Source organism: Pelodiscus sinensis, chromosome 10 (assembly GCF_049634645.1).
Source record: "Pelodiscus sinensis isolate JC-2024 chromosome 10, ASM4963464v1, whole genome shotgun sequence".
Taxonomy (NCBI): Eukaryota; Metazoa; Chordata; order Testudines; family Trionychidae; genus Pelodiscus; species Pelodiscus sinensis.
Genome location: NC_134720.1, coordinates 48088133 through 48228794, shown reverse-complemented (window position 1 = coordinate 48228794; position 140662 = coordinate 48088133). Strand labels below are relative to the sequence as shown.

The 140662-nt window shown below is 56.8% G+C and overlaps 1 protein-coding gene across 4 annotated transcripts; it reads right to left on the bottom strand.

Annotated features, from left to right (window-relative positions):
• Positions 1-74159: 74159 nt before the first annotated feature.
• On the bottom strand, positions 74160-127386 carry EPHB3 (EPH receptor B3). Of its 4 annotated transcripts, none has more exons than XM_075938070.1 (16): positions 127126-127386; positions 105429-105493; positions 104303-104975; positions 88169-88324; positions 87564-87899; positions 86622-86746; positions 86343-86508; positions 86151-86256; positions 85370-85422; positions 84960-85082; positions 84628-84875; positions 84017-84232; positions 83750-83914; positions 83460-83653; positions 82834-82989; positions 74160-81811 (listed from the first exon to the last, which is right to left on the bottom strand). In XM_075938070.1, exons 1-16 carry the CDS (start codon positions 127190-127192, stop codon positions 81703-81705), a joined length of 2958 nt encoding a protein of 985 aa, XP_075794185.1. In that variant the 5' UTR covers positions 127193-127386; the 3' UTR covers positions 74160-81702. The 4 variants fall into 4 exon arrangements, with proteins under 4 accessions (XP_075794185.1, XP_075794184.1, XP_075794187.1 ...); XM_075938069.1 differs by having other exon boundaries at positions 86343-86511; positions 127126-127383; XM_075938072.1 differs by having other exon boundaries at positions 83750-83899; positions 127126-127382.
• Positions 127387-140662: the final 13276 nt, after the last annotated feature.

Below are 140662 nucleotides of genomic sequence, written 5' to 3'. Positions count from 1 at the left end.
TCTTGGTGCACATAACAACATTTATTCTGCACACGATGGAAAAATTAGAGGGAAGATTGACGGCTACTCCCGCTGATGGGCTCACGCTCGGTAAAGAGGGCGCTGGGCCCCGGGAAACAGTTCTGCTGGTGGGACTGGTGTCCCTGCTGAGTGTGCAGGGGCAGGGGCTGGTGCGTGGGACGGGAGGGCAGCGCCACAGACACAGGGCCAGCACTGAACCATCTGTGCATGGCTGGCAGCGCCGGGCTTCCCGCCCTGGGCGAGGCCTCCCCTGCCAGCCAGTGTGTGATGGGCTGGGCACAGGGTGGAGCGACATGGAAGCCCAAGGCGGTGGGGGCCGGGTCCAATGCGCTGGAAGGTACCTACAGCGTGGGGCTTGGGGCCTTTTCCAGGTCCATGGAACCTCCCCCAGCACATCCCTCGGCCCAGTTTGGATAGGGAGGGTATTTTCCATGTTGGGTCTAAAACTGAGACCCCCAAGGGGCCGCTACGCCAGGCCTACAGCTGCCCTGCTTCCATGGGGCTGGGAAGGAATTTTTGGAGTCGGGAAGGAATTTTCCTCCAGGGTAGATTGGCAGAAGCCCTGGAGGTTTTTCATCTTCCTCTGTAGCATGGGGCACAGATCACAGCTGGAGGATTCTCTGCATCTTGGGGCCTTCAAAGTATTTGAAGGCTTCAATATCTGAGATATAGGTGAGAGGATTATTCTAGGAGGGGTGGGTGAGATTCTGTGGCCTGCATTGTGCAAGGGGTCAGACTAGATGATCATAATGGTCCCTTCTGACCTTAAAGTTTTTGAGTTTATGGGTATGTCTACACTACCCCCCTAGTTCGAACTAGGGGGGTAATGTAGTTATTCGGAGTTGCAAACGAAGCCCGGGATTTGAATTGCCCGGGCTTCATTTGCATGATGCCGGCCGGCGCCATTTTTAAATGCCAGCTAGGTCGGACCCCGTGTCACGCGGCTACACGCGGCACGGACTAGCTGGTTCAGATTAGGCTTCCTATTCCGAACTGGCTGTACGCCTCGTGGAACGTACAGCTAGTTCGGAATAGGAAGCCTAATCCAAACTAGCTAGTCCGTGCCGCATGTAGCCGTGCGGCACGGGGTCCGACCTAGCCGGCATTTAAAAATGGCGCCGGCCGGCATCATGCAAATGAAGCCCGGGCAATTCAAATCCCGGGCTTCGTTTACAACTCCGAATGACTACATTACCCCCCTAGTTCGAACTAGGGGGGTAGTGTAGACATACCCTATGAGACACGCTGTATGTAGCGGATGAGTGAAAAGGTCAGGAGGGGGCGCTGGTGGGGGGCTCCCATTTAGCAAGAGTCGGCGGTGACCAGTTGGCTGAGACGCGTCCGAGTGGAAGGATGCCGTGAGAGCTGGCTGGCCATGCCTTCCCCCCACCTCTGTCCAGGGCCTCAGAGTCGCTGGTTGGAGTTAAGGGGTGGGTTGCTCCTGGCAGGCTGACCTCAGCCCATGGTCCTGCGGAGGTTGGGGGGCCCCGGAGGCCGTCAGCGCGGATTTTGTCTCTCCAGGACTCCTGGCCTCGGAGGTCCTAGTTGCTGGGGCAGGTTGCTGAGGGCCGGGGCTCTGCCTCTCGCCAGGGCCTCAGCCCTGAGGAGACGTGGCAGCTTCTCCGTAGCTCTTGCGCTTAGTAGTCACTTGGGAGAGAGACCTGTGCAGAGACTGTCTAGGAATCCCGGCTCGGGGCACATGCCAGGCCGGGGTGGGCCCGAAAGGCCGAGGCAGGATTGTCCCTGGCGGGTTTGACTTATCCAGCCCCACCCAACTCTCTTCTTCACAGGCTCCGGGGCCCTTCTCCTGGTGCTGAGCTGGGGAAGGTGCTCAGGCCTTCCAGCTGCTCCTAGCTCCCGCTCATTCCCATGGGAATTAGGCTCCTACCTCCCTGTGAGGGTCTGGGTGGTGCCTGTCCCTCTGCCGTTTCCATACCCGCAGGTGAGCCTGCCCCGCCCCTGGAATTTATTGCACCAGGTTGGGGGAGCGACTCCGTGCGTTCCAGGCTCCGCTAGCGCCGTGTTCTGCTTTCCCGTGGAAGGGCCCTTCCCCATCACATGCAGCACCACAACCAACCATGTATTTTAACTCCTGGGCACCGCTGGCACCTCTGTTCTCCCCCCCACCCTGCCCCTCGGTCTCCCTCCCCCACGCCCCTCCTTCCTGCTGCAAACCCACCTCCCAGAATCCTCCACAAGTCCCTGCCAGCTGGCCCCAGGCCTCTCACGCCCCCTCCCCATTCCCATGCTGCTTTCCCACGATCCCCCTGCCGCTGGATTTCCCAGGGCAGGCGCGGGGGCAGAGCTGGATGAGATGTGGGCAGCACACGATCAAGTGCTGCCGTCGGCACAGGCGCTGGGATTGGAGGAGCCGGGCCAGCTATGTCCTCGCGTGATGGTTTGGCACAGGCCTGGGGAATTCCCTTGGCTAGCACCGACAAGGGGAGGCTCCGTCCCTGCCTCCCTGGAGACAAGCCATGCCCCAGGGCATTCAGGGAGTGTGCCCTGCCCCCGCCTCCCACCCACCTGGAAGGCTCCAGCTCTCTGCCCTCTTGACGGACGTGCCCAGAGGAGGATGGACTTGTGGCTTTGGCCGGGATGTGGAAGAGCTGATTCATCTCCCAGGTCTTACCCAGACTCAGCATCCACACGGCCTGATCCTGGGAGTTGGGCACCTCAATAGCATGAGGATCCAGACCTGCGTCTCTGTGGCCCGCAGTTTCCCCATCTGTAAAATGGGATAACAAGGGCTCTCTCCTACTCTGCGAATGTGCAGCGCCTAGCACGGCAGGGCCCTGATCCCAGCTGGGGACTTGCTGTAATAACCACTGTCATCCTGCCATGACCCCGAGACACTAGGCCATCACCCTTCCCTGCCTGGTGCCTTTCACTCTGATCGGCACAGCTGCTATTTCAGGGTCAGGGTCCTGAAATCAGCGAGTTGTGGACAGAGATGGGAGTGTGTGTGTGGGGGGGAGGGGGGCTGAGCCCCCCCCCATTCACTCAGCTGGCACTGCTGAGCATTCAGGATTGGCATGAATGAAATTATCTGGCTTCCTACGCAGTGGGTGGGGGAGCAGGCGAAACAGAAAGCGAATGAGGACACGGGCTGTCTCCTCAGTTTGGGGAGAGAGACCGAAGGCAAATATCCACCCCCCCCCCTTTGCCCCCTGCTCTTGGTTTGTGTCCAAAGCCGATTCCTGGGCTGAAAAATGTTTGGAGAAGGCTGCTCTGCCGCCGGGCGAGCTTCGGATTCCGGAGATAACGGGGCAGGCTCGGAGGGGGAACGTTTATTTACATTTGGGGGGCTGAAATGTTGCTCTCTCTGGTGAAACCCAAGCTGGCTGGCGTTTATTTAGCAGATAAGAAGGACTGGGGATGAGGGGGTGCTCTGCTCCCCCCGCAGCTACTTTGCAGCTCTGTTTTCCAACGCGGGCGAGGCTCCTGGAGGGGCAAGGGGACAGCGGGGAGGGAAGGGGAATGGCTGGGACAGCAGAAGTGTCCAACCTAGCTGCTCAAGTGGGAGCGAGGGGCAGTTCCTGTCGTGGACGGGGCTGCCGGAAAACCCAGTGTGATTAGCAGCAAAAAGTGGCCCGAGGAGGCAGGAGCTGTGGGCCGGGGAGCTGCAGAAAGTGAGGCAGGGAGATGCTATGGGGAGGCACTGAGGGGGGAGGGGGAGAGCAGCCCCTCCCTTGGCCCACCCTCCCCAGTCTGGCTCAGGGATGCCCTGATTTCCCCTGGGCACGCTTGGGGAAAAGGTGCCTTCCCCCCTCAGGCAGTTGTTGTGTGATGGGTTGCATTGGGCTTGGTCCATGCCCATCCCCCACCCCGGGAGGGCAGAGCCAGGGGCAAGATGGGTTGGCTGTTGCCCAGGCAATTCTTGGGAGAGGTTGAAATGCTGCCCAGCTGATGAGCAGAGTGCCCGAAGCCGGCATCATGTGTTTCTACGGGTGGTGCACATCCAAAATTAATTCCACATATGGGTGGGGAAAAAATCAGAAGGAACATTGGCTGAGCCCCCTGGGGCCTTCTAGGGTCCCATCATGCCTCGGGGCCTTCCTTCCCCAGAGCCGGAGCTCAGAGCTCCAGCATGGCGCGGGATCCCTCCACGCCCGCTTCTGGCAGGCTACACTCCAGCCCCTCCCTTCCCATGGCTGAGAGACGCCATATGCTGCTTTCCCCACCCCCTGTCAGTCCATGTCGCTCTCCTCCCTATGGCTTTCTCCGCATGCCCCTCCCCTGCCTCCCTACCCCACCCAGACCCTCCCTCCCCTGCCCCTCATCTGTGCTCCCCCGCGCTCCTGCCCCCGGCTCTCCCCCTTACCTTCTGTCTTTTCACGGGCCTGCCTCTGCACTCTCGGCCACGCTCTGATGGCTTAGGAAGCAGCCACGGCGCAGGGCTGAGGCCAGGGCCTCGGTGGAAGTGTTGAAGCCCATGATAATGTTGTTATCATATTTTTATGTCAGGAAATTTAAAGGGCAGAGGCCACAGACAAGCAAACATCTGAAGCCATCAGCCCGATAAGGCCTGAATTTCCTCTCCCGGTTTGCGAGGCTTCTGACCTGATGTGATTGCATTTACATAGCGATGTGTTTTCACACAAACGAGGACTTTCCCAGCTGTCCCCTCCCTGTCCAGGATCCCTTCCCCGCCCCGGCCCTGACCTCCCCACGCCTTCCCCTCTCTCTCACACGCACCCCCCTCCCCACCCCCCGCAGCGGCTCCCAGCTAGCTTCATCTATGAGCACGCCGGAAGGTGGCCGCATTGGCACATGACTCCAAAAGGAAGACCCCCGAAAATCTCCCTAGAAGCCAGAGGGGAAAATCCAAAGGGCCTAACTCACGGCCAGGGCTGAATGGCTGCTTCGGAGCCTTGGATGGGTGAAGGAGGGCCGGGCAGACCTCCTCCCCCGCCACGGCAGGAGCAGGAGGAAGGGCGGCTGCCAGATTTGGGCTTTGACCTGGGCTCATGTGATCTGCCCTGTGTGTCCTTGGGTGAGGGACTTAGCCCCAGCGGGGCCCATCTGTAGGACGAGGGTCACAGCCCGGCGCTGCCTGTCAGAGCGTCCGTCAGGACCAATGCATTGAGCTCGGAGGCGTTCCCAGGCTCCGGTGAGTGTGCGGGGTGCAGTCGACTTTTAGCGGGAGCAATCGGCCTCTGACTTTCACCCTGCGCAGGGGGGAGGGATATAAACGTGCTGGGCTGGACGCGTCGGCCCTGCGGCAGAGCGTCCTGCATTGGCGGGAGACAGCATGGGAGGGCGGGCTGGCAAATCAGACCCCGACGGAGCAAACTCCCTTCTCTTCTGGCCAGGATGGAGTTTATAAGAGGATTGGGCCCATGTTCAGAGCAGGCCTCCCTCCCCCACTCTCCCGTGGGCCTCACCCACCACTTCTGCCTCTTCGTCCAGTCCACACTGCCTGCTCCTGGCCACGGGGCCGGTGGGCACAGCCAGGCTGGGTGGCTCTTGGGCTGGAGTACGGTTCTGGCTCCTGTGGGCCCACCCCCCAGGGCTGCGCCACGCCTGGGGCTGGTGGAGAGGCTGGTCTGGTCTTGGCAGGGTGGGGTGGCGTGGGGGGCACCGTGCGGCCCTGGCTTTCTAGGCCACGTGCTCTCCGGAACAGCCTAACCCGGAGCCTCCGCAGTGGGATGAGCCGTGGGCTGTGGGCCCTGGCGTACGTGGGCTGTTGGCCCTGGTGTACGTGGGCTGTTGGCCCTGGCGTACGTGGGCTGTTGGCCCTGGCGTACGTGGGCTGTGGGCCCTGGCGTACGTGGGCTGTGGGCCCTGGCGTACGTGGGCTGTGGGCCCTGGCGTACGTGGGCTGTTGGCCCTGGCGTACGTGGGCTGTGGGCCCTGGCGTACGTGGGCTGTCGGCCCTGGCGTACGTGGGCTGTGGGCCCTGGCGTACGTGGGCTGTGGGCCCTGGCGTACGTGGGCTGTGGGCCCTGGCGTACGTGGACTGTGGGCCCTGGCGTACGTGGGCTGTTGGCCCTGGCGTATGTGGGCTGTGGGCCCTGGCGTACGTGGGCTGTTGGCCCTGGCGTATGTGGGCTGTTGGCCCTGGAATACGTGGGCTGTGGGCCCTGGCGTACGTGGGCTGTGGGCCCTGGCGTACGTGGGCTGTTGGCCCTGGCGTACGTGGGCTGTCGGCCCTGGCGTACGTGGGCTGTGGGCCCTGGCGTACGTGGGCTGTGGGCCCTGGCGTACGTGGGCTGTTGGCCCTGGCGTACGTGGGCTGTGGGCCCTGGCGTACGTGGGCTGTCGGCCCTGGCATACGTGGGCTGTGGGCCCTGGCGTACGTGGGCTGTTGGCCCTGGCGTACGTGGGCTGTGGGCCCTGGCGTACGTGGGCTGTGGGCCCTGGCGTACGTGGGCTGTGGGCCCTGGCGTACGTGGGCTGTGGGCCCTGGCGTACGTGGACTGTGGGCCCTGGCGTACGTGGGCTGTTGGCCCTGGCGTATGTGGGCTGTGGGCCCTGGCGTACGTGGGCTGTTGGCCCTGGCGTATGTGGGCTGTTGGCCCTGGAATACGTGGGCTGTGGGCCCTGGCGTACGTGGGCTGTTGGCCCTGGCGTACGTGGGCTGTGGGCCCTGGCGTACGTGGGCTGTGGGCCCTGGCGTACGTGGGCTGTGGGCCCTGGCGTACGTGGGCTGTTGGCCCTGGCGTACGTGGGCTGTGGGCCCTGGCGTACGTGGGCTGTGGGCCCTGGCGTACGTGGGCTGTCGGCCCTGGCGTACGTGGGCTGTTGGCCCTGGCGTACGTGGGCTGTGGGCCCTGGCGTACGTGGGCTGTTGGCCCTGGCGTACGGTGGGCTGTCGGCCCTGGCGTACGTGGGCTGTGGGCCCTGGCGTACGTGGGCTCCGTTCCGTCTGAGGTGGAGATGGGGAGCCTGCCCCCACACGGTGCGTAGCCTGGCACAGTGCTGCTCGCTCTGGGTGTGCAGCCAAGCGGGGTGGCCTGGTGGGGCTGTGCCATACAGCTGGGTGGGGGACTCACTCCCCCCCCGAATGCTTTAGAGACCCTCCCCCCGGATCACACTCTGTACTCCCGAGGTGAGGGCCTGGGCTTGGCTGCCGCAGGGTGGCGCTGGAGCCCGGCTACCCCGGGCGCTTGTTTGCACAGGGCGCTGGAGTCGGCCTGCAGCTGGGCCCATGCTGCTCCTGACTTCCCCGGTCGCCACTGGCGGGTGGAGGCAGGAAGCTGCCCGTTTACTGCCTGCCCCGCACACGGGGCCAGAGAGCAGGAAATCAGTATTTTGACAGCCGGGAGCCAGTGGAGCTGAGAGGCAGGATGCTCCGGAGAGGGGACTGGGCTGCCGTGTTGGGGTGCACTGGGGCACGGTACCCTGCTAGGGCAGGTGTGCCAGCCGGGGTGGGGAGAGAGATGGGGACGGGGGTGGCAGGGAGAGCCCTGCTCTGCTTCTCTCTCATTGCAGAGGGAGAGTGAGCAGCGCACCACCAGCCCAAAGCGGGGGAGCTGGTGTTAACTCTTTGTGACCCTAGATTGGGGTGGGGAAACTCAGGCCCCGCGGCTGGATGTGACCCCTTGGCTTGTCTGGATCTGGCCCCTGAGGCTCAGGGCCCCCCCTGAATTTGGGAGCCCGTTCTGGTGCTGCAGCCCCTCCCCCCCCACTGCCCCACTGCTGGGCTGACTCCTAGGCTGGCCCCCCAGGTTCTGATGTCTGAGGGGAATGTGGCGAGCGTCTTTCTTCTCAGTTGGGGGCCACGTCAGGGAGGGTTTTTTTTTAGCTTCTCACTTGTGTGCGGCCCCTGACTGATTTTTCGGTGGGTCAGTGGTCCCCGACCCAAAAAAGGTCCCCTCCCCACCCTAGACGTGTTTTCTCCCTTACCCCAACCCCTGCCTCCAAATCTGAGGCCCCCCTTGGTCAGCTTTAGGAGAACAGTAGGGGCCAGCCGCTGCCCCATAGAGCTCCCTGTCGATCCCCGCTGGAACAGAGCAGAAGCTCTGCTGGGAGGAGGAGGGGGAAGGAAGAGAGCAGAGCAGAGGGATCTCTTCCGTCTGTCTGGCCTGGAGGCGGTGGCGGGGAAAGGCCTGTTTTACAGGCCCGTTTGCTGGGAAATCGGAGGGTGGAAAACCCCGAGCAGGAAGCTAGGAGGGACCTGACGAACCACGGACAGTAAATCAAGGGCCCAGATCAAGGGGAAACTGAGTGTAAAATAGGAGAGAGAGCAGCGACACAGCACATGCCCTCTCCAGGGCAGCCACTCCTCTGTCCCCGGGGAGCCCTGGCCCCACTTTGCTTGCACTGCTGCTCGCAGGGAGAGCGCTACCAACACTCTTTTCTTGGTTCTCATTAAGGAAGTTTCTTGCCCTCGGAGCTGTGGAAAGGAGGCTGAAGAAGAGACCTGAAAGGCTCCGAAGCCCGAGAGCAAAGAACCTCCCCACCTCCAGCTGTGCAGTGTGAAGTCAGTCCCATGTTTACAACAAACAAAAGGGCGTATTTCTTCACACAACCCCCCAGGCAACCTGTGGAACTCCTCGCCAGGGGATGTTGTGAAGGCCAAGACTCTAAGAGGGTTCAAAAAAGAACTAGATACATTCCTGGAGGATCAGTTCATCAATGGCTATTAGCCAACGTGGGCAGAGGTGCAAAGCCATGCTCTGAAGTGCCCCTAACCTCTGTTTGTCAGAAGCTGGGAAGAGGCGACAGAGGATAAGTCACTTGATGATTCCCTGTTCTGTTCACTCCCTCGGGGGCACCGGGCATTGGCCACTGTTGCAAGTCAGGACACTGGAACGGATGGACTTGTGGTCTGACCCAATATGGCTGTTCTTACATGCTGAGGGTTGTGGGGGCTTGTGTGGGGTGGCAGCGACAGGCTGGCTTGCCCCATTTCAGCAGCTCTGGCAGCAGAGAGGCTGTTGGGGACAGCGTGCAAAGACAAGGCATTGCCCATGTGGGGCAGGCCAGGGGCCATCTAGGTTGGTTTCTGTCCCCAGCAGTGGCCAGCACATCAGGGGAGCTGCGAGAACCCCCCACGGAGACTTATGGGGTAGCCTGTGGCTTGGGAAAGCAGGGTGAGGCTGGGTGGTTGGTTTACCCTGAAGCCGGATGGGAGTGTGATGGCTGTGAACAGATAAATCACCCCCCACTGCTCCCCCCACCCCCGGATCTCACACCCTGCTACAGTCCTCTGCATCCGCCCTCCGACAGGGGAGCCCCACTCACACCCACTTATCCACACAGCGCTGACACCATGTAGGTCGCCTCCACGTCCGGGCCACGGAGGTGTGAGAAATAAGGAGGGAATGGCTGGAGGGACTGTCATTTAGGGTATATAAGGTGCTGGGGGGGATAGCGCACATTAGAGCAAGCTGGGCCACAGGGAGACTGAACTAGCTGGGCCGTAGGCTCTAGGGCAGTGAGGAGGGTGTTATGGAGCTAGCCGGGCTGTGGGACATGAGGAGGGCGTTATTGAGCTAGCCGGGCTGTGGGACGTGGGGAGGGTGTTACGGAGCTAGCCGCGACGTGGGGAGGGCATTATGGAGCTAGCTGGGTCGTGGGGAGGGCGTTACTGAGCTAGCTGAGACTTGAGACGTGGGACGTGGGACGGACATTACGGAGCTAGCCGGGACGTGGGACATGGGACGGGCGTTACGGAGCTAGCCGGGACGTGGGGAGGGCATTACTGAGCTAGCTGGGCCGTGGGACGTGGGGAGGGCATTACGGAGCTAGCTGGGACATGGGGAGGCCATTACGGAGCTAGCCGGGACATGGGGAGGGTGTTACGGAGCTAGCCAGGCCGTGGGGAGGGTGTTACGGAGCTAGCCAGGCCATGGGGAGGGTGTTACGGAGCTAGCCGGGCCATGGGGAGGCCATTACGGAGCTAGCCGGGCCGTGGGGAGGGTGTTACGGAGCTAGCCGGTACATGGGACATGGGGAGGGTGTTACGGAGCTAGCCAGGCCGTGGGGAGGGTGTTATGGAGCTAGCCAGGCCGTGGGGAGGGTGTTACGGAGCTAGCCGGGCCATGGGGAGGCCATTACGGAGCTAGCCGGGCCGTGGGGAGGGTGTTACGGAGCTAGCCGGTACATGGGACATGGGGAGGGTGTTACGGAGCTAGCCGGGCCGTGGGACATGGGGAGGGTGTTACGGAGCTAGCCGGGCCGTGGGACATGGGGAGGGCGTTACGGAGCTAGCCGGGCCGTGGGACATGGGGAGGGTGTTACGGAGCTAGCCGGGCCGTGGGACATGGGGAGGGCGTTACGGAGGGACATTACTGAACTAGCTGAGCTGTCCTCTCCAGCAGGGCAGTACGTTCTGTGTTCAGCTCCATTCCCTCTTGCTCCTGCTGGGCGGGTGCTAGGGAGGTGCTTGCTGGGGCGCTTGGCCCCTGACCTGGCCACCCTGGTGTCCTGACAAGCGGTGTGAGCCCACAGACCACGGCTCAGAAGGTGCCACTGCCCCGTGGACCCCGGCTTCCTGGGCTGCCCTCTCCCTGGCAGCTGCTTCACTTGCTCCCCTCCCATGAGTCATCCCCAGCTGCCCCTACGGCTGCTGCTTCCCAGACATCCTGTCGGCCCAGGAGCTGCCTAGAAGGAGGCCCAGGCTCTGCTCCCTGGCCTCCTGGGGCAGGGGCAGCAGGTGACTCAGGCGCTTGGCACAGGCGCTGCACGGGCTGTGTTGGAAGAGCTCTCAGTGGCCGGCTTCCCCAACTGCAGCCAGGGAGACGAGCGAATGGCCTCGGAGCCACTGAGCCCTGTGGGGCTTCCTGGGGGCTCCTCCACTCCAAGTTATGGGAGCAGCCAGAGCCTGGGTCTTCACTGCAATGCCCTTGGGCTGCTCACCCTACGCTCTGTCCTGCTATCCAGGGGCAGGCTGCCTTGCTGCGCTCCAGGCCTGCTGCTTTCAGCAGCTCTGCCCTGTCCTTCGGCCCCAGGTTCTCTTGCTCACTGCTGCAGCCAGAATAAGCGCCCTGGAGCCAGGGCTTGCCCTGAAAGCCAGGTCCAGGATCGCTGCCCGTTAGGAGCTGGGCCGCTGGTCCTCAGCTCTCACTCCCGCTTGCAATGAGCAGAGGGCTGGGGCCTAGGAGGCCTGGGAAGGCAGGGCGGGTGCGGAGGGCCAGCTGGCGTTTCGGCGGCGCTCAAAGCTGCCGTACGGAGGCACCCTCGCAGCACAGCCGACTGCACACCAAGCGCTCCCGAACCCTCCCAGGCAGCCTCCGCGCGCTCGCGGCTCCCCGCGGAGCCTTTGAAGCCGAGCCGTCTGTGAGCGAGAGCAGATAAAACGAAGCCAGCTTGGCAGCCAGCGAGGGAGTGACCGGGGTGGGGGCTGGGCGCCGCCGGCTCCGGAGCCCTGCCGGAGCGGGGCCGGGGTCCCTGGCTTGTGAGGCGGTGGGCCCGGAGCAGCCGGGAGCCCCGCGGCCCAGCTCTGCTCCGAGTGCGAGGGGCTGATTTATTCCGAGGCGCCTGTCGAAGGCCGGGCTGGCCGGCGTGCTGAAATGCAACGACTTTGTTTACTTCTGGGATCTCATCCAGAAAGGGAAAGTTCACGGGGCTTCCTGCTGTCATCGTATTTTGTGCTGATGGGCTGCGCTGCCGGAGTGCGTCGACGTGCCGGCTCGAAAGCCAAGGCAGCGGCAGCCTCCCCTTCCTCTGGTTGATAGGGGACAGCCAGGCCAGGGCAGAGCGCCGGCGGGGGTGGCTCCGCCGCCTGGTCTCCCCACTGTCTGCCAGGCTGGGGAGCCACCGTCTGTGACCGCCCCCACCACCTCCTGGGGCTACGCCACGTCCTGACTCGCCTCACACCTGGGCATCCCTTGCCCTCCCCAGCCCTGGAAAGCTGCGGGCTCAGACACAGCCCTGAGGGGGTGCCCCACCCATCACCCGCCGTAGACAGACATGTGCTACCTCTGGCTGCCACCCTAGGACTGTGCGGGAACCCCTGGGTCCACCTGGGAGCAGATGCACCCAGGCATGGGGGCAGCCCAACAGGGCTCAGGGAATATGGTTGGAAAAAGGTTCCTGGACTGTCCCGTCCAGGGCATCCTGACCCACCTATGGGACCTTGACGGAAGGGGGGGGGGCGTTACCCTTCTGTTGACACTGTTCCCATGAGACCGGCTGCTGTTTTGGAAACACTGCTCTCCAGCAGAGACGTGGTGAAAGTGATGAATCGACACTGTCCCGCTGGCCAGCGCTGGGCCACAGACACACCCTGCCCGCCCGCACCGCGGCGGCATCCTCGGGGCTCAAGTGGCCAGCACAGCTGCTGCTCGGGGGGGGGGGGGGGGGGGACTGAAAACGGTCTCAGTCGCAGCTGCCTCCCTGGCACGTACTCCAGGGGGAGGCTGCAGCCCCAAGCCCTGCGGCGGCACGGACGTGCCAGCGAAAATGAGAAATTGATACAGACCAGGAATGGTGCAAGGCTGACAGCAGGCAGCTGTGCTCACCCCCACAGGTCTGCTAGGCTCAGCCCTGCCTCAGCTTCTCCTGGCTCTGCAGATGCCCCTCAACCCTGTTCCTCCCCTGCTATTTCAGCCCTGTGCCCACCCCCGCACCCGGCAGGCCCTCTCCCCCGCACTGCTCCAGCTTGGAGCTCTCCGCACACAGCTCTGCTAGCATGTACGGGAGAATCCACGTTAACCCCCTGCTCCCCGGGAGCCGGCTACAACCTGTGTTTTCTTACCAGTCTAATGGTGCTGCGGGCTTAGTGGCCCTGGCATTAGGCTATTTCCAGCTGACTTGGTTATCTAATCTGTTTAGGATGCTGCTATGCTCTGACCTCAAGCCTCAGTGCTGTGCTGGCATTTTTGGCACAACCGTCTTGCATCTTCCTTGCACATTCGAGCGGGGCAGGGCAGATGTCTGGTACCTCTGCTCCATAGCCAGACCAGGCTTGGGCTAAGGGGCTGGGACACCCGGGATTGCTCCGGGCTGCTCTTGAACAATTCCAAAGCTACCCAGCTGATTAGCAGAGTGCCCACAGCCACAGCATATATTTCTATGGGTGGTGCACATCTGCACATGCCTTGGTGCACATCACAAAATTTATTCCGCACCTGGCTAGGAAAAAAATGAGAGGGACCGTTGCTCAGGGCTGTTCCCGGACTTGACTCTAACTTGCTCTCCACTTGAAACATGGGCTGCCGATGAGCCTTGCACGTTGCGCTCACATTGTGTGCAAATATTGGAATGAGCTCATCACCAAAGCCACTGCAGTGTCCTTTAGCTGGCGAATCTCTCACAGCATTGTTATGGCTCTTATCTTCCTCTCCAGACCAGATTAGCAGATAACGGCATTTTGCCGCCTCAGCTGTGGATTTCAGGGAAGGGCTGAAGGTGAGCGCTGGCGCTGCTTGCTTTCCTGCTCCTCCCAAAGGTATGTGTAGTCCCAGTTCGGTGTGGGGGCCCCTGGATTCCACCCCGGCCTGTCATCCTGGCCAGCCATCCACGTCCAGGGTTTGAGCCACGAGGAAGAGTTCGGGACTGTGTCATGCGTCCGTCACTTGTGTGGGCAGAAGCTGCAGGCAGCAGCTGCCCCTGTGGCTAATACTTAGTCAGAGAGACTCGAGCAGGGAGAAAGATTTTGCTGATCGGATGCTCAACTTCTTGAAAAGAACAGCTCCATGCCAGACACCAAGCATTTTGCTAAGACCCAGCTGCTATGCCCTCAGATACCTGCAAGGAACTAGGTCACTGACAAGCGTGCTATCTATCTATCTATCTATCTATCTATCTATCTATCTATCTATCTAGACTACATGCCTCTACAGACACAGACATGTAAAATAGGCTACCCGACATAGTCAATGAAGCGGGGATTTAAATATCCCCGGCTTCATTAAAATAAAAATGGCCGCCGTGCTGTGCCGGCTCAGCTGATCGTCGGCACAACGTGCGAGTCAAGACGCGGATCGGTCGACAGGGGAAGCCTTTGTCAGCCGTTCCTGTAAACCTTGTTTCACGAGGCATAAGGGAGCGGTCAACAAAGGCTTCCGATCTGTGTCTTGACTCGCACGTTGTGCCGACGATCAGCTGAGCTGGCACAGCGCGGCGGCCATTTTTATTCTAATGAAGCCGGGGATATTTAAATCCCCGCTTCACTGACTGTCGGGTAGCCTATTTTACATGCCTCTGTCGGCAGTAGTCTAGACGTACCCTATTAGTCCTGTGGGCTCCTAATGGAGCATAGGGCCTCCACAATCGTTCTCCATCTCTTGCTGTCAATCGTGCTATCTGGTGCCCCCCAATAATGTTCCTCTTTACTCTTCGCCCGCAGCCCCCTCTGCTCTTTCAGTCCTGGGACTCCGCAGAAGAGGGTCCAAGGGGCTTGTAACCTTGAGGGTTGTGCCTTCTGGGTGCTGGAGGATGCTCCAGACAGCGTTTCACAGCAGACAGTCGGGCCCCCCAGGAGGGGGCTGGGTGGTTCCCTGAGTCCCCTGCACTTTGGCTCCCATGTTGCTGTCAGTTCAGGTGGCCCGAGGGAGGGGCGGTTTCCAGATAGGGATGGCCTGTGGGGAGTGGGACCAGCGGCGAGAGCTCCCTGGAGACCACGGTGGAGCTGATACAGGGCGCCCAGGGCTGGGTGGGGGCTGAGCAGCTGGTGAGAGACCAAAGAGCCTGGGTCTGGGGTCTGACAGGAGCTTCCTCTTCCTCTATCTCTGAGCCGCACAGCCTCCCTGCAGCCCCCCGGGCACTCCTCCCCCTGCCCACTGCCCTGAGCAGGTGAGATGCTACCTGTGCAGGATGTTCCCCCACAAGCCCTAATGATGCCTCGCCAATGAAAAATGGTGCATTCCCCGCATTCCTGTCTGCGCTCACCCCTGTCTGTTCCCTGGGGGGCTCTCGCGGCCGCAGATGAAAGGCTCCCTGTCTTCTCTTTACACCCAGCCTGGCATGGGGCAGGGTGGGGGGCTGCTGTCAAGGAGCCATTAGCTTCCTTCTAGTTCAGAGAGACGGAAGGGCAGGGGCTGTATGTCAAAGTTCTCCCTGTGTCTGAGGGTCTGTCTCCTTTGCCGTGTGTCTGTCTTCCCACTTGTGCCTGCCCCTTTAAATGACTGTGGGGCCATGACCAGGCACCCAGGTGCTGGCACAGGGACCCCGTCCAGCCTGTCAGGCTCTGGGGCTGGCTGGTTGCCGTACAGCATCTCTCTATGGGGAGCAGGGCCGGTTTTGCCCCTAGGTTCCCTTTGTGTTCCCCAGGGGTCCCAGTCGGGGGCTGTGGGCAGGAGCTGGTGGCTGCGCTCTGTTGGAATGGGGAAGCCTTGTGCCAGCACCATGGCAAGGCTGGGCCTGACATCCAAGGGAGCCCCCAGCCCATCCCTCATGTGGGACAAGGGGGAGAGATTTGGTGAATTAGGGATGGAGCAGAGGCAGCTGAGGATGTGCCTCAGTTTCCTTCATGTGCTGCATGGTTACTTGGGGGGAGGGGGAGAGGAAAGTTGTTTATTCTTTGCAGAGATCCAGCTGTGACTGACACGGGGCTGCCTAGGGCCCAGGAGTGCTTGAGAAGACCATGGCCACTCCAGCTGCCCGGACATTCGGTACCTGACAACTGGTGCCCATGAATGACCCACCCTCTACAGGAAGCTGGCCAGGTTTGACCAGCTGGAGGACAAAGGGCTGAGGAGGCGGCCAGGTGACCCTGTGTGCCCCAGAACAAGGACAAAGGACGGGGAAGGGGGCCCAGTGGATGCAGAGAGAAGGATCTGGATGGACTGGGACCAAAGAAGAGTCAGGGGGATTGACCCAGCTGCTGTAACTTCCTGTTCTCCGTGTTAACTAAGGGGCGTCCTCTGCTGTGCTCCTGACATCTCATAAAGCTCCCTGCTTTGCCAGTGAGTGTCACCGCGGGGCGAGGATGCTGGGTGCGTTGCTCCCTTGGGTGGCTGTCTCTCCCAGGAGTCCAGCTCAGACGGCGCGCAGCAGGGAGCTCACGGTGGAAAGCTGGGGTGATGGCGGCTCCATAGTTTGGCCCCAGGAGGTGGTGAAGTCCAGGGGCCTCCCCAGTGAGCCTGACCCCAGGGGGACTTGCATGCTGAAGGGGTCTCCCATGGACTGCTCCAGAGTTTTGTGAGAGCTCTGGACCTTGGGAGGGGTCTGGATGGTCCGCCCCCCTTTCCCTCCATGGAAGGAGTCAGGCTTAGCATGCAGGGGATATGACAAGAGGGCCTGGGGTCTCCAGAGAGTGTCAGCTCAGGGGCTACGTCTAGACTGCAAGCCTCTTTCGAAAGAGAGCGTCGAGACTACAACCAGTACTTTCGAAAAAGCAAGCCGCTTTTTCGGAAGAGAGCACCCAGGCAGTCTGGATGCTCTCTTTCGAAAAAGCACAGTTTGCAGTATATAGCGCCTTTTTTCGAAAGAGCACTTTCCAAAAAAGGCGCTATTCCTCGTAAAACGAAGTTTTCTGCCGTTGGAAAAACTGCCGCGTGCTTTCGATTTACTTTCGAAAGAATGCAGCAGCAGTCTAGACGCAAGGGAAGTTTTTTGGAAAAAAAGGCCACTTTTTTTTCAAAAAACCCCTGTAGTCTAGACACACCCAGGGTGAATTGCTGCGGGACAAGGCTACTTACAGCCCAAGACTGGGCGTCCTCTGCTTTACCAAAGCAGTCACCAAGAGCACGTCCGTTCACCACTCTGGTGAGCAGGAAGACATACAAGCAATTCCCTCAGACCCAGATCTCTGTGCCACCGCCAGCACTGCTCCTTGTAAAGATGGCAAGTTACGAAAATTGGCCTCACTAAATAAAATGGTTCTTCTGATCCCAAAGGACCAGCCACATTCCCAGGTTATACTCAAAATTCAGATCTTACTCAAAAATCATGCTGATAGCCAATCCTTTAACAGCTAAAGGTTTATTCATAGAAAGAAAGAAAGAAAGAAAGAAAGAAAGAAAGAAAGAAAGAAAGAAAGAAAGAAAGAAAGAAAGAAAGGAGGGTTAAAATTAAAAGTTGTTAAAAGAATCAGATGCATACAACAATTGCAAAGTTCTTGGTGCAGGTTCTTAGCAGGGAGAAAGCAAATTGCTGGTTTACGTCAACACCCCGGAGTTCATTGGCAGCTGAGATGTGTCATTCAGTCCTTTGTCCCAAGGTTCAGTTCGTAGCAAAGCTCCTCTACAGGCGAGAAGCAGGATGGAAGACAAAATGCAGGGATTTCCAGGGCCCTTGATATATTCGGGGCCATGCAGAGGGAATCTCCTTGTTCTTGCTGTGAACACATTCCAAGATGGTGTCTGGAGTCACATGAGCAAGTCCCCTATCCATGCAGGACTTAGTTCTTTGCAGCTGGAAGCCAACACCCACAACTCCAAATACACACCTGGGCTACGTCTACACTGGCACCCTTTTCTGGAAATGCTTAAAACGGAACAGTTTTCCGTTATAGGTATTTCCGGAAAAAGAGCGTCTACATTGGCAGGATGCTTTTCCGGAAAAGCCCTTTTTCCGGAATAGCGTCTGTGCCAATCTAGATGCGCTTTTCCGCAAAAAAGCCCCGATCGCCATTTTCGCGATCAGGGCTTTTTTGCGGAAAACACTACTGTGCTGTCTACACTGGCCCTTTTCCGGAACAGTTTTCCGGAAAAAGGACTTTTGCCCGAACGGGAGCAGCATAGTTTTTCTGGAAAAGCAGCTGATTTCTTACAGTAGATCATCAGTGCTTTTCCAGAAATTCAAGGGGCCAGTGTAGACAGCTGGCAAGTTATTCCGGAAAAGCAGCTGATTTTCCGGAATAAGTGGCCAGTGTAGACACAGCCATGCAGTCTTCCCTGTACCTGTGTTGGTCAGGGCCTGCTCAGTGCCTTTGCCTTTACGAGAGGGTGAGCCATCAATGGGAGCAGCAGATACTTTGTCTGCCTGGAGGGAGTGATGGCAGCTGGAACAGTTTCCTCTCCCTTCAGAGCTGGCAGTGTCTCGCTCCGCCTGGCTGTAGCTTGGAATGGTGAATTCCCTGCTGGGGTGCTCGGCTCCTGGTTCTTCCCCCTGTGCCTTTGGATTGCAGCCAGGGCAGTGGGCTGCTGGGGGGGGGGGGGGTTGTGGGTTTCCTTCTGAGGAAGACAAGTGGCTGGTCTCAGGTGGCTGCTGCACATCAGGAATCTATCCCCAGCCCGCTGCTAAGATCAGAGTGTGGCTTGCCGCACGGGAAGCCTCCAACCAGGGGGAAATCAAAGGGAATCAATAAAGCTGAGACAGATCTTCCCTGGTCGAGCAGCCAGATAAGAGAGCAGAGGCCTGCTTCATATTGCCCACCATAGACTAGTGCCACTGATGGCCAGTGCAAAGGCAGCCCTGGTGTAGGCAGCCTGCCAGGGCCCACAGGCATGGTACTGTCACGAGCGGCGTAGAGTGGCACCATGTGGAAAAGGTGGGTAGCCAGTCTACACTGGTGTCCTCCCTGGGGCCTGATTAGTGGAGCTGGGCAGGAGGGTGGGCACTGAGCAATTAAGTCTTGCGGAGACACTGCCAAAGGCCCCACTTACACCCTCTGGGTGTGCACAGGAATGAGAGAGACGTGGGCACTGGGATGTGGGCACGAGGTGGGTTGCGTGTGTGCACAGGGGTGGCTACTGGAGGTTGGAGTGTTTGTGCATGAGCCTGGTTAGTGAGGGTGGGGTGTGCATGGGGGTGGTTATTAGGCTTGGGGTATGTGTGCATGGGCATGGTTAGTGGGGTTTGGGAGGTGCGTGCATGGGGGTGGTTATCAGGATTGGAGTGTGTGTGCATGGGGTGGTTATCAGGGTTGGAGGTGTGTGCATGGGGTGGTTATTGGAGTTGGGGTATGTGTGCATGGGGGTGATTATCAGGGTTGGGTGTGTGTGAATGGGGGGTGGTTATTGGGATTGGGGTGTGTGTGCATGGGGTGGTTATCAGGGTTGGAGGTGTGTGCATGAGGTGGTTATTGGAGTTGGGGTGTGTGTGCATGGGGGTGATTATCAGAGTTGGAGGTGTGTGCATGGGGTGGTTATTGGAGTTGGGTGTGTGTGCATGGGGGGTGGTTATTGGGATTGGTGTGTGTGTGTGCATGGGGTGGTTATTGGGGTTGGGGGGTGGTCATTGGATGTTAGGGTGTGTGTGCCTGGGGTGGTTTTGGGGGATTGGGAGTGTGGCCTTGGGGGTGGTTAGGGAGTTTTGTGGGGTTGTTTGAGGGGATTATTGGGCACTGGAGGTGTCTGGTGTGTGCTGGTGTTGCGATGTGTGTGGAGGTTCCTGTGAGCATAGTGTGTCTGGTGTCCGTGTGTGGTTAGTGTCGGGTATGTTGGGTGTTGTAGATTTGTCAGGGGTGCAGGGTGTCAGGACGTGTGTGTGGGTCGAGTGCCGGGGCTGCGTTCTGGGAGCTCAGCCTGCAGGTCGCCTGTCAGGTGTGTGGCTTGGTGCGGATGCGGTGGGCTCGAGGAAGGGAGGGGAGGGGGACGTGCTGTGCAGCAGAAGTGGCTCTCTGCTCACCAGGCTGCTGCAGGCACATCTGTGCTTGGGCTGCAGCAACGTCAGCCCCCCGGGGGACCAGGCCTCACACACTTTGCCCTTCTGCCGGTGGGAAGGCAGCGGGTGTGTAGTGGGGGGTGTCTTTGTGGGGCCCGGTGGAGGGGGGAAGCTGTGTGTTGCAGGCGGGCACGCTTGGTTGTGTGTGGTGTCGTGGGCATGGTGGGGGTGTTGCGCGGATGTCGGTGGTGCTGTGTGGGGGCGACGTGTGATGGTGTGCGGCACGGGTGTGTGCTGTGTTGTGGGGGGAGCGTGTTCATTCATTCCGGAGCTTCACCCCCCACATCAGTGTGTAGCCTCCCTGCGTGACCTCCGTCCTCTGCCCCGCCGGCCGCTGCACTCCCTCGGCTGCACTGCCCCTTTTGCTAGGCTGGGAGAGCAGCCCTTCCACTGTCCTCATGACACGGCCGGAGCCCTGCAGCCTCCCAGGCAGGGCCCTTGCCATCTCTGCTCTGCCCGTTTCTGCAGAGCCTCGCTCTTTGTCTGTGGGCAGTGGCGCAGCAGCAGGGGGCTGTTTCCCGAGGAGATAAGGGGGCTGGGAGGGAGCCGGCTGACCCACAGGTGACTGCCTGCACCTGAGGCCCTGGGGCTTCCTGCCCATTGTGTGCCTGCCAGCGCTGACAGGGAGCATCTGCCAGATAAATAAGGTAAATACAGGGCCCTCCCAGGCCAGCGCGCCCGGTGCAGGTTCAGAGGGCAGGTCACCGGGGCCGCCGGGCCGAGGGCAGTGGCAGGGGAAGAGGTCAGGCAGGGGCTGTGATGGATCTGTGGGGTGCTGGGGTGACACAGCCTCCAGCCAGCCCCTTATGCACCACGGGGGGGGGGGGGGGAGCTTGGAACCTCTGCTGGGGCACCCCTGGGGCCTGTGGGGGTGCTGGGTGGTGCGCAAACACCTGAACCGAATGGAGCAGGGATGGGGGCCCCAGGCAAAGTGGTGAGGGGGCCATTAGCTGGGAGTAGGGGGGCTACCCCCCCCACGCCCTCTGCCTCTGCTGCCCACCACCCCATGTAGGCCTGGCAGGTACTACCCCCTCCAGCAGCCCGTCCTCTCAGGCTGGGGCAGTGGGACGAAGCCCCCCCCCCCCGTTCTTCTGAGCCTGGGAGCTCTGTGCGCCCCTCGTTCTGCTCACCCCACATGGACTCCTGGAAGGGAAGGGCCCAGCTCTGTCCCCCCATCTGGAGGGGTGGGGAGGAAGGGCCCAGCGGGGTGCCCCCCCCAAGCCCTGCTCCCCTTTTCCCCAAGACTGACTCCCATTTCCCGAGGTTTGGGGGGAGCCTGGGTCTGTGTCCTGCTCTCTGCAGGGGGCGGATCCCCCCCTCGCCCCGCCACTGTCCCCTGCTATCCCCATCACACGGGCTGGCCCCTGTGGCTCAGGGGAGTTAAAGAGGTGGAAGAATTTTAACGGCATCGACCCTTGACCCCGCAGCCAGCAGAAGGGAAGTGATGCCCCAACCTGCCCCCAGCCCTGGCAAAGGCCGGATGGGGGGAGGGGAGGGACCAGCGGGGGCGGGGTGGGGGATAAAGACTCTTTCAGGTGACTCCCTTTGGCAGCCCCAGCTGGGCACGGGGAGGGGGCAGCCCGTCCCTTGGGCTGAGTGGGGAGGGGTCCCTGTGCTGGCTGAACCTGGCTCCAGCTCTCAAAGCAGCAGGAAACTCTCCTGGGAGGGGGTCCAGCCTTCAGGGTCTTGGGCGTCCTCTGCCTCCCCTGAGCAGTCCTGCCCCCCGTCTCCCCCAAGCCACCGTCTGCAGAGCTGCGTAGGGACCCCCGGGCAGAGGTAGCAGGGGGCTGTGTGTCGGGAGTGCGGGGCACTGGCCGAGCTGGGAGCAGGAGTCCAAGGCTGGGGTAGAGGGGGCTGTGGGTGGGGAGCGAGAGGCACTGGCAGGCTGGGTGCGGGGGGTCCAGGGCTGGGGTAGACGGGGCTGCGGGCTGGGTGTGGGGGCCCAGGGCGGGGGTAGAGGGGGCTACGGGCTGGGTGTGGGGGCCCAGGGCTGGGGTAGAAGGGGCTGCGGGCTGGGTGTGGGGGGCCCAGGGCGGGGGTAGAGGGGGCTGTGGGCTGGGTGTGGGGGGCCCAGGGCGGGGGTAGAGGGGGCTGCGGGCTGGGTGTGGGGGGCCCAGGGCGGGGGTAGACGGGGCTGCGGGCTGGGTGTGGGGGCCCAGGGCGGGGGTAGAGGGGGCTGCGGGCTGGGTGTGGGGGGCCCAGGGCGGGGGTAGAGGGGGCTGCGGGCTGGGTGTGGGGGGCCCAGGGCTGGGGTAGAGAGGGCTGCGGGCTGGGTGTGGGGGGCCCAGGGCTGGGGTAGAGAGGGCTGTGGGCTGGGTGTGGGGGCCCAGGGTGGGGGTAGAGGGGGCTGCGGGCTGGGTGTGGGGGGCCCAGGGTGGGGGTAGAGGGGGCTGCGGGCTGGGTGTGGGGGGCCCAGGGCGGGGGTAGAGGGGGCTGCGGGCTGGGTGTGGGGGGCCCAGGGTGGGGGTAGAGGGGGCTGCGGGCTGGGTGTGGGGGGCCCAGGGCGGGGGTAGAGGGGGCTGCGGGCTGGGTGTGGGGGGCCCAGGGCGGGGGTAGAGGGGGCTGCGGGCTGGGTGTGGGGGGCCCAGGGCGGGGGTAGAGGGGGCTACGGGCTGGGTGTGGGGGCCCAGGGTGGGCTGCGGGCTGGGTGTGGGGGGCCCAGGGCTGGGGTAGAGGGGGCTGTGGGCTGGGTGTGGGGGGCCCAGGGCGGGGGTAGAGGGGGCTGCGGGCTGGGTGTGGGGGGCCCAGGGCTGGGGTAGAGGGGGCTGTGGGCTGGGTATGGGGGGCCCAGGGCTGGGGTAGAGGGGGCTGTGGGCTGGGTATGGGGGGCCCAGGGCTGGGGTAGAGGGGGCTGTGGGCTGGGTATGGGGGGCCCAGGGCTGGGGTAGACGGGGCTGTGGGCTGGGTATGGGGGGCCCAGGGCGGGGGTAGAGGGGGCTGTGGGCTGGGTATGGGGGGCCCAGGGCTGGGGTAGAGGGGGCTGCGGGCTGGGTGTGGGGGCCCAGGGCGGGGGTAGAGGGGGCTGCGGGCTGGGTGCGGGGGGCCCAGGGTGGCGGTAGAGGGGGCTACGGGCTGGGTGTGGGGGGCCCAGGGCGGGGGTAGAGGGGGCTGCGGGCTGGGTATGGGGGGCCCAGGGCGGGGGTAGAGGGGGCTGCGGGCTGGGTGTGGGGGGGCCCAGGGCTGGGGTAGAGGGGGCTGCGGGCTGGGTGTGGGGGGCCCAGGGCGGGGGTAGAGGGGTCTGCGGGCTGGGTGTGGGGGGGCCCAGGGCTGGGGTAGAGGGGGCTGTGGGCTGGGTGTGGGGGGCCCAGGGCGGGGGTAGAGGGGTCTGCGGGCTGGGTGTGGGGGGCCCAGGGCGGGGGTAGAGGGGGCTACGGGCTGGGTGCGGGGGGCCCAGGGCGGCGGTAGAGGGGGCTACGGGCTGGGTGTGGGGGGGCCCAGGGCGGGGGTAGAGGGGGCTGCGGGCTGGGTGTGGGGGCCCAGGGCGGGGGTAGAGGGGGCTGCGGGCTGGGTGTGGGGGCCCAGGGCGGGGGTAGAGGGGGCTGTGGGCTGTGTGTGGGGGGGCCCAGGGCGGGGGTAGAGGGGGCTGTGGGCTGGGTGTGGGGGCCCAGGGCGGGGGTAGAGGGGGCTGCGGGCTGGGTGTGGGGGGCCCAGGGCGGGGGTAGAGGGGGCTGCGGGCTGGGTGTGGGGGCCCAGGGCGCGGGTAGAGGGGGCTGCGGGCTGGGTGTGGGGGGCCCAGGGCGGGGGTAGAGGGGGCTGCGGGCTGGGTGTGGGGGGCCCAGGGCGGGGGTAGAGGGGGCTGCGGGCTGGGTGTGGGGGGCCCAGGTCGGGGGTAGAGGGGGCTGCGGGTCGGGAGCGAGGGGCCTCAGCAGAGCTATCAGGGCAGGGCTGCACTAGCGCGGGGGGAGCCACGGCCGAGCTCAGAGGATCTAGCCAGAAGCTCCCGTCCACAGCCAGCCCCTCTCCCTCTGACGGGCCTGTGACCCAGTCAGCCATGCGGGCGCCTTTCTCCCTTCCCTGCAGGAAGCGCCCCTCCCACAGGGACAGCACCTTGCAGGAGCCCTGTGATCCGAATTCAGGGATGGGGCCTCCTGCCTCCTCCTCTCCGTCACGAGGGCGGCAGGCGAGAACGCCCTGTCCACACCTGGGTCAGGGTGGCTGGCACAGCTCTCCCCGGGGGGCCCCGCCGGGCCGCCAGCTGCAGACGGGGAGCCCCCGCCCTCAGGTAGCAGCCGCAGCCCCTCCCGGCTGGCAGCGCGGACGAGGCAGCTGTCAGGGGCCCTGGGTATCTGTCTGCACCAAGGGCTGCATTTCCAATTACCGGCCCCTTCCCTCCAGTGCGCCGGAGCCTTCACACTCAGCCGCTCTATCGATTAGATGCTGCCGCTCAGTGCTCCTTTCCTATTAGGGGGGAGCCAAGGCGCCTCTCCCCAGAACGGCTGGCGCGCCCCTTCCCAGCGCCCACAGGGGGAGCGTGCGGAGTGACGGGTGAATTTAGGCCGTCACTCGGCTGGAACAGGCGTTCGTTCTGGGACCGTGAACACGGAGCTGCCTGTTGGGTGCTTGTCAGGGCTGCAGGGCCGAGGGCCTGTCAGTGCTCAGGACCCCTGGGAGCGGGAGAGGGCTCTGGGGGTTGTACGTGTGTGTGTCAGTGTAGGGACAGCACTGCAGGGGTGCGGACGTGTGCATGTGTTTGAGCGGCTTAGAGGTGTTGCGCTGGCTGAGGGGTGAGGCACCGCGCTGAGGGGTTGGGTGGACGTGTGTGAATGGTGCAGGGCAGTTGTCAGCTTTTGTGTGTGTGTGTGTGTGTGAAGAACACCAGGAGGCTGCAAGGGAGGGGAGGTGTTGTCTAAGAGAGGCATGAGGAGGGGAGTGTCAGCTTGGGGGTTGTGGGTGTGTGTATGTGTATACTGTGCCAGGAGCGGGAGAGTGAGTATGTGTGTATAAACAGCCCTGAAGTTTTGTGGAGGTTGTGTGTGCACAACACTGTGAGGTGCTGTGTGTGTGTGTGTACAGCTCCAAGATGTTGTGTGTATATGGAAAAGGCATTCAAGTATTGTGCAAGGTTTGTATGCATGGCTGCACAGTGCCAAGAGGTTGTGTGTGTGGACAATGATTGAGGGATGCGAGTTTGTGTGTGTTTCTGGATAGAACTGGGAGGTTGTGTGGAGGAGGCAGTTGTGGGGTTCTGTGTTTGTGTATGGGCAAGGCTTGAGGTGTGTGTGTGCATGCAGCACAAGCTGGGGTGTGTGTGTGTTTATGGACAGCACTGGGAGGCTGTGTGGAGGAGGCAGTTGTGGGGATGTGTATTTGTGTGTGCACAGTGCTCAGGATTTCTTCCCCCCCGTTCTCTGGCTGCCGGGGGGGCTCACTCAAGCCTGCTGTTTGCAGGGTTCCCAGGCTCGGAGCAGTCCTAGGCAAGTCTGATGCCCCTCCCTTGGGGTCGCCCAGAGCTGGTGACACCTGGTGGGGTCGCTGATCCCCATCCCCTTCCGGTGTGGGAAATGGGTACCCGTCTGCGCCCCCTTTTCACCCAGCGGCTCAGGCTCCTTTTCTTACTCCCTGCTGCACCGTTGATGCCTGGATCCAGCCTCTGCCCGAGGACAGGGCCCTGGTGTGTGAGTGCAACGGGGTACATGCCCCCTTAGCTGGAGCAAGGGCCTCCCAGCAGGCGGGGTTGCTGTGAGAACCCCTTCTCCCTCCTCAGACAGGTTACAGCTCCCGGCACCTCCTTCCGCCCTCCAAAAAAAAAACCCCCTGCAGCCTCCTGCTCGATGGGGCTGGAATTATTACAGTGTAATTAAAAACGCAATTAAGCACTGCCACTTAGCAGAAAAGTCAGCCAGTTTGGGAATAATTATCTGACAATATAACAAGTTGCACAACATTAATCAGCGCTGATCTGCTCCAGCAGCTGTGCATCCGACTCCGGCCCGTGCGCTTAATGGCGTCATTTAAGGGAAAGCAATAAATCAGGCATTTACCAGGGCCTCGGCGAGCAGCCTGCTAACCCTGGGCCCGCCCCACTGTGCCCTAACACGGGCACGCCTGGCTGGGCTTCACTCCTCCTCCCACTCCTTGGGGGGATAGAGAGGCCTAGAGTCCTTCCTTCCTGGGGGGGGGAGCACTGCCTAGTGGTTAGGGAAGGGAAGGGAAGGGCTGGGTGTCAGGACACTTGGGTTCCATCCCCAGCCCAAGGAGGGAGTGGAGTCTAGTGGTTAGGGCAGGAGTGGGGCTGGGAGCAGGACTCTGCTGGCCTGGGGCACTGGCCTGGGAGGGGCCAGCCCTCCCCGGAGCCCTGTTGCTGGCTCAGTGGTGCGTGATGGTGGCGCATTGCTAAGGGACCTGTCCGTGCAATTTGGCAAAGGGGGGGTAGGGTAAGTGCCGGGCTGTGCCTGGCGCGCTGGGAGGGCAGAACCCCGGGGATCTTGCCACACCCACTGCACCAGCCGCCCCACGATGTGCCAGCCGGGCCCCCATCTCCTCTCTACCATGGCCCTGCCCCGGGCCCCAAACCTGCTCCTGCCAATAGGCAGGACTGGTGCCGTCTACTCCCAGCTGAGCTGCACCATGGGAATCGGGGCCAAGCAAAGTCTCCTCTGGTTAGACGGATGGGGGCTCTGTGCTGCTGAGGCAGGCCCGCTGGCAGCCCCCCGAGATCCCTTAGCAGCGGGAGGACATGACACACAGCAGGCAAAAGAATGGCTGCCAGTGAGCCAGGGCGAGATGGGCAGGGTGCTCCCAGGGTGGAGCTGGCAATGGGGCTCTGAGAGGGGCAGGGGAGCCCTCCCCGGAGCTGGGAGTTCTGTGGGGTCGTGAGGGACTGGACCCCTCTGTTCTGGCGGGGATACAGCTGGAGCGGGCGTTTCCCAGCGAGGCCCTGGCAGCGGGAGCAGGAGCGTGTGCAGAGCTTCGGGGTGGGCGGTTTGGTGTGGCTGGAGCCAGGGATCGTGTTGGCTGCTCTCTGGGAGGGGGGGGGGGGGGGGCGATCAATACGGAGCAGCAGCCCCACCCGCTGTGATGGAGCTGCTGGACACCTGGGAGCCACTCCCCTGCCTGCTAAAGGCAGGCGCATCGATCCCGCGGCAGCTGCCTCCCTTCCGGGTCAGCAGAGAGGACGTGCCGGCCACCCCGGCCTGGCTTCCCACCTGCCCATCACGCGGCACCCGATATCTAGCACAGGCGCTGAGAGCCAGGGGAGGGGAGGCTGCCAGAGCTGCTGCAAGAGCCATCTCTGCGGGGGGGCTCACTGGCAGAGAGCAAGAGCCTTCCTGGAGGCATCTCCCCTTGTTCACCTGTCCCCTCCCTGCCCCACTCTGTCCCATCCAGGGTGCGGGAGGCCAGAGGGCAGCAGGGCGGCAGCTGGCATGGGCTGAGCCGTAGCTTTCTGGCTGGATTCCCCATTCCTGCCACTGGGGTGCGGGGTGATTCATGGGCCTCACGGAGGCTAACGTCCGAGCCGGGCAGACGGAGCAGCAGGCCTGTAAATAACGTGTTAGCTCCCAAGGAGTAAAGGGGGCAGTGTCTGACAGCCGGGCAGCGGTTGTGCAGGGCTGGGCGCGCCAGCTGCAAGTGGCTCCAGCCGCGGCAACCTCGGCCCATCTGTTCTGCAGTCCGGAGGGGCGCGGGCTCTCTCCCACGCTGTGCCCGGCCGTGTCATTAACGGGGACTCTGCTGAGCTCGGTGGCCTCCCCCAAGGCGCTCACCGCCTCGCCAGGCACGGCTCCTGTCCCAGGGCTGGGCGTTCGCTGTCGTCCGCGAGCGCATAGGCATTGCCAGCAGCTTGTGTGGGCAAGAAAGACCCCACCCATTGCACAGCTGTTCCCAGGTGCTCCTGCGGGAAGGAGCCTTTATGCTGGGAGCCCTGATCACCCCCCACCTTTCCAGCCTTTCTAGGAGGAGCCACCAGTCTCTGTGCTTGCCTCTGCTAGGCCCCTTCTGCTTGCCTCATGTCCCCTCCGAACTCTGGGATGGAGGCACTGAGCTCTGAGCCGGTCTGAGTCCATCTTCCCCTCCAACGTTCCCTGGCTCTAGGGGCCAGGGGGAGGGGAGAATTCCAGTGGGTTCTCTAAATGGGTCTTTCCACCTCTCGCTCCCCCATTAGAGGCTGGAAGGGATGCTGACTTACATACATGGGGCACGGAGGGCTGCCCCCGGAGTGGGGAGAGGGGCCCCAGGGGGAGTGGACGAGAGCCGCCCTTGGGTCCATGGCTGGAGCTCGAGGCTTACGGGAAAGCACGGAGGAGCCGGCAGAGGAGCCGAATCCTCCACCAGAGCGGAAATATGCCTGACAGGGAGGAAGCCAATGGGAAAGCCCACCAGGCCCAAAGGCTGCCGGCGGGAGAGGATCCCCGAGCTGCCGGGGAGAGACAGGCCAGGCCGGCCTGTGCCCGCCTCAGGGAGCTGGGAGCCAGTAAAAATGCACAATAGCTGATTAATTACCGCGCCATAAAGGGAAACGAGGTGAGCGCGCCCTAAACAGAGCAATGGGCTGCAGAATAAACAGGCTTTGAAGGACATCAATTAGCTGGCAAATTAATGAGTATTTATGGCGTGCATTTGCTCGCGCTAATGAAGTCCTCGGCTGGAATAACATTCATCCCGGAGCGCAGCCCCGCTCGGCACGGCTGCAAACTGTGCACGTGCGCCTGTCTGCCCCCGCCCCCCTGCACCCCCCTGTTGCCATGGCAGCCCCCAGGAGACTGGTACCTTGTGCCGCTTGCCCTACTTGGCTAACAGGGAGCAGGGCCGGGCCTGCCCTGTGCCGAGTCGGGGGCACTAGGGGGGTGACAACTGTCAGTAATTAGGGTTGGAGCACACATGGGTTGCATCGCAGGGCAGGGTGAGCCCCAGCCTGGCCCCCCAGTCCCAGCCCCCAGAGATTTCCCTGGCTGAGCCCTTTGGCACCACTGACCTTTTCTGAGGCTCACTGGGATGCCTTGGACCTATGGCATGGGAACCCCTCCCCTCCCTCTCAGCCCAGCTCTCCTCCCATCCCCAGGCTCCCCTTCCTGACCCTACATCCCTCCTCTCCTCCCCCCGGTTTCCCTCCCATCGCTCCTCATCCCCCTTCTCCCACCACTCGGGGGCTCCTTTCAGGGCTGGCCCCCTCCCCCGCTTGCTGTGGGGGTTTCCCATGCTGGCTCCGGTTTCTAAGAGCCGGAGATAAAAGGCAGCGATTGTCTCCTTTGTTCGACGCGGTTCTCGCGCAGCCCCTTGGGCCTAAGCGAGGGAACCAGCCCGAAAGGAAATCAGGGGCTTAAGCACATTCATTTCTCCCCTAATTTGCCAGCTCTGCCATGAAATCCCATTACAAAGGGCTTAGTGGCGGCGCTGAGGGAGGGTCATTCCCGGGGGCCGGGGGAGATTTACGCTGCAGAAAGGTGCTAGAAAAGAGCAACCCCACACGGCTCTGGCCAAAAACGCACAGCTTCTCCCCCCCGCCCTCCGCCCCACAGCCGCCCCCAGCTCCCAGGCGACCCACCCCCGATACATGCATTAAACTGGGGATTAGACAGCTCCTCAGCTGCTAGGCGTGTTGAGGCTCAGGCGTGTTGGGCCGCACCTCGCCCCCTTGCAGGCTGCACCCTGGCCTGTGCTGAGAGACGAGGCCTGGGCGCTATGTGGGCCCAGCAAAGGGCCCTGGTGCTGAAAGCCAAACCAAAATCATCTCCCCAAACACGCCCGCCCCCGCCACCTGGAGTGGATATAGCAACTGGCGCGTCTCAGGCATGTCTCCAGGGCACCTCAGGGGTGCCGGACGCTGGGGAAATGCACATAGAATAATTATGGTTAACACCCTGACAAGACAGCACAATGCTGCCCATTTACCTGCCTGTTTACGTAGACACTGACCAGACCCCAGCAACCAATGCAGGGGCCAGGCAGCCCCTGAGTATTTAGCCAGGACAACAGCCCCTCTTGCCCGTGGAAGAAAGACTGGCAGTCGTGCTGAGCGGCGTTTGGCATGTGTGGCGCCTCTACTGAGGGGCAGAGCTGAGTTATGGGCTGAGGTCAGGCAGGGTGAGGCGCCTGCTTTCTCCTCCTGTGGCAGCGAGTTCCGCAGGCTAGGCCCAGCTCCTGAACGGATCCTGCCTCCTGCTTCTCCCCTCCTTGGCCAGTTTCAGTGGGCTGGCTGAGGGTAAGGGGATGGGGACATGGGCCAGGGGCTGATCTTAGGCACCCTAGCCCCTGCCCAGGGCAGGTGGAGGGTTCGGCGCCCCCTCACTTCTACATAGCAATCCTTCGGGGGTCCCATAATGGGCACAGGCTCAGTTAATCTGTCACCGGTTGTCAGGTCCAGCAGCCTCAGCGTCTGCAGTACCTGAGCCGGGTGGTTCAGGCCCTGTGGATGGGTCCATGTCAGATAAGAGGGGGCACAGTTTCCTGCCCACACACAGGTGGGAGGGATAGTCTTAGCTAGTTGGGCATTTAGCACAGAGGAGCCTGAGTGTGACCCAAGCAGCAATGTGAGGGCAGGCACCCCATGCTGCAGAGGAGGCCGGTCCCTCAAAGCGCCTCTCTAGTATAATTTCAATGTGTTATCTGTGCTACAGCAACACCCCGAGGCTTGTCAGGATGGGGGGCAGGTGTCATGCTGCACACTTCACGGACACAGCAAAAGACCCTCCTGACCCCGAGCCTCCTGCAAAAGACTCCCTGGTTTTTTCATCAACAAGCGCACCAGGACGGAGCTGATTGCACGTGTGGTTCACAAAGACTGTGGGGTGGAGGGGCCCCTCGGAAAACGATGAGGCTGGCACCCTCAACGTCGGCGTGAGACACAAGCCGCGGTGGGAGGCTGATTTTGCCTTTGCCGGGAGCCAGACAAGGCGGCAGACTCAGGCCTGGAACAAAATGAACCGCCTGGCCAGGGAAAGAGCTAAGGAATCAGGAATCCAAGGGGGTTTTGACAGGCAGAAATCCTCTCCACTAGATGTGGTCAAGCTCACGAGCCAAGACATTTCCCAGCTCTTAGTTAAGTTTGCCATAAATTCAGCAAAAACATGCCGTGCTCAAAGAAGCGTCACTCAGCTAAAAGGAAGACTGTCCGCCATCTCAGAAACAGCAGGTCTGTATCCTTTACACTAGACAATGTTAACCCCAGGACTGGATTGCACACTGTAGCTAAGGAAACTGCCTCAAAATCTAGCTTAAAGCCGAGTTCGTTTCCCATTCCTGACAGACAGAACAACAGAAAGTAACTCTTACAACTCTTCACAAAACTAGAATCACTTAATAAACATTCCAGTCCGTAAATGCAGAGGAACCATCTGTGTTATGACTCAAATCCTGCCTCGCTATGAAGTTTGTTAAAAAGGTGTTTGCCGTCAGGAATGCGCACAGCGATATGTGAGACTCAGTTGATATCTTCCATGGGCTAGGTGGTTTGGAAGGAGGCTATGAAGACAACTCAGTAACTCAAATGGTTCCACCTCTAGGAAAATATGACTCTCCCTAGCAAATAACTGAAATGCTGAACATGATACTATGGGAAAGCTGGGGGGATATTGAAAAGAGAGAGCAACCTAAGCCTGGGTTAATTCTGTGTACATAACTGAAAAGCTAAATAAAGTCCGGATCTGCATTGATATACAGGATTTAAACAGAGCCATACGCCACTGCCAGTAGCTGAGAAAAGATATTGAAGAAGCGGCAGCTGCATTCTTGGACGTTAAAAAAAAAAAGCGCCGTATTAAATGTAGGACATGCAAGCTGACAAGTAAGGTTAAACGAGTCAAAGTTTATGTTAGCAACTTTTCATGAACCATTCGGGCTAGATTCTCAGCTGCTGTAAATCAACCTCCCGCCATTGACTGGAGTAGCACTTTTCGGATTGACAACCAGCTAAGAATTTGACTCTATGGTTGTAAAGAGACCCAAATGCTATTGGGAATGGGCTCCGCTCCTGGGGCATCTCAGAGTGCTATCCAAATGGTCAGCTGCAAGTGTGTGACAAAGGCTTCTCTTCTAGCCGCTTGACCTGGAGAGGTGCTTGTCATGCTTTGGGTGGCTCCATGTTCTTCCGTGAAGAGAAGTCCCTGGGGAGGAGGGGAATGCAAGGAGACTACCTGGGCTTAGCTGATGGGGGTGGGGAGAGGTTGAGCCGTAAGAGGGAATGACAGAGGCATGGAGAGGCAAAGCAGGAGACGAGGCAGGTAAGTGGATGTGGCCAGACATGGAGAAAGGCTGGACGCAGACTAAGCAAAGATGGCTCGGTTGTGCTCCAGGTAAGACACAAACTGCTGTAGAGACGGCCCCTCAGGGACACAGCCCGGGAGAGCTGCACTGGCGGGGGCGGGGGGGGGGGGGAAGGAGGAATCTTCTGCACACTTCATTCCCATGGCTCTGTGCTCAGTGAGTCTTTCCAGAGGCTCTGGCAAAGGACACAGCCTAGGCACAGGGAGCTAGACAGACAGAGACCGGAGTTGTGGATGCTGCCTCCTCGCTTTAGACTAGATTTCCTGTAATGTTCTCCGGCCATGCCGATCCCAAAGGAGCAGGCCGTGCTTATGCGGGAAGACCCCCTCGTCCGTTGCCTTTGCGCCAGGGGCCCTGAAGAAAGCTGCACGTTCAGCCTGGCCTGGAGATGCTGACAGTGGAGCACTGGCGGGGAGAGGAGACACAGAGATGCTTGCAGGCTTCGGTAAAAATCCTGTGGCACCAGCACTCGGTGCCGTGGTCTGGAACATCAGTCGGGTCCGTGTTATCAGGGCCTCGGGCACATTGGTGCCACCTGGCAGTGCTCTGGGAGCATGGGCACTCCTCCCAGCTGTGATGCCCACAGGTGAGGCTGCCAAGGAGGGGCTGGGGAGAGAGGAGGGGTGGGGAAGCTTTGATGAGTAGGTAGGGGTGTGTCTGAATACCTACAAGGGAGGGTGTGGCAGGGGGGTGTACAACGGGGTATGAATGTGTATGCAGGAGTGTCAGGTGAGAACACACAGCTGGGGGAGGCAGCATGAGCAAGCAAGCCCAGGTGTGAGCGGCCGCCCGTGGGTGACTGCTTCTGGCTACCTCTGCGGGGTGGGTGGAGTGCTACCCCCTTCCCGGGCCTGTCTCCCTGGCTGCCCATGTGGACACCTAGCACTCTCTGTCTTGGCACAGTGAGGCCGCGGGGGGCCCAGGACTGAATGGGCCCCAGCACAGAGAGGAGCAGAGGCCGCGCCGCTCGGCCTGTCGCGCTGATTCAGAAGCAGTGAAAGGAGCAGGGGAGCAACCCACCCGGTGAATGGCAATTAGGCCCCCGCGAGGCACAAAGCCGCCAGCTGGGGAGCGGGGCGAGAGCCTCGCCCTCCCACTCGGCAGTGTTTGCAAACACTGGAGGCCACTTAGTGCAGGGAGGTGTGAGGGAGCCGGCTGGGCGGGGAGCAGGAGGGGGGAAGGCAGGCTCAGGGCTGCCCCCTCGCGGCCTGCCGTGGGCGGCTGAGGGGATCCGCAAAGCAAACCAACAGCCCCAGGCATCCCCTGCACCCGGGGCAGCCAGAAGCCCTGGCCAAGTCCTGCAGCTGGTTGCTGCGAGGTGTAAGTGCAGGAAGGACAACACGTGGGAATCCAGGCCCAGCATCCTGGGGCACTGACCACATCGTTCCCGCGCCCCAGCCGTGGGTGGGAACCTCGCTGCACTGGTAGCTGGGTGATGAGCAAGGAGCTAGGATCCTGGAGCCGGCCTGTGGTCCCTGGAGTTGGCTTGGCCACAGGGCTGCCGGCCAGCTCCCCAAAGGGGCTTTGTTCCCGCGAGCGGTTCCGGGTGCCCAGTGCTGGCAGCTCCTCGCCCGTCTCTGTGTCTGCAGCCAGGGGAGCAGGGTGCGCCGGGAAAGAATGTCCCTCCTGAATGCCCCCAGAGGCAGGCCTGACAAGCCTGAAATCGAGCTGTCAGTTCCCGTCTGGACAGCCCTTCACCCCCATTCGCTCTGCCTTGTTAGTCTCTCCTGGCCATTCACGGAACACAAACAAACCACTTAACCCTCTGGCTCACACACTCCCCCAGCCGGAGGGGGCGGGCGGGGGAATGCGGGCCCAGTGCTGCACTTCGGGGCGGGACGCAACCCAGCTCAGTGTCATGGGGCAGGGAGCCCAGAGCGCTCAGGGCAGGCTGGGAATCTTGGGCGGGGAGCCCAGGGGTGGGGTGTGAATCCTGGGGCAGGGATTTCAGGGCGCTCAGGGACAGGGTGTCGGGGCAGGGATTTCAGGGCGGTCAGGGACGGGGTGTCGGGGGCAAGGATCTCAGGGACGGAGTGTCGGGGGCAGGGATTTCAGGGCGCTCGGGGCAGGGTGTCAGGGGGCAGGGATTTCAGGGCGCTCGGGGGTGAGGTGTCAGGGGCAGGGATTTCAGGGCGCTCAGGGACGGGGTGTCGGGGGCAGGGATCTCAGGGATGGAGTGTCAGGGGCAGGGTGATCTCTGCTCCCCACCTGGTCCTGAATCTCACCTCTCCCCCTCTCCTGCCCCTTCACGTGCCCCTAAGCCTGATGCCTGGGCTGCAGCGGAACATCGCCAGCCAGGAGCCCATGCCTGGCCAGAGAAGGCTCCTCAGCCCCTCCCATCTTGTCCATGTCTCTCTCATCCCCCCGCCCCTCTATGTGCAGCTGAGGCATGTGGCATCCCACCCTGAGACTGGTGGGGGGGGGGTTGTTTCTTCCCATGACTAGAGGGACCCCACTTGGCCACAATGGCAGCAGCCCTGCGTAGCACCCAGCCTTCAGCCAATCCCTCCCTGTTCCCCTTCCAGCCTCTCCCTCCTCTGAGACCCTGCCTCACCTCCACATGCCCCCTCCCCTGCTGTGAGACCCACCGCAATCCCTATGCCCCTCGGTGCCCTCTCCCAGCCTGGAGCCCCCCACCCCCATTACCCCCTGCCCTGCAGCGAGATCCCCTCTCCCACCGCCGCGCCCTCTCCGCGCCCCTCTAGCCCTGCCCCTGCTGCGAGATCCACCCCAAACCATCCCGAACGCTGGCTGCTAATGAAAGAGCAAGTGTACAGAATTTTCTTTGACACAATTAAAAAGCCCGGGGTCTCGGCCTTCTCAGCTTGCTGCAGTGTGTTCAATTAATGTAGCATAAAAAATCATTATGCAGGGACACAGATGGAAGTGGCCAAGCAGAAAATGCGATGTGCAACAGCAGAAAGACCCCTCTTCCCCAGGTAAACATTACGGCAGGGATCGGCCGCCCGGGCCTGTCCCAGGCCTGCAGAGGGGCAGAGCAAGGGCTGCTTTGGCCTGGGGTTTCTTGCTGTGGTGTGGCTTCCTTCCAGCCAGAGCCCAGGAGGATGTCCTGACAGGGGTTGGGGGGCAGCCCCACTGCAGGGAGAAGGGGGGATTCCCTCACAAGGGGATCCCTCTCCTGCCCCCATTGCAGCCAGCAGGGACCTGATGGTCTGTGCACCGACAGGAGGAGATTAATGAGGGACACCAGCTTGTTTGAGTAAAATAAACAAGCGTGTTTGCTGTGCAGAGTGCCCCAGCCTGCGGCTAATGGGTCCAATGAGCCGCAGACACCTGCTTCAGCAGGGTGGTGCGTGCATGTTTGTCTCCCCAGGCTCAGCACCGGGGCCTGCGTGGGTGCAGGGCCCAGAGCACCGACAGCCAGAACTCATGTGTCATTATGCACAGGCACGGATGAGGGCAACAGAGCAGAAAACCAGCCCAGTTCATGTGACTCGGGGCTCAAAGTGCAGAGGACCCCACATGGCAAGTGCTGGGGGGAGGACACAGACGTGCACGAAGTGGCACATGCGTCCTCTGCAGCTGTGCCCATCTAGGTCCACGTGCAGCCCCCGCCCACCCAGTGGAACACAAGTGTCTGCTCAAGAGTATACCAGGCTGGCTGCCCAAGCACCCACGCGGACACCCACGCACAGCAGCATGTGTACATGCACACACACGCATGTAGAGTGCGTGTACGTAGAGCACATGCCTACACGCTTCCCCCCCCCCCCCCCCGCATGGAGAGCCGGGCACACTCATTCCCCACCAATCGCACAAGTGCTCCCACGTGCAGAGATGCCCACCCAACGGCCTCCGGGCGCCGGCACCAGGCATAGAGAGCTCCACCCCAGAAGGAGCGGTGAGCACGAGAGGAAAAGCGCTCCTGGGGAATCACCCCCCCTGCCCACCAACACACACAACCTGTCCCGTCCTTCCCCCTGCTCCAAACACACCTCACTGCAATCAGGGCTGGCATCCCCACAGGGAAGGGCGAGCTGGCCTCAGGCAAGTGGCAGCCCCTGGTGAGAGGGACTCACCGGGAGGGAGCGAGAGACCTGGGGATCAGCTACCCCCCAGCCTCTGCCCGCCACACCCTACCACCCTCCCCCTGGCTAGCACTGCCGGATATGGGCTGTCTCCTTGCATGCATGGGCACACGCACACACACTTGTGCTTGTGCCCACACCCACGCACAGGCAGACGGGTGGTGCGAGTGAGCCCTTCGTCACCCTGTGCTGTGCTCCAAAGGGGCGTTGCAGAGGCAGAGAACAGCCAGGGTGTGAAAGCGTCCAGCCACGCCCTGTCCCTCCTCCAGCCCACCCACTCTGCCTCCGCCCGGGTCACAAGGTGAGTCCCCGCATGTGAGGAATTCCCCGTGCAATGGGCCCAGGCTGCTCAGCAGCTGGCCAGGCTGTGACCCAGGGCCGCTAGCTCACAGTGCACACACACATTGATACCCGGGCTGACATGCCCATGCGCCGCTGCCGTGCCTCCCCCGTTCGCCGGGCTGGAGCAGCCTTCTGGAGTAAGGGAGCTGGTGGCTCTGTCTGTAGGGGTGGACTTCGTCTTGGAGGGGCCATTCCCTGACGTAACAATCCAGCTTCATCTTTGATTCCTGGCGATTCCAGGACAGTCCTGGAGGGCTGGCAACCCCATCCGTTCCCTTCCCCCACCCTTTCCGCCTGGCTGGGCCAAGCAATGTCAATGAGGCTCTTTCTTGCTTGGCTGGCCCTCCCCCCGCGCTGAGCCAGCCTGCCCGTCTTGCCCCAGCACTGTGAAAAATCTGTCACCTAGGGTGTATTAATCGGCCTGGAATGATAATCCTCATCGTGTTAACCCAGCCCCTTGTTCCCCCCACGTAAGCCGCTGGTGGGGGTGGCACTCGGAGTCCGGCATGGCCAGGGCAGGCGGCTGATTTGCTCTGTTAATTTCTGGTGCAGCGAGGAGTTAATCCTCCTCTGCACAGGAGTAAAATGGCCAGAAGTAATTCACAGCAGAGAAACACAAGGGCAGCAGGCAGTGGGGGGAGGCCAGAGAGCCTGGCAGGGGAAGGGGTCTGGTTCTACACACAGGGTGCGGGGATAGAGCAGGCAGTTCTGCTGCGGACCCAGCTGGGGTCCGGGACTGGGGAGGTAGGTGTAATGCCCAGTCCCGGTGCAAGCTGGACCAACGGGGATCCAGTGTGAGAGACCTGATTGCGGGTTCGGTTCTGGAGGGGAGTGTCAGAGAGCTTAAGGCCAGAAGGTACCACTCCGGTCTGACCTCCTGCCTGTCTCAGGCCACGGCCACCATCCAGCACGGGCATGCGAAACCCACGAACCAAAATGAGACCACAGCATGTGGGAGCCTATTCCGTGCCCCAGGCAAAGAGCAGGGCTGACCACGGTGCGACAGTGCCCGAAGGACACCCAATGGCAGGGAAATGGTTAAGTGAGATCTACCCAGACAATACTTCCAAGTGCCCTCCCCCTCATTCCGCCCCTCCCCTTCCCCCTGGAAGGACTTAGATTCAGCTGCAGTGAGTGATGACATATTGGCCATCACATGCTGCTCTGGAAGACTGAAGCGAGCAAAAGTCCACGTCAGTGTCTTGATAAGGACCGTGACATGTTCTGACTTCCTAATGCATTATCGCTCTATACACCTGGACAGTTAGTCCACAATGACCAGCTAATGCCGGCTTCTGGATTTGCATTACCCTGTGGCGAGTCTCTTCCAAGGTCTTTCTGGCAGAACTCTTTGTACGCTGTCTGGTTGGGTTCTAGGGTTGCCAGGTGTCCGGTTTTGAACCGGACAGTCCAGTATTTGAGCTTTCTGTTCGGGAAACAAATTGAGACAATAGAAATGTCCGGTATTTTCTAAATAAGATGTAGTGTAGATTGTGGTGTAATGTCAAGTGTGTCTGGTATTTTTGTTGAAACCATCTGGCAACTCTATTCAGTTCAGCATTGTCTCTGAAGCTAATTTGTGCTGTTTGTTTCTCCTTTCAAAAGCCCAGTATCATCAAATCCTCGGTCAAGTTCTAGGTCCATCCTGGATGCTATGCTATGGCTGAGAAGGATGTTGGTTTGTGACCCTCGGATCCCAGGTGCTCTGGATGCTTCTGTCTTTGTACGTTTTTCTGTGGTGAACTCGTCCATGCAGCTGAGCGTTTTTCTAGGGCTTGTCATATCTGTGTTGGGCGACTTCAGCTTTGGGAGGGGCTGAAGGTGACGGTAAATCTCCTTAGTCCATTTTAAAGTCCACAGTCTTGCTAGGAATATTCAGTTTTACTCTCCCGGCAGGCTCGGTGTCATCCCAAGTGATAGATCTAGAACAAACTGGATTGTAATGTGGGTCAACTCCCTGACTGCTTTCGTGCACCAAACAGCTGCCAAGTGTTCATGTTTCATACATTTATCACACCATGCGCCCCTGGCAGTCCACACATCATCTCTTGGGGGGGGTGACTTTTCCATGGCATGTGCATGTAGGCTGAAATTTGTTCCTCTCAGCCTGCAAGTTCTCTCTCCTTCCTTCAGGGGTTTTCTGATAACTTCTAACACGCAAGTGTCTATTCATAGCTTCTTAGCTAGTTTTAGGTTTTTCAACTTGCTCCTGCCTTTTGTTTGGTTGTTTAACTAATTCTGATGGAGGGCTTGGCTCTCTGTATAGCTCTGGCTAGGGTTAAATCTCCCTTCAGTTGAGGTGTGTCTAGACTACATGGCTCCGTCGACAGAGCCATGTAGATGAGTTTACTAGACATAAGAAAATGAAGGGGTGATTTAAACAATCACCGCTTCATTTACATCAAAATGGCCGCCACGCTGTGCCGATCAGCTGTTTGTTGGCACAGCAGGGCAGTCTAGATGGGGATCTGCTGACCCCAGCACCCTTCGTCGGCAGATCCTGTAAGCCTCGTTTAAATCGCCGCTTCATTTCCCTTTGCTGAGTAAACTCATCTACATGGCTCCGTCGACGGAGCCATGTAGTCTAGACACACCCTTGTAGCTGTGGTGAAAAGTTTATATCTGTTAACCCAGTAACCATCCTGCCTCTGATAGTTCTGTGTTTTGCATTCCCCAAAATCACAGCTTTCAGCCAATGTACGCAGAGCTCCTATAAAACATTCAACATTTCCCCCTGTTCTCGAATTCTCTGGTGAAAACATGCTCTTTCCTAAACCAGATTTCTCTGGGGTATAACGTATGCATCAAACAGAGCCAGAATCCTTTCATTATCATCTTTGTGAGTGCCTTCAGTAAAGTTAAAGGTCTTAAAGATATGCTCTGCTTGCATCCTGTAAAATAAATGACTTGTGTATCGCTGATTTCTTTGCAAAGTTTGTTTACAACATAAAATCTAGCGAAATATTTCTTCCAGTCTGGTCATTATGAAGGTTTCTCAAAGCTGAATGTCTCGGGGGGCATTTAGGAGTAGCATGTTGATGGGACCCTGAAGCCTTTGTTGCTTTGTTCCTTCTGTCTGAAGCCTTTGTTACTGGTTTCCTTCTGTGCCTTTTCTTAGTTTACTACTGATGCTGTGTCATGTTCTTCTGTGCCAAATCTGGCCTGACTACAGAGCTTAAGTAAACCCACCAGGTGTGTTCATCCAAGGCCCTTTGCTGCTCTGCCAAGTATGACTTGGTCAGCTAAAATGAGATATTTTACACAGTACCAGTGAGTAGCTGAACAGTATAATACCGTTTAGCATGTTACAGAAATTCCCCTATATAGACAACTCCCCCAAACACACACCAGACCCACCACTTAGACTGGGTGCGCACACACACAACAGCACCTCATGTGTTGTGCATGTGTGTATACATGACAGGCAGGCACCTACATGATAGATGCCCTCCACACACAAAAAGTCACCACATGCTGTGCACACACCCTGAGTAGACACCTAACACACTATCATGCACTATCAGCCCTTCTTCACAGTCACACACACACACATGCTCTCAAACATCTGTGAGCCCCTAGAATTTGCTTGCAGAGCACGTGGGCAGGGTTGCACTGGCGTAATGTCTGTAGGGGCGGAGGCAGAGTTCGCAGCACAAGCTGGGCACCAGGGATGGAAATGCAGCCAGAGACCTACACGGCACATGCCAGTCTCCCCCACAGACTCTGTGCCACACGCTCTGCTGGGAATCCCTGTGCGCCTGCAACTGGCTGGCAGCATCTGGCTAGCAGGCCAGAGGAGAAGAAGAAGAAAACCTGCAGGAACAGGCTATCGCCTCCATGGATGGGGGAGGAGCAGAGACCTGGGCCAGGGCGACAGAGACCAGGGCAGCCAGCAGGCCTGAGCCCAGAAGAGAAGTGGCTCAGGGAGCTGGGAGGAGGCAGAGCAAAGAGAAGGATGCTAGGAGCCCCTCCCAAGAGGCTCTGAGCCGGGTGCCAGGCAGGGAATGCTGTCGCCTTGCCAGGGCACAGTGGTGCACGCTCTCCGGGGCAGTGTGCCTGGCCATCACTCCCTGTGTCGAGGGCACGCTGTCCTGCCCTGGCTTTGTGGAGGTGAACACCGCATGGCTTGAGAGATGGCAGCTCCGGCCTGAGGGAGCAGGCAACTGTGCAGAGAGGAAAGCAAAGACACTAGGCAGATGCCAGGGCAGGCAGAGCGTCCCGCTGGCCATGGAGCCCTGCAGGGCTAGGTTAGGCTGGAAGGGCTGAGCGTGTGTGTGTGTGTGTGTGTGTGTGTACAGGCAGAGGTTTGCATGGGTGTGTGTGTGTGTGTATGTACAGGCAGAGGTTTGCATGTGTGTGTGTGTGTGTGTATAGGCAGAGGTTTACATGGTGTGTGTGTGTATGTACAGGCAGAGGTTTGCATGGTGTGTGTGTGTGTACAGGCAGAGGTGAGCATGGTGTGTGTGTGTATATAGGCAGAGGTTTGCATGTGTGTGTGTGTATATGTACAGGCAGAGGTTTGCATGGTGTGTGTGTGTGTGTGTGTGTGTGTGTGTGTGTGTGTGCAGGCAGAGGTTTGCATGTGTGTGTGTGTGTGTACAGGCAGAGGTGTGCATGGTGTGTGTGTGTGTGTGTGTGTACGTGTGCACAGGCAGAGATTTGCTGGGAGGGGGGAGTTGCAAAGGTTTCCAAAGGGATGTGACTGTAAAGCCGTTGAATCTACACAGCATCTGGAGCTGCTGCCAAGAGTCTGGCAGACAGTCAGGCACTCAGATGTCTTGTCCAAAGAGCCCTCCTGGGCAAGCAGAAGAGGAGACCTACTTCCCCCAACTCACTCACACTCAAATCCAGACCCCAAGACTGGGGAGGGGGGCAGGGCTCAGACCCAGGCTGAGCAGGGGGCAATCAGGCCCTGCCCAGGCTGGGGAGGGGGCCACAGGGGCGTGCTAAGGAGGTGCGTGCTAATGCAGGGCAGGGGCTGCTCTGAATGACATTTTCTTACATTTCTTCCTCCTCTTTAGCATGTTGGCAGCTCCTGCTTAGCCCCCATCCCCACTAGGGGTCTGCCCTGGAAGCTGCAGCCCCAGCTGGAACCAGGACAAATCTCCAACCGAGAGAGGAGCACAGGAAGTGGGGTTGTCTCATTTCCCCTGGGTTATGCACCACTAGGGTTGCCAGGTGTCCAGTTTTCGCCCGGACAGTCTGGTATTTGTGGCCCTGGTCCAGTAAAAAACCCAGAAAATACCGGACATGTAACATTTCTGGGATGGAAGGCAGGTGGGGACATTCTTCCCCTGCTGTGTCTGGTGGGGGCGGGGCAGCGGGAGTGCAGGGATTTAAAGGTACAGTGACTTTTTTTTTTGCTCAACAACTTTGTCGTCCCCCCCCCCCCTTTTTTTTCTCAACAAGTTTTTTTCCCGCCATGGTTGGGATTTTTGTGTGAAAGTACCTGGCAACTCTATGCACCACCACTGCGCTTGCCCCGAGTCTCCCAGCTCTCCATGAAGGTCGCAGCGCAGTTCTGACCTACACTGAACCACAGCTCAGGGATCTGCTGCTGGACACCAGCGGTGGCTCAGGGCAGCAAAGGCAGCAGACGTGCCTGACCCTGCTGGCGTCTGAGCCCTGCTCTGAGCTACCTGCACCACGGTGTCAAAATACTGCAGGGAATATCCAGGCTGGATTCCTCTCCTGGCCTGCTCCTTAGCCTAATGAATCCTTAATGGAGGAGCTTTACCTACCTCCAGCTATACCTGCCAGAGCCACTGCAGCCTAGTGCAAACCAGCTGCAAGGACCCTAGTGCCAAACTTCAGCACGGCGCCAATAATCATTCCATGAAGCAGGTGCAGCTGTAGCCATGGAGCAGAGCTCGCTTATGCCAAGGCTGGATGTGACCTCTGTCTACCTTAAATCACACAGGAAAACAGAGGCCATAAATACATCATCCAATAATACTGGGTATAATCTAGACTCACTAAAGGGACAGTTGAGTTTTAGGACGAAGTAGAGTTCCAGGCAGATTTCTCCTTAGCAGTGTACACGGTGTTTATGCAGTAAGCAGCCTCTCCAATTAAATGCAATCAAGTGCTGTTGCAAATATTGATTTTGCGGGTGAGAAAGAAAACCGCCCCCAATCAATGCCTCTAGAGAACAAATGCCAAACTGTTCTTAACAGCCAACCGTGCTCTCCAGGGGTACAAAAGCTGACCAGTTAAGACCCAAAGATGTTGTATGGATAGGATTAAAGACAGGTACACAAGGGACGAGATGATGTTATGATATGAGAGGAATAGCTGAGCATGCCAAGTGGGAAGTAGTGTTTGCCTGGGCAAACGCACAGAAACCTGACTCCCTTGTGTGCACTGAAAACTATACTCAGTTTTGCCAATTTCAAGCATGCAGCCAGGTCCTCAAGAATGGAGAGATTGGTTTAAAAACCCTGGGATTTTAATTATTTGGTGCCTGCAATCCAGTCAAGCCAAGTCACAGTATTCTTCATAAGTCATTAACTCCATTGAGTTTTTAGTGTTTTCCCATGGTTTTGCTGGCTAGAAGCTTTGAGTTAAAAAAAGACACAAACAGAAGCTGAGCATCACACAAAATAACGCGACTCCAGGGGCTGGGGCTTTAAGAAGTACTGCAAGACATGGGACAAAAGATCACCAATATTAGGAGTTGCTGGGCGAAGGCTTATTGAAGCCGGTGGGGGTAATAGCTGCTCTTCATTCAGGATAAATATCCGAAGCTGTTCAAACTCCTTGTGGGATAAGCTAACTTGCAATAATAGGAGTCGCCACCCAAAACACATGCCACATGGCCGGTCAAGAGCAGAGCTATGTGGCTGGTGGGGTTTCACTGTGTCCCGAATGTGAATGCAGAATGCTGGTATTGTCCGGTAGAGTTGTGTGTGTGCGAGAAAGCGGAGGAGCAGCTAGAAGCAACGCAGAAGCAGACCGAGAAGGCAGCAAAAAGTCAAGGACAGCCAGTGTGGCATTTGTAGCTTGGCTCTGAGAGAAAGCTATGGGCAGAGGGTGCTTTTTTGGGTACAGTTGTAGTTAATGCCTATTACACCCACTGGTGTGTAGGGCAGCAACAAAGGTTCGCCATTTTTGTTTGTCTTTGGCCATTTTCTCCAGTGTGTCCCAGTTGTAATTCATCCTCTTCATGTCTGCCTCAACAGTACGCTGCCATGTTGTCTTAGGTGCACGTCTATACCCAAGACAGCATGGGGGTGGGGTGGCCATGTTGCACTGCCCATGCTTACGCCCAATCTGTCCCTCCCGCTCTGTCGCTGAGGGCAGCACGCGGCAGCCGTTGGCTCGGTGAGCAGAGGCTGCTGAGAGAGTGGAGATGACCTCTGGCGTAAGGTCAATTGGAGGGAGGTGGGAAGATAACGGCCCCATGTTAGCGACCACCAAGGGGACATGCCTGCCACTTGGTTCCTGACTCTGGCGGAGGGAAGGGAAGGGAAGGGCTGTTATCTGCTCCTGGCCTGGAAAAGGGCCCTCTGGTTTGCAGAGGTTATCACACCAGGGCCCAAGGAGACACTGCCCGGAGCAGGACGCTAAGCAGAGCTCTCCTCCTGTCGGCAAGGCAAAGTGTGAGGAGGTGGATGGGGATGGAGCCTTGAGGGGTGAATGGGGGGGGCGGAGAGGAGGCGTGCTAGGGCTGCAGGGCTGGGCAGGCTGCTGCTAAACAGCAGGAAGAGAAGCCGGTTGCAGCGAGCAGCTGTGGGGAGCAACAGGCAGCGGGGTCTGGTCTGAGTGGGAACCCTAGGGACTTGGATGGGGCCCGGGCTGCGGGGGTCTATGCGGCAGATAGCAGGGGGGGCTGACATGGGGGAAAATGGTGGTGGAGGAGTCATAGGGAGCAGGGCCAGGGCGCTGGCTGTGGGGAGCTGGAGGGACTAGGGCTGTGGGCGCTGGCAGTGGGGAGCTTTAGGGGCCGGCATTAGCCCCTTACCCAATTCCAGGGCCTTGCCCTCACCTGTCAAACGCAGAGCGGCCTGGGATTACTGCCAGAGAGGCGTCTGCATTCGGGAGCCTGAGGCCAGAGCACTGCTCCGAGGCCTAGAGATGGGGAGGTGGGTGGGGGGAGCTATTGGGAGCCTGGGGCAGGGGGTTTGAGGCCGGGGGCTCGGCAGCCCTTCCTGGAGGAATTCAGAGCACGCTCTAGGCCAGGCTCAGAGCCTCCTGAAGCTACCACCAGCCCCGTGCGAGCGACAAAGCCCAGGGAGTGGCAGCACGGCCCCTTTCCAAAGCCTTCCCGTCTCCTGCAGGGCAGCCCCACGGCGCTTGGCACTGCCTGGCTCTGGAGACCGAGGGGGCCAGGCAGAGCCATGCCCCGGAAGTGTAAAGGGCCCCCCATCAAGGCCATCTCTTGCCCTCCTTGCTCTGACAAAACATCCACCATCTTCGCAGGGCACAAGGGTCGAGTCTGGGGCTCGGGTGCCAGCCCGTTACAGGTCTGCAGAGGCGGCGCCAGCGGCAGGGAGGCAGGACGAGCGTCTATCCCAGGGCGGCTCAGCTCAGAGGCAGCCACGGGCAGGAGCAGGCCTCAGCTTCTCTTTCCCAGGGGCAGCCGTGTCTGAGAGGCGTGGCGGATAAGTGCCCTATTGGCAAGCATCCCTATTGGCACCCGCTGCCTGTATCCTTCCGCCTGCCCAGTCCCATTGAGCTCCCACATCCGGGGAGCTGTGGATTCCTGGTGTAACCGATCCGCGGGGGCGGGGGGCTGTCTCCGGCAGGGCAGAAGGAGCAGGGTGGGTGGGTGGATGCGGCCATGGCGGGGGCACCGGCTTTTTGTCTCCGCTCCGCTCCCAGGACTGGTTCTCACCATTCGAATATTCATGGCGGGCGCTTCTTTTGCTGCAAGGCCCCCTCGGCGGCTAATCCGGCCAGAAACGGCCCCAAGGGCTTGTTGACCGAACTGGCATATCCCTTAAACAAACAAGCCCTGGGCCGCGCTGGCCTCACAGCTGTCAGCCCAGCAGGCTCGGCTGTCAGGATTAGGAGACACCCTTTCACTGCCAGAGACCTCTCTCCTCCAGGGCCGTGCAGGGCTGTGTGCGGCCCGGCACCCCTCTCCCACATAGACCCGCCCCCACAGGGAGATCATCCTGCCCCCCAAAATCCCCAGTGCCACCCCGGAAAGGGCATCCCTGTCCCATTCCGATGCTCCCCCTGACACAGACAGCTGCCCCAGTGCCAGGGCACACACTGCCAGGCCCTGCCTGCCCTGTGCTGGGACATGTATTTCAGGTCGCGGCCTGTCCCTCAGCCAACCTCCTGCAAGGGCTGGTTCAGGATATGGGGCTGCTCTACATCACCTCTGCCTGGCTGCCGGGCCCTCACCCGCCCCTCAGCGAAGGGTGGGGTCACTGCAGCAGGGAGAGGGCCTAAGCAGACAGGGACAAAGAGAAGCCCCCCCCCACCCTAGCTGCCAGGAGAGGAGCGTTAGATCCGGCCCGGCTGTAGTGGAGGGACATGAGGGGCTGGAATGAGGGGAGGGGAATGTGCCCCCTCCCCCTGCTGCGAACGCTGCCTCCCGTCTCGGCCAGCCACCCTCAGCACCGCCACCACCCCATCCTTGCCAGGTGTGCCGGACACAGGCTCCCTGGGGCCGGCACGCGGGTAAAGCACAGACAGCAAGGAAAGGCTGTAGCGGTCCCCTGCTGCCGTTCCATGGCCCCTCCCGCAGAGGATGCTTCTTTGGGGGCAATTCCCCTTTCTTCCCGCTATCCCAACTCAGCCCATGCCCCAGGGAATCTGTGGGCCACTTGGGGGAAAGGATTTGGGAGAGGGGCCTGCTGGAGGGTCACAAAGGCAGCGCCAGGCCCAGGCACGGAGGGAAGAGATGGAATTACCCCCATGCGAGGGCGGGAGGGGGTTGTACACGTGTGCCCTGGGCCAGGCTCTGAGGAGTCGTGCGGGCGCTGAGGCAGGAGGTCTATAGATGGGTTAGGAGCTCCGTGCGGTTCAGGTGGTCTCACATGCGGCTGCATTCCCAGCTGGGCACAGAGACGTTTTAAGGAGGTGCAGGGAGAGCCGTGCTAAAGCTGTCAGCTTTTACTGCCGGGAGAGACCAGGCTCCCCTGGCCCAGCCGGCCTGTTACTGCCAGTCAGTGCCCTGGGGAGTTCGGGGGGGCTGGGGGAGGGGAGGCAGGGCTGCTGGCCAGTTGTAGGTGTAATTCCATCTCTCCCCTCTATGCCTTTTCCTGGCGGTGTCTCAGGGTGTGTACATGCCACGTCCCGGCACACACATACACAGACTGCCCCAGGGTGTGCACGCACCCACACCCTGCCCCACTGAACATATTAACGTGTGCACACACACTCCTACCCCAATACATGAGTGTACACTGATTTTCTCAGGGTGTATACACACCTTTCCCAATGCCTGCATGCACACAGACTGTCCCAGGGTGTGCACACCCACACACACATCCATGGAAGTGGGGTGTGCACTTATGCTCACAGACTGTCACAGTGCACACGCACGCCCTACCCTGCTGCGTGCTCACAAGCACAGAGCTCATACAGAACACATGTATGGGGCAGGATTTTTTTCCATATGACATAGGGGGAATTTTGTATTTATGATTTTAAATTGGGCTTGGGATCTTTCGGAAAAGGGTTGTATTTTCGAAAGATCTGAGTCTAGACTGCCGTTTTTTTTCCCAAAAAAGCTCCGTTTAAAGAAAAAAAGCGGCAGCCATGTTTATGCTAATGAAGTGCAAGATATTGAAATCCCCGCTTCATTAGCAATTTCGACGTGCCTAATCTACATCTCTCTGTCGACAGAGAGGTGTAGTCTAGACACAGCCCCAGCTCTACTGACCGCCCTAATCCCACCCCACAGCTCCCCGCCAGCCCTAACCACTCTGCCAATTTACTCCTGTCCCCCAGCTCTCGGGGCTGCTCGCTGTGCCTCCAATCCATAGCGCATTGTTCCTAGGCAGTCAGTAAGAATTACAGATTTACAAGACATTCCACACATCTATGATTCTCTCCGTGATTATTAATTTATGTTCCCTTTAATTACATTGCAGGGTTACCAGCAAAAAGATTGTCCAGTGGGCGGGTGGGTGTGGGAGTGAATGAGGCAAATAACACAGGATCTTGCCTTCATTTCCAGCGCCCTCAAGGCAAGCCAGAGTATAACCTCGCTGGGGAAGGAAGCTGTGCAGAGCAGGATGAGGCTGGTGTATCCGAAGGAGGGAGAAGCTCAGAGAGAGGGGAAGGAGGTAGGGAGAGAATATCCTGGAAGACCACAAGCAGGGAGTAAGGACGAGAAAGGTGCAATGGGTCCCTTTGCACTGGGCTTGGCCCCAGGACGGGGAACAAGACTGCCCAGGCAAGGGAAAATTCCTTTGCCTCTACTGAAGTCCTGGACATGGGGGCTGAAGTGGGGAAGCTGACACGGACCCTCATCCCGGCAGTGATTAGTAGGGACCGTTGCAACAACCAGTTCTGTGCTAGCCTGCATGGGGACCTGCAATTGCCAGCACCACTGGGAAGGGGCAAATTTCCTCCTCCTTTCCATCCCTGCCTAGGGCATGTGCTAGCACAACGGGGAACCTACCCCAAGGGCGTTACTGCCAAGAGAGTGAGAGGAAGTTGCCCCTTTAAGAATAAGGACGGGCAAGAAATGAATGACGATTCTAAGGGGGCCGAAGTGCTGTTGAAACTTTGTGTTCTCTTTGGGAACAGGGTTTCGACAAGCAGGAAGCAATGAAAATTCTATTAAAAAAAAAAAAAGCTGCTAAAGAGCCAGAAAAGGTATACCTGGAAAATTCAGAAAGATGCTGCTTGGCTGCTTGGGAGGGGCCATACCCTAGAGCAGTGGTTCCCAAACTTTTCAGCATCACGCCCCCTTTTTGATTTGAAAAACCCTCATGCCCCCGCCCCCCAAAATAGCAGAAAAAAAAAGAACTGATCAGGGCTGAAAAACTGTCGTGGCCCCTTTAATTTCCAGTGTAAAAAAAAGGTTCCGGTACTCCAGGGGAAAAGTTGTTGACCAAAAAAAAAAAAAAAAAAAGAGCAGAGCAGGAATAGCCTTTTTAAGGTGGCCATTTTGAAGTCTGCCTGGGATGCTACGCCCAAGCCAGGAAAAACAGAAAATATCGGACATTTCACGTGGTATTTTCTGAATTTTTTTTACCGGCTCTTTCTTGCGGGGGAATTGACTGGGGGGAGGGAGACTGGGTCACCTCATGCCCCCCCCTGGAATTTCTTCATGCCCAACCCCAGGGGTGTGTGCCCCCCCAGTTTGGGAACCTATGCCCTAAAGCATTAGGGTTGCCAGATGGTTTAACCAAAAATACCGGACCCCCCCCCCCCAAAAAACAACAAACACTGGGGAAAAAAATTCTGTTGGGGGGGGGGGGAAAAGGAGGAAGACCAAAGTTGTTGAGCAAAAAAAACAAAACAAAAAAAAGATCCCAAGAGTTATTAGGGCAAATAAATAAATAAAATAAAACAGCATTAAAACAGCATGGCCCCTTTAAGTGCATGCAGAGTCAGAATAGGGATAGGAAGAGGTGAGGTTGAGCACTAAGACCCAGGGAAGGCATTCCTTCCCCTTGCATCAGCTATGTTGTTTTCTTGGTCAAGCCAGAAGGGAGCTTCCCTGCGGAACCAGGTAATCAGGGGGCGGAGGTCCAGGGGGATCCGGGGGTTGGGCCCTGTTGCTGAGTGTGTTGTAGGGTTGCCAGGTGTCTCGTATTTTCGCCTCCTGGCAGGGGAAAAAAATCAGAAAATACTGGACATTTTAGGTGTTCGGTATTTTCTGAATTATTTTACTGGACAGGAGGCGAAAATACTGGACTGTCCGGGTCAATACCGGACACCCGAAACCCTATAGAACATGGTGGGAACAGGCAAACAAACAATCTCACCGTACAGCTGAAAAGGATTTGCGAAAGCTCACGAGCACAGAGGAAGGAGCTGGGGGGGAGCCAATGTGGTACCAAACTTGGAGCATGGCGGAAAGGGATCTAGGGGTCATAGTGGACCACAAGTTGAATATGAGTCAACAGTGTGATGCTGTTGCAAAAAAAGCAAATATGATTCTAGGTTGTATCAACAGGTGTGTTGTAAGCAAAACTCGTGAAGTCATTCTGCCGCTCTACTCTGCACTAGTTAGGCCTCAGCTGGAGTACTGTGTCCAGTTCTGGGCGCCACATTTCAAGAAAGATGTGGAGAAATTGGAAAGGGTACAGAGAAGAGCGACAAGAATGATTAAAGGTCTAGAGAACATGACCTATGAAGCCAGGCTTCATGAACTGGGCTTGTTTAGTTTGGAAAAAAGAAGATAAGGGGGGACATTATAGCGGTTTTCAAATATCTAAAAGGGTGTCACAAGGAGGAAGGAGAAAATTTGTTCCTCTTGGTTTCTGAGGACAGGACAAGGAAGTGCAGCAGGGGAGGTTTAGATTGGACATTAGGATAAAATTCCTAACTGTCAGGGTGGTCAAATATTGGAATAAATTGCCAAGGGAGGTGGTGGAATCTCCCTCTCTGGAGATATTTAAGAACAGGTTAGATAGACATCTGTCAGGGATGGTGTAGACGGAGCTTGGTCCTGCCTTGAGGGCGGGGGGCTGGACTCGATGACCTCTTGAGGTCCCTTCCAGTCCTATTATTCTATGATTCTATGAAACTTCAAACAAGGAGAGGAAGAGCGATCCTGGCAGTTACCAGCCTCTCCACGTGACGTCAGCCCCGAACCAAACAAAACCACGGAACAAGGATAAAGAGGCAGAGAGAAAGTGGAGCCACGTACAGGGTAAAGGAGCTCCAAGCACATGCACATGCTAGGTCAGGGGTCTAGCAAGGAGAAACCAGGCCAAACAAACATGCTGTGCTTTGTTTGATCGAATGGCCGGGGCAAAAGCATTACAGGCGGAGGGGAATTGTAAGTGACGTATTGAACGTGGCTTGGCAAAAGCAGATTCTCAGAGTAATGAATTCGCTCGGTTGTGGCCCTACCTCCGGGGGGGCTGAAGGCTTGTGATAGCGAGCGGCAGGGGAACACAGACGCGGAGGCCAAAAGAACTAACGTGACACTGGGAGGCATAAAGAGGGTAGGACAGTGCGGTGACACCACGGATGGGTTTGGCCCCGAGAGGAGCAGTTGCTAAATCAAGCCAAGCACTGATGGAAGCCCGGGGGAAGGGGGGCCCACGGTGCCAGGGTCAGGGCGCTGAGCAGCCCCTCAGAGGCAGCTGCCGGGGGAAGGGCTGAGCCTCTCTCTAGCTCTCCCGATGCCCTTGGAAGGGAAGGGGTCAGAGGCGGGTCAGCCGAAATGCCCCCACGAAGGGAACTCTCTGGCTGATTAAAGGAACCACTTGGTCTGGGATTTGTCTGGTTTCTGTCAGGTCGGCCCTGGGGAAATCGGCTCTGAGCTGCGCACAGAGCGCTGGCAGAGCCTCGCCCGAGGGACGGAAACAGGGCCGAGAGGGAAATGGCGGGGAGGGGCAGACGCACACACTGGGGAGGAGGGGAGAGGGCAAGCCACAGAGCTGCAGAACAAGCGGGCGAGCAGCCCCTGTCCACGGGGCACAGACCAGGCAGCTGCCTCTATCACAGGCCCGAGGCGAGGTGTCTACCTGGGGGCCTGGGCCAGTCAGGGAGGGAGAGGGGCCCTGCGCAGAAACGGTGGCAGCCAGGGCTTCAATTCTCACAGAATTTCCCTGAGTGGGGCACGGGGCTTCTGACCCATGGGAGCTGTCAGGGCGTCTGCCCCATGGGTCTGAAGAGCTCCACTCTGGACCGCTCTGGCTGAATGGATGCCATGGCTGCAGCCTTCATTCCCACCTCTCCAGCTCATCTCTTCTGCGGTCCGCCGCTTCCACGCCCCGCGTCGATGGAGATTAATGGGAATGTGCTCTCTGTCAGCCCCCTCCCCAGCAGCAGCACAGCCAGGGCAGGGAGCCCGGGCGTGGGCGGAGGTGGGGAGAGGGAGATGTTTTCATGCTCTGGAATTCCAGGTCATCTGCAATTAGATTAATTAGCTAATGTTAATGGAGGCTAATTAGTAACTGTTTGCATGGGCTTTAGAACTATGCTGGGCCTGATAAGAGCTAAGGATCATCCCCCTTCAGTCTTCAAGCCACTGATTTGGGGGGTGGGGGTGGAGCTCAGGTACCCCGCTGATGGGCTTATTCTCAGTACTTCGACTAGAATTATGGAGATTTGTAGGGGCAAAGGGAAGGAAGGAATTCACCTGGAACTCTGCCACTGATGTTATGTGACCTTGGGAAAGTCATCTAGTGATGCTGTGCCCTGACAGACGAGCTCTGCCCAGAGGGGGTGCTGTAGAGACTAGCTTGTTGGGTTTCCTGTTTACAAGACACTAAGTGTGTCCTGCGGTTTCGGACAGCCCTTGCAACACGACGCCAACCAGAAAGGCTTCTCCATGAGGCTGGCACACCACCACCCCTAGACATGGTGCTGAGCTCTGGGACAGGGGGGTGAGAGGAGAGCCGTGGGAACTGAGGGGTATGGGCAGGTATCAATGGAAGCCACTGGCGAGAGGCTGACAGCAGCTGGGGAAAGAGGACCTCACACAAGGGACTACTGGTACAGATGAAAAGGAGGCAGAGGGATTGTTTAGGATGGGAGATGGGGCAAAAGGCAAAGGTATCCGCAGGTGTGTCCTAACCACAGGATGGCGCTGGCTAGCTGGGAAGCCCCATTATCTGATACATTTGAAACTGGGCAGGAGAACAAGTTACAGGTGATTCCGCCCCACCCTGGGTGGGGATGGGTTCTGCGAGTCCTACTCATTGTCTCCAGATCCAATCCAAAGGCCCATGTCCTAATCATGAGCAACACTGAGTGGGAGGAAAGATGTAAACACAAGAATGCGGCTGAGCCTAGGCAATGGTCAAGGGATATTTTTAATAGCTGCCTAAGAACCCCCAATTCTACTGTCGTGACAGACAGGTTCTTTGGCGAAACAACATCCTGGTTAAAAGGGGAGATAAACATGACAACAAATGGAAAATGGGGAAGCTGATACCAATGAGTACAAACCAGCACTAGGATATGCAGACAATCGATAAGGAAAGCTAAAGGCACCACCGGACTATCTATGGCCCATAAAAATTAAGGACAATAAGAAGGGATTTTTTAAATCCATCGGGAAGAAATTAAATCCTAGAAGTGGTGTATATGTAGTATTAGGTAAGGGATGGTGAACTTGTCAATTGTCATGTAGACAGAGAGGAAGTATTCAGTAAATATTTCTGTTCTATATTTGGATAATGTATTCACATCTTATCTCAGAGTCGTAATACAACACTCTCATGCCATCAATAACTAAGGAGGGTGTGAAACAGCAATTATCAACATTACATATTTCAAACATGGTTGGGACCAGATAACTTGCATCCCAGAGTACTGGAAGAATTGGCCGAGTTGTTCGCCAAATCAGGAATATTGATTTTTAACAAATCCCTCGCTTTCTGTTCATGGGGGTGTGTGTGGGGGGGGGGGGGTAGGATTCCCCTAATCCCTAGTGGAGTGGGCAATAGTAATCCCTGGGTCCCTGACAGAGGACCTAAGTCTAGGCTATTTGAATGCTAGAGGATTGTTCCCCAGGTTAACAGAGGGCATGGTAAACGGGCAGGCTGTCCCCATGGGCTATGAGACCAAACTCAGTGCAAGAGCCTCAGAGGCAGGCAGTGTGCTCAGGGAAAACTAAGATGGGGCTCTGAAATGTGTAGCACCCCTCGGGGGGAGGGGGACAATAATACATAAGCTGCTAAGGGGGAACTCACTCAGCACAGACCCACCCCCCCCTCCCACCACAGCTCAGCAAGGCGCCTTTCCCTGGTGAGCTTCCTTCTGCTTTTGCTCTCCCGCCCTCTGGCTGCCCTGGCTCATTTTCAGCCTGCTCCTTAAAAGCAGGCTGAAAATTCATTCCACCCATACAGGGAGGAGAGACATGCCTGTGCCTCTTCCCCTGCCCTGCACACGTGTCCCTGCTCCCCCACCAGGTTGCAATGCAAAGTACGAGGGGGGAAACCGAGGCACACATAGAATTCATTAAACATGCCCCCCTTCGGCACAAGAGGCCACTGCGGCGGACAGGATTCAGGGCAAGCCAGGCCGTGGTCCTACCCCACATGGCAGCTCTGACGGACCAGACGAGAGACAGACTAGGAGTTCTGTCACAGTGGCTCAGAGTTACCACTTGGCTGGCTGTGTGACCGCAGCAGGGTCGGTGTGGCTGGCGATGGCAGCGCCCGTGAGGAGAGAGCGGAGCTGGAGTGGGGAGCGCCTGGCCTTGCTTCACAACCTGTGCAGAAGCCTCATGTCTTAAGGGGGCCCAGCCCTACAAACTGGCCCGTCTGACAGATGGAGAAGGCTGTAGCACTCCCCCATGCATGGCTCATGATCGTGTATCACAGCGGTGCCTGTGAACCCAGGCAAGGGGGGGCCCTGACGTGCTGGTCCCCGCCTCAGAGAGCAGGCGGTCTCCATAGACACGACAGGCACAGGGCAGAGCGGGTGGATGGATGGGGCATACAGGGTATATCCCACTGTTTCCTCCCGTCTAGCTAAGGACTTCCTGGGCTGGGTTCCAGCTGACTGATAAACCCGATTGTTTTGACAGTTCTGCTCGCACATGCTGGGGGAGGGAGGTGCATTGGTCCCTGAAACATGGGCAAGCCTCCAGCCAGGAATCCAGGCCAGGGGATGCACAGAGCAGAGATCATAAGATGAAGCAGGGCTGCTAAGCCCCAGAGGTTCAGCCTCAGGAGGCGTAGACGCCCTGCTGGAAGAATGAGGCCATTTGTGGTTTTTTAAGTTTCCTTCTGGCACATGGAAGGAGCTCTGCTTAGCAGCTGTCCTGATTCGCAGAATCGCTATGTGCAGTTCTGCCTCTTCACGGGTCTCCTGTCCCGGCCTGGGGGTGACAGGAGCTGCAGTGAGTTTGGGAGCTGTGGGGAACTCACCACAGGAACCGGGAGCCGTTCCCGCATCCACCATGAATGGCGAAGGTTTCCTGTGTTCTGTTGGCCACCATAACATCCCATTGCAACTCGCTCCGCAGCACAGTTGTAGACACAAGTACTGCCTGTTGTTCTGTGTTACACCCGTGGCCTATGGCCTTCATCGGGACACCTGTGGTTTGTGTCCTATGGGAAAGAGTCAATAAAACCCTTGTCTAGACACTTACTTGGGAATTTATAGGCCTCTATCACAGCCCCCCTTAGTTGCTTCTTTTCGAAGCAGACCAGCCCCGGTCATTTTAGTCTCTTCTCTTACAGAAGCAGTTTCACACCCTGGATTGCCTCTGCTGCTCTTCTCTGAGCCTTTTCCAGTTCACTGCATCCTTTGAGAGAGCGGGGAGCGGGGGGGAGGGCAGAACTGCGCATAGCACTCGGGGTGTGGATGCGCCAGGGAGTTACACAGAGGCATGATGGCTAATTTCCGGTCTTATTTACTGCTCCCTGCCTCACAGCTCCTGGGTAGATTCCCATTGAACTAGCCCCAGTAACTCTCAAGCTCTCTTGGATCTGGTGATTTCTGTCCCTCTGCGAGGCCGCAGGAGCCCGGGCTGTCAGCACGTCGCTACTGCTTTGCTCCCCAATAGATCCTGGAGCAGGGGGCATCGGGGAGAAGGACACAAGCTTGGGGGACCCTGGGCACCATACCCCCCAGAGCAGCGAGCATTCAAGTCAGGTGCTGGGCTGGGCATGAGCTCCAGGACTCATCTGAACAGCATCAGCTCCCCCTCTTCTCCCTCCACGCACAGTTCACTCCACTCTGGCCAGGTGCTTCCCTGCAGTGCTACCTAGACCCTTCCCTTCCTGCCAAGGGGCTCTCAGGGCAGAGCGGGTCATACCCCACACCCACAGCAAACGGAGCAAGCTCAAGATCTGAGCGGAGCAGCCAGCTCCTGTCCCCTACCCCAGGCAGTCGATCCAGCCATCTGCCATCACGCTGGCCCATCTGTCCTGTGTGCAACACAGGCCAAGGCCAGCCGGGTGCATGGCCACAGTCACCCTACATCCTTCCCAGCACCCCACACCCTGTCCAAGCTCCTTGCTTCAGCCAGTGGAGAACATCCACTGGATCACACAGATGCCGGCGATTCCAACCTTGCACCTCTCCACAGGATCAGCACGGCCCCTCGCCCTACTTTTGGGAGGAACAAGAACAACAAAATGTAGCATGTGCCAGAGGGATTTCCCCCTTTGGGAGGATGTGACACGCCAGCCGCGAGGCGCTGCAGGGCCCCAGGTAGCCTTGTTACCCAGTTTCTCTCCATGCCGGGTGGGGGAGGGCCAGGCTAGCGCCGAGAGAAGGTTACCTCATAAATTCCAAAAGCTGGCACAAGATGTCCTGCCTTCAGAGAAGGCAGCGAGTGTGAAGTTAAGAGATAAAGAGGGAATTATGCGATAAGGTCTCCTTAATCCCAGTTGCTTCATGCAATTAAAATGAGCTTCACCCGCCTGTAATTGGGTGGAGGCATTCTGCCAGCCACAGCGCGACCACAGGCAGCACACAATCAGCAGAGGAGGGTGCGCGGAACGGAGCAAGGAGACTTATCTCCGCCCCAGAGAAACCAAGGGGGCAGCAGAAGAGCAAACGGGAATTAATGAGACGAGTGCGGAAAGGCTGACACAAAGGATTAGCTGCCTTCCAACTCCACTGGCGCAATCCCCAGCTTTTCTGGGAAGGCTCCCTTGCATTCCACACACCCGAACCACAGCCAGGCCTGTGCAGCCGCCATGCTGGGCCCCAGGGCCAGCAAAGAACTCAGGCCCTGCTGATGGCTTGCAAATGGGCTCTAAGAGCAACCCTGCTGTCCTGCCCTGGTCCCACAGCAGTAACCACCTGCACCCTAGATCTCAGTGCCAAGCTCCTCGAGCCAACCCCCCCCAAACGCCCACTGGGGAGCCACGCCGTTCCCTAATGCTGTGTGAAAGCCCAGGGCTGGGACCAGCGTTGCCCGCAAACCGGGCACTGGTGCAGCTGCTCAGGAGCGATTCCAGTGCTGCCCCGCTGATTAGCAGCGTGCCCACAGCTCGGTTTTTTTGTTCCTGCGGGTGGTGCACATCCACACATGCCTCGTGCACCTAAAAATTCATGCCGCACATAGCGGGAAGAGATTAGAGGCAACAGAGTCATTCTCTCACTCGACTCTGCGCTGATTAGGCCTCAGTTGGAGAACTGTGTCCAGAATCTGGGCACCGCATTTCAGGAGAGATGTGGAGAAATTGGAGACAGTCTGGAGAAGAGCCACAAAAATGATTCAAGGTCTAGAAAACATGAGCGATGAGGGAAGACTGAAGGAACTGGGCTTGTTTAGTTTAGAAAAGAGAAGACTGAAAGGGGACGTGAGAGCGGTTTTCGGGTATCTAAAAGGGTGTTACAAGGAGGAGGGAGAAAAATTGTTCTTCTTGGCTGAGAAGCAATGGGCTTAAATTGCAGCCTGAGAGGTTTAGGTTGGACATTAGGAAAAGCTTCCTGTCAGGGTGGTTAAACACTGGAATAAATTAAATAGGGAGGTTGTGGAATCTCCATCTCTGGAGATATTTAAGAGCAGGTTAGACAGATACCTGCAGGGATGATCTAGATGGTGCCTGGTCCTGCTGTGAGGGCAGGGAGCTGGACTCGATGACCTCTCGAGGTCCCTTCCAGTCCTAGTGTCCCAGGGTTCTGACTGGCTGGGCTGCATGCCTGTCAGAGCAGAGGGGATACGGTTCTTGCTCAGTAGGTGGGCTTCACTGGTACGTAGGATGGTCGGTGTGACCTGCAGTCATGGCTCTGTACCAGAGGTTCCCATGGGTGGCTATCTAGGGAAGGAAGGGGGGTGTAGTCAGGGGACGTAGCCAGGAGCGTACTGGTAATCAAATAGGCCCGGGAAATGGGTTGAGAACGGCCCTCCCCATGATGTCACCCCTGCGTGCCCCTCAAGCCCTACCCCCCCGTGTCATGTCCGGCACACGGCGCAGACAGCAGGTCGGGCTCTGCGTGCCGCATACAGCGCGGACGCGGAGCCGCTCAGAGTGAGGGGCAACGACGTGCGGACACGACTGCCCACCGGGAAATTCCCGGTATCCCGCCGGGCCAGTCCGCCCCTGGACGTAGCGTTGTCCTGAACACCAGAGGTCCCTGAGCATTGTGGAACCACTGAGGGCCGAGATACAGCAGAGGGGCCCCACTAGGCCTTGTACCCCCAGGAGCAGCCATTTTCAGACTTGCTTTTCCATTCACCCCTCCCCAGAGACTCCCCTGCTCTGCCCCAGTGTCTGCTTGGCCCTCTGTCTGAGCAGGAAGCAGGGCTCAGGCAGGATTAATGGTGGGGGTGAAGGACGGGATTCAATGGTGATCTGCACAGTTTTAATACACTTTTTGATAATGAAGTTTAAATAGCCTCATAAAAGGCCCCCCAAAGGCGGGAGAAGCCTGCGGTTTATTAGGGCCATAACTCTCTGGCTGGCATTTCATCAACGTCCTTTTAATCTGCACTTGGTTATTTTATTTCTGGTTAATATTAGTGGCTGTAAATGTTACTAGGGGCAGTCTCCTTCCAGAGCCAGGGGTCCGGTGGGGAGACTTCCCCACAGCAAGGGGTCAAGGGGAGCAGGAGGCCCAGGGATGAGGACCTGGGAATGGCAGAAGGCTCATAGGCCCAAGTGAAGAAGATGTGGGGCAGGGAGTTTGGGGGCTGCGGGGAAGAGTCCTAGAGCCACGTGGCTGCAGACTGTGGGGCTCATCACAGATGTGGGGGCCCCTTCAGGCCAGACCGAACTGGGGGAGCCAAGCCAGCCATCCTCAGTGGGCAGGGTACCCGCCGCTGCTGTCCTGCCCCAGTGAGGTGGTTCTCACGGCGGGGCAACAGCAGGATCTGGGAAGGGGTGGAGCTGCTTTAAAACCATTAATCGGCTACCTGCAAAAATAACATGCTAAGAGGATTTAGTGGCTCAGAGTCTCTCTCCACAGGGCAAATGCAGAGCTTATTATCCCCCACTAGTCAGAGAGAGAGAGAGAGAGTCAAATCCAGAGCCTGAAAACCCCCATTCACAGCTCAGCTGACTGCTCTCTCTCCTGCCTGGCAGCCTCCCCCCCACTCAAGTCCTGCCCCATGGCTCTGCCGACTGCCCTCGGTCAGTGCCCCTGCAATCCCTATCCTGCTCCTACAGCTCTGCCAGCCCCCCACAGCTCCCTTTTGCAGGGTATGCACACCCCGTCCCCTTCTGGGGTCGGGACGCTACTGCGGTTATAGTCACACACCCCTCCCTAGGCTAAGGGCAGCATGGTCCAGTGGCTAGAGTCAGCATGGCTGCCCTGAGGATCAGAACTGTGAGTCTAATGGTCAGAGTAAGGGGGAGTGGAAGCCAAACTCAGGAGACCTGAGTTCTTGCTGCTCCACTGGGGCCCAGTCAGCTGCGAGCGTGGTACCACCCAGCCAGTGGGATCCTACCGCAACGCGTTGGCCTTCCTTGGGTGGGAAATACAACTCACCACCCCTCCTACCGTGCCTCCTGAAGCCAGGCTCCGTACGTTGCCAGGCTCTCCGAGCCCCTCCGTGTAGCAGCTCCCTGGGATTCTAAGGCCATTTGGCTGCCCAAAGACAACAGGTCTCTGATCTGGCCTTGGGATTGATCTCTGGTCCACACAGTCAAGCGCTGAAGCAACTCCAGGCCAGGGGACTCCCCCGAGCACCCTCCCTCATCAGTGGTCAGCCTAGAATGAGCTGGGCTGCTCCCTTTTATACTGAGGCTATCGTTGGAGCATGCCCAGCATGGTCTGAGGGGTGGGACTTCCACTGCCCATAGTGCGGGACTAATCCTTTCTTGCCTAGGGCAGGCTGTGCACACCCTGTCACACTCCCGCTACCCCCATCCTTGCTCTGGCTGGCCAGGGAAGGACGCTGCTGGCACCCAGACGGCGAAGAGGCTCTGGTGTGAGTCGGCTGTCATGTGAGGCAGAGGAGCACGCGAGGCCATGCATCAGGTAGCGTTTATGTGTTGCACTTAGTGAAGACGCAACTTAGGCCAATGGAAGAGCTTCTTGCATTGGCGTAGGCACGTTGCCTCCCTCAAAGGCCCACCTGTTGCCATAGTACCCCAGGGGTTAGGTCAGAAACACTGGATTTTCCACGACGTAGTTAACCTGACCAAAGTTTGTCAGGCAGACCAGGGCTCATACATGGAAGGAAGCGGATCCTCGTCAGACTCCTTGGCTTTGCGTGATCCCTGTACGCTAGCGGCTCTCAACCTTTCCAGACGACAGTGCTGCCTTTTCGGAGGCTGATTTGCCTTGCGTAGCCCACTAACAACCTGCTTGCTCACAGAATCAGACATGCAAATACAAACGTGTCGCCATAGAGCAGCACACTCAGAAATGACTGACTCTCTCATTCCTACCCTAGAACCCACTGGAATATAAATAGTGCCCCAGCATTTCAGTGTATAGTACATAGTGCAGTGTAGACAAGTCACGGTCTGCATGACATTTGAACTTGTACTTTCTTTGTGAGTGGTTTTCATGTGGCCTGTCGTAAAACCAGGCAAATAGCTAGATGAGCTGATGTACCCCTCCACAAGGCCTGTGTGCCCCCCAGGGGTGTGTGTACCCCAATTGCGAACCACGGCTGTACACCTCAGATCTCACCTCCCACAGGGTCTGTCACTGGCTAGGACTCCCCGACTTCTTTGGCCAAAGAGGGAAGGATTAGGCCTGGTCTACATTGAAAAGTGTGGTTGGCTCAGCTGCATCACTCAGGGGTGTGAAAAATCCACACCCCTGAGTAAGGTAATGAAGCCAAACTAACCCTCCGATGCAGACAACTCTGCGTTAATGGAAGAATTGTCCCCTCCGCCTCATGGGAGCTGCATGAACTGTACCCTTGGAGCCCGTCCCATTGATGCAGGCAGTGTCTACTGTGCCTCTGGAGGAATTTGGCCGACAGAAACAACAAAGGGTCTGGCCTGCTGGTGTTATCAATCTCCACCAAGGATTTCCCATCACTGTGGCTCTGTGAGCCTGTCTCCCTTGCCAAACCTTCGGCGCACAAACCGGAGCATGCCTCCGAGAGCCCCTGTTGAGACTCCACCCATAACACAGTAATAAACACACCCCACAAATCAGACGCTTTTCACCTTTAAAGGACATGGTGAAAGACGTGGGCAAGTTTTGCAGCGCAAGAGAAAGGTCCAAGAAACAACAGGCTCCAAATCATGACTGCGGGGAGAGGAAGATCTCAGCTGTCGGCTGAGCAGCATTGCCAGGGCTGAGGGGGTTGGAGAAGATCCAAGCTGGAGTGACAGCGTGTGCCCCACCGCCCTCCGCAGAGGCAGATGGGGCCGAGACGAGGTTTGACACAGATCACACCCAATCAATAACCTCCCCGCCCCAGGGATTGCTGCTAAGTGGCATGGCCCATCTCCCCGAAGCTGGGCAAATACAAGGAGGAGAACTTGCAGATCCCTAGCACAGGCTGGGCCGTGCCAATAAATGGATGTTGGGGCGGTACCTAGGGGGTGCTACCATGTCTGGGTTGTGTTCCGAGCAGGCCCACTGGGATGTATCCGCACCCAAGGGTTGGAGATGACTCGTGCCAAGCCAGGGGCTGGTTCTGTCCTGTGGACAAGCCAGCCTCCTGCCTGGTGCGGTTCCACACGGGGAGGTGTCTTTCAGACTGCCAGCTGCTGGGTTTCACTGCCCCGTTGGCCCCGGGCCACCAGCAGCCAGCTCAGCCTGCCCGTAACGTGGGGCTGTGTGCGAGGAGGTTCGAAGCACGGAGGGATGTGGGTGTGGCCGCTCAGGATCTGCTGCATCACGGTGCCCTCACGAGCCCTGGCAGGCTCCGGCCTGCTTAGCAGCCACCAGGAGCTCGCCCCGCTGCTGCCATGGGGCTAAATGATGGGGCCTCTTGTCACATGAACTACAGAGGGGGATGGAATCACATGAGCCTTGCAACGGGGGGCCAGGCAGCCAGGGCATGTGGAAACCTGAGCTACAGGCTGGGTCCTTACGGGGGAGGACCGCATGGGGGGAGCCATAGCAGGGCTGGGCAGGCAGCTAGTGGGGACAGAGCAGTGTTGGATCCAGACTTACAAGATCTGCCCCACCCCCGGTACAGACTGGGGCTGAATGCTCGGCTCCCCCCCAGCATCCCAGGGGCAGGCCAGGTGAACAGATGTTCGCCACAGCTGGGCCAGCTTATCCACAGAGCACCATTCGTTCAGCAAACCCGATGCTCTGGCTCTGTGCAGCCAGCCGTGGGCTGGGGCACCGGGGAAGATGGCAAGCGGGCTGTGCAGCGCTGTGCATGGGGGGGATAGGGGCGCCAACCCTGCGGCTCTGTTGGCAGGGCCGTGCCCGCAGATGGGCCCTGGGGAGAGCACAGAGTGGAGGCAGAGCTGAACCCTGGGCAGTCCAGGAGAATGGGCAGCGCTCAGGGCTCATTGTCCCCGGGGCAGAGAGGGGAGACCAGTGTGATCCAGGCACTGGAGAACACGTGACAAATCCGTGCACCCTTCAGGCTTCCTGTGGGCCACTCTCCGGCCCCGTGGGAATGGAGTTCTGCTGCCCGGCACCAGGCACCCTCCGGAGCTAGGGTGTTGAAAACCTAGGATGCATCTGGGAAGAACTGATTCTACCCAACAGAGGGCAGCCAGGACAGCTAGAGAGACACTCACCTGCCCGCCCGCGCCACGGGGCACAACGTTACACAAGACGCCACTAGACTCTCCCTCTCGCCGACGTGCGACTCACTTTGCGAGCCCCTGCAGGGGCTTTGGCCCAGTTACAGACCTGGGACTGCAGCAGCTAGGGAGTGAAGCCAGGCCGAGGGGCTCCCCCACCCCGTTACTCCAGCTGCAGCTGGCTTCAAGGAACACCCAGACAGCAGCCGGCCTGGAAACCATCCCGCCTGAATGCAGGTTTATTTGCACAGCGCTGAAAACATCAGCTCACATACCTCAGCATGTATACCGGGCCCCGGCCACACCCGCCTGTCCCGCAGCCCTTCCTCGCCCGTCCGGGCGAGAGCCGGCTGTGTACACAAACACCCGCTGCTCCCTCACCCCACCGGCTGCCAACTGGCCCTGCCGCCCCAGCACTGGCTCCTCTGGCAGATCAGCTGCTTTCATCTCCCAGCCGAAGGCAGGGAGAGGCTAGGACCATGGTTGCCAAAGGAGGCCGCCCCAACCGGTCTCCGAGGGACAGACTGAGTCAGGGGCGGGTCATGGTTTCAACAGATCCTCCTTCCCCAAGCACAGCCCCAGACCTGTTCTCTCCTGTGTGTCACTCTCCTCACCTCAGAGGCACTGGCGGGAAGCAGCCACCGGCCACAGCCAGGCGCCTCAGCCCGGAGTCCGTCCTCACAAGCCTAGGCCCTGGCCGGAGCCGACAAAGAGACTCTCTCGGTTCTCTCGTAGAGTCATGTCTGCCGTCCTCGGCCATTTACAAACCCGTCCGGCCCAGCGTCCTCTATGGACCAGCCTGCGTGGCAGAGCGCGCCTGCACCCCAGCTGGGCTTGGCGGGAACAAGGCCCAGGCCTAAAGCAAGAGGGAGAACTTGTGGCAGCGGAAGCCAGGCTCGGACCTCTCCGCCCTCGCTTGCTGGAAGAGCATCGCGTGCCTCTGGGCCTCTCTTGGCAGGAGCCAACTCTGATGCCCACACCAAAGCCCACACACCCTACAGAGGCCAACGCTTAGTTCCGGGGACTGTCCCCGGGCTGGTAGCACCCTACAGAGCGAGGCCCCAACACATGCCCTCTCCAATGCTACTGCCAGCTTCCTGAGTCCACCCTAGCCCGGCTTCAGGTCGGGGTCTGGTATGAATCTGTCCCATCTATAGCCCAGGGCCACCCATCCACACCCATTCTGCTGGGCCTCACCGCTAGGGATGTAAATCCTGTTTAATTGATTAACCGGTTAACCAATTAAAGGGGGCAGCCCCCTACCCGCGGAGCAGGGATCAGCTCCAGCCCCTACTGATTAAGGGTGAGGCATCCCGATTAACCGTTTAACCATTCACATCCCTATCAGCAAGCCTTGGAAAAGCAGCGTGGCTGGCCCTGACGTGAACACTGGCATGCTGTCTGTCCGCCTCCGTGGCGCAACCCAGAAATCTCTGCCACCGATCAGACGATCGACTCATTCTCAAGGCAAGGTTTGCGACCGTGCTGCGGATGCCTCTGGCGGGAGCGTCTCGGAACGTCCCAGATCCTAATGGAGCAAACCGAGCTAAAGCAGAATCTGGTGCAGAAGATGGGCCACGCTGAGGACACGTTCTCAAGGATGCCGCCATCATGACGTCCAGAGCCAGTGAGACGGTTGACACTCCCTGGAAAGAGACAAGGAGGCTGGCCCCGAGAAAAGCGCAGAGCAATGGAGGAAGACGTCAGAGCCATGGCACGACACTCCGAAACCTGAACAAGACCAAAGTCCAGGGTGGAAACGGGCAGCCACCCCCTGGCCCCAGGCGTGCGGGAGGAGAAAGCCCTCGCAGATAGAGCAGGAGACAGGGACACATGAGAACACAGACAGGCAAAGATTGGCCTGCACTTTTTGCTTGTGCATACCCTCCTCCTTCCCATCCCCCACTGCGCTGGGTACAAACCCCCCCCCCCACACACACACACACCTCCCAGCCCACCTCCTGTTCTGACTCTCCCTCCGAAAGCCCCATTCCCAGTGGGGATTTGCTGGGATTCGGGCTGCCAGTCTCCCCAGGCAGGCAGGGAGGCAGCCAGCGCACACTGGTTTTCTTTTCTTGAAGGGGCTGTTTAATCTTTAATGGCATGACGGGAGCAGCCGATTGTTTAGAGAATAATTCAGGAATGTGAGCGCTTTGCAGTGTGGGGCTAGACAGGGAGGAAGGGGGAGGGGCTGCGATCCTACCGCAGGAGGTGGGGGGCAGAGGGAGAGTCTAGCCTGAGCGTAGGGGCTGGTAGTCAGGACTCACGGGTGTCGGGAGAGCTGGGGGGAGGCTCGGATTGAGGGGTGTAGGTTGGGATGAGGGGCACCAGCCACAGCTCTGTGTGTGGGGAGTCCAGGCATGGACCAGCAGGGGGGTACAGGTTGAGGGCCCTGGGTAGAGCGCTGTGTGGGGTGAGTCGTTGCTTCATCGGGCCTAGCTTTAGCCATTGCTAGGCAGCTCAAATTTTATGAGCGGTAAAATTCACAGGCCGCCCCCACACAACAATGGCCCAGTTTAAGGGCCCTCAGCCCCTGATGTTTCACACGCTGGATCATTAACTGGTGCAGGGAAAGGAAACCCATTAATGGCAGAAAATGACTCCAGGCTGCAGCCAAGGAGCGAGCGAGCGTAGAGCCGAGATGAAACCCACACAGCTGCGCCGGGGAAAGGAGGTTTTGCTTTGAACTTTCTCCACAGCTTCCAGCTCTGACTCGCACTTTGGGAAACTCTCTGATGGCTGGGATTCCGGAGCCAGGGCCAGGGAGGGCACGAAGCGCTGGCAGGAGGGGCCGTGGTAGCTCCACATGGCCAGCAGACACCAAACTCGTTTTCACACCTCATTACGCATTACACAGGCTGCCTGGAGCGGCCGCTGACATCAGCTGGTGCCTGTTCCGCACGTTTTTTTCTAGGCTGAGGTCGGTGGGCACTTCCTGCTGTGGCTTGCACACACAGCGTAAGGGACACAGGGCTGCCAGCCCTCCGGGATTGTCCTGGCGTCCCCGGGGATTAAAGATGACGGTTTAATGGAAGGTTACATCAGGCAATGGAACCCGCAGGAATCCGTCCGGCCACAACTGCCAATGCTCGTAAAGGTGCATATGGCTGTGCAGGAGTGCGGGTGTGCAGAAGCCTGTGTCACCCGCACCAATGTATACCCGGGCACACACCTACACACCCACCACCTGTGCAAATGCATGCACCAGCACTGTACTGTGCAAACTCATGCAGCAGCGTGCACATGTGCAGGAATGTGTATTGTCTGCTTTCAGTGTGCGCGTGCGCACACACACACACACACACACACACACACGTTCTATGCAGCTTGTGGGGAGGCCCTGAGGGATTCCAAGAGCAGGTATTTGCACACTGCACCCCCCCCCCCCCGACACACACACCCGCCTGCAGCCGGCCGAGGGTTCGTGCTCTGCTCAGCAATGAGCTGCAGGCTGGGGTCTGTCGGGCTCTAATTCCCCATTAATAAAGGAGCAGGTGGAAAAATACCACACAAAGCAGCTCCGCTTCTGCCCCCCCCCCCACCCCCCAACCACTCCCGCCCTGTCCCTGTCTGTGTCACATTCCACAGCAGCTGCGCCCTGGCAGCTCAGGCAGGGACATGCAGAGACATGACAGCTGCCCCCTTCCCTCCAAGAGGCAGGCAGAGACCGGGACTAGCACAGGGGCGCTACACCCCTGCCATGGGGCGGGGGGGGGGAGAGAGAAGCCCCGTGTGCTGAGAAGCCCCATGAACCAGGCTTTCAAAGGGCAGGGGAGGGGCTGACGGGAACTAGGAAGAGGGATACCATCAGACCGTACCCACGTGAGAAGGAACTGGGGGCCCCTAGAGTAAGCGGGGAGGCCAGGAGGAGCCTACCAGGGCTCAGGCTGCATCCCCGCTGGAGACGGAGCCAGGACACAGTCGCAGTCACTAGCCACATGGCTCGCTGCAGCTCCGCTCGCTCATCTCTGCAGAAAGGCATGGGCCAGCCCAGCTCCCCCCGCCAAAAGCATGCTGGGAAAAAAATGCTTGTGAGCGTGCCTGCAGCCACACTGAAGGTGAGATTGTGCGTAGGGCCGTGCAAAAGGCCGCATGGCCACGTGTGGTTTCCACGTAACCAGTTTCCATGTAACTAAGGGCAGAGCGAGTTTGCGGGAGGCAATGAGGAACAGATTCAAGCTAAGCCAGAATACGACTCGTCAATTGTAAGGCCAGTAGGGGCCAGCTTTTGTCTCCAGCACATCACAGGTCACTGAATCTCCCCCGCCTGCTGGTGCAGTCGGTTCCGGCCCTCTGCCTGAGTGCCCGGAGTCCTTGGACTTCGCTGTCAAGGCTTCAGGTTACAGAGAACGTGCCTCCCCTACACCCAAATAGGAGTGTCCCCAAAATTGCATTCGTGCAACTGGAGTAGCTCACAAAAGTCAAAGCTGTGCAACTTCCCACATAGCTGTGGCCTGTTACAAAGCAGCTCCTGGTCACGCTTTTCCCTGCTGTTTGAGAGGCAGTGTTACCTAGTGGCTAGAGCATGGGTTAGGCCTCGAAAGAGCAGCATTCTACTCCCCGCTCCACCCTTGGCTTGCTGGGTGACTAAACTTTCTGTGTCTCCGTTTCTCCATCTATAACATGGGACTAAGAATATTTCAGAAAAGTGCTTGGAAATCTGCGGACGGAGCCACGGCTGGGTCTCTGGGGCAGGGGTTGCATAGATGTGCTGGACTTTAAAAGCAAAGCCAAACTCGAATGCCAGGCAGTGGAGGGGAACACAACACGCATGAAAGGACCAGCAATCAGCCGCATAGGGCACGGGCGTTGCAAACTTGCGTGATTCTGCCACCAGCATCGTAATACGAATCAGCTGCTGGAATCCAGAGAACCTCTGCTTTCACTCAACAAATACGTGAGTTTCTGGCCTTTCTGGGTGCCGAGAAAAAGCTTGCAAATATGAAGCAAGCGTGGCCTATCAGATCAGAGGGCAAAGAAAAAGAGCCCACGGCGTATTATTTCAAAACAATCTCAAGCTGTTCTGGGGCTGACCAAGAATGTTGTAATAACAGCCTATAAAGTATTGAGGAGGGGAGGGGGGTGTCAGGTGGTAGGGAGCAGGGGGAGGGTGGATGAAGCACTCTTCCAAAAAAAAAAAAAAATCTTCATTGCATTGAATGAGCTGACACTTCTGAAGAGCTGGGTCGTGTGGCAGAAACTTTCTGGATACGGCGCCCAGATCATAAGGATGCAAATATGGAAGGGGTGTGCAGGGGTCTACATTTGCAGAAGGGTCATGAGTGCACAGTGTGGCGGGAGATCAAAGCGGCGGCTAAGTCTAATAAAAGGTAATAATGAGTGACTTCAACTTCCTGCCTGTAAACTGGTGAAGTGTCACACGAGGACGGGGTATAGAGCAACCATTTCTCAACATCCTGAACAGCCGCTTCTTGGAATAACTTAGTTCTAGAGCGCTCCTGCCGTCAGTTAGGTGATAACCAAAGCTGATTCAAAATAGTTACACTGAATGAGCCACCAAGGCATGGTGACCAAAATTTGAGATGCACATTCTCCAGGGAAGATTCATCGTCTTTGGGTTCAGCCCCAGGAAAGGGGATTTCCCAAACAGAAGGAAACTAGTCACAAAAGAAGAATTTCAGCAAGGAGGGCACGCAAGCGAGCAGAGCAGAAATGCAGCAGGTGCACACACCCCATCCCAAGACAGGAAGCAGGAAGACAAACAAAACACAAAAGCCAGGTGGTTAAATAGCAAAGGACAGGTGGCTATAGGAGACAAACTGACATCCTTCCAAAAATGGAATTCCAGGCAAAGGGAGCCCCAGAGGAAGGAGCATAAACTTTGGCAGGTTCAATTGTAATAAGGAATTTGGAGAGAATATTTTGTTTTAAGTTAGATCAGAAGTAGGAAGCTGGTGAGAGAATTACTGGGTTCACGGGACCACCAGGGAGCAAAGGGAACAATTAAAGAAGATAAGGATATTGCAGGAAAATCCCCCAACTTTTTTTGTCCGTCAGTCTCCACCAGAGCGGAAGTTGGGGAGATCTTCACACTGAAAAGAATGGGTGAGAAAGTACTGTTAGCCGCTGAGATGCTTCCGTAAACTAATAAAAAGAAATAGCAACAGGCCTCTGGGACCAGATGGTACCTCCAAGAGACCTGAAGGCACTTCCAAAGCAAGTGGCTGCGTTTTAGCAACAATAGGCCATCACTCATTAAACTCAGCTGCTAGGCTGGAAAACTGTGAGGCAGCACATGTGTGTGTCTTTTGAAAAGGCACTCAGGGTCATCCTGAGCATGTCAGACTTCAGTGCTAGGTAAACTCATTGAAAGGTTAATTAAAACAGAGAATTAACAGACAATGAATGATCATGATGAACAAACCAAGCTTCTGTAAAGAAAAACCATACCTCTCTAATCTGCTAGGAGTCTCTGAACCTGGTCAGTAAAATAGTAGCCAAAGCAGAGCTGCTTGATCAAATGCACCTGGGCTTTCTGGAAATCTTTGAGGCATCCCTGACAAGCGGTTGTTAAACAAATGAAATGGCCATGCGGTGAGAGGCAAAGTAGGGTCAAGGGTTAGAAACCGGTTAGGACAGGGGTGGGCAGTAAGCAGCTTTTGGGTTGGAGGTGGTTCACTGGAGTTAGCTCCTGGTGGGCCACCAGATGCTTTATTACCGGAGCCTCTGCAGCTTCTGTTGGCCGCGGTTCACTGTTCCCAGCCGGAAGCCTGCGCTGCTTCCCACAGCCATCGGGAGCTGTGTGCAGCTGGACCTGCGGACACTCAGGGAAATAAAGCGTCTGGCAGCCCACCAGGGCTAAACCCGGCAAACCAGGTCTGGCCCACGGGCAGCTTATTGCCTGCCCCGAGCTAGGATGTAGGAAGTGAAGAATAAAAGATCCCTTTGCCCAAGGTTAATAATGGAGCAGAACGTGCTGCTTACTGTCAAATCGGTCTGGGATCTAGAAAACGGATGAGCAGGGAAGCGGTAAAATATGTGGAGGATACAAAAGTCTTGTCTGCTCTAGAAAAAGCTTGCCAGTAGAGCCGTACTGGAATACTAGCCCAGCCCTAACCCTAAGAGAGATGGAGTAAACAAATGCTTCTCCCTAGCTGCATTCTGCCCCCACCCTCTTCCTTGAAGAAGCATCGCAGTGAGGAAGCGCCGGATTAAAAGGCCCCAATTCATGGGTTTCTCAGCTTTGCCTGCCTTTGATAATCAAAAGCTGGATTTTTCCTCTTGGGCCCGTCCCATTTCAGATTTCCCCTGAAACAATGCAGACAGGCAGCCGGATGATTAATGCGGGTACGTTTGCACTGAGCCTTCCATGCTAGCTGAACGTTGCCAAAGAAGATCTCAGCTTGGAAACATTTTGGGGCAGAGCCATGTTCTCTATGGATCGTGTCTTCCAAGGGCTGAGCCTCTGAGTACCCCCAGCCGTGGGGAAAGCACATTTTCCTTGCTTGTTTCTGCAGCCTTTCCAAAGCTGGCTCCCATGTTCCTCTGTAGCATCCAGCAGGGACGAGAGCCTTATGAGCACTCAGCTAGCTCACTCCCATTCCTCCGGGCTATTTGCCCTCTAACAGATGATCCTGGTTAACTCCTGGAGTCCCAGGTCTCTCTGCTCTGAAACGCTGCAGGTGTGCTGGCTACGCCGCGCAGCAAGTAATGTTCTCTCACAACTGCGCTTTCGCAGTCAGGAATCTTTCTGAGCCCAGTTTGAATGCTCCTTGCCGGGTTTGAACAGGTCAGGTCTGGGAACTGTCCTTTCTTCTTCCCGAGCAGGGAACATGTGTTGGAAATACCTCGACTCCGCCCTGCAGAGCCCTGCAAGAACAATCACAGGGCCAGAAACAGACCCCTATTCACGGCCAGACCACATCCGACACGCTCCCCCTCAGGGCGTGCACCCTGCCAGTGCAACCCACTCCCTCCCTCCAGGGACAGCATTCCTCCTCGGAGCAAAGTTCCCGCTAAGCTTTTCCATCTGTGTGCGGAATAAATATGTATGTGCACCAAACCATGTGCAAATGTGCACCACCACTACAAACAAAACACCCAGCTGTGGGCGCTCTGCTAATCCGCTGGGCACCATCTGAATTTCTTCTGAGAGGCTGCACAAGTGCCCAGCTTGCAGGAAACCTTGCCCCTGAGTGTCTCCTAGCTGCCCTCCTACAGCTACCCCCAGCCCACAGGCACAGGGGGAGCCAAGAGAAATCCAGCAGCAGAATTTCCTGCCACAGGCAGCTGTTAGCCCATGGCTGCAGGAAAGGCACATTCCTCCTGCCCCATACTGTCTCCCCCCGCCTCCCGCCATGCTGTGCATGGTCTCTAAGCCCATTTCAGCTTGAAGACCCATTTCCTTCACGCCCAGGGACTGGTAATGGTACCACTGTGTCCTGTAGGGCTCACCAGACATCCCCCTCTGCCACCCCTATTGGCCTTGCTCTTGGGGGCTTTAGCAGCTTGTTAAGAACCGGGCAGCATTGGGAGCTGGAGCCAAAGGTCAGCCCTCCCAGCCCCACGGGCATGCAAGCCGGATACCCCCCTCCCCCAGTTGTTATTGAGCCACAGAGACTTTTACAGGGGGAAAACTCCATGGGAAAAAGCTGAGCTGGGGCCTGTGTGTTGTCAGTGTGTGAACAGGCTTCCACCGTCCCCATAAATAATCCTAACAGGAACCAGGAGGCGCGAGCTGGGGCCAGGGGCCGTCCTGCAGCCTGGGAGACAGGCAAGATGCTCTCCCCTTCCATCGCCACAGGGGAAGCCCAGACCCGTGCAGGTATCACTGGGACTTCTAGGCCGAGCCTCAGCCTGTGGACCTGTCTCGTCCAGACAGCCTGATCCCCAGCCTGGCCCGGCCCTCCCGAGCGGGGCTCCGAACTGCTGCCTGGCGGCATTCATGGCCTAGCAGTTCCCTGTGAAGCAGCAACTCCTGGGCACGTGGCCAGGGCCTGAGGAAAGCAAGGAGGGTTGTGGGGCTGGGCCGAGAGGATAGGGCCTGTTCTGCAGCTCGCTCCCCACTGCTCCATGAACCCCATTTAGGCCTCCTGCCCTCACGTCCCCCCGATCCCTGCTTCGTGCACACGGATGTTCTGGGCCAGGCCCACCCCTCCTCGGTTCGGCTCGTCTCCTGGGGGGGCAGCGAGGCTGAAGGCTGATTCTTTCCAGCTGTATAGGCCCAGGCAGCTGACATGGTTTCTGAGCTACGCTGCCAAGTCGCAGGAGTGTCAGCCAAGAGTTAGCAGCCAGAGCGCTGGGAAGCCAATAGCCTCGGCCAATTAATCCCAACTCTTCCTTCTCTTGTCAGGGGCGGGAGCAAAAGAGAGGCGCTAATCATCCCAGCCAAACTCCCAGCCCCCAGGCCCTGCGCTTCGCCTGGGCTTGGGGGTGGGAATTAGGAGGGCTCGGTCCCCACATCCTAGCCAGAGAAGAGGGACATACCCCTGGCTCGGGGTGCACTGTGGGGGGACACAGGGCAGGCATGAAAGGGGACTGGCAGGGGCATCTCCCTGCTGCCCTACCCCTCGCCCCCAGGGATGAGCTCTATGCCGATCACAACATACCCCGACCCGGAGACCTAGGCTGACGGTCTGGCCCAGGACGACAGAGGCCATAGGATGAAAGTCTCTGCCCTGCAGAGGATGAGAGCTCATTGCGGGAGGAAGGGGGGAGCCTAGGTGTGGCCAGTGTAAGCCACGACCGACCAATCACGTGAAACAGCTTTTCTCGCCCCCGTGCCAAGAGGGGCGCTGAGCAGGGCAGTTGGGCAGGGATCCTACAGTGACCCAGTAGCCACAGCCCAGCCAAGGAGTCTAGGGCTTCTACGGAGTTGGCAGGGCACTTCAGTGCACAGGAGGGCTGTGCTCCCCCGGCAGCCTGGTGCCACGGGGGCAGCGAGACACAAACACCCTCCCTGTGAACGAGGTGGGAACAGCCTCACAGACAGGGCCGGTGGCTACTTTACCCAGCTGGGACTCTTCCCCCAACCTGGGAGGGAGGCGTCTCTGGTTCCAGAAAAACAGGCTTTCTGCTGGGCAGAAGCCAGCAGGAGCCTGGTGCTGAGAACAATGGGCCACAGCCCTGAGTGGGAACAGGTCGCAGGTCCGCTGGAGGGGGGATATTCTGGGTCCTGCCCGCCCATGCGAGATCCCAGCAGACTGCAAACCCTGGGGGGTCCGCTCCCCCACCTGCCCTGCCGAAAGCCTTTTGCAACAGCACGACAGGGGATGCCTGCCCTGCTCACCAGCCACGCTCTGGTCCAGAGGGGGCTGCATTGCAGAGCTGGCCCAGCACTTCCCCTCCTGTGAGGCTGATCAAGCCCCATAACACCACAAGATCTTTCCTCCTTCCCCACCAGCAAGGGAAAGGCAGCTCCAATCCGCTCCACACACCCAGCCTTTGAACTTGCCTGGCTGGCGCCCGTCCCAAGGTACCTGCTAGGGCAGACGCTGTGCTTGGGAGTAAGCTGCATGCAGCAGGAGGGAGGGGAAATGAAGGGAAACCCTGGGTGACTTCTCCAGGCCCCATTCTAGGACATCACTAAGCAGGCGCCAGCCCCGCAGCCAGGAGGGGAGGCCCCATCCACACTAGGGCACCTCCGCCAGCCCCTCTGCTCCCCGCGAGTGCAGGTGGAACCCCTCCCCCTGCTGGGGTGTGGGGCAGGAGGCTGCTTCAGGCTCCTCCCTCGGGTTTGTTTGGAGACAGAGGCGCTGTTCCCACCCCTGCCTGAACTTTCCAGCAGCTCCGGGCTCTCTCCAGCCCCAGGAACAATCGGCGCCTTTGTCTCCCCCTTAATCTCCTGGTTAGGAATTAAAAGGGGGAGAAAAGCAGCAGCACAAAAGGCCCCTTTGCAAGGGCTGTGGGGAGAGCAGAAAGAGGGCTCTGCTGCCCAGATTGCATGGCCACTGGGGCCTCGCTCTCCTCCCCAGGAGACCGGCACACAGTTACCAGCCCCCCTTCCTCGTTTCCTGCTCCTCTGCACAGCAACAGCCAGCCCATCCCTGGCACGCCCTGTCTGCACAGTGTCCCACCACCCTGCGGCATGGTGTGCCCTGGGCCTGGCCCCTTCCCCTCCCCCCGACCTGGGGAGCAAGAGAAGGAACATCCGTCCAGGCAGGAGCCAAGGGGCCAGGACTGGGTGGATGAACTGGCTGAGACAGCAGAACATTGAGCCAAGACTGGAAGTCAACACACCAGAGGGTCCGCCTCAGCAGCCACCTCTCCCACGCTGGGCTGCCCAGACAGAAGGGTGGGCCACGGGGTCTCGCTCAAGGAACCTGCTTCCGGAGACGGCTGGGGCTGTCCTGGGCCCCACTGAGAGGAACCAGCCCCGGTGCAGCCCTCGATCAACACTTTTCCTTGGAGAGTTGTGGGAAGCAGCAGGACGGGTGCTGGTTGAGGGCAGGCCAGTATCCAGGTGAAAGGCACTGGGGCAGATGGGTCCAGTGCTGAGGGACCTCCCAGTCCCCTGGGTGCGAGCGAGGGGGGGCCGTGCCAGCTACCCGCCCGGGGTACATTTGGAAAAAGACTACGGCTTTGCTGCTTTAAACCTCTGTTTCTACCTCCCACCCAACCTACGTCACCCGGGGCAGGGGAGAAAGAGTCCAGCTCATCTGTTCCTATGGCAGCAAGACAGCCTGGATTTTACTTCCCCAGGCCCCTGTTGCTCCTCAATTACAAAGCTGCAACCGCAGGGGTTGCACTTAAACCACCTAAGGTTACTGAGTGCAAGGGGGGGCAGCTGTGGATTAACCCCCATGCAGCTCCTCCGAGCTCCAGAACAGGCTGTGCCAGGACCCAAAGCCCTGCTGTATCAAGCAGCCTCTGCCGGGGAGGGGGACCTTTGCCCTGGGGCCTGATCGCCCCTGCACACAGGACTGGGAGCCACATCCCAGGGTAGGGGACAGCCCGGCTGTACCTCTTCCCCTAGCTACAGTTTCTCAGCGCCTGTACTGAAAGCGCTCCCAGCATTGCTGAGGTGTTTATCGGCAGCCCCTCGGCCAGCGGCAAGCCCCGGCATAGGCGGTAGCAGGCACAGCCGCGGCAGAGGCAGCGTGAGGGAGATGGGGCGGCCGGTGTTCCGAGAAGGGCTGGCAAACAGTGGCTGCTGCAGCACTGGAGCTGGCTCGAGGTTAGTGAACCACTGAAAGGAGCCCACTAACAAGCAGCAGGTCTCTCCTAGTGACTCCCTTTTAAGATCCACCAGCCCTCAGCATGGTCTGGGCTCCTTGCTCCTCCCTTTGCCTTAGGCTCTGGTGGGAAGCAAGACGCTGGCTGAAATGCAGGCAGCACACCAGGGACAGTGAATAGCAAGCTGCAAGCAAGGAAGGGCGCCTGAGCAAGACCACAGCCCCTTGGAAAGCAGCCTTATGTGGAACTCCCTCCAAGCCCGGGTCAACAAAACACACACAAACTCAGGAGCTCCATAGATTTCTTAAATAATTTAATTGAAAAAAGTATTTCTTTAAAAAATATTTCTACAAATGCACGATTGCATCATTTGTTTCTTTTTTTTTTTTCCTTTTTCACCATTAAATACATCTCAATATATAAAAAAAGGTGGCAGGTACAGTACAGGAGAAACAGCTGGGGGGCATGGGGGTGGGGGAGACCACCGCCTGGAGAGACCTCCGAGCGTCACCGGGTGCAAACCAAGCTGTGCTGAAAAGGACTGGCCAGGGGCAGGTGGGGACACTAAGCTCCGGTTCAATAATGCTGCAGTTCTACAGGCGCGAGTGACTCCCCCAGGACTGCCACCCATCACACCGCTTCAGGGAGGCACCGGGGTAGGGAGTCACAGAGGCAGTCCCATTAGCTAGGGCTCTCCTGAAGCGTGAGAGCCGGAGTGATGCTACCAGCCAGGCTGTCTGGCAGAGGAACGTGGGCAAACCAAGACAGCAAAGAGGGTTATGAGGTTGGTCACTTTTAGAGCCAGTGGCAAGTAATTTCTGCAGAGATCATGAATGGGAACCAGCGGAGCTACAGTGCGGCCCTCAGACTCAGAGTGGGCCAAGGACCGGCCGGAGAGGAGAAAGCACTGTTTGTTCTGTAAACAAATCTGAACTACAGCCCAGGCTAGGCTGGCAGGATGCACTGCCAGACCCACTGCAAGCGCCAGTGTGGGAGGATGAGGCCGAGATGCCCATCTGCAGCAACCTGAAGAAGTGGGGGCAAGGGGGCTGTGCAGACGTGGTGAGAGAGGAGACTGTATGAGGGGCTGATTGACACAGCAGCACGAGGAGCGGCGACAGCGGCAAGTTGTCCTACTGTCACCAGCCGTCAGGGCTGTGGACTGAACATGTGCTGTGCAGGGAACAGAGCCGCACAAGGCTGCTCGGGAAAGAAAGCTGAGGATGTGAGACGGGGGCTAGAGAAGACCCAAGGTGGCCCAAGAGCCCACTTCTCCTTACAGGAAGCGGCTGGCTGGGAAGAGCCCTGGGGCTGCAAAGAGCTGTGCCGAAATGCCAGGAAGTGCAACCGGAGACAGAGCCAAGGGGCTGGAGAACAGCAGGAGCAAGAGAGCAACGTGGGTGGGAGCAACGGAAGGAGGGCCCGGAACAATCGTCTGGGCCAGGCACTAGTCAAACTAGTTAGCTGGGGTGCCTGTGAATACAGCAGCAAGTGGGAGACAGTGCAGGGCCCCCCACATGGGAAGAGGGAGCCATTCAAGGTGGGATAAGGGACATCATGAAACAGGATCTCCAGCTCTCATCCTCTTTGGATGCCTCTTCCCCTCCCTGCTATTTGCTATTGCTTCTCTCTCCTAGGGGAGCGGCAGGGGTGTGCACAGGGTGGGGGTGGGGGAAACACAGCTGTGCAGCAGGCGTTCACCTCCTCAAATCTGCTCTGCTCTTCCCCAGGCTGCATGTTTGCCATCACCGGACTGACACAGCCCCGAGTGGCCAGAAAAGAGAGCTCGCTTTGTGGCACCCGGGGTGGTGTGCTAGGAGAGATCCCAGGCTCCCGACTAGCTGCCTAGATGCCGGGCTGTTCGTGTCCCTCTCCAGGGGATCGGACTTCACGCGGATCAACAGTTTCCATCGCCGTTCAGCCTGGAATGGGAGGCCGCCCCCAGCTAACGTGGTGCCCGAGCCTCTGGCAGGAGTCTCTGGGAACTCCAAGGACGGGCGCGTTCCCAGCAGCGGGAAGGGGCAAGCCGCCCCGGCCTGAGCGAGTTGCAGGGAAAGAGGCCAATCGACGCCACCGCCTGCTTTAGCGGCCGGAGGAGCCCGTGCGGAGCACCAAGAGGAAAGGGACAAAAAGAGGCAAGATGCCTTTGTCAGGAGCAAACCGGGCCACAATGGAGCCCGGTTCCTTCCCCTGGCAGGCGAAGACTCTAATTGGACAGAGCCTGGGATGGCGCCGGGGGAAGGCCCAACACACATGGCGCATTTCACGCCATTTTGGAAAGGATCCATTTACTGGGCTCCACACCATGTGCTGACAGCTGCTGCTGGGAAGCCTGTTGCTAGGCAACGCTGGGCGGCTCCATGCACTGAGCCAGGGGATCGCCGGACAAGGCCTGCTCCGGGCCAGGCTGCGAAATGGGGAAGAGATCTCCTTTCACAGCCGGGCCCCTGGGTCCGGCGAGGGCACGCGCCAGCCTCCGCCGCCGTGCCAGAGCCCGGGCGAAGGGGCTTTGGAAGAAGCTACGCCGCCGAATTAACTCGCCATTTGTTCCAAGCCGCACGGTGTAACCGGACGCAAGTCAGCTGCCTGGCGCGGAGCAGATGGCACTGCACCAGAGACAGGGAAGGGAACCAGCACAGAAATACAACTACCTTCCCCCCCTTCCCAAGGAGCAATCCAAGAGCAGAGGCCTAAGCTGCACAGCTGGGAGGGCTCCGAGGCAAAGCCTAAGGAAACTCAACAAGGAGTCCTGTGGCACCTTAAAGACAACACATTTATCCAGGCAGAAGCCTTCATGGGCTGCAGCTCACTTCATGCATCTGACAAAGTGCATTCCCGCCCACGAAAGCATATACAGTGTTTCTCAACCAGTGGTACCCCTTAGGGGTACGTGAGAGAAGTCTGGGGGGGTACGTCAACACAACTGAAATGTGGAGAAAACTGAATGTGTGTGTTAAGTGTTACAGCGCTTTATTATTGGTGTACTTTTAACACCCATAAATTTCCTCGCCCGCCTGGCTTTATGATTAAGTTGTTTAAACAAATGCATTGCAATGGTAGAAAAAAAAACCCGGTGTCTGTCTGAAAACTGTAGGTACTGTAGGTATTTTTTTTTTTTTTAAAAGGGGGAGGGTACTTTATAAAAAAAAGGTTGAGAAATGTGTTAAGTCTTTAAGGTGCCACAGGATTTGCCATTTTTGCTGACAAACATGGCTCCCCCTCAAACTCAGCTGATCACGACGGGAAGGCCCCAAACACTCAGACGGACTGAACGAAAGGACTGCCTGCCCCGCAGGAGTGAAGGAACAGGCGAAAAAACAAACCCCGGAACACAACGTCATGCATCGTGACTCAGACAAAACCCGGATAGCCACGACACGGTGGCACGTGCGGGTGACTCCGTGGGAGAAATGGCAATATGGAACTGTCCGGTTGGGCTGTATGACAGACCATCACACACAAGAAGAGCGAGGAGATCATCCAAGCCTAGCTGATGGACACAGGGCAGTTCAGCCTTATGTGCAGTTCTGGATAAACTGGAGTGATGCCCGATTAAAGTTTGGGGAGTGCCAAGGAGATTACCCTGCATTGTACAGGTTGGACAAGATGACACTGGTCCCTTCTGGCCTGGATCTCTAGGAAACTAGACTCTGAGGAAGAGCTGAGAGCATAGGAAGGAGGTTCACACTGGTGGAAGGAGAACCACCCACAGATGCATCAAGGGATGCTAGAGAGGAGCAAGCCCAACAAAACTAATCTGATAGCTTTCTTTGATAAGATAACGAGCCTTGTGGATAAGGGAGAAACGGTGGTTGTCATATACCTAGACTTTAGTAAGGCATTTGATACGGTCTCGCATGATATTCTTATTGATAAACTAGGCAAATATAACTTAGATAGGGCCACGATAAGGTGGGTGCATAATTGGCTGGATAACCGTAGTCAGAGAGTGGTTGTTAACGGTTCTAAATCCTGCTGGAAAGGGATAACAAGTGGAGTTCCTCAAGGGTCTGTTTTGGGACCCGTACTGTTCAATATCTTCATCAATGATGTAGATATTGGGATAGAGAGTACGCTTATTAAGTTTGCAGATGATACCAAACTGGGTGGCATTGCGACTTCTTTGGAGGATAGGGACATAATTCAAAATGACCTTAGCAAGTTAGAGAAATGGTCAGAGGTAAACAGGATGAGGTTTAATAAAGAGAAATGCAAAGTGCTCCACTTAGGAAGGAACAATCAGTTCCATACATACAAGATGGGAAGCGACTGTCTAGGAAGGAGCATGGCAGAAAGGGATCTAGGGGTCATAGTGGACCACAAGTTGAATATGAGTCAACAGTGTGATGCTGTTGCAAAAAAAGCAAATATGATTCTAGGTTGTATCAACAACAGGTGTGTTGTAAGCAAAACTCGTGAAGTCATTCTGCCGCTCTACTCTGCACTAGTTAGGCCTCAGCTGGAGTACTGTGTCCAGTTCTGGGCGCCACATTTCAAGAAAGATGTGGAGAAATTGGAAAGGGTACAGAGAAGAGCGACAAGAATGATTAAAGGTCTAGAGAACATGACCTATGAAGCCAGGCTTCATGAACTGGGCTTGTTTAGTTTGGAAAAAAGAAGATTAAGGGGGGACATGATAGCGGTTTTCAAATATCTAAAAGGGAGGAAGGAGAAAATTTGTTCCTCTTGGTTTCTGAGGACAGGACAAGGAGTAATGGGCTTAAAGTGCAGCAGGGGAGGTTTAGATTGGACATTAGGAAAAAATTCCTAACTGTCAGGGTGGTCAAATATTGGAATAAATTGCCAAGGGAGGTGGTGGAATCTCCCTCTCTGGAGATATTTAAGAACAGGTTAGATAGACATCTGTCAGGGATGGTGTAGACGGAGCTTGGTCCTGCCTTGAGGGCGGGGGGCTGGACTCGATGACCTCTCGAGGTCCCTTCCAGTCCTATGATTCTATGATAGGGTCCAGAGACCCATCAGGCAGAAAGGAGCTTGAACTGCAGCAAGAAAAAAAAATGGTTTCCATCAAGCCTTAGGGGGATGCTACCCCTGGAGCTTTCAAAGGCTGGGGGGGGGGGGGGGGGGCGGGGGGGAAGCACTCCTCTTGCAAGAATGGCACAGGGGTTGAGAAGTTACCAGTGCCACAAGGGAGCTAGCACAGAGGCCCTACAGACCCCCCGCCCCAGAATGAACATCAGCCCATGCCTATCTAAGTGGCCAGCGCTGCCCATGGAGCGGTATAAAGACAGGGCTCCCCATGAAGGGCAGGGAAAACCCCTGGAGAGCCATCCAACCCCAAGACTTCCATGGTTTGGGCAGAGGTAGCTGGCTCTGGCTCGGCCTGCTGGGTAAAGGCATTTGCCTTGACCAGCTTTCTCTCCCTCTGGTTGACATCACTGTGCGTCTCCAGCAGCCATCTTGGGCAGCTGTCCTGTGCAGGAGGCGGCCAGGCGGGGCAGATTACAATTTGTATCATGTCATCCTTTCAACTGAGAACATCCAGGTTTATTCTGAAACTTGTTCTGACTTCTCCATTGAAATTCTCACAGCTGGGTGAAATGTCGGAGGTGGGTGGGACGGGGGGACAACATCGCCTGTCAAAATACAGGGAGCAAATACCCTAAAATCAAACGCCAATGCAGCATGTTCCTTACTTTGCCTATCTAAGTGGCCAGCGCTGCCCATGGAAATACTCCTTCCACTGGTCTGCGTGTGCACGGTGAAATCAACATTCACTAATATTTGCCAATAAAAATTGAATCCTTTCAAGCCTAGAGGTGGTGGAGGATCAGGCATGAATGTTATAGCTGACTCACGGGTGTAGCCGGTTGCTAACACTCCACCCAAGCTGTCCCCTCATTCCGCAAGGCTTAATACTCCCAAGGGAATGCTGGGACGCTGGAGGACTGAAGATCCCCAGCAGTGGGCGAAAGAGGGAAGACTGTTTCACAGGTGGGGATGGGGGAGGCGCAGCAGGTCTGTCTAGCTAGAAGGGTTATCAGCAAGAGCGGCCAACAGACAGGACAGAATGAGGCCTGGCCCAGCAGCCAGGAAAGTCAGACTAGCCCAGCCAGCCTGGGCGGTTTCTTCGCAAGCTTAGGGTTGGGCCCAGACAGAGCTCTGGCACCGGAATGGAACTCTGCTCCCCGTCTGCTGGCTGCACCCCGCTCAGCTGGTTGTGTCTGGCTTTGGCTCTAGGATTGTTTTGCACAGTTCGGATCACAAACCAGCCTCAGACACTGCACTAAGCGTAGCACTTTGTGACCAAGCCTGAAATGCTCCAAACCCCAAGCTCCACTCCCTACTACCCCCAGGCGGAGTCACCCCGCTCCCAATGCAATCGGGGAGCAATGCCCCTCTCCTCCAGCCTCTGCAGCTTGCCCTTGGGTAAGGCTCCCTGGTAAGCATTACAGGGGAAGGGCAGGGGTGACACTGGTGGGTTGGTGGCCACAGCTGAGGAAGTGGCCAAGACCCTGTATGACCAACATGGCATTGGGGAAGGGGGTTATACACGTGAAGGCAGCCCTTCTGCCAGCTCCCTGTGATATTTACAGCCAGGGGACGGTGCACAGGGCTGGGGGGGGGGGGGGGGGGGGGGGGGAGGGAAGGACCATACCCTGTGCTCCAGGAGAGGGAGAGCACTATCTCGGTACAAAGGAAGGAATGGGCTCGCGCCCCGCGCCTCTCGGGTTCTGTACAGCGGCAGACACTAAGCGAGCGAAGGAAACTCAAGTAAAATTCTTATTGCCTTTATTCTGCCTGTGCCCTCCCCGAGCCCCGTCGGCCAGCACACACGCACACACATGCACGCACACACGCTCGCGGCGCTGGGACCCCCCCGCTCCCCTCTCTCGGGAAGAGCCGAGCGGCCGGGAAGAGTCAAAGAAGCAGAAGCGAGAGTCTTTTGGCAGCAATCACAGCGTGTGTCAGGAGAGGCTCTGCAGAGACGGCTCTGCTCTGACAAGACCTGCTCCTTCTGCATAAAACATGAGACTGGGGAGAGGCCGGGCTCTCCAGTCAGCTCGGCCTGGCCTCCCCGACACCTCTCCGAGCTCTGGCTGAGCAGGAGCAAGGCTGCTGTTGCTCCCCGGGTCCCTGTGCAAACTCGCGCTGATGGCCTTTCTCCACAGTCCAGATTCGGCCATAAAACAAAGAGGGACGAGAGATCTGGAGTTGGCGCGCCCAACTCCCTGCATAGTAATCTCACTGGGTTCAGGTTCCGGCGTGCAGAGCCAAACGGACCGATCCCCTCCCTTCCAACAGATTCCAGTGCAGATCCCTGCAGGAGGGCAGCAGGGGGACGTGATTGTCTGGGGCTGCTCAGGCGGCGGCCAGCCCGGACTCCGCTCCATGCCCTCCACGGTATATGCTTGTATCCCCACAGCCCCCTCTCCTCCCTCGCTAGGGTGAGGGCTCGGGAAGGTGCCAGTAACCGCCGCAGTGTCTCCAAAAGGATCTTCCGGCCGCGGAACAGGAGGAGAATGTTTGTGACTTCGGGGTTAAGGAAATTCAAGAAGTAGAACAACTCCCGCACCAACGGCGTGGCGAGCAGCGGCAACGGGGCAGGAAGAGGGGGTGAAGTCTTCATCCAATAAACTGTCTTCAATATGAAGACGGCATGGCCGGCTGTGCTCCAAAACGCAAAACCCACGGCTGGTCTCCCTCTCGGCTCAAGTGCCTTGGATTCAGGGAGCGCGTCCCATCCTGTGTGACCGTCCAGGGGCCGAGAAGCTCCACGCAAAGGGGAAAAACAGGAAGCCGGGCTGCACCGCAAACTAGAATCTTATCGACAAGATTCCCTCCGTCCATTCCAGTCCCAGAGTTCTCTGTGGTCAAACCTGAACCGGGAGGGTCTGGTTCATTTGCAATCTCATGTCCTGAATACTGCTCAGGATCTTCTTCTGATGTCCTGCGAGCGTTACCCCTATCCTGAGCAGGTCTCTGAAAGGACAAGAGGGGCCAGCGCTCGTAACAAGTCTCCAGATTCCTTCCAGAAGCCTGTGCTAGGGCAGCTGTGGCCAACCCATGGCTTGTGAGTCGCATGCGGCTCTTTTCCCCCCCCACCAGGCTGCAGCTCGCAAATCCCCCCCCCCCCCCCCCCCCCCCCCCGTGGTACGTAAAGCACCTCCAAAAACGGCCCTCCTCCTGGCTCCCTGTGCTGACCCGGGCAGAGGAAATGTCCCAGACGACCATTAAAAAAGGAGAATTAAAGATGGTGTCTGCTGGCGGGAGCCTGATGTGGCCAAAAAGCCTCTAAACGCATTTTCTTAAAGGGGCAGAGCTTTTTTTTGGGGGGGGTGGGGGCTTACCCAAATACAACCAGGGGCTCCTTTTAAAGGGGTAAAAGTGGCAGAAAGGGGCAGTCTTTTTTTTTTTGTTTGACAGCTCTTCCCCGGTTCTTTGCACTGGATCCACTGATATCTTGGCTCTTTGCCCAGAACGGGTTGGCCACCCCTGTGCTAGGGCATTTCTGCTCCGGCATTAACCACTGGCTGGTGGAGCAGACCAATTCCCCAGCTGTGTTAAGAGGCCCAGGAAAATCCTTTAATGCCACAGCCTCCGGGCCAGACACAACAACCATCTCGTCAGGACCTCCACCCACTCCGACTTTGTTCCAATCTTCACCCCCAGCCAGGCACTTATCTGCGCCTGCTTCTCCTAGCCGCTCGGGTACAGCTGCACTGCATTGAGTCGCAGAGCCCAGGCCCACTGGCTCCAGCTCGCAGGGCTCAAATGAACCACACACACCAGTGGGCCGAAGCCAGGAGTGCCGGCTCTGACCTGGCCGAAGAAGCTGTAAGAGCCCAGGTGCTGTCCGCTGCTCACAGAGCTCCCAGCCCACCAGGGAAAGCTGCCCGGTTCATTGGGCAGGAGACGTTTGCCATCTGAGCTGCCAGCTGCTTGGCCTCCCTGCAGCGCCCTCTGACCCGGCCCTGCTCCCAGCCCCTCTGCCCCCCACTTACTCCGCCGTCATCTGCGCCACCAGGTCGAAGGATGCAAAGCCCGCGTTGACGAAGCTCTCCTTGTACCGTCCCATTTTGATGGCGTCGAGCCAGTCGCCCACGGTGGTGAAGGTGGTGTAATCCGGCACGGTGCGGTCCAGGAGCGGCTGTGATACGCTGTGAGGACAAGAGAGCCCGGAGGTAACGCGGGGGGCATGGGGTAGGTACAGGCGCTTGCCCAGCACAGGTGGATCATGGGCCTCCCCGCATGGTGTCTCCAACTGGATCCCTTAGGTTTCCCACCTCCAGCCCCCTAGGGCAGGGGTGGGGAACGTAAGGCCAGGGGGTGGATGCCCCAGCTTGCCTGGATCCAGTCCCCGAGGCTCCCCCGCTGCGTCGGGGAGCCCGTGATGGCACTCCAGTCCCCCCCAGAATCTACTAGCCTGAGGCTCTGGTGTACAAGGGGAATGTGGGGAGTGTCTTTCTCCTCCTCAGTTGGGAGCCATGTCAGTGAGGGGCTGGTTGGGTTGGCGTTTTTCCTTCCCTCTCATGTGCGGCCCCCAACTGATTTTTCTGTGGGTCAGCAGCCCCCCCCCGCTAAACTCCAGGGGGGGCAAAGGGACGAGAGGCCTGGCGAGGGCACTGACCCCGACTGGACGCTGGTGACGACCTTCAGGCTGGCTGCGTTGCGGATGAGCTTGTCCAGAGTGTTCACGATCTGTGCAAACTTGGGCCGGAGGTTGCGGTCCCGCACCCAGCAGTCCAGCATGAGCTGGTGGAGCGCCGTGGGGCAGTCCATAGGTGGCGGCAGGCGGTAATCCTGTTCCACCGCATTGATCACCTGCCAAGACACACACACGGTGCTCAGAGCTGCCGGGAGTCAGCCAGGGTCCCTTGGTGCCGCTGCAGCCTGGCGCCCGCCCGCCGTCGCACTTACGTCCTGGTTGGACATGTCCCAGTAGGGCCGCTCTCCGTAGGACATCACCTCCCACATGACGATCCCGTAACTCCACACGTCGCTGGCCGAGGTGAACTTGCGGTAGGCGATGGCTTCCGGAGCCGTCCACCGGATCGGGATCTTACCACCCTGTGGGGAGAGACACTTAACTCCATTATTTAGTGCCTACCTCCGGGCTCCCCCGGCCCCAGCCCCAGCCCTCTGCGGCAGGGCAGGGGGCACGCCACCGCCGAGAATCTCACATACCAGTGAGCTGGTGTAGGTGGGATCCGTGGGGTCGTCCTCCAAGAAGCGCGAGAGCCCGAAGTCCGACACCTTGCACACCAGGTTGCTGTTGACCAGGATGTTGCGGGCGGCCAGGTCCCGGTGCACGTAGTTCATCTCCGCCAGGTACTTCATGCCGGCCGCGATGCCGCGCAGCATCCCCACCAGCTGGATTACCGTGAACTGCCCGTCGTTCAGCTGCCGGCAGACGGAGGGGAGAGGTCAGAGAGCCCCCAGTTCGCTGCTTCCACTGGGGGCTCAGGTGGGGTTCTGAGCTGCCTCTGGAAGGGGCTGATGAACCTGCTTAGAGCCTCCCACCGCCCCTCCCAGCAGAGGAAAGGGAAGTGCATGCGTAAGGTGCCATCAATGCCCCTTCTCCAACAGGGCTCCTCTCCTCCTACAACTCGGACCCCGGGGCCGGCCAGCCCCGGGAGAGTCCATGTGAAATGCAGGGAAGCAAAAGTCGTGGGCAGAGCGCAGAGCAGGGCTGCCCAGTCAGAGAGAGGAATAGGAGCGTTTCCACCTCAGCCTCCTGTCCCCCTACTCCCGTATGGCACATCCTGCCCCCCGGCCCAGCAGGCCTGGTGCCTCACCCGGAGGAAGGAGTCCAAGGCGCAGTTCTCCATGAACTCCGTGACGATCATGACCGGCCGGCTCTTGGTCACCACGCCCTCCAGGTGGATGATGTTGGGATGGTCGAACTGCCCCATGATGCTGGCCTCGCTCAGGAAGTCCCGCCGCTGGCGCTCTGTGTAGCCCACTTTCAGGGTCTTGATGGCCACAAAGATCTCCCGCCGGCCCGGCAGCTTCAGGCGGCCCCGGCAGACCTCCCCGAACTCCCCTGCAGGGGAAGGGAGGAGGTTACACCCCGAGAGAAGCCACTGGCCGAGCGGCAAGATGAACCGTGCCCGGTCAGGTGACTTGCCTGCTCCAATCACCTCCTCGATCTTGACACAGGAGATGTCGATCTCTTTGGCAAACTCCCGGACAGCCTCGTTGGGGTCCTCGTAGGTGAAGGGGTCGATGTAAACCTTCATGCCGGGAGTGACTGCGGGAGCAGAGCCAGTCAGGCCCCGTGCGAGGGCATGGCACCAGCAACGCCCTCCCCCACCCCAGCCTGCAGCGTTGTGGGAGCCCCAGGGTCTAGGCCAGGAAGCCCAGCGCCGGACGCCAATCCCCCACCACAAAGGGAATCGTCTCTTGTGTTGCTAGGGTGTGGATGTGCACAGGGACCAGTCTCAGTGCCTTGCATGCAGGTGGGGGTGCAAGGACCAGTCACACGGCTGCAGCATGCTGGGGGCACAAGCATGCACAAGAGCTTGGGGTCACACTCACTGTATTGCTGCAGCTTTTCCGTGTACTCCGAGTCTGTGCTGCTCCGCTGCTTCCTGCCAAAGGAGACGAGAACCGGTCAGGGCAGTCCAGGCCTGCTGGGTGCCGAGGGGGCCGCAGGGCAATCCAGAAGGCAGCCGCAGAGCAGATACACAGCTCTGGCGTGACGCAGTGTCAAGAGCAGCACCTGCCCTCCCCTCCTCCCGGTACCGGCATCCTTGGCCCAGAAGCAGGATACAGGCCTGGCCTGCAGAAGGGGCCTTTCCTCTGGGCTTGGCTTCCCTGATTCACACGGGCTCAGCGGCCCTGCGAGGTTTGCAGTGGGCGGGGTGGGACTGTAAAGCACATGGGGGGAATCAGGGAGCCGGCCCCAGGAGGGCTGAAGGCTGGCTCCTGCTTTTTTTTTGGGGGGGGGGGGGGGGGGGAGGGGAGGGGGAGAAGGGCAGTTGCATACAGCCCGGTTTGTGTCCGACGGCAGCGGAGGAACAGTCAGCGCCATGCTCCCTCAGCACAGGCCGGCTGCCAGGTGAGAGCAGGGAGGGTGAGTGGAAGGGGCACCTGTTCGGCTGACGTTCCCAAAGCGGAGAACGCCCTCCCCTGCCGGCTTAGTGCTCATGTAGCACTCCAGGCTAAGGACAACGGAGCCGGACAGGCCTGGAGCGACTGTTACTCTTGTGCAGTGGGGAGAACAGTCTGAAGGACACTGTGGGCTGGGTGAGGCCCCGGGGGGTTCCCAGCCTGGGGCTCACCCCTCTCCCTCGCCGGCTCCACCCGGAGCCCGTACCTGAAGCAGACGATAGCAATCACCACCACGGCGATAACGAAGACCAGGCCGGCGGTGGCCGACCCCACAATGAGGGGCAGCTCCTGGAAGCTCTTCCCGCTGGAACCTGCAGGAGAGGCGGGAAGCCGATCAGAACAAGAGGGCGAGCCAGGGGGGTGGGGCAGGGAAAGGAGCCCCAGTCCCAGGGCATACCGTCCTCCGCAGGGGTCTGGAACTCCACGGGGAGGCTGTACCGGCCATAGCCGGCCACGGTGCGGGCCCGAACCTGCACCACGTACAGGGAGCTGGTCTTCAGCCCGTCCAGACGCACCGTGTTCTTCTGGCTGGTGACGGTGTTCGCGATGCCGTCGCTCTGGCCCTGCTGGGGGGCAGGGAGAGCGGGGTCACATACGGGCAGTTATAATCCCCGCAGGGAGCAGGCTGGCTCCTGGGGTACCTCTAACACCGCTACTGGCCCCGGCTCTGCGTTACCTTCTCGAAGTACTTGATTTCGTAGTCCAGGATGATCCCGTTGGGTCTCTCTGGCGGGGTCCACGACAGCATCATGCTGCTCCCGGTGCTGCCGTGCAGGTGAATCCTGGGAACGGCCGAGGGGGCTGCACACAAAGGAAGGGCAGGGGCCGGTGAGGCTGAAGCATTTGCCGCCCGGGTCCTTTGTTCATCTACCGGTACCTCCGCGTCCCCCGACTGCATCTGTCTGCTACTCTGCAGCCTCGGCCCAGCCACAGGGCAGCACCTCCGGCTCTCAGTTAGGAGCACCCACGGCCTGGCCGGGCGGAGCCCTCCCCACCCTCAGCCACAGCCGGGGGCTGGAAAGATGCCTGGGGAGCCCCGAGAAAGCACTCTGCCAGGGGGCAATGTCGCCTCCTTCCTAGTCATAACCAAAGGGGCAAAGATCCACCACCAGCTGAGGAAAGCAAGATTCCCCTCCTCCCACCACTCCCCGCCCTGCTCTCCAGGTTACCCTCCTCCGCTGGGAGGATGGCCACGAATGGCGCTCCACGAGTGGCGGCAGGTTTCCAGCACGCTGGAGTGGAGCCCGATGCGGGGGAAGGGGGCGATGGAAAGCAGAGAGCGCGCAGCATGCTCCAAGGGCCTGAAAGGGTCCTGACCTTGGCCAGGCTCGCCAGGAGAAAGCCCATCTCCCCCTGCGAGCCGGGGGTCTCTGGAGCCAGGATTAGAGCCCCGGGACCCTGAGGATCCTGGTCCCCTCTCCTCTTTGTTCGCAGGTGTTCCGATCTCCTCCCCTCCAGGGACAGGAATTTAAAAACCGAGGGAAAAATTCACCCAGGGGATTAGAGGCGGGAGCTCAGAGCCAGCGAGGCTGCACAAAGGGAGCGAACAAAGGACAACGGCTTCCGGGAGCGTGGGGTGGGGCTGGGCAGAGATGCCCCCTCTCCCGGCTGCACTGACCTGCCTGGTTGGTGGTGATGTTGACGGAGGCGAAGTGGGGGGAGTAGGGGCTCTTGCTGGACACGCCGTTCACCGCCTGGATCTCGAAGGTGTACTGGGTGTGTGCCAGGAGGTTGCTGATGTAAATGCGCCGCTCCGTCAGGCCGAGCTGGCGGGGCACGAACTCCACGTTGTCGTCGCAGCGCGTGCACACCCGGCGCTCCACGCTGCACTTCTTGCAGATGACGTTGTACAGCAGGTCGTCCCGGCCCCCCGCGTCCCGGGGATCGCTCCACTCCAGCACCAGCGAGGTCTCGTTCACGTTGGAGATGACGTTGAGCGGAGAGGACGGCACGGCTGCAGATGAGACACTCGCGTCAGGGGGGCGGTAAAGCCCCTCCAAGCCCAGCCCACCCCTGGGTCTGTGGGGAGGTAGCCCCATGGATCTGCAGCCCTCGGGTCTGGATTCACAAGTCTCGCCTTCCGGCTGTTCTGCCTTTACAACGAGATGCTTAGCCAGGGCACCCCGCTCCCTCCCAAGAGAGGGAAACTCAAACCAGCGGCATGCACTGCCGCCGCCTGGGGACCCCGATCATGTCCCCCACGCTAGACAAGGACGCACTTACTGGTGCAAGCGCTGTCTGCGGAGTCCGCGTCTGCCCGGAAGTAGCCGTTCCGACAGGTGCAGAGCGTGGCTGCCCCGGAGCTTGTCCGGCTGTTGGGGGGGCAGGGCGAGCAGAGACCTTCCCCTTGCTTCGACTTGAAATACCCTGGACCACAGGCTGCAAGGAGGGGAGAGAAGGGAAAAATTAACGTTGTTGCCAACCCTCCCGGACTGACTCCCTGGGGCATTAGCCCTGCATGGGCAGCGTGGGAAGAGCTGCGAACGCCCAGGGCGCTCCTGCCCTGAGAGGCCAATACAGAGACGTCCCCTCGGAGCAGCAGTGGGATCCGTGGTCAGTCTTTCCCAGGGACGCTCTCCAGAGCCCGAAGGCCGAATGCTGGGGCCTGCCTCAGCAGATGCTGGGGAGAGTGAGTCACCTCAGACTCCATCTGAATAGAGCGCTCACCCCCGGGGCTGGACCCACGGCTGGGAAGGAGCCCAGAACTTTCCGCAGCAGCCCTCTCATCCCAACACCCGCAGCACTGACGGGCGGATGCCAATCCCAGCCCTAATACCGCACGGGATGGGAGTAACGAACAGACCCCTCCCCAGCACTGCTCGCTTGGTGACCCCAGCCCAACTCAGGGCGCTCCCCCCGCGGCTGTGCTCTGGGCCTGAGGAGCCAAAGCAAGGTCTCCTACACCAGTGTGAAGCATGGCCAGCTCCCCAGGGACTGGTCTGCAGTGGAAACAGGCCGGCCGCCTCTGAGCTGGAGCAGCTCACAAGGGGCTTGCTGGACGGGGCAGGGGAGAGCTTGTCAGTCGCCCAGTTCAAATGAAGGCTGCTGGGCACAGAACAGCCCCTTGCAAACATTTCCACCCTTCAACTGCGCTCGCGTACCGCGGGTGTGGGGGATGCGCCAACTGAACGGGAGCAGCAAGCGGACTGGCTGCAGAGGGAGCGCGCGGCTCTCTCAGTCAACGTGGTGTGCAATCGGCACGCAGCTCCCTTCCCGTGGCCCTTGCTTTTCCTACGTGTCACTTGAGTAATAGCACTAGGAAAAAAAACCCGAGGCGGACAGAAACCAGGGGAATCTGGCCACCTTGTGCACGAGCAACAGGTAAGCAAAATATCTGGTGGGCCAGACATAGAACCCTAACCCTTCCCGCACCTTGCTCGGGTCTGCCGCCTGCTCCCAAATCCCCGCCCGGCCCCACGAACCCGCTTCTAGGCGCAGTCCTATTGGGGCTGGTAGAGGGGACCCCGCCTCCCTGGCGCTGCGTTCCGAGGCCGCAGCATACGCGGCCCTAACGACAGGCCCCTTTCTCGCGGCGGCTCCCCTCTCAGCCTTCGCGGCTTTCCAAATGCCTCCTTCCCCGTCTCAAATGATTACACCCCCTTCGTGCCAGCTGTTCCGATTGCCCAGCACGGCCCTCCGTCTGGTTCCCCCCAGGGCGGTCCCAAGCCCTTCAGTGGCCATGTAATTAATTCTCTGTTCTGGCTGGTTTTCATCACCCCGGCTCGGCACGTCTGACATGCTGCTCATCCCTCTGAGAGGCACTGACTGACTCCAGCAGCCCGACCCCTTTTGTTTATGGTCCTTTGGCCGGTTTTCAGCTCCTGCCACAGTATCGTTGAAGTAGTTTGTCAAGTAAGGTTCAGCAATTCTTTATTAGAAACTTTGCTAAACAGCCGCCTCTACCGAGCTGCCCACGTCTGAAAACTCTCCCAGCACAACCCCTCACGAAGCGGGAGGGAAAAGCCTGGAACCCAGGCCTGGTGTGAACAATGGACCCTTTAGTCCTACCACGGGCTCTGTGAAAAGACTAACAGCACTTGAACCTGAAGGAGCCCGGGGCGGCGAAGTGCCATGAAACTAACCCAGATCTGGGGCTGGTAACGCTGAGCCTGTCCCTCCAGGACCGGTCCTGAGCTCCTAAGTATCAAAGGCACAAACAAACGAGGCTAGAAAATAAGTTAGACCTTGGCCTGCTGAAAATTCAGAGTTACAGCTGGAAATGGTCTGCAGACGGCCCCCTGCTGTGCGCTGGCATCGCAGCTCCTGGACCCCGGCCAGTTCCTCAGCGCCACTGGCTTCCCAGGAACTCAGACCCTTTACCTATCCGCTCTGGCCCCCTCCAACCAGACAGCCCTTCCCCCTCTCCTAAAGGCACCTCATGGGCCTCCCACTCGCCCAGGGGGGTCACGCTGCCTTCAGGTATCACCATCTCCAGCAGCCCCATCTCAGCGGAGGAGCCCCCGGCCTAGGCCTGCTAGGCTCATCATCCACAGAGTGAGAAGACCAAGCCGCTCCGTCCCTGCTTCCGAGGCATTTCCTACCACCCACGGCGAGGAGGTTTCCAGCTGGGAACGGCAGCCTCGCAGACAGGCTGGGTGGGGCATTTCGTAACCACACCAGGGCTCGTGTTCACAGGCCCTTCCAATCCTCCCCATTTCCTAGAGACGCTCTATTCCGTTCGGTGCCTGTCCGCACAAAGCGGACGCCTGGGAACGAATGCCAACGCCTTGCCTCGTTTCATGCCGTACTGCGCCTCCCGCCGAAGACAGGTGGGCCCGCACGACCCCTGGCCCTCGAGGCTGTGGCAGGGCCTCATGAGAGCAGACTTTCAGATCCAGAGCCACCGTCTCCCCGTATTGTTCCTTCACCATCACCCCACTTTGTGCCTCAGAACTGCTGCCTAGTCTTGTAGACCTACAGGTCCAACAATCACAGGCCGACCTCCTTCTGCTAAGGCGAGTTTTCCAGCGAGAGCACCCAACACGCCACACGGTGTCAGCGACTACACCCCGACCCAGGCCGCTCCATGCCAGGGACAGCAAGAACAACTACAGCATCACCAGCAGCGGCTGTGGCTCTTGTCAAGTCAGAGCACACGTAGCCACAAAGCACGGACACGCATGTCCCCGCCTGCGTTACGCTCTGAAATAAACCAGCAGAACAGAAGTTTTAAAATTGCATTCTGGGTCCCCGACTCCACTGGTTTTTGATGTCCAATAAAATCTATATTTGGTATAAAATTGTTTACTACTTCACCATAAAGGCTGCCGAGTGCCTAGCACTACTGAAAGTGCCCGCTGCTTGTTATACACAAGGCGACAGAGCTCGTAGGATCAGGCCTTAGCAAGGGTCATAGCTGGAAACGTACAGCCAGCACTGCAAGGCTAAGAGATGCATCAGCTGCCAGGGTGGTATTTACAGACGCGCAGCAGACTTCACCCAATTCCTAACAGCCCCAAAACTCCAGGGCCAGGTATAGCACAGTCCATCGCAGTGCATTACTGCGGCTGACTTGAGAACTGCTCCTTGAAGGCCTCCCTCAACCACAAAGCTCCTTGAGGAACACTTCTAATAGCCCTTGTGTCTGGCTGTTCCCACTCAGCACACAACTGCGCCACCTCTGCACGGAGCCAACTTTCCCACCTTTGCCTCACAGATACTATGCAGATCAAGCAGGCGGCTATAACCATTGGGATATTCTCTCACTGAAGTCCAATCTTGCACCCACGTCCCTTCAGTCTACTGGAAACACACTCGACTGTCACTTTGCGCCTGCTGAGCTGGCAGCCGTCTCTTTCTTTGGTGCTGGCAAGGTGGCCAGCATACTGTTTCGCAAATCAGGGGAGCAAGAGGTAGGATGGGTCCCCCAGGATCACTATTGGCTTTTCAACAGCACCAGTGCAGAGGTCAGGGATGCACCCCACATGAGCCACTAACAAGCACATAGCCACAGAAAAGTAACCCTCTCTGGAAAAGTGCGCTGGGGCCAGCATAGGAAAAATGGCACCATCTATCGCTACATTGCAGGTCAGGAACCCCACCAATGTTCCCTTTCATTTTTTCCATCTATGTGTGGAATAAATGTTATGTGCACCAAGGCATGTACGGACGTGCACCACCAACAGAAACACCTGCTGCCAGCTAATCCACTGGGTGGCATTAGAGTCTCTCCTGGGTGGCCCCCCAAGCACTCAGCTTACAGGGAACACTGAACCTCACTGCTGCAAAGCCATCTGCTATGCCCTGCACAGTACCAGGCGTCACAGTCCTGCACTGTAGAGTTGGTCCTGCACACGCGTGTGGCAACAGCCCTCACTGTGGATTTTCCAGCTCCCAAGCGATTTACCACTGGACAGGCGCAATCCGACAGGGCACGACTCCACAGCACAATCACCACTCGCTGCTCCACTGGCCATGTGGCTCTCAGTCTGCCGTCCCTGCACTGGAAGACTGGGGCGAACGAGGGGAGCGCTCAGATCCAGGGGTGTGTCACGTGGAAATAACATTCTTGCCATCCTAGCTCTGAATTGGGATGTGACCAGTCAGCGCTCATTTCTCAGGCCCGGATACAGCACTCCATCATCTACAGCCACTGCGTGAATGCCACCAACGCCGAATTGGCTCTAGGTCCCCCGGCGGTCTGCCCTCCACAAAGTCATCATGTCCCCCCTCCATGGCTGCAGCTCTGCAAGTACCGGCGGGTTGTGCATCCTGTGTCTGCACAAGGGTTAACCTCCTTACTGGGCAATGCTTATCCGGTTATGGGATGGGACCGTGACCCTTTGCTCCCAGTCATGCCTGTGTGACTCATTTGTCCCACCACGCACTTTCCCAAATGGCTCTGGACACTGCTGTGCAACAACTTCTGGGAGCACTGACACAAGCACTACTGCTGAGAACGTGCGGCGATGATGCAAGGTGTCGAGCAAGTGCACAAGTGCCAGGCTAAGCCCGGTGGCTTTCTGCTGATGTAACTTGCCTCAGCCCAAGTGTGTAGTGTACACATGGCCCCAGCCTGCAGTTGCATCACTGGAAGACAGGATACTGCAACGGCTCTCCAAGCGTATGGCCTTTACAGATCCACCCTGCAGCAGCTGCATGCCCTGCCACATACGCCACCGTGCAAAGCAGCAAAGCCGGTTGGGGAACCTGCACATGCCTCTGATCCCCTGTTCTAGAGCACCAGGGTATGGGAAACCAAGGCCTACTGTGCCACTGCTTAGTTCCTGAGGGAGGGAGAGGAACATCACTGAGAACTCTGATGCAGAGGGTAGGAGGGCAAATCCGTGAGGACCTACACAAGCGCTACTTCCTAGAGAGTATTTTTACCATGCAACCTTTCTTCCTCCCTCACCTCGGTGACTGTGCAGGCCCGCAGCACAAGAAAGAAGCAAGTGGCAGCAAGGGAAAAGCTCAGTGCTTCTGATTAAGAGCCTGATGCATTACTTGGATTTGGAAATCCAATCTAGACTCAGTAAAGAAAATGCTTTCAAGTCTACCAGGCAGCTGGTTTTCTCTTACAGAGACATTACGCCGACAGGCTGCAGAAGCTGCTGTCCCTCTAACTGACTAGGCTCCAAGTCAGAGTCCAGCCTGGCCATACCACACAGATTACATCGCTTAATCCATTGTGTTACTGTCTGAGCTGAAGTCACCTGGTCCTTGGGACCCTTGACAGCCTGCTAGATTAAAAGTTTTACCAGCAAGACTGGATGCCTGGCTTTGCCCCACAAATAGTACTGGGAGGCAATGTTTCCTCTAATCATTTCCATCCATATACAGTTTTTTTCCATCCATGTGTGGAATACATTTTATGTACACCGAGGCATGTGTAAATGTGCACCACCTGTAGAAATAAAAACCTAGCTGTGGGCACTCTGCTATTCAGCTGGACAGCACTGGTATCTTTCCTGAGCGATCGCACAAGCACCCTGCTTACAGGGACCGCTGTTGGTAGGTGGACAGGCTCAGATGAAAACCCAGGACCACCACGAGACACAAATAGGGACGGGGTCTACTTTATCTTGATGGAAAGCATAGTGGGTGGGTCTGCGGTCCGAACTCCTAGCCAATTCCACGGCCACTAGCAAAGCGCGCTTAGTGAAAAACGCAGACCCAAAGAACCTCCATGTGTTTAGACGGACAGGTCAATGCCCCACATGGTTACAAGCTGGTGCATACAAGTGCAGATTTAAGGAACCGTACTCTCCACTCTCCAGGGGTGAGGAATGACTGAAGCCCCTTGGACATATCAGGCTGAAATAGCTGCCACATGCACTTGACCTACAGCAAGAGAAGCCTGAATCCAGCAGGGTTACAACCAGACTGAGGCAACAGGAAAAGCTCCCATCGTTTGCACCAGGTGAGAAACCCTGATGCTATAAGTGCAGCTTCATCACTTTTGTAAAGCCGAAGAGGTCTGGCTGGATCCCAAGTTGGATCATGACACCCTGCCTCCCGGCAGCTTCCTGCACATTGGAGTGGATATGGCGTTCTTTGTTCTCAATAGTGTGCAGCGTTGCTGGGGGGCAGCTAGCCCAGAACCAGCTGCATTTCAGCACAGAGAAAAGTATCTGGGTCTGAACTGGTTAACTTGGGTCTGTCCTGTCCATGGCAGAACCCACGCCCTAATCCGGGGGCCCCCCAAAGCAGTAGCGGTGCCTTTGGTTAGACAGCGGTAAACCCATTGGCGTCACTTATTTATTTTGCTTATTAAGTACTTTGGGATGAAAGGCACTTGAATGTGAGGCAATTAGTAACTGATTTGACTCATAGCATCACCATCTCGAGGAGTTTCAAGCCAGCAGTCCCGGGGAGGAGCAGAGAGGTGCGGGCTCCAATAGAGTCACTCTCTCATCCCGATACAATCTCCCCAGCCTGTACACCCAGCTGGTGACAGATACAAGAATGCAACAGCCTGGCTTCACTTCCTCCCGTGTCTGGTGAGAGATGCAGACTCATCCTTCTTGGGTTCTTGCTCTCCCCCATCCAAGCCACATATGTGGGCTCCATCCCTATAGGAGCCACTCTTCATTGGGTTTATCTGCTTAGCGCCCGCGAGGCAGGGCATGGGGACGGAGAGGACGCAGGCAGAGCGAGGCTGTGCGAACTCATACAAGAAAGCACAAAATCTGGGGCAGAGCAGGGATGTCCTAACCACTGAACCGTCCTTTCGTGGTGAGAAACTGCATGTGACAGCCCTGGTCTGGGCTAACGCCCCAGGGACTGCAGCAGGGCTTCTTCAGAGATGGACGCGCGAGCCCTTCAGCTTGTGCTAAAGAACCCGCAGCCCCTGAGCTTCCCGACAGGAGCTGACATTTCTGGAAATGCTTTTCGGGCCCAAGGTTCCCCAGAAGACTCCTGACACACTGATCGCGTCTGTCAGAACCGAGATGCAGCCAGCTCTAGGGGGTAACGCAGCAGCCATTTAACAGTCGCAGCACAACTGGACAAGGGAGAGGAAACAAAGCCAAATCCCAGTCTTTTAAAAATAAAGAAGCCAGGCCGAGTGCAGGGGGAGGGGACAGGCTAGCAGAAAGTAGTTCCTTCCACTAGACTTTTGCCAGCCCTCCAGAGAGGATGCTGCCACGGGATGACATCACAAGAGGTTCGGATTTGGTTTCGCATTTGGCCAGCAAGTCAACTTCTCCTCCGGCGACACAGCGCCGATTGCATCACAGGGAGCGCTGGCTCAGAGGGCCCCCTGCCAAAATCCCATTTCCTGTAGCACATGGGGGATTTTCCGCAGAGAGCGCTCCCATCCAAGTATTGACCCAGCCCAGCCTCGCAGAGCCGCTGGGAGTCAGACCGAAATCACAGGACCAGGTGGTCTGGTTGCAGAACGCTTCTCTTTCAAAAACAAAGCCCCACCCCTGTGAATACAGGCCAAGGGAGGGAGCTAAACACACTGAAATAAATCATCCCGACATGACACACCATGACTCACCATGCGCAGGGCCCGCGGTTACTGCACTGCATGTGGGCAAAAAGGCAAAAAGAGAGAGATCCCCCCACACACAACTCCATATGCTGGGGTCCCCTTCTTGCACAGGGCTGAGGGAGGGTTACCCAGACAGCATGAAAATTCAAATCTGCACGGTTCTGCATACTTCACACAGTCCAAAACATTAGTCACGCTGTAACTCTCCACCCCACCACCGACTTCTACAGGACTGCGCTGCATTATAGCTCCTTCTTCGAGGTGGATAATAACCTTGAATTATACTGTTTAAGGGCTGAAACAGTTTTCTATCCACACCACACTATTCTAACCGAGGCAGCATCTTTCCAATTTCTCTGTTCCTTTCCCTACAGGACTGAAGCAAAAACCTCATGACTCTAGATAAATTAAACCCATCACATCCCTTTGTCCAGCAACCCTGTAATTTTGTTAAAGGCAGCAATCAAGTTTGCCTGGGACAATCTGTGCTTTATGAACCCGCGCCGTTCACTCGCATTACTCTTCTGTAAGTGCCTACAGATGGATTAGCGTCACGGCAGCAACACTCGAGCTGCGGTTCAGGTGGCAACGCTCATTCTAAACCTCCATTTTTCAAGGCACTTAATTTTAAGAAAAATCACCCTTTGGGCTGAACACGCTCCCATGCAAGTTCCGTCCAAAAAGTGGTGTGTTGGGGAGGTAGAGGGAATGGGATTTGGAGTAAATCTGAAAAAGTCTTTGGGTGTCTGACGTTCAAATAAAGTGTAAAACCAATCTGAAAAAAGGAAAACTTCATTTGTTGTACAAATCACTGTAATATGAATTTAAAGGGCACTGATGGATCAGAAATAATATTAAGGAACTCAGACGCCTAAGGTATGCTGCAAGTTAACAGATTTTTTTTTTAAGATTGCATCTTACTTCTCATGCTGGGCTCTCATGCTGCCTTGGAATCTGTCATCTCTTCATTTAATTATCTAACTAGCTAGTTTCACTTCCTGGTTTTCATGCAGCAAGCCAATGTTGCAAGGTTGAGTTGTAAACAATTGGTAACTGCTATGATTAGTAGGCATTTTTTAAAAAAAGCCATGGTAATATTTCTATTAGTCATTGGTTGCAAAAAGTTTGCTTCTACGAAGTGCAGGCTTTGGCCCCAATTTGACCCAACGGCAGCCCCTTGAAAAACACTAAAATTTAGTTTGCAGGCTTTGAAGGACCATATGCTTTGCTGAGTCTGGAAGACAGCTGGTTGAGGAATAAAATGAGTAGTGAGAACTAACTGCCTAGCAGTCCTGCTCTGGGCTCTCTCTGCATTTAACCGATTAGATATTCAGTTATTATTGAACTAAGCAATCACATTTCTCTTTTTGAACAAATCATTGTTCCGATAATATGATGACTCTGATTTTATGTGCACAGAAATCAGGGAAGCTGGGCTGCTTTCTAGGCAATGGATTACTTTGAATAGATTGCCACCAATCTCATCTCAGATGATCATGTGAGCAGGAGTGTTGAAAGACTTGGAAAAGGACTGCGTTACCAATGAGACTTCAAACAGACATCTCTAGAGATCCGATCAGTCTGACATGATGGACACCATGCGTGAAGGAATCTGGATAAACTGCCCCTTACAAGATATTTTTTTTAAGGGGACGGGGAGTGGGAAGGAGGGAGAAGAGAGAAAAATGTACAAGGACAGAACTAAAATTACCACTTCCCCATAGCCACTGTGCCAAGTAGGGATGTAAAAAAATAATTTAAAAATGTAACCGTGTAATTGCTAAAAATCCTAGCGGTTACCCGTGCTGCGGACTGAAGGGCGAAAATCCCAATAATACGTATGTAAGATCTTAACCACGGTCTTTGTTAAGAATCTTTCACATATGCCCAAACCTTACGGACCTGGTTTGAGGCCTAGCTAACAACGGACAAGACATGGCTAAAAGGGGAACAGAGATAAGCAAAGATAGCCTTGTTTGTACAACTAGACATGAAAAAAATTCAGACAGCATAACCCCAGGTGCAGGGCAGTAGTTGGGGCCTTTTTGAGAATTATAGACACATAACTCTTTGAGAGTGGCCTCAAACGTCTGCCTCCCAAGTTCAGGAGGAGATAGCAGTGTATACTCCCCACATACCAGCCAGCATTCGGAGAGGGGAGACAGACAGCATGACAGCATGAGTAATGATCTCCGTCCCTCACAGATGCCAATCCAGTCCAAAAGGGGTGCAAATGATAAATATATACAATTGCCAATGCTGTGCATTGTTTTCTGTTCTCTTTGTTTTAAGACTATAGAGGAATGTACCTTCGAGCAAACCTGTCTGGGAGATGCCACCTGTCATTTCTATGGACCTGAAATCAGGATTTAATCTATTTACTGCAAAAGGACACTTAAGCCATAACACCTGGTTTTTAGCATACATGTAAACCTGAGCCATGGGCGGAGCAATGATGTAATCTTTTAGACTGCTGGCTTATTGCGCTCACTGTGTCTTGCGGCTAGAACCTATCCAGGGGCTCGGGAACTCCCACCCCGTTGCTTCTCTCCGCCCACTGGCATCCTATATATAATCGATAGTAATCCATTGTTTGGCAGTCTCACTGAGCCCAACAAGCCTAGTGACACTCCGCCAGGGCAGAGTGTAATAAACCGTCGTGCTTGGATCTATATGGTGTTGAACTTCTGTTCCTTCAGGGATCTGTAGTACAGGCAGTCCCCGGGTTACATGGATCCGACTTACATTGGATCCCTACTTACAAACGGGGTGAGGCAACCCCGCACTAGCTGCTTCCCCCCAGCAGACCAGGGAGACGCGAAGCTAGCGCCCCCCACAGCAGACCAGGGAGACGTGGAGCGGCTTTTCTCAGCAGACACCTCAGCTTGAGAATAAAGGACTGAGGGAAGTGAGGTGTAGGAGAATAAAACTGAGCTCTGGAGAAATGTTTGGCTAGAGTTTCCCCTACAATATGTACCAGTTCCGACTTACATACAAATTCAACTTAAGAACAAACCTACAGTCCCTATCTTGTACGTAACCCGGGGACTGCCTGTATAAAGCTTTACACAAAGTTTATACTCTAGAACCCGCAGCATGGCTGGCTCCCCAGGAGTGGGGCCAACAGCCATGAGTTTTTATACTGCGGAGCCTGCAATGTGGGGTGAAATGAGCCAGTGTGTCACAGTAACAGGAACTGATAAGCGGATGCTTACTGGTTAACCATTTAAACGGCTGCACATTTGCATCCCTACCACCAAAGTAGGAAAAGCATTAAGCCAACTTCCCCAGAGAGGGTATGTCTACACTAGTCCCCTAGTTCGAACGAGGGAGGCTAATGTAGGCATTTGAAGTTGCAAATGAAGCCTGGGATTTAAATATCCCGGGCTTTATTTGCATCTTCCCGTCCGGGCATCATTTTTAAATCCCCCTAGTCCGAACGAACTGCCCGTGGCTACATGCGACAGTCAAACGTTAACTCGAACTAAGTCCTTAGTTCGAGTTAACTGTTAACATTGTGGAATGAAGTGAAAACCTATGGGGGGGGGCCCTAAGCAGGAATACTAATAATTAACAGGGGGGTGCCATGTGCTGCTCCGGGCCCTAAGCAATTGTTTAGCATGCATATGCCTAGCGCAGGCTCTGGTCTGACGTGACCTGTACCTGCAGGAAAACTCCAAGGGCTGCTTCACCCTACCATTGTCCCATCCAAAGGGCAATGACAGAGACCCACTAAACAAGCCAAAGGTGACACAGGGGTCTGCAGAAGCAATACAACGTGGGTACATCTACACTGCAAAAAAATAAATCACCTGCCGCAGCAAGTCTCAGCGACTGGGTCGAGCCAACTTGGGCTTAAAAAAAAAAATAGCCAGGTAGACGTCTGGCCTTGGGCTGATGCCCGGGCTCTGACACGCAGCAAACAGGGCAGGTTTCAGAGCCCAGGCGCCAGCCTGGTGCCCACATTGCTATATTTAGCCCAGCAGCATGAGATCCCGTCAGTTGCCCTGGGCTCAGACTCTTGGCCATTGGATGGGGTTTTCTGGTTGGAGCATTTTGCAGGGTAGATGCACCTGGCACCACACAAAGCAGATGGAGCACCCATGCTCACAATGCGGCTGTCCTGGGACCCTCTGGAAATGAGCAGCCGTTAGGGGAAGGAGGGATGGCACACCCCTTTAAGGAACTCAGCAAATCTCTCCCCCTCCTCGCCCCCCCAACACTCCTCCTCATTCAGGGATCTGCAGGAGTCCGGAGAAGCCAGGTGGGGTTGGTGGATCTGCGGAGATAACAGGTTAGAGTCCTGTGTGGATACAAAATTGGTATCCGCATCTGCAAAAATAAGCCACGGGTGCAGATCCCCGTGGCTACAAAGCAGATATCTGCTAATTTGCAGGGTTCTCGATACAAACTTTGTATCCGCTTGCACAAAAATGAGCCACGGACACCCGCATCCACAGATACCCACGGCTCTCAAGTGGCTATCCACAGGGTTCCAGCAACGGGATCGGAGAACCACAGCCAAGAGTCAGCAACTTTTCTCCCTTCCAGAAGCGGTGCCTCTAGAAGTCTCCATTCTGGGAGAGCGGCGAGCAACCCAACGCCACTCCCCAAAGAGCTGTGCGCTAATGTAACCAAGACAATGTGCTGGAGAGTGAGATGGTGAACCAATGCCCGGTCTCACACAGAGCACGCCAACGGCGCTGCCGTCTGCCTGGCAGAACGAGCCCTCAACCCCCCAGGGTCTGAATACAAAGCCTAATCCTGCACGGAGCTCTTCACACGCCATAGCTGCAGAGGGGTGGACTGGCAGCAGGGTTTTTCCCCTCAGCAGTAACTCAGGATTGCCCCCCCATTAAAGTGACCCCTAACCTCTATCAGCACTTCACACCCAGAGATCTCCAAGCACTTCACAAAGTAACCCTGTCCGGGGCAAAGTACCATTTCGACTGCTGTCTGACCAGAACTTGGCAAATGGGAGCCACGAATGCCATCAGGACCCCTGTGTGCGGTGCCATAAGCACCCCCATTTTATGACTAGGAACGGGAGGCAGAGAGTAGCGGAATGAGCCGACAAGTTCCACACCAGTATACCGCGCAGCTGAGACAGGTTAAGTCTGCAGGCAAATAGGCATCCGCATGCCCCAAACTTTGCACCATTTTCCAAAGGATGACAGAAGACCCCTCCTTCACATGAGTGCATGGAAAGCAGAGAGAACAGCCAATTACTTTTCAGTTGCATCCCAGGGCAATCTAACTTGCTAAGGACAGAACGACTCTAAGGCTATGTCTACACTGGCGCGATCCCACGCCAGAAATATGCAAATGAGGCTAAGCGTGGAATATCGCCAAGCCTCATTTGCATATCTAACGAGCCACCATTTTTGGCAGAAGAGGCTCTTGCGCAAGGAGCGTCTACACTGCCCCTTCTTGCGCAAGAAAAACCCAATTGCGCAATGCCGTTATTCCTGAAAATAATCAGCGTAAAGGCATTGCGCAAGGCAGTGTAGACGCTCCTTCTTGCGCAAGAGCCTCTTCCGCAAAAATGGTGGCTTATTAGATATGCAAATGAGGCTCGGCGATATTCCATGCTTAGCCTCATTTGCATATTACTGGAGCAAGATCACGCCAGTGTAGACATAGCCTAAGGGTATGTCTAAACTGCAACACTATTTCGGGATACCGGAGTATCCCAAAATAGCTATCCCCGTGTCTTCACAGCTAGCCCATTATTTCAGGCTCGCTATTCCGATGTCCCTGTACACCTGATTCTACGAGGAGTAAGCGACGTTTTGGAATAGCAGGTTATTTTGAAATTTGGCGCTACGTAGACAGCGCCAAATGACAAAATAAGCTATTTAGAAATAGCATCAAAATAAGATGCACAATTTGCGTAGCTCAAATTGCATACCTTATTTCCAGTTACGGTGCAATGTAGATGCACCCTTTATGACTGGCAAAGGGACAAGAAAATGGAGCGACTTCTCTAGGTTCTCCAAATCCTTGTGCTGCTTTCATTTATGGACTCATGGCCATGGAATGCAAGATCTCCTATTCCACAAGGGCAACATGATTTTACCAGGGAAATGAAAAGATCCCCTTTGAACTCAGCAACCAATGCATCCCATGGAGATTTCTAGGTCTAAGGAGCTTTCCTTGTTGAGGAGGAAAGAGATTGGAGCAAGAATAGCCATGGAGAAGGCTAACCAAACAGATCACTTCTGGATCAACTTTTGTTGAAAGGAGAAGATGGGGAATGACAGATGAACCCTCTTTCCCCAGCGTACGATCATTTAACTCAACCTGGAGCCCTGGATTCACTGGAGTAGATCAGGTACAATTCCAACTCCAAGATCCAGGGCCAGGGCCAGGGCCAGGGCCAGGGCCAGGGCCAGGGCCAGGGCCAGGGCCAGGGCCAGGGCCAGGGCCAGGGCGGGCACCTCACTTGACAAAATAGGAGTTTGGTTCAGTCTCCATGAAAACGACTCAATCAGACTTATTTGCTGGGCACTTTTCTCCTCCTGCCCCAGGATGCAAGATGAAAGCATGACCTGACCCAGAAACCCCACCCCTCTGACTGGCCCACGAGGAACCCAGGATCTCCCTGGCTGTTCAGATAAGTGACTGCTGCAGAGATGCTCCTTTGAACCTGTTACCTTTTCTCTCATCAGCGAAACCAAGCACAGACACGCATTAGGCCAGTCGTAGGCCTAGCAGCTTCCTGTGCACTGTGGATCGTCTGAGTAATGCCTGGCTCACAGTCTGGGCTCCAAGACCACCTGCTAGAAGCCCCCCTCCATCTCCTGGAAGGGGGCTAAATTCTCCCCCTCCCATCCCTCGGAGTCCATGAGACACACTATCAGTGTTAGAATCTGAGCACCAGCTAGGGATGTGAAAGACTAGTCAACTATCCGATCAGCAAAAGCTTATCGGATAGTCGATACACTAGTGGACTAGTCGCTAGCCCCCTCCCCCCCCCTATCAGAAAGAGGCAGCAAGGGGCAGGGAAGAGGAGGGGAGACTTCAGAGCAGCAGTGCTGCGTGGCGCCGGGGTCAGCTGGCCCCTGGCTCCCCGCTGTGTTTCAAAGCGGCAACGCAGTGTAGAGCCAGGGTCAGTGGGGGGAGTCCCCAGCTGGCACTCGGCTCCATGCGGCGGTGCCACTTTGAAACGCCACAGGGAGGAAGAGGCCAGCGGGGGACTCAATCAGTCCCCCACTGGCCCCCTGCTCCCCGTATCGCTTTCGCCTTTGAAGGGCAGCAACAGTCCCAGAGCTGTTGCTACACTTGAAAGGCGAGGCTCCCTTACAGACTAATCGAACAGTCGATGCAAATTGACTATTAGATTAGCCTATTAATCTAAATTTAACATCCCTAGAACCAGCACAGCCAGCTTCCCTGTGTTCACGCTTAACCTTAGGGTTAAGAAGAGTGCCAAACGAATCACACCCTTGTAAGTATGGGCTCTCAGAAGCCAGTTCTTTACATACGGATCCCCCTGAGGGCTCTGATGGGATCAGCTGGCAGCCACCACTGCCCGAAGCTCCCCAAACACCCTCACTCCGGCCGTTCACACTACGGGCACTGCTCTGCACAAACCCAGGCAGCCTTCTCTGTTGAACCCGTGTCATTTCCTGCGCTGCTCACTTACTGACACATGGAAGCAAGCATCCTACATGAGTTCTGAATAGCCTTGAGAATGTAGCGTACGGATTCTACTGCCCAGAGATGCAGTACAGCTGCGCCTTCAGCACCACTTCTCTGGCCGCCCCCTCCAGGAGGCACAGACCCTGTCGCTACCTACCGCAAGGAGGGCAAAGTGGAAAGGGATGGGGACTGGGTTCTGGCATGACCTCACAGGGAGAGATCACTAAGTGGTGCGTCCCACTGATCCCAAGGTTCCCTGTTAGGCCTGTAAATAGGACAACAGAAGTGATTCTAGTTCCTGCAGCAAAACTGGAACGCTCAATGGCAAAGCCTTGGCTGGGATGATGTAGTTGGGGTTGGCCCTGCCTTGAGCAAGGGGGTGGACTAGATGGCCTCTAGACATCTCTTCCAGTTCTATTCTTCTAGGATTCTACAAATGGCATGTGGTGCTCGCCCTGATGCCAGGGAAAGGACCGGGAGGTATCAGAACCTGGCCATAGCTCCCAGCTGTTTGAACCCTCTGGGTGTTACAGCGAGTGCACTGCGGCAGATGTTAACCCCGTTAAGTTCGGTGTGAGCATGGGGGCTGTGACACCATCAGGCACCCAGGCGGAGACACAGAAGTAAACTCGGTCATTGAACTAGAATCAGGGATGATCAAACATCAATGTTCAGGACAGAACGGGAGACACTAAGCGCCAGGCCTCGGGCCACAGGAAATGCTGAACACGTGCTCAACTTCAGAGTCACAGGCCACCTAGCCCCGTGCTTACCTTGGCACTCGGTATCTTTCATGGCAGGCTCATATCCAGCAGCACATGTACAGGCTCCAACTGGTACCATCCACTCCCCATCTCCATTACAGTACAGCTTCAGGGGCACGGACACTTCCACAGCATTGGGGATGCAGGTCCCTGGGGCAATGACCAGAGACGTGGGCTCAGCCCCAGTTAAGGTCTCCGGAAAAACAGCAAAGCCAGCGATGGTGTTGGAGCATTTCTTATAGAAAGCACGGACAGAGATGAGGGACATGCAGGCGCCCAGGTCCTGGAAGGCCAGGTAAAAACCATTCTTGGAGAGCGGCCCAAAGCTGCGCACCTTCGTGTTCACACGGCCAGACTCCAGCTTGGAGAAACTCTCATCAGGAGCAATTGTATCCACTTTGACGTAGGGGTTTTCCATCCAGAAGGGACTAGAGGCCGAGGCAGAATCTGTATCCGATTCGTAATAGAAGAGATTGAAGGTCTCTTTGCAGGAGCCCGGGATATTGGGGATGCTGTTACAGTCCCGCACGGTGAATTTCAGCTCCACGTAGACCCGCTGGATGTCTTGGCGTTGGATGAACTGAGTACGAAGCCAGTTGTTCTGATTGGCCTCCCGCACGTTGCACACCTGGTACGTTCGGATGGGGTTCATGGCTTCGTCGTAACCGCTGACTTCCTCCCACTGCAATGAAGGAGACTGGGGGTTAGCCAGCGGGATGGGCCGACCGGAATGCTCCGAAACACGGCCCCGCCCCACAACAAACCCAAACCACATTCCAGAAGCCAGACACACGATTACCCCCCAAAGCAGCAACGCACGCACACAACCAATATCAACCCGAGGCCTGTCCCGCCTTGCTCCCTCCTGGCCCGATTTTCCTTGTCATGCTAAAGCCCACGAGAACTTGACTCCCCTCCACGTGGTACCATGCAGTTGTGACTCCCAGCACAAGAGTCAGCATCACCGAGCTGTGAGCTGGTCTGGGGAATGGTGGGGATATCACAAGGCACAGGAGAGAATCCAAAGGGGGCCCTTGTCATGAGTCGTGTCCCAGTTTGACACGGATTGAGACCAGCTGCTCAACTGGAAATCCAGAGCCTTGCACAGGCGCCGAGAGGAGAACCTGAGTCTTACCCCGGTCTCTGGATGAGCGGTCCAGGCCAACTCGGAGGTCACCCACTTCGTATCCATCAGGGTTTCTGGAGGGAAAATGGAATTGAAAGAGGAGGTCAGGGTTTAGGAAAGCAGAAGGGAAATCGTTCAAAACATTTCCAGACAACGCAAAGCAACGCAGCTTGGGGAGCAGGGAGGAGAGGGGCAGAGAGAGACGGACTCCAGATTTCCCTCCGTTTTCCTGTCAAGGGGAGAGGAAAGACCCCCTCAGGAGAACTGCTAAGGAAGCCGAGCCACCACAGAAATAGGGTGGGGAATGCAGACAGCAAGAGCAGCCATCTTCCTTTCAACAACCTCACCATGGAGCCCTCCCTTGATGGGCATGAACACAACCTCCTCCTGCCCCCAAACACCTCCCCCTGCTGCTAGGGGCTGCCAGAGAGGGTAACCCCCCCCACCCCACACACACAGGTGTCTTTGCTGCGGCTCAGGCTGAAAGGGGTGGTGCAGGCCAGGCCAGTTTCTCCCGCGGGGGAGGGATGGCAGGCTGTCCTCCCAAGCCGCCCCACATCACTCATTTCACAAGAGGCGAGAAGAATTTGACCGTCTGGCCGACATTCCAGAAACGGATTACAAGCCAAACCTCCCCGTCAGCATTCCCCCGAGAGCCCCAGCCCCAGCCACGGAGGGGGAGGGGGGCCCGCGCGAGAACCCAGTCTGAGGCGCGCTGGAATCGCAGCCAGCTGGGGCTAATTCCAGGCTAGGCTGGGCAGCCCTACCGAACCTGAGCAAGCCCTTCCGGGTGGGGTATGGTGGGGGTAGCAGAGGCCTGGAGGCACACAGCCTCCCCTCTCCCCGCCACCCACCGCAACCAGTAGATAAGCTCGCTCCCAGGCTGCCTAGCGAAAAGGGTCTTCACTCCAAACAGCCCTAGCTCCCACTGCCAGTTACCCAGCACGAGCGCCCCAAACCCATGGCCTTTCCCGAAGGCGCAAAGCACATTCAGGGCAAAGAAACACCCCTTCCGAACGCCATGTGAGCCTGTGCCCGCCCCACGCCCTCCCCACAGACAGCTTCTGCCTCACAGGCTGCCCCCGCGCTTGGCAAACCCCTCACTGCTCTCTGCCCCCCTCTTCAGGGCAGAGCCCCCTGCCAACAGGGAGAGAGAAGAGTCATTCCTCCACCCAGATCACATGTCCCCATTCCCCTCTACCTCCTCTTTGCCCCCAACTTGTGGCCTTTAGCCAGAAGGTCCTTTAGGCCAATCGCCCCCTCCAACTCCTGTCTCTCACACTTCCCAGGAGGCCTACAAATCCCAGGCCCCCAGTGGCATCCCCTCTAGCATGGTATGTCACATGAAAGTCATATGTGGGTCCTGCACCTTAGCAGGCCTGGGATGGAAGTTCCCATCCCTGCTGTACCCAGCTCAGCATAGCCTGGCACCCTGCAAGCCCACACACAGCAGCTGGGCTCTATCAGCTTTGACCTGAGCCTTGAGCTGGGAAACTACGAAGCGGTAAACAAGTTTGACCTCGGTCTCAGCCCATAAGAGTGATAAGAATGGTGTTGAGCCAGGTACATGCACACCCGGTAAACAACTGTAGTATAAGATCACGGGGAGTCCTGCCCCTCAGAGTCTCAATAGGGACCTAGACCTGGAAGGGTGTCCTGAATCCCCCTAGGTGGAGGCATGTTCACTGCGGCTGGGTGCGCAGTGACCAGAACGGGACTCCCCACAGACCTAAACGGGTGTAAGCATTTCCAAGTGCCTGTTACTCTTATATGCATTGCTTTGCCTACGCAGATTGTTGTATTACTTTGCACTAGCTGTTTAACCATCTGGCAGTATTAAGCCTGTAATAATAGTGACGTAGTGAGATTAATAAAATCACAGAATACTAAGACTGGAAGGGACCTCGAGAGGTCATCGAGTCCAGTCCCCTGCCCTCATGGCAGGACCCAGTACTGTCTAGACCAGCCCTGATAAACATTTATTTAACCTACTCTGAAATATCTCGAGATGGAGATTCCACAACCTCCCTAGGCAATTTATTCCAGTGTTTAACTACCGTGACAGTTACAAACTTTTTCCTAATGTCCAGCCTACACCTCCCTTGCTTTAGTCTAAGCCCATTGCTTCTTGTTCTATCCTCAGAGGCCAGGAAGATCAATTTTTCTCCCTCCTCTTTGTGACACCCGTTTAGATACCTGAAAACCGCTATCATGTCCCCTCAGTCTTCTCTTTTCCAAACTAAACAAGCCCAGTTCTTCCAATCTTCCTTCATAGATCATGTTCTCTAGACCTTTAATCATTCTTGTTGCTCTTCTCTGGACTGTCTATCTCTAATCGACTTTGTCGTGAAGTGAATCTGCACCGCTGTTGGGCCCTGCCCCTGTGGCTTGACATAGTGATACCCAGCATGGGGAGCCCCACACCATGGCTCAGTCCCCAGGCCTTTGCACAGGGTCTAATCAGCGAGCGAGCTCAGCTTGGGCAGCGCTATCCAAACATCCTCTCAATCAGGGATGTAAAATCCTAGTTAACTGATTAAATGTGATCCTGCTCCTGCCTCCCTCCCTGCCCGTGCACTGGGCAACTGGCTCCTGCTCTCAGATGCTTCCCCCACATGCACGGGGCAGCGCTCCTGGTCCCACTCCTGTGCTGGGGAGGGGTGGGGGTGTGAGTGAGAGCTCCCAATCCCTGAAGGGCTGCTCCCTGGTTAACCGGTACCAGCAAGCATCACCCGGTAAAGGTGATGCTTACTGGACAACCATTCACATCCTTATTCTGTAAGCAGGAAGTCAGGGCTTGCTTGCCCAGCCCCTGAAGAAGCACCATGAGGACATTTTTCCCTCTCTGGCTGCGGGAAGTGGCCCACGGCTGAGGCATGAAATGTCCCGATTAGGGATGTAATAGTTGTAGCCGATTCAACGATTAACCAATGAGCAAAAGCTTCCCCCCGCCAGTAAATTTTTTAGTGGATCCAAGCAGGGGCCTGCCTCAGTTCGGACTGGTGCTGGGAGCTATCCCTGCTGTGGCTCTGCAGTCAAAGTATTTTAGGAGCCAGGGGGCAGGCAGCCTGGCTCAGGCTCAGCTCGCGCCGGGTCCCAGGAACCACCCCGGCTGCAGCTCTGCAGGAAAAGTCATTTAGGGGCAATAACCTTGCAGAGCTGCAGCGGGGTAGCTCCTGGGACCTGGCGCAAGCTGGGACTGAATGCTTGCAGTGCTCCCCCTTATCGATTAATCACGTAGTCGACAAAATTTTTGTTGACTGCACAATTAACGAATTACATGCTTCTTAACATACCTTGTCCCAATCCTTCCACCTCTCCCAACTGCCACAGCGCCTTGCCCGGCCACGAGCCACATGCCAGCCAAGCGAACGGGGAACAAGAGGCATGTTCTACTCTGGGACAGATGCCTTGAGACACACGTGGGCTTTCCCGGCTGTGCAGAGGCCACTGGGTCACTCCCAGGATGTGGGCAACTATCAGCCCAGCCCAAGCATTCCCTAGCACAACCCCACAGCTCATGTCCCTGGGTTCCAGACGCGACGCCAGGACACTCACCACTATTCTGCCAATAGGATACAAGTCATCTACCCTGGCCCAGCAGAAGTTGCCCCGAGTGGAGACCCTTCTAAGAGGAAATGAAAGGATTATCAGATCCTACCATCCAGCCCTGGGGTGACAGGGAGGTTAAGTAGCAAAAACTGGAATTCCACCCTCTGCTCGTTTTGCAGCATGGACAGAGGTCAGCCTCGGCCCTGAAGAACCTCAACAGACCAGCACAACGAACAAGGAAGGAAGAAGGGTGTCCGGCGAACGGGCATTGTTTGGGGAAATTCCATTTGCTGCTCAAGAACCTCTCTCTCCACGTCTTGACTCAGGAGAACCTCATTCTTGGAGACAAACCAGCAGAACCCTGACCGGGATGTTCAAGGGATGCGAGGCACACATGGCCCTGAGCTTTCCGCAGTGGGCAGCTGGCTTCTCTCAGCGGGGAGGAGCGCGCTGTTAAGAGCGCCGAGGGACGTCCCTTCAGAGGTCCCATGGGAAGATGGTGATACAGGAGATGCTATTAATACCACAGCCCTGGTAGAGCCAGTGTGCTCTGGTACCAGGAGCTCAGACTGGGCTCAAGAGCTAGGACAGGCCTCTCCACTCAAACAGCCTGGGCTGAGATGGTCTTCCCCGTTCATGGCATCCACCATCCGTAACTGCTTGGTTCTACACCCCACAGCAGGCATTTGGCATTGTCGGGAGAGGGGATTCCAGTGCATGACAGACACTACGGCTGATGCTTCGCGCTCCTCCTGGCGCTAGCAGCACTGACGGCAGTCTCCCTCCTCAGCCAAGCGACTGGGAGAAAAGAGGCTGCGGCACGTGTTCCTCTGCAGGACGACAACTCTGTGGGACAGGCGCCTTGAGATGTGCACAGCTCCTGCTCAGAAACAACGCTGCTTTGCTTCTGACCAGCATGGAGAGAATCACATTGCTCAAAGCTCAGGGCCACGTGGGAAGGTTCACATCTCTTGAGCTTCTGAGTCAGTGGGATGCAACTCCCGCCAGCAGGAATTGGAACAACTATCCCCATTTTTAAATCTCTGACCGCTCTAGCCCCCCCCTCACTGAGACAATGCACATCTGCCCCCCGCATCCACCCACAGCAGGGAGTCCTGAACCAGGACCACACTAACGCGGCCTGGTTTGTGGGGGGAATTTAACCCTGACACAAGTGGCGGCATTTCAGCGTTGGAAGTGGAGGAAGCAACACACCAGGATCGGCGAGACCTACACGCCAGATGAAGCAGAGTCAACAAAACAGCTGTTACACCACCCTGACTATTAGGCAAAAGGAATCTGGATCCGCGCTCCAGATCTGACAAGCCCAGGCAACGGCTCTACCCAGCTTTGCTCTCCTCAGGGGAGTGTGTCTATGGAGAAAGCAGCAGGGGAGCAGGACACAAAAGAAAGGCAGGGCCGGACTAAGGGGTGGGAGAGGCCAACTGATGGGGGGCGCCTGATGGCAGCTGTAAGGGCACGTGGTGTCCCTTATAGCTGCCATCAGGCGCCGTGCACCCGGCAGGCTGCAGTGGCCGCCTGGGGTAGGGGCCCGCGTTAACCCCCACAGTGCCCTTCCCCCCGCGGCCACAGGGCCCTACACAGCCAGGGGCAACGGTGGTGGCTGGGCAGCGCATGTGCCGTGCGCCCACCCACGCGCCCTGGGGCACCAAAATGGCTGCCAAAATCGTACACCAAAATCGTACACCAAAATCGTATCCCTGCTCCCGGACACCTGGCCTCGAGACAGCAGCGCTTCACCCCACATGGCTTAGTCATTCCACCAGGAAGGGAAAGCAGGAGAGTCAAACAGCCTTAAATTCTAGCGTATTGGTAACAGGGTATTTCCTGAAGAGCAGCTTCCGCAGGAATCATCCCCAATGAGGTGGGCTAAGCAGGAGAGCTCAAGGTCATTGGACCCTGTTGTCAACCGAAGCAGAGTCTCTCCAACTACTCAAGGTGCCGTTCGACACACGTGCAACCTAGAGGGTAGCCACTGGTTGGCCTGAAACGTTACAGCCTGGCAAAAAGTGTCACAGACCAGGGTCATGAGAGAAGGCGGTTTCAGGGAGACTTGTCTGTTCCCCGGGAACTGTAGCATCATTACAGTGATCCGTGTGTCCCGCTTCCTACAGCAGAAAGGCTGCAGTTGTGGTGAAGTCCAAGGGGAGCGCCTATAAGAGACAGTTGGTTTGCAGTCCCAGTTCCCTGCAGTGGGAACAAACAGCAGGAAGGGAGAGACACCCTTTGAAAGGACAGAGGAGGCTGTCCAAATACAGGTGCACTGGTGTTCCCTGATGCAGCCTCAGCCGCTAAGCATTTCATCACGACCCAAGCGGTTGTAGCGAAGCCAAACAAGCACTCGGCATTGGCAGGGATTGGCCTTTGCCAAGTCTGAACGTTGTGTCGTCAAATGGCGGTGAGGGAGTACAGCTTACCACAACACGGCCGAGAGCTCAGGCCCGAGAGCTCAGAGAGAAGGGATTAATGCTTCCAGGGGAATCATACAAGACTTGAGCTTCTGAGTAGAACCCTAGCTCTTCAGCACAGTGGGGCATGCGCCTCTTTTGGGGTCAGAAACCTCTAGGAATAAATCGGTATCCCCCCCAGAATCGATTGGGTATTGCTGTGGTTGAGACAGGCCAGCCAAATCCTCACTACCCCAGATCCACCATCTTAGCTCTGAAACCAGCAGGCAACAGAGTAAGTCCATAGCCGAGGCCAGACACCACACAGAGAAACAACAAGCATGTCAGTCAACAGTGAGATATGAACAGAGGAAAAGGCCGTAAACAGAGGGGAGAAGGCCTCTCTCAGGCCTGAGGCCTACAGGTGTTGGGCTTTTCAGGCCTTCTGTAACTTTGTCTGAGATTGGCTGTATGTGAGGGTCATGCTTAGGGTGACCATACACCCCATTCTGGCTGGGACAATCCCTTTTTTAAGCTCTGTGCTGGCCATCCCGACTTCTTTGACAAAAACAGGTGTTGGTTCCGTTTTCTCTTCCCAAGTCATCAGCTAACAAGAGCAAACAAACACATGCTAAGTTTACTGAGCCATGGCTGGGGGAGAAAAGAGGAGTAAAAACCTGAACTGCAGGTAGCACAGGGCTCAGCCCCAGCCGTGGGAGGGATGGGGCACAAAACTGGGACAAGGGGGTCAGCCCAGATATGGGTTTCCCAGCTGCTCAGCCCCAGCAGCAGGTGACACGGGGATTGAATCGGTCCCAGGGAAGTTCGGGGAGGGGATGTCAGCCCCAGCCCCGGGCAGCAGGCAGTGGGTGGTTACCTCTGGCAAGCCCTGGGGCTCTCCCATTTTTACTTTAGGAACTAGGACACCCTGGTCGTGCTTGAAACAGTTCTGGGATTCGCTGTGCTTGTCCCCTGACAGACAGGGGCTGCTGCCAGAGCAGCCTCGCCTGCCCCACTGCTGCCTCTGCAGCAGTGGGGGGGTGGGAGGGGGAGAAGGAGAGGTGGCACCGTGGAGACAGTGCTGGGGGAAACCAGTTTTTAAGCCAGTTCTCCCATCCCCACTACCTTTTCTACAGAGGCAGCAGGAGTTGGGGGGAAATGCAAGTAGTCAACTCGGGTAGTCAGTCAGTCGACTACTTGCTTACATCCCTATTATGTAGGCTGCATCAGTGGCAGAGAAACCCAACAGGCTAGATCACCTGCCTTCCCTCTTTGGTGGCCATCACTAATTGAGCCCAAGGAGTTTCGAAGAGAATGGCATAAGTTCACAAGACGGGTCCATCAATGGCTACTAGCCAAGGTGGTCAAGGTTGCAACCCCATGCTCGCGATACTCCTAAACCGCTGAGCTCCAGAAGGCGGGACAGGACACCAGGGGACAAGGGATCACTCAAACTGCGTCTCAGAACCATTTGGCACCGGCCACCATGTGAAAACAGGCTACTGGGTGAGAGGGATCATTGGGCTAACCAGTATCAAGCCCATGGGGAGAAAGAGGACCCACATTGCAGCGAAGAGCGTTGTCCTGGTAGGCAAGAGAGAAGTCCATTGGTTATATCAAGTCCATTGGTTACTTTGATGCCCTAGAACATTTGGGTCCATTCCAGAGGCAAGCCCCTCTCTGGAGTGCCGGAATGGAACCATGGCCAACCCAACAGTGCAAGCACTACCAAGAAGTGTGTGGAGCTATTCATGAGTCAACGCCTTGTGCACAGCGCTTTCAAAAGAAGAAACAGTACTTGCGGGGGAGTGGGGGGCTGTTCCTGACTCTTGTGCTTGGCCACCCCCCGCCCACATACAGAGGTCTCTGCAAAGAAGAGGGCGATCCTTTGGGTGTGGGCAGCAGATCAGGCTAGGACCTGCAGGGGGCACTGCCCCCAACGGGGCATTTCCTGCACATTTTAGTTCCCTCCCCCGCTTTGAGAGCATTATAACCGGAACGAGCGGCCTTGTGCGCTTCCCATTCAGGCACCTATCGGTACAATTAATCCCAGCCCCGTTCTAAACTGCAGCACAAAGGATTTGGAGCGAGGCCCTTTCTCTGGAAACAAAAGGCAGCCTGCGGGAGAGAACCTGAGGTTGCACTTTTCCCGCTGACGCGCATTTCACACACACAAAGCAAAGCCACACAGAGTGCTGTGCATCAGGGCAGGCCCTGCCGGGAGACCCTTCCACGCACTTCCCAGACTCCAATGCCCACCCACTCCTATATCCCGCCCCCACGCCTCTGGGAGGAGCCTTCACCGGAGGCAGGGAGATGGCTGGCCAGCTGCTGGGGACTATCCCAGGACAAGCATCTGCTCAGCAACACCCTGAATCCCATGCTGGGTGTGCTGCCCAGATCCCACTCAGCCCTTGTCACTGGTAAGGGACAACTGTGATGAACCGGGGCTGTATCTGCACAACTTGTATATTACGGCTGAGTGTGCGAAGGTGTGTTATTAAAAGTGGCTGTCCTGCGAGTCCCCCTGTGAGTCAGGATCCAGCACTGCTAACAGATCTTCAGGTTCACAATGCTGCTTAGCCCACAGAAAGGTTATGCTAGAAACCAGCCCCAGCCTTGGAAATCCACCCTAGCTCTACCCTTCTGAAGGGAGAGCAGAAGTGTAAACTTACCAGGAGTAAAACACGAGACCAGGTGACAGAGGGGTTTATATAAAGAACTACACCAGAGCGGGGGTGAGAGAGGAGGAGGAAGCAGAGGCAAGATACAGCAAGGTCACAGAAGGCAGGAGCAGCACAGGGGGTAGGGGCCCTGCCTGCTTTCCTGATCCTAGCTGGCCCAGGGACAAAGCAAGGGAGCAGAGTGCCCTGTAGTGGTGAGGAAACGGAGGCAGAGACGTGGGTGTAAAGTTTGTTTTGCGCGATCTCCTCGGATTCGTCTGACTCAGTCTAACAGAGCACCAAGGGGTTAGTCAGTGCAAAGCCTGCAACTGCGGAGCTGACTGCTTTATGCCTACCATCGGCCCCTCAAGAGCTGAACTGTAACCTGGGAAGGGGGAGGATTCTGGAGCGGGCTGTGTTTGGGGGCAGCTGGGAGCATAGGGCAGATGAGCCAAGGAGCCCCATTGCTGAGGGGTAGCAGAGTGAGCACTGGTGCCCAGAGAAGCGCAGGCCAGACAGGGTGAGCATTGGTGCCCAACGAAGCACAGGTTAGTAGGTGGGCAGCAGGGCACACGTGCGAGGGCAGGTGACAATGCCACACCCCCGAAACGAGACGATCCCATCCACCCATCCCCCTTGCACAGTCTGCCCCACCCCACTGCAGGGAATGCTCCTGCCTCACCAGGCTGCCAGGAGCTCTCCTTGCTCCCCTGCCTGCTCCAGCGCCAGGGAACGCTCCCCCGTTCACAGTGCATTTCCCGGGCAGGTCCCGGTGGCGGAACACAGGGCTCTCCGTGGGAGGGACGGGAGGCAGCAGCTGGGGCATGTGCCACGAGGGGGGAGAGGAGAGGAGACACCCAGCGCGGTTTGGTGCTAGAATCCCAGGCTGGAATTAGCAACGCTGGGGCACTGGCAAGAGCCACGGAGGTGGGGCTGCTCACTCTCCCCACCCCCAATATTTTTAACAAGGGAGGCCCTCTCGGCTCCTTCCCCCCACGCCCCAGGGGATCAGAACAGTCAGCGCAAAGCTATTCCAGGCCCAGGAGAGGCTGTGACCCCTGAGCTTCGGACACGGGCCTCTGCAGGACTGCCAAGGCCCCAACCTGCGCTGCCTGCCTGCCTTTGATCTAGACAGATGCTGTGCGACAGCTCCCCCTGCAGGAGCCGGGCCTGGCTGCAGCTGCAGACACACCAGAGCGAGGAGCCCTGTACTCTGCCAGCGCCCGATAAATACCTCCTCCTCTTGCCCCATCCCGCAGGTTATCCCCACACCTGGGACCGCTCAGCCCTAGGTCCTGCCCACACAACCCCCCTTGGGGAATCCACCCAGCGCGGGATCAATCCTTCAGCTTCCAGCCCCTTCCGCAATCACATCTCATCAGGCAGGGGTCAGCTTCCCTACCCCTCCTGCCCCCTTGTGTGGTTTGACACCTGAGCCAAAGCAAGGGGCTGCACCCCAGCAGCGTACACCATCACCCTCCCTGCAGCGGCCGGGCAGGGCCCGGCCCAAGCAGATCATGCAGACAGACCCGCCGCGTCCCCCCCCCCCTCAGTTCATCTCCTGCAGCCGCAACGCAAGGGCAGGCATGGCTCCCCTCCTGTCTCTCACCAGCAATCCCGCGTCAGCGGCAGGCACCTGTCCCGGAGTCAATACTTCCCTTTCCAACCCAGGGGCATCTGGGCGTGGCAGGAAAGAGGGAACATTGTGGTCCATCAAGATTCCCACTAGCCTACACGGCTCCAGTGGCAGGGGCCGCACCACCCCCTCACGTCAGAGCAAAGGATGTTAAGAGGCAGGTAACTGGCTAATCATGTAGTCGATTAGTTGAGAAGAGAAGGCGCTTGGTGGTCCTAGCTCCTCGACCCGCCGCGAGCCATCCCTGCTGCAGCTCTGAAGTTTAAATGTGCTAAGGGCCAGGGTGCCTGCCCGCCTGTCTCATTACATTTGAAGTGCAGATCCACAGCAGGGGTAGATCCCCCTTGCCTGCTCAGCTGCAGCAGCTTCTGCCTGCAGCCAGCCCAGGCTGCCACAGACAGAGGTTGCTGCCGGAGCAGCCTCTGCCCTGGTGAGCTTGGCCCGCCATGGGCGGAGGCTGCTTCGTGGCAGCCTCCCCTATTCCCCTCTTCCACGCTGCTGCCTCTGATAGATGCAGCAGCAAGGGAGGAGGAGCAGGCAGCACTGCAGAGACGGTGCTGGGAGGAACCAGGATTTAAGCCAGCTCCCCATAGCACTCACCCCCTCTTGCTGCAGGGAAATGCAAGTAGTCGACCGCTCGCTTACATCCCTGTTCAGAACCTCGGACTGTCAACCCGCACATGCCAGCAGCCAACTGGGAGCAAAAGGAAAATGGAGCCGGGGTCCCATCTGTGGCCCTTCATGCTCAGGACATTTGGAACATCAAAGGAGATCAGATCTGCTGAGCCAGACACTGGCACACGCAATCCAGTATCTTGCCTCTGGCAGTGGGCAGAGCCTGCCCCACTTTGAGCTAAGAGAGCTGTGAGCACTTAGGAAGAGACTCATGATTGCTGTATCATCGTAGGGCCTAGACGCCCCAACGAGACTGGGGCCCCATTGTAGAGACGCGACGGCAGTCTCCGCCCTGAAGAGTTTACAACCTCAACAGAAAACCCAAAGGAAGTAGCTCCATTTATCAATGGGGACCTGAGGCACTAGGAGGTTCAGGGCCCCAACTCCAGGCTACACTGGGAGTCCGTAGCAGAGCCGGGAATGGAGGTTCGCTCTTGAGTCCCAGGTTGGTTCCTTTACTGCAAGGCTGTCTGCAGGGGACAGTGCATGTGCCCCCAACAATCCTCCTGGAAAACTAGCCCAAACCAGAGGGTACAATCAGCTGAACCCGGAGTAGGGAGGAATGGGTGGGGCCGTGTGACTGAGCAGCCAGCAACTCCACCCCCGCCATCCCTTCTCCCCTGCAAACACATCTCACTGCTCACGACTATTTCACCCACCCTCACGCAGACCCTCGGTCATTTACAGATACAAATCGCAGACAAATATCACTGAACGAGCAAGGAAGCCGGAGGTAGCTTCTCTGAGCTGGAGCATTTTCTGCAGTCCCCGGGTGTCTCACTGGCCCACCACTAAAGCCCCAAAGGGAAGCTTCTGGCTGGAATCCCCCCCGCCCCCCCCATGAGCAGAGCTCGGCTGGGAACAAGGCAGACTAGGATCAGGTGACGTCAGACAGGTGCCAGCTCTCCGGCTGGAAAAGCTGCTGAAGTGCTGGCGATAAAGGGAGGGCCGAGTGCTCGTTACTTTTGGGTCACGCACACTCTGGGAGCAGAGCCCTCAGCTCTGACCTGCCAGGAAGCAGAGGCTAGGCCTGGCGTTACCAATGCAGGACTGCCCCGCTCACCACTCTGCCCCCCACCGGGGGGTCAATGCCTCCCCACCTCTCACAGACTGAGGCTTGCTAACAATTGGTGGGCCTAGTCACTTCATTGCCATTCCCTGCTAGTGCTGGACATGCACCCCCTGAGCAGGAAGATTCAGGCAAGAACAGCAGCAGACGGTACCTGGGCAGAGGGGCAGCCTGACACCCTCCTGCCCCCCATACTTTGGTGATTCTCTCCCTTCTACTCTGAGCTGGAGCTTTGGGTGCCGCCTCCCAAGCAGACGGCCCCACCAGCCGTGCCAGGCCCAGCCATGGGGCGGCAGCAGCCATGGCTGAAGGCACCAAAGATGGAGAGAACCCAGAGCCATTTAGAGCCAGCTGCTCAGAGCCTGTCTCCACGCTGCAATTACAGTTCTATTAATACCCCGGGGACTTCGGAGCGCGACGCACCCTGTGCAACTCCAGGGTCTGCAGAGGGAGGCAGCTTCACGTGGAAGAAGAGCTATTCCCTGGCTCCAGCTCCCCTTCAAAGGTGCGAGCCAGGTCCCTTTGCTCTCCTCTGCAGGGCCTTTAGCATCCCCAGATAAAGGAGCAGCTCTCTTTCCCACGGGGCTGCTCCTGGACTCCTTCACAACGGAGACCCCAGTCTCTGCTCACTGACTCCCTCACATTCCCAAGCTGTGGTCTCAGCCAAGCCTCCGGCTGCCACTTCCTGCCGTAGGCCTCACCTCAGCCCTGCAGCCTTCATCACACCACAGGTGTCTCCCAGCCCTGTTGCAAGGGGTTTCTCTTTTCACCGCTGCGGCAGCCAATCCGGGCTTTGGGGGCAACAACTGACACCCCTTCCAGCTGCGGAGACCTCCCAGGCCAGCCGGCAGGACGGATGGATAAGTCACTCTCCTGGCAGAAATGGCCACTCTGTCCACTCGCCGGCCATGGGAATAACTCAGCCGAGCGGGTGACAACAGCCCTGCCCGAGCCGCAAACGCCATCAGCCGGGACATAGAGGCAGCGAACTGCTCCACTAACACGCCTTCCTTTCCAGACTTTATGGCAAAATAGAACCACTCTGCACCCTCCAGCACGGTGAGATGGAGAAGAGCGCGGCCTGCTTCATCCGCAAGTTCCCAACAGCCAGAGGAGAGAAACAAGCAGATCCCTGCTGCTCTAGGCTGCACCCCTGGCTCCAGGGTTCCCGCGGGGCAGAGCCTGTTTTGGGAGGTTCAGGCATCAGAGGCTCCGGGCTGCACGTGATTCAGGGCCACCAAACAAGCTCCGGTCCGTCTCCGGCTTTGCTGTGGCTCCTGGAGGTGGCAGTCATTACTGAGACAGGGTACCTCCCTCTGAGCTGCACTGGCAGGTTATTCTTCTGGCAGTCCCCCTCCCCCCCCAAAAAAAAAGTGTTTCCAGAAGTTCCTTATCACGGATCCAGAGACGCTCCCCGGCCCATAGACGCAGGGCTCAGAGAGGCAGCGCTCGGCTGTCAAGCTACCTCTGCCAAGACTTCCCTCCCCACTCCTGCCTGGGGCAGTTACCCGAATCTCCGCGCTGCACTCTGCTTACTTCCTCCAGCTCTCAAGCGCCGACCCCATCTGGAACTGTTTAAACCCAAATACCCCCCCTCCCCACTTTCCAAAGTCAGATTCTTCCGAAGTTAAAACAAGCAGAGAGTCAAGGAGGGGGGTGCCCAGGCCTGGCTGGCTCTCTCCCCTCTTCATTTCAGTTTAATTTCTGGGGAACTAGAATAAATCTGTTCCTGGCAATCGTTCAAGCCCCGCACATTTTTCTCATTAATAAAAAAAAAAAAGGCTGCGGACTGCACGCCGTTTGTGCGTGCATGTAGAACAGCCCCCCTCCCGGTAATCCCTCAAGTGGGGGATCTCTCAGGGCTCGGCGCTCGCTGGGCAATTGGCAGAATTAGCCAAGTGACAAGCGGGGCCGGCTGGAGACATGGACAACCCACCCCCGCCCTCCCACCCAGATGGATTTCAGCCCCTCCACCAACGGTACTCGACCCCACCTCCCAGGGAAACCAGTCTGAGCAAATGCTGCAGCAGCAGCTGCCATCAGGAGGGCGAGGCCTAGTACATCCGTCTCTCCTACCATCCACCCCCTGAGCTAACTGCCTCCCCAGCTCCATCTGGGGGCAGGAAAAGCCGGGGAGGATGGGCCAGTTCCAGCCTCAACTCCAGCTCTCCCCAAAGCTGCTCTTCACGGCTCGGCCGAGCCCCACGCCTGCAGCCTGCCATGGTTAGGAAGAGCTGGCCACTGCTGGTTGGTGCCTCCCGGCGCAGGGCTGGGATGTGCCAGCCCACTTGGTGTTGCTGTTTGTGTTGCTGAATTCCCATTTGGGGGGGCCCCAAGTAACACCACGAAGGGAAGCTGCACCCCGAATCTCCCTACGTGGGCACACAGCCTCGACACTCAGTGTCACTCGGTGTCCCTCTCTGTGCAAAAATACCCTCTAACCTAACCAGTCTCCCTCCCCGTATTCTGAGCCAGTCCTGCTCCACCGCCCTCCCCCTGCAGAGGAACATCCCAGCTTCGCACCCGCAAGTGCCCATACTTCAGCGGCCACGGATTCGGGTGCTTGACCTTGATGGGAAGTGGAAACAGAGGAGTCAGATGAGCTCAACAGCAGGAGGGAGGAATGAAGGGCCGGTCAATGGCGCTTCGCTATGGCAACCCCATTGGAGTGCAAGAAGTCTGAAGCAGTGGAGCTTCCCAGAAGAAAAGCTACCACCGTGATGGACCCAGGGCTCTGCCCAAAGGAGTTACAACTACTGCTAACTCCCGGACTATTGGCAGAGCAGAGAGCGGGGATACAGAGCCCCCCACGGATCACGCATCATCTCAGCGTCATGGCTGCCCGATCTGCACCCCCTTCCATTGCCCTCTTCCTGATCGGGATGTGCCACAGAAATCCAGGCACTGGCAAGGACAGGGAGACGTCAGCATCGTGTGACAAGAGCCCCAACGCGCTAATGTGTGTTCCTAGGGACGTTTGTTTTTAAAGGTGCCCTTAATCAGGAAGGAGAATCACTAAGAAGTCGAGTGTAGGTGGCCTGTTTTGCTTACAGAATGGGTTCCTGGTTTCCTTTGTGGCTAAGCCACCACCCTGCCCTACAGGCTTAGGATCCCCTATTCGAGTTACCCAGTGCCGGCCCTGCTTAGCAATCACGGTATTTCTCCATTCGCCTGACTGGAAAACGGACTAATTTTTGTAAAAGTTCCTTTTGAATCTCATTTAGTGCCATCTTACTGGGCTACAAAGGGCTCAGCGCAGTTCCGCTGCTTGCCTGCCTGTGCCCACGCGGCTGGGAGGGAAGCCGAGACAGGGGCACGGATCCCACACATTGTTTGGGCCATCAACATTTCCACTTTAACAACAAGCCGAACAAGGCCGACGTGCCTGGAACACGACAGCTCCATCATCCCCCCCCAGCCCAGAGCTACACCGGAGACCGAGGAATGGACGAGGACCCGGATGAAAGATTTTTTCCCCCTTCCCTCTCTCCAATATGGCGGCTTCTGGTCAGAAACCCTGCTCCGAGACCGCGCTGCCCTCCTCCTGCTCCCCGTGCTCTGTGGCCGGGCGCAGAGGGGCAGGAGTTCTCAACCTGACAAATTCAAGGCTGAGAAGGGGTTTTCTGTGCCTGTTTATTTCCTAGTAACATGCTGAGGGCGATATTCAGGGAGCTGCGAGCCCACTCCACTGAGCTGTGAGCCGAAGCACGCATGTCTAGCCCTCCTCCTTGCCCCACCACTGACTAGCTCCCTCCCAAACACACTGTTTTGACTTATCCTTGAACCGAACTGCAGAGGAAGCAAAGGGCAGGACAGAACCCACCCATGTCAGGATTTAGATGCTAGCAGCCAGGAGACACCCAGCCGAGTGGTCAGCGCGCTCCCTGTGAACCCAGGGCTCTGCCTGACCCTCCTGCAGACGAGCCCACTTTTGGGGATGACTTGGTAACTCTTATTTGAATTGCTACCTTGGCCCTTAGGGCAGAGCCAGGCTGAGAGCCCCGTGGAGAAACCTGGCACACACCCCGTCGGCTTGTCCGGCCAAGGGCTGAGAATCCCAAGCCACTGAAACAGGGCACCCAAACCAGACCGGAACTGGGCCTACAACATTTTGTGGCTGGACTGGAGGGCACTCGGCTGTTTACACACACACCCGCCCGCCGCCACCCCTCCCCCTGTGCTCGGCACCAAGGAGGAGACGCTTAATCCCGACAAACCAGTTTGACTCAGCACAACAACAGGCGCAGCTACAATTTTAAAAACATGCAAGTCTGTGATTCAGAAACATGCAAGTCTGTGGTCCCTTAATTTTCCAATCGCAGCAGCAGCAACAACTTATCACGGAAAGAAAATGCAACCAACTGGTCTCCCCGAATATTTGGTGCAGTAAGTCATCCCCTTGGTGGAGAACTCAGGGAAGTTTCGTTCAGGCAGTTGGATGCGTTATGCCTCTAACTTGGAGCAAAGTGCTATTATGCAAAAGAACAATAGAAGTGAGAAGCCACAAACATACTGACTGCCACCGAAAGGCTCACCACATGCAACACCGTGCAAGTTCTTCCCTCGCGCTAACTCGCTGCATGCTCCACTTGACACAAAAGAAAGCCTCTCTGCTCCTCGGCTCAGGAAGCACAGACAAGCAGCTTTCAGGCAGCAGGGCATTTTGTGAGGAATGGAGATTTCACAAGTGTAGCCCACACGCTGAAGCCCCACGCCTGGCATTCTCTCCCCCCACTTATCCCCAAGCGTCAATAAAAGGGCCGAACTAAGATCTATTAGTCACCCCCGTCGAGAAATGAGGCATGTCAGTGAAATGTATTTAAACAAAAAGCAAAAATCCTCTGCCAAGAAAATATCTGACAGGCTCAGAACTTGGGGGGCTGGGGTGTGGTTTTGTTACAGGAATGAACGTGGGCGCAGCATTGGGAGAGGGGGCCTTCATACAGCTATGTGGTGGCTGTAGACCAGCAATCAGGAAAAACCAAGACAAGGACTCGTTCTTCATGGCGGCCATTTGTGCCAGCCAAGGCCTGGAAGAGGAGCCTGCGGCTTCTCTCTGCAACTTCAGTCCAAATCTTTCACATTCCCAAACGTTCAGGGAAGGTGCGGACATTCAGCTATTTACATTAGGGGAGCCCAGGAACAGGGCACTGCTTCGGGAGAGGCGCACAGAAAATCGCTTCCCTCTCCCCAGCCGCAGACGCGCTCCCCAACGGGCAGCCACACAGGAGCCTATGAGAAAACAAACACCGGAGAGGCCGAATTTCACCCCGGAGAAAAACACAAGAGAAGGCAGTCGTCTTGTCTGCCCACCCGGGCCACACACTGGTGAGGGAGCCTGGCGGAGCCTCGTCAGCAGCTATCCACCATGCCTCCTTCCACGACCAATTCTACCCCCAGCCGCACAGCGCCAGGGACCTCGCCTGGACAGCTGGCAATCACATCAGACATGCTGAGGCATTAAACATGGGGAGAGAAAATGTGATTTATGGGAAATAAATTAATCCCAGAGCATTTTGCTTGGGTCCCACATTTGGGCCTTGGCAGGCTGGGACACGGAGTCTCTGACGTAATGGATGGTTCTCAGTGCCCCGAGCGGTTCCGCAGCCCAGACTAAGTGCCAACAGCTGGGTAAAGAGGTGGCTAGAGACCCAGAGGCCATAACATGCATGTTAGTGAGCCCTCCACGCAGGCTCCCATAGCCAGTTCCCGACCCCAGCCCAGCTCCCAGCCAAACCCGTCTCCTTGAATTCAAACGCTTCGCCCGCAGAAAGCCACTGCTGTGGCTTCTGGACAGAGCATTCCTTCTCCAGCAGGCCGAGGCTCTGCTAAACTGGAGAAGAAAAACACATTGTGACTTCAAACAAACGCAGCGCACTTACAGGATCTGGAGAGAAACCATTTTCTTCTCGGCAGCACAAAGCCCTCACTGAGCCGCTGCGGAGAACGGCTTCCCCCCACCCTCTCGGGGCCTTGCTAAGAAACCCAACTCCAAGCGATTCCATCCCAGGACAGGGCCGGGAGCACAACGCCATGCCAGCCGTGAGCGGCGACACCCCAGCCCAAGTGACCACGAACTGCCCGTTCCCAGCAGAGACGCCCTGACAAGTCAGACGGCAGGATCCCAGGCCGGTTACAGAGTATCTGCCTACAGATTTATTACCGTGGTGGATTTATGATTAGCACTAAAATATCTGAAAAGCCATGCACACTAGATTTACAGGAACGGCCCGAATGCTCCAGTACCGTCAGGAAACAGCTTTGCGAGCGGCTAAAAAAGCACAACACAGCAGAAGTGCAGGAGCGTGATCCCCTGCTGTGGGGCCATGGATCGCAGCTCCCACGGATGGGATGGGAAAGACAGGAGTCACTGAACCCGCTGCTGGCCCAGCCAGCCAGCTTCGCAGCCTTACTAGAAGAGGAGCTGAAACAGGCTGGGGGCTAGAAGCGCCCTCTAATACCAGAGACAGTCATGCCGGCTTGTTCCACACACAGGCAGCCTCCAAACCCAGCACTGAAGCAGGCTGCTCACGGAGACCTGGCAAACAGCTGGAAGATGAGCCCCTCCAAAGGAGCCCTCGGCCCTTCAGAAGCAAAGAAAATCCTGCCGTGCCTAAGTGAAAGCGGTTTGTTTTCCCTGCCCTGCTCTTCACCCCAATCCACGCAGGTTAAACAGCAGAGCCCACCAAAGCCCTTCCTGAGGAAAGGCGGCCCAACCTCTCACGGCCCCTTTCTGGGAGCTGTGTGGATTCCGGCTGTTGCATCTGCAACCCATTGACACTGCAAGACCCTGGGTCCCAGCACTAGGGCTGGAATGCAGGTGCCCAAGACAGCCCACCAGAAGCGCTGCAGAAGGACAATGCAACAGCCAGGGAGCACAGGGCTGACCTAGGAGCAGTAGGCAACAAGAAACTCAAGCTGAGACGCATGCCTGTGACACACAATCAATCCCCCTCTAACGCACGCCGCGTCAAAATCCTCCCGATTGTGCTGGGCCCCAGAACAGACCAGGCTCTCAACTCCCGCATCTTGGATAGGAAATTAATTGTGGGATAGATGCGGGATAATGCTGCACCCAGCGATTCCCATCAACATCAAAGCTCTGCAGTGTCGGGTGCTGCACAGATGCATAAGAACCCAGACCCTGCCCAGAAGTACTTAATTCTGCAATATCTATTCACTACAGCCACTCTGTCACGTCAGGCAATTTCCAAGCGGATACTGAGGGGACCACCGCTAGTTCAACATTTCCCCAAAAGAGCAGTGATCATCCACACACAGCATGCGGAGGGAGTCCTGGGGTTCTAGAAGCTCAAAGCCCGAGTAGGCCAAGAGATCCCAGTTTGGCCTTCATAGGGAACCACTCAAGGTGACTTTTGCCTAAGATTTGAAGTTTTCTTGAGGGGGAGAAAAATATACATGATTTGGAACAAAGTCCCAGCCTTTCACAAAGCCCAAAGGCCACAAGAAATGTTGCTTTTTCTACACTCCAGCAGAGGAAGCACCCAAATCTACCACCTTCAAAAACAAACATCACCACCCAAAGGCTGCAGCATGGGACCATGCACAGGGAAAGCAAAATGACTCCGAACAAGACACACACTTCTATTTTTCAGAGGGGTAGCCGTGTTAGTCTGAATCTCCTCGCCACTTCTATTTTTGTTATCCCACACAGCCCCGCAAACTAAATTACAAATGTTTTCAGGGACTAGCTGATGTGTTTAACAAGGCAGGAAATTCTCTTAATCTGTTTTTGGGGGTTTTTTTGGAAGTGGTCAGCAACCCTACATGCACAGACACCTTTTTATCCTCTGGCAAGCCAGAGTGGATAGTTACAGAAAGGGCGGGAGGAGGGGGGAGAAGGGGGAGCAAAAATGAGAAATCCACAATGATCTCAGCAGAGGGGAGACTTTTGTCACTACACAAAAATTCAAGAAGTTGAGTGCAAAAATGAAACGTCTATCATCCACAACTAGCCTCCATTCCAAACTGTCTGTCCACAAGGCACACAAATTCCAGTCTCTTCCCCCTATTATCTTTAGCCAGCTGGGACTACAAAGCTGCTTTCCTCTCACAAATAGGAAGGATCACCCGGCTACCCAGAAGATTGCAATTTCACCCTGTTCGTGGAAAAAAATTAATTGCCTTTTTATCTTCAACTGAACTATAAGAGAGTTTCTTTTCCAGATCAAGAGGGGGAGGAAGAAATCTGCCCACAGCACGCCTACTCTTGGAAGGACACACACTAATACAGTCACCAGCTACTTCCTTTTGGGGGAAGTAAGGTAACCAAAAGGCTTCAGGCTCTGTATGGAGGACCTTCCTTCATATTTGCAGTTAAATCGTTCAGAGCTTTGTAGCCACCATTTGGTCTCAGTAGAGGAGCCAGGATACAACAGTCTAACACCCAGGCATTTCTCTGGGGGCCTCATCAGCTTCTGTGACCTCCAACCTTTCACTTAAAACATTTAAATTTCTAGGCTTTTTGGTTGTGGAGAAAACCCACTAGCTATCAACTAAGGAAGCTCTTTCTCCTGTGTTTGCAAATGGATAGCCTGAAAGTTCACAGAAAGAGCAGCTGCCCACATACAGCTCAACAGTGTGTTAACTCTGAAGTCTAATGATGTGACAATGTCAATGCTTCACCCTGGATTTGGCTACTTGAAGGATTCAGGCAGAGTTTAGGGTTGTGAGTACACTACCTGTCCCACATCCCACTCGGCTCCTTGGAATTTCAGCGGGGAATCCTAACTTCCTGACAGAATCGGTCAATTAAAAGAATAAAAACCAAGGGGAAAAAACAACCCAAGAAATGTTGCCAACAGATTTTAGTTTTTTCAACCAACTTCCACATATGCCCTTGCAAATCTGGCTCTCAACACCTCAGGGACCCCTCTTGAGCTCCCCACCTCTGTCTGGGCCCAGCGGCACCCCACCACTTCAAAGGGGGGGTCCACAGGGACGCCTCTCTGCCCCCCTGCCGCTCCATACAGACTGGCTGCGTCGCCCTGCGCTCGCCTGGCACCCGGCGCAGACACGGGTGGGCAGGCTGCGGGGAGCTTGGATTCTCGCCCTCGGCGGGGGTCTGGCCAGCCCACGGGGGGAGCCAAACCCTCACTCCCTCGCCAGGCGCTGATCCCCACGGGCCAGTGGCGCTGGCTGTCGTGGGCCAGGAGTCGGGACAGCGTCCCCCCATCCCACCCGCCGGCGACACCCCGTCCTGCGCTCGGCGCCTCCAGCTGTGCAGCGCAGCCGGCGCGCCCCAGCCAGCGCCCGGGACGGGGACGGCCCAGAAGGGGGGGGGGACCCCAGCCGGGGACGGCCCAGAAGGGGGGGGGGGGACCCCAGCCGGGGACGGCCCAGAAGGGGGGGGGGGACCCCAGCCGGGGACGGCCCAGAAGGGGGGGGGGGACCCAGCCGGGGACGGCCCAGAAGGGGGGGGGGACCCAGCCGGGGACGGCCCAGAAGGGGGGGGGGACCCAGCCGGAACCCGGGACGGGGACGGCCCAGAAGGGGGGGGGGACCCAGCCGGAGCCCGGGACGGGGACGGCCCAGAAGGGGGGGGGGGACCCAGCCGGAGCCGGGACAGCCCAGAAGGGGGGGGGGACCCAGCCGGAGCCGGGACAGCACGCGAGGCCCCCCCGGGGGTGTCCCGGGTGCCCCCCCCAGAGAGCCCGGACCCAGCCCCCCCGGCGGGTCTCACCTTCCAGGGCGCGGCGGCCGCCGGGCAGGAGCAGCAGCAGCAGCAGCAGCGGCAGCGGCGCGGCCATGGCGGGGGCGCGGGGCCCCGGCAGTGCCCGGACTCGGGGCGGCCCCGCGCGGGCGGGTGGCGGGGGAGCTGCGGGGTGGGGGGGTCCCGGGCTGGTGGCGGGGGGGGGGCGGTGCCGGGCTGCGGGGGGCGAATCGGCTCCGGCGCGGCTGCCCCGGGGTCTCGCGGCTCCGCTCGCCGCCGCTCACGCTCCAGCTCTGGGGGCTCCGGCTCCGCCGCCGCGGCTCAGCCCCGGGGGGCGGGGCCGGGCCGCCAGTCACCCGCTGGACACGCCCCTGGCAACCAAACAGCGCACTCAGCGGGAGCGCCGCGCTGGGGACACGCCCCTGACAACGCCACGCGCGCAGCCCATTGGGCGCGAAAGTCCCTGAAGCCCCGCCCCCAGCCGCGAGGCGGAGCTTAAGACAGGGGCGGGGCTTTGTGGGAAAGATGAATTAGAAGGGGAGGGGACTCGGTACAGGCCCCGCCCCGTCCCCCTCCCATTGAGCTGCTAGAGCGAGGAGAGCGCCCCACCTAGCGGCCACAAATGGAACTGGCCTCTTAAAGGGGCCGCACCCCCACCCCACCCATAGGGGGGCACGAGAATAATGAGCCTACCTTAAACGGGAAGCCACCCGCCACCCCTCCCGCCGTGCAGCCAGCTCTGCTCCCCCCTCCGGCAAGGCAGCTGCTACCCATCCCCCCATCTCCCAGCACCCTCCCAGGCTCCTCCTACAGTCTTTGCTCTCCCCACATCCACATCCCAGGTCCCCCCACTGTTCCAGCCCTAGCCAGCCCCTCCTCTGCCCCCGTTTGCTGCCCCAGTTCTCTCCCTTCACAGTAGCCGGCCCCCCACATGCGCTTGCTCAAGCCCTGTCTCCTTTCCCTCTATCCCTCTGCACTCTTCCGTCTCCCTCCTGCCCCCCACATTCCCCCCTCCTCAGTCTTCCATCAGCTCTCCGGGTTCCCCTGCACCCTCCTCCCCTTAGTCTCCCCCAGCCCCCCCACTCTCCTCTCCTAGGTCCCAGGTGGCCCCCATTTTTCCTGAAGGCAGCCTGGCCTCCCTCCCATTGGAAACAAGGACAGATGGGTGACCAACGGCTGCCCCACCCCATGATCCTTGTGCTCCCAGACTTCCAGCTTCCTTTGAGATCCAAGAGCTGCAGTATTTGCAAGGCCCACAGTCCCTCCCGCTCACGTCCACCCTTGAAGTTGGCATGCAGCTCTGCAAAGCGGCTGGCAGAGCCCCAGCTGTTAACACTGTCCTGGCTGCTCAACCCCTCTGACACTCTGCCACCCTTCCCCTCTCCTTTACCGCTTCACATGCCTATGCTGGGTCTTGCAGCCGGCCCAAACCTGGAGAGCTGCAGCAGCAGAGGGAGGAGGTTACTGTCAGGGCTAGGGCTGAGCGCGGGGGCTCCTTTGTCCCTCAGTTGTGCCCAGGGAGGTGGGAATTTCCTGCTACCCTGAGCTCCAGGTAGCAGCAGTCCCAGTAACAAAGCAACATGTCCGGAACCCCTCCATGACAGTCTCCCCCCTCCTGGCCATCAGCACCCACATGCAGCCACATATGCCAACCATGGACCAGGCAGCAAAGGAGTGTCCAAGTGCCCATCTCTCCCGCTCTCTGGGATGTGGGTGAAGGACATGTAGCTAATGTGTAAAGGAGGTAACCCTGTGCCTTCTAATCCCTGAATCAGGGGGCCTGAGGCTGCTCCCCACTTTCATGGCACTCTCAGCTGCACTGGGCCTGGCACGATCCCAGGTAGAAACATCCAGACTGTAGCATTTTACAGGGCAGCTCCTTTGCTCCACTCTGCTCTCTCGTCACCGCTCAGGTGACACAGAGGGGAGAGATGGGTTATGGCCTTTCAGCAAGGGATTTACCTGGCCTGATGGCACAGAACTGGCAATGCTGGATCCTGTGTCACCATCCCACCAACCCCCAATGCAAGGTTAATGGCAGGAGCACAAATCCCTTTTGGTTGTCCCCTGCCAGTGTTCCTTAGGGGCCATTACCAGCTAGCATAAGAAAGACCAGGGGAGGGGACAGTTGATACCCCTTTGTCCCTCCCCCTAGTCCATGGGGTCAAAGTAATTCATGGGAATGCCTAACTTAGTGAATGCTAGTGGAAATGGGGCAGGTTTAGAAGATAAAATAAAAAAAGAAGTTACAAATTACTTAGAAAAGTTAGATGTCTGCAAGTCACCAGGGCCTGATGAAATGCGTCCTAGGATACTCAAGGAGCTGATAGAGGAGGTATCTGAGCCTCTAGCTATCATCTTTGAAAAACCATGGAAGACAGGAGAGATTCCAGAAGACTGGAAAAAGGCAAATCTAGCATCCATTTATAAAAAGGGAAATAAGAACAACCCAGGAAAATACAGATCAATTAGCTTAACGTCTGTACCGGGAAAGATAATGGAGCAAGTAATTAAGGAATTCATCTGCAAACATCTGGAAGAAAATAAGGTGATAGGTAACAGCCAGCATGGATTTGTAAAGAACAAATCTTGTCAAACCAATCTGATACCCTTCTCTGATAGGATAACAAGTCTTATGGATAAGGGAGAAGCGGTGGACGTGGTATACTTAAACTTTAGTAAGGTATATGGTACAGTCTCGCACGATCTTCTTATCAATGAACTAGTCAAATACAACTTAGATGGGGCTACTATAAGGTGGGTGCATAACTGGCTGGATAACCATTCTCAGAGTAAAGTTATTAACGGTTCACAATCCTGCTGGAAGGGCATAACAAGTGGGGTTCCTCAGGGGTCTGTTTTGGGACTGATTCTGTTCAATATGTTCATCAACGATTTAGATATTGGCATAGAGTACGCTTATTCAGTTTGCAGATGATACCAAGCTGGAAGGGGTTGCAAGTGCTTTGGAGGACAGGGCTGTCATTCAAAATGAACTGGAGAAATGGTCTGAGGTAAATAGGATGAAGTTTAATAAGGACAAATGCAAAGTACTCCACTTGGGAAGGAACAATCAGTTTCACACACACAGAATGGGAAGCGACTGTCTAGGAAGGAGTACGGCAGAAAGGGATCTAGGGGTTATAGTGGACCACAAGCTAAATATGAGTCAACAGTGTGACACTGTTGCAAAAAAAGCAAACATGATTTTGGGATGTATTAGCAGGAGTGTTGTGAGCAAGATGGAAGAAGTCATTCTTCTCTGCACTGATTAGGCCTCAGTTGGAGTATTTAGATAATCCCTGATAGACGTCTATTTAACCTGCTCTTAAATATTTCCAATAATGGCAATTCCACAACCTCCCTGGGCAATTTATTCCAGTGTTTCACCACCCTGACAGTTTAGGAAGTTTCTCCTAATGTCCAACCTAAACCTGCCTTGCTGCAGTTTAAGCCCATTGCTTCTTGTTCTATCTTCAGAGGCCAAGGACAACAATTTTTCTCCCTTCTCCTTGTATCATCCTTTTAGGCACATAAAAACCACTATCATGTCCCCTCTCAGTCTTCTCTTTTCTAAACTAAACAAGCCCAGTTCTTCCAGACTTCCCTCATAGCTCATACTTCTAGACCTTGAGTCATTTTTGTTGCTCTTCTCTGCACCTTCTTCAATTTCTCCACAGCTTTTCTTAACATGTGGTGCCCAGAACTGGACACAACACTCCAACCAAGGTCTAATCAGTGCATAGTAAACGGAAGAATGACGTCTCGTGTCTTGCTCACAACATTCCTGTTAATGCCGCCCAGAGTCATGTTTGCTTTTTTTGCAATGTGTCCTCTCCTAGAAGTGAGATGCAGCAATCTCTCACCAGAACTATATTTTTTAAAGAGAAATTTCCCATCTTTCTGTGAAAAAAAAACCCGGCCAACCAACCAAAAAAAGAACCAGCGTCACACTGTTGACTCATATTTAGCTTGTGGTCCACTCTGACCCCTAGATCCCTTTCTGCCGTACTCCTTCCTAGACAGTCGCTTCCCATTCTGTAGGTGTGAAACTGATTGTTCCTTCCTATGTGGAGCTCTTTGCATTTGTCCTTATTAAACTTCATCCTGTTTACCTCGGACTATTTCTCCCACATGACTTGCTGAAGGCCAGACAGGCAGGCAGTGTGAGCCCCAGGAACAGCCTGCAGCCAGTTACCTACCTACTCCTTCTGCTCTCCGCCCCCATCTACCAGACTACATCCTGGAGCGAGAGCTCTCCAAGACAGGCACTGCCTCTGCCAGGGCTTTGCATGGTGTGCCGTGGGGCCTGAGTCCGATGCAGCTCTTTTACCGACTGCTGCAGCAGGGATCCATCTGCCTCCTGGCTGGGCATTGCATTCCACTGAGCCTCCTCTTCCTCACCCCCTCTGCCGATGAACGTGGGGCTGCTCGCGCTTCCACGTGTGCCTGACTGGGCCAGCCAGCATCACCCGCCCCCCTGGTTCGTGTGTGTCGAAAGAGTCCGTTCTCATCCTCTGGGGCCCCAGTCCGAGGTACCTCAGCCCCTGCCTCCCCCCAGGGCTGCACTTTAGCTTGATGTGGGCCAGCTCAGAAGCTCAACTCAGCCTTGCCACTCGGCTAGGAAGCCAGAGGAATGTCCAGCTTTTTGGCCTAGCAGGGCAGGGGGTGACTTTAGCCAGTGCTAACCGGAAACAGAGGCCCAATCCCAGCAGGGCAGCAGTGGATGATGAATCTCCGCAGCTCCTCACCCACTACAGCGGCCCTCAGCTGCTTAGAAGGCAGGGTTACAGAGCGGAGCCCCTGCCAGCACTGCGGGGGGACTTAGCCCACAGCAGAACCTACCCCAGCTACGGTTCCCCAGTGCCAGGCAGCTGCAGTCAGCGTGGTACTTAGGCACACTGGCAATTGCACATGCAAAGTAGGCACATTTGCCCACGCGTTACTGGAAAAAATGCCCCCCCATCAGCCTTAGGGCGTAAGAGTCAACACCCACTGATTGGTGGAGGCCCACTGCTCCCCTGGCTGAGTGTCGCCCACACACCTGCCCCGAGGCATGGATGGAAGGCTCTGCGCAAGCATCCCGGTTGGAAAGAGCCTCGGAGGAAATAGGAAGCTCCCCTGCTACACAGCCAGGGTCTGTTGCTGCTGGGCAGGGTCTGCTGCTGCTGTGCTGCAAAGGATCTGACCCCCAAACCGAAAACATACATAGCACTACATGCCCCGCGGGGACTTGGTTCTTACTGCCTGCCACCTCCCGGGCCTAGGCCCCTGTATTAGCTGTTCAGACCAGGCCTGTGTCCTGCTGCATGTGTGGACAGCACCAAGCATAGCATGGACATTGCTCAGCATCCTAAACTCCTCTCCATTCTCTGGAGGGCACATTATCCCACTGCTTGGGTTGCATTTTGCAGGCTTATTACCGGAGAAGGGGGCCCCAGCAGCGAGAGGTCCAGCTGGCTGAGCAAAGGGAAGTAGGGAGAGTTTTGAGACTAGAGATTCATGAATCAACATGCCTGATTAGCTTGGCTGTATCCCTGGGGTCTCATTTGCCACCCAGGGGGCTTCGGGCATGCGCTAAGTATCTGCGAAAATGCTCACAGAGCTCCACAGATTCAGGCATTTTAACACCCCTCCCCATACCTACAGGGAGGTCTGCTCTTCAGCATTCCCTGTTCACTGCCCTGACTGCCTCATCCCCCCCTCCTAGAAAGGCCAGGAGAACAAACACAACCAGCAGGCTGGAATACCTAGTGGGGGCTTTGTTCAAGGATGGCACATGCTAAGTCTGGCTGATAGAGGAGAACGGGGCATTAGGTGTCCAAACTGCAACCCCCATACAGGCAGTCCCCGACTTACGTCGGATCCGCACTTACGAACGGGGCTTTCTCGCCCCGGAGCTCGCAGGCAGCGGTCAGCCACCTCGACCTCCGGGGCGAGAAAAGCTGCTCCCGGTGCCCCTGGTCTGCTGGAGATGGTCCCCAGCAGACCAGGGGCACCGCGAGCAAAGCCGCAGCCATGGCGGGGTCCCGCGCCTCTGAGGCTTTGCTCTGGCAAAGTCTCAGAAGCGCGGGACCCCGCCGCGGCTGCGGATTTGCTCCCGGTGCCCCTGGTCTGCTGGGGACCGTCTCCAGCAGACCAGGGACACCGGGAGCAAAGCCGCAGCGGCGGCGGGTCCCGCGCCAGAGCAAAGCCTCAGAGGCGCAGCACCCCGCCGCTGCGGCTTTGCTCCCCGTGTCCCTGGTCTGCTGGGGGGGGGGCGCAGCTAGTGTGCCCCCCCCAGCAGACCAGGCTTTTGTTGTGGACCCTGGGGCAGAGCAGCTGGGTTGCTGCCGGTTGGTCCCGCAGCGCCGCTCTGGGCACTACTGGACCAACCCGGCAGCACCCCAGCTGCTCTGCCCCAGGCATCCCCAAGTCAGCCGCTGCTGAAACTGACCAGTGGCTGACTACAGGAAGCCCGAGGCACAGTTGCTCTGCCCCCGGCTTCCTGGAATCAGCGGCTGATCAGTTTCAGCAGCAGCTGACTTGGGGTTCTTAAGATGAATCTGTATGTAAGTCAGAACTGGCGGTCAGTTTCAGCAGCGGCTGAATCTGGAGCCAGTTCTGACTTACATACAGATTCAATTTAAGAACAAACCTACAGTCCCTATCTTGTACGTAACCCGGGGACTGCCTGTACTGCACTGCACTGGCATTTCAGAATCACCAGTTTCAATTTCCAGGCAAGTTTTTCAAGGAAAAAATGACTTTTTTAATGCAGACAGACACTTTTCTCGGGCAGTTTTTACACAGACACGCACGTTTTTCACAGAAAAATGGACTTGGTCAAAATCCTAATTTTCCACGGGGAAAGCAGCTTCAAGAGAAAATTTTCAACCTCTCTGAGCTGGGAGAACTCACTCCCTCGTGCTGGCTCAGGAAAGTGGCTGCCATGCTGTTTGTCTGTTCCAGAATGTGACCTCGGAGAAGCGGGTCAGCTGGAGGGGTTTGAAAGAGAAGAGGGCAGCAGCTGGCTGGGGTAGCGTGGAAGGAAGCGCAAAGTTGGCTGACTCATGCTACATCTAGACTGCAGGCTTCTTTCGGAAGAAGCTTTTCCGGAAGAGATCTTCCGAAAAAACTTCTTTCAAAAGAGAGCGTCCACACTGCCAAAGCGCATCAAAAAAGAAATCTGCTTTTTCAAAAGACAGCATCCTGACTGAATGGATGCTATCTTGCATTTAAATTGTGAGTGCTATGGATGGAGTGGCCACCAAGGCACCTGTGCTTTTTCCTCTTTCCTCTTCTTCCAAAACAATTCCCTCTTCCTCATCCACACACACCTTTTTCCGAAAAAGCCTTTCAGAAAAAGGCTTCTTCCTCATAAAAAGAGGATTACCAATGTCGGAAAAAAACCCTCTGTTCTTTCCATTCTCTTTCGAAAGAACGCGATTGCAGTATGAACGGATTTGAAGTTTTTTCGGGAAAATGGCCATTTTTCCGAAAAAACTCTGTAGTGTAGACATACCCAGAGAGGCAAACGAGGGCCTGAGGTTGGCAGTGTAAACATAGCTGTGTGAGGAGCTGGGTGAGGAGAATAAAAAAACGTAAGCCTGATAGAAAAAAGGAGAAAAAAATTCTATTGCATATGTGCGAACTTGCTAACTGTAAATATGCCCCTTTTAAAATACAGAGCCATGTGGCCTCCCGTGTAGCTGGAAATGCACATCTCGAAATGATTCAGAAACCAGGGTGATGTTGTGATTTCAGATGTTTGAGTTACCTAAGCACAACATCTCTCACTGGAACACATGGGAAAACGGTTATTCACACTTACATAATTCAAAAAAGGGTTGAACAGACCGAAGGCTGGAAAATCTCAACCCAAAAGGACATTCTTCAAGAACGTTCTGCGCAATGGAAGGGTGGCAGGATAGAATAGAAGCTGAAATCCAACCTTCACTGCCGGATGGCACGTGATTATTACGCTTGCTACAATGAATCAGTGGAACGGTAAACAAGGACTGGACACCTGGATTCAGGAAACACTGCTCAGGGTCCTTTGCTTATTGGGCATAAACTCCGAGGTTACGCTAGATGGCCAAGGGCATCCATTTTTAGATGAAACATGCCGGCCACGTGTGGAAATTAAAGATCAAATTCAAGGAGGTTAATTCCAGTGTCCTGACCAAATTCTTGTGTCGGGCCTGGTCCTCCACAGAGCTGATTAGTCAGTGTGGAATTCTGACCTCAACCACCCCCTTCACTCCAAATCCAGAAGAGAACTCTTGAGGTAGCATGGTCCGACAGCAAGAACACAGCCGGGGAGCTGAGTTTTAATGCCTAGCAGCTCGCAGGCCTTGCTGCGTGGCCTTAGAGAACCGCTTCCCTACTCAGTGCTCATCTTCCTCCCCTGTAAACGCGGGTAGTGACACTGAGCCAGGGTGGAGAGGTGCCGCAGGAGAGCTAAGTGTGGTAATTAGCGGGAAAATGGCAACAAAGACAGGGGAGAATAACGGCATGGGAGTGGGCAAACCCCAGACACTGCTAACTAGCCTGCCCGTCTCTCTCCTTCTATAACTGCATCTGCCCATCCCTGTTCTTGGGAAAGGGCCCTGGCAGGTTCTCTTCCAAAGAACAGAAAGTAGGGGGAAGGGAAGAAAACCCCCCAGAGAGACCGGGGAACAAGAAGCAGGTGCTGGCAGAATATTTGATCCATCAGCAGCTCCACATGGATTGTAGTGTCATCGCAAGAGGTGAAAGTAAGCAGGTGGGCCCTGGCGTGCAGTTCTGGCAAAAGCCAGCCAGGAGCTATTGAAAAAGCTGGCAGGGACCTGGCTTGCAATAGGACAGCACCTGTAACACATTTATGTTTCCTTCACTTGCACCTGAACATGAACCCGTCTCTGTCGCAGGCTCCAAGCTGACACATATGCGTCATTCCCGAGGGAGAAAGGTTCATGTGTAACCAGCCCTAATCAGATGGGTGTGCGCCTGGTCCCTCTCAATCACGTTTGTATGCACAGAGCCTAAACTTTCCCTTCTACCTACTACCCTGCATGGAAACAAAAATGTGTCTCTTCATCTGTGTCTGCAAAAATGAGCCACAGAAATCGGCATCCTCATCTGTGTCCGCAAACATGAGCCACAGAAATCGGCATCCTCATCTGTGTCCGCAAAAATGAGCCACAGAAATCGGCATCCTCATCTGTGTCCGCAAACATGAGCCACAGAAATCGGCATCCACACGTTTGGATGTGGATCCCCATGGATAGAAAGCAGGTATCCACAAATGTGCATGGTTCTAGTTACAAAGTTTGTATCTGCATCTGTATCCACAAACATGAGCTGCGGCTGTCCGCAGATGTACAGGGCCCTACGCCCACCTTGAATGAAGGCAGAAAGGGGTGTAAAATCCCACATTTTTCAACTAAAATCTACCTGCTGAGGCAGAGCGACTCAGGATCCCCCTCGCTACCAATTTCTGGGTTTTACAAGAGACAGATCAACTCAGAGCAGTAGGACAATGACAAATTTCAACCAGAGCCCAATTTCAAAGACTTCCTTTGAGCAATGTGTGAAGAGAAACCAAACAAAAGAGACAAGGAAAATTCAAAGGACAGCCCCCCTCCCGCCCCCCCTGTGAAGTTTCACATCAGCTGGCTCTCTGCCTTTAGAGCAAAACCAGCATCTATGCCCCTTTGAAGCCCAATGTAGAACACAGCTGAGGCGTCCCTACAAGTTGCTTTGTGAATTTGACAGGAATAGTTTCTGCCATTCCCCAAACAGTCTATGGTTGTGACAATTTTCTTCCACTATTTGATCTGAGGAAGTGGGTCTGGCCCACGAAAGCTCATCACCTATTAAACCATCTTGTTAGTCTTTAAAGTGCTACATAGTCCTGTTTTATGTAGCCAGAGGAGGTGTCAGCAGTGGTGGTACCTAGGCTGGGGTGTGGTGGGATATGGATCTTCACCTTTGGAACCCCAAACAGACTCTACAGTGGACTGAAAATTCTGAAAAGTTTCGGATTTGGTTCCACCCAACCTGAATTCATGATACTAAGGTGCTGCAGGCCTATTCGTTGTGTAAGTTGTTCCCCCCTCTCCAATGTTTTAGGAGTTGCTGCCGATTGTAAAAACCAGCCATTTGCCTGTCCTGCATATGGGCACCCAGGTCTATATAATGTACGCCCACGCACTGCATGGCTCATCTGCCCTTCAGCTGGACTTAGAAACTTTTACTGCGGCTTAAAGTTTTTGTGTTGGGAATTTAGATAAGATGAAATCACTCTGATGCCGAGCTCCTGCTGTGTCACATGACTAGCCCCTGGAGAGCTTGTCTGTCCCTTCCAGCCTGGTATGTAAAGCTTTTCCCAGAGCAGGTATAATTGTTTTTGCAGCTAGTTGGCTCCTGCCAGTTTCTTTCCCCCTCTGCTTTCCCCCAGTCCACACTTCCCTCTGCAGTCTACTGGACTTTTGCAGGTCTGCTAGATACTTGCATATGTAGGATGTTATTTATCTGTAACACCCCCTGCCTGCCCATACACACACCTTCCCATCCTCCTCCACTTCTGTACTCTGTCATGGCTCACCCTGCTCTGCTCCAGGAGGTCCAGGATGCAAGTAAGCAATTTAACACTCAACATTTCAAGTGCTAATTACTCAGTAATTAAAATTTTAATCACTGGGCAATTAACACTTTAAGCAACTATCAGAGATCTATTCCCTGTCAACAAGGATGTATCCATCCCTTGTTCTCCAGATGCCCTTTTTGTAAGAACCCCATGCTGTCCGGTCATGCGGAGATCTAGCTATGCATGTGTGGGATACAGAGAGAACTTCAACCGTCTCAGAGGGGTAGCTGTGCTAGTCTGTAACTTTAAAAACGAGTAGTCCTGTGGAACCTTAGAGACTAACTAACTATATATAAAAGCTTCAGAGGGGTAGCCGTGTTAGTCTGCAACTGGAAATACTTAAAAAATAACGAATAGTCTAGCAGTACCTTGGAGACTAACAAAACATGTACATGGTATCATGAGCTTTTGTGGGCACAACCTACTTCTTCAGATGAATGGAATTAATAAAGGTCCAGTTCCAAAATAAATAGGGAATGGAGAGGAGAAGGAAAAAGGATCTCAAAGTCACTGTGTTGTGTCAGGCCTATTCCACAAGCCAAATACACAGGGAAACCTTGGAACTTACCTTCATTTACAGGTTTGGGACCCAACACAAAGGTGTGAATAAAGACATTACCTGGCTAGCACATTACCTTCTACGTCCTAATGACTTAAACCCAAACAATGGGTACTGAAGAACAGTTTGCACCTTCTCTATCGGCTTCATATGACATGAATACTCGGGGCTTCTTTTACACTGTAGACTTCTTGCGCAAGAACTTTTTGCGGAAGAGATCTTCCGCAAAAATTTCTTGCACAAGAGCACGTCCACACTGCCATGTGCTTTTGCTCAAGAGAGCATCCACACTCCCATGGATGTTCTTGCACAAGAAAGCTCTGATGGTCATTCACAGAATGGCCATCACAGCACCTGTGCTTTTTCCTGTTGTCCGTTCACACACGCCTTTTTGTGCAAGAGCTCTTGCGCAAAAAGGCTTATTCCTTGTAGAAAGAGAAATAACTCTTGTGCAGAAAGCCCTGTCTTCTGACGAACTACTGTACTTTTTCTTGAGCAAAAACGCACTTGTAGTGTGGACTCTTTGGGTACGTCTGGACTACAGGCTTTTGTTGACAGAGACTTGTCGACAGATACTGTCGACAAAGCTTCTGTTGACAAAGAGGGTACGTCTAGACTACCGGGTTTTGTCGACAGAAGTTTTGTCGACAGTATCTGTTGACAAAACTTCTGTCGACAAAGAGCGTCCAGACACATTGAGTTCTGTCGACAAAGCAAGCTGCTTTGTCGACAGAACCCTGTAGTCTAGACGCAACCCTACAGGCAATAACACCTTCTGTCGACAGAACTCTGTCGACAGAAGGTGTTATGCCTCGTAAAATGAGGTATACCAGCGTCGACAAAACTGCTGAGTTCTGTCGACGTTATGTCGACAGAACTCAGCGGTAGTGTAGACTGGATAAATTTCCCTTATCAGTCCACTTTTGTCGACAAAACTCAGTAGTCTAGACACACCCAGAGCGTCTAGACTGCATCCAGTTCCGTTGACAAAGCAAGCCGCTTTGTTGACATGAGAGTGTAGATGCAAAGGACAGTGTAGATGCAATAACGCCTTCTGTCGACAGAACTCTGTTGACAAAAGGTGTTATTCCTCATAGAATGAGGTTTACCGCTGTTGACAAAACTGCCGAGTTCTGTTGACGAGTTCTGTTGTCGACAGAACTCGGCGGTAGTGTAGACGCAGGTATAGTTTTGTTGTCAAAAGTTCACATTTGTCGACAAAACCCTGCAGTCTAGACATATCCTTCATGAGTTTTTGTGCAAAAACAGTAGTGTTTGCACAAAAACTCTGCATTGTAGATGTAGCCTTATAATTGACTATTTCTTTCACCCTTTTTCCTTCTCCCCCCCCCACCATACCCTATTTATTTGGAGCTGTACCTTTATTAACTCCGTTCATCTGAAGAAGTGGGTTGTGCCCACGAAAGCTCATGATACCACCTACATGTTTTGTTAGTCTTTAAGGTGCTGCTAGACTATTTGTTGTTTTTTAACTATGTGTCCATATCTATAGACATCACGAGCTTTCATGGGCAAAACACACTTCATCAGAGGGTTCTGAAAAAGTGGGTTTTGCCCACAAAAGCTCATGATCTTCTCCATATTTATTTCTCTCTAAGGTGCCACAGAACTACTCGGTGTTTTATGGGGAACTTTAGGATTTCCTGTGCTGAGCAAGAGGTGGACAGAAAAAGATCCCTCGGCAGCTGTAAAATTTTAAACCCAGATCATTTTGTATCGAGTAGCATATGAAAGAGTTTTGTCTCTTTAAATTTCCTACTTTCCAAGTTCCCAAGATTAAAATGCTCTTAATCACTTATTTTAACCACATACGTTTGCAGACAAATTGCTTCGCCTTATTCAAAATCTGAAGGAGGCTTGTAATGGAAGTCAGACCACAACCTTCGGTCTGCAATCACTCTGATGATTCCTGGATACCGTCTTTGCTCCGCGTTTTATGGTTCAGATTCGCAGGAGAGCTCAGCTCCCATCTAGGCCCCCAAATAAGTGACTTGACCTCCAGCAGAGCGCAGCCTGTTGGATACACCTGTGAAAAGCCAGCATTGAGGCTCACAGCAGGAGATGGTGGGTGCTGTGCCTGGTTGTAAATCGGGCTTCTTATCTGGACACTTAAATGAGTTCTGAGCTTTTTGGAAAATCGGCGGGGAGGGGGAGCAAATAAGTGTGGATGCCAAGCCCTTGAAAATGCAGATCCTCCTGTGTGTTGTATCACACACCCACACAAGCACACGCACACACATGCTATGTAACTTTATTTTGCTATTTTCAGGTGACACCGTCTATTCCCACATCAAAAGCTTTTGATCAGATGTCGACAAACACTATGTCAGTTTCCATCAAACAATAGGTATGGTTGTGTCCTCTTTTCCCACGTC

Coding starts and splice junctions, on each gene's coding strand:
- EPHB3 (XM_075938069.1), bottom strand. CDS start 127,192: ATGGCCGCGCCGCTGCCGCTGCTGCTGCTGCTGCTGCTCCTGCCCGGC. Junction 83,915..84,016: donor CCACCTACACCAGCTCACTG/GTATGTGAGATT, acceptor AATGGAGTTAAG/TGTCTCTCCCCACAGGGTGG. Junction 83,654..83,749: donor GGGACATGTCCAACCAGGAC/GTAAGTGCGACG, acceptor GTGTCTTGGCAG/GTGATCAATGCGGTGGAACA.